The 121,428-nt window shown below is 40.8% G+C and overlaps 2 protein-coding genes and 1 pseudogene across 4 annotated transcripts; 1 reads left to right on the top strand and 2 right to left on the bottom strand.

Moving 5' to 3' along the window:
• Positions 1–31,169: 31,169 nt before the first annotated feature.
• On the top strand, positions 31,170–65,242 carry ERICH6 (glutamate rich 6). The gene is made up of 15 exons (XM_012437142.2): positions 31,170–31,551; positions 32,537–32,594; positions 35,514–35,609; positions 36,706–36,721; positions 42,065–42,101; positions 42,378–42,433; positions 42,541–42,657; positions 46,099–46,197; positions 47,451–47,608; positions 47,848–47,918; positions 49,581–49,726; positions 54,136–54,221; positions 58,468–58,623; positions 60,737–60,965; positions 64,979–65,242. The coding sequence occupies exons 1-15, from the start codon at positions 31,170–31,172 to the stop codon at positions 65,240–65,242; spliced, it is 1,971 nt and encodes a 656-aa protein (XP_012292565.2).
• SELENOT (selenoprotein T) lies at positions 42,641–113,714 on the bottom strand. Of its 3 annotated transcripts, none has more exons than XM_064378795.1 (6): positions 113,513–113,714; positions 99,292–99,402; positions 98,620–98,746; positions 96,643–96,730; positions 94,749–94,902; positions 42,641–43,079 (listed from the first exon to the last, which is right to left on the bottom strand). In XM_064378795.1, exons 1-5 carry the CDS (start codon positions 113,647–113,649, stop codon positions 94,778–94,780), a joined length of 588 nt encoding a protein of 195 aa, XP_064234865.1. In that variant the 5' UTR covers positions 113,650–113,714; the 3' UTR covers positions 42,641–43,079; positions 94,749–94,777. The 3 variants fall into 3 exon arrangements, with proteins under 3 accessions (XP_064234865.1, XP_064234866.1, XP_012292462.1); XM_064378796.1 differs by lacking the exon at positions 42,641–43,079 and adding an exon at positions 45,986–46,092; XM_012437039.3 differs by lacking the exon at positions 42,641–43,079 and adding an exon at positions 93,516–94,228.
• On the bottom strand, positions 88,563–92,330 carry LOC110568011 (small nuclear ribonucleoprotein G-like; annotated as a pseudogene).
• Positions 113,715–121,428: the final 7,714 nt, after the last annotated feature.

Here is a 121,428-nt window from a genome sequence, read left to right as displayed (position 1 = left end):
TCTCAAAATACCTTGGGAGAAAATGTTAACAGTCATTAATTCTGGGTGCCTAAACTTGGGTGTATGTTATATTATTAGTTGCATTGTTTTATATTTTTAATTTTTTTTAAACAACCAACCAACCTTGAGATCAGGGGTTCCCAATGTTCTTGTAAGGAGGAACTGGTCTTGGTTTCCCTGAATCTGGAAGATTCAAAGGATTGACACAGTGGAGTTCTTAGAGGGAACTGTCCAGGGGGTTATGGGATACTTCTGACAAGAGGCGTTGAAGCATCAACCATCTTGGAACTCTGCCAACTAGAACCTTGGACTCAACTGACACATCCAAACTAATGGCCAGGTGTCTCTTTCAGCAGCATCAAGCAACTCCTTATAATACCACCCAAAGTAATTTTCCTGAAAAAATTTCCTTGTATCTAACTTCATTCAGGTTCTTGGGGCTTGCCAAGTAGCCAGCAATGTGACCTTAACTTGGTCAGTTGACCTCTCTGGTCCTAAGTGTCCTAATCTGCAACATTTGAAGGTTTATTTTCTAAATGTGTTGTACCCTAGTGAGTCAAGGAATGTGCCACACTCTGAGATTGAATTGAGTCCTTCACCGAGCCGGTGACCGAGAGTGGCTAACGCCCAAAATTCTCTTGGCCCCGAAGAAAAAGTTAGGTGGTCTTTTATACGCTAGTTTTAACAGGGAGGGGGAACCTAGCTGAAGTGAAGTTTTTACAAAAGCAGAGTAAGCAGAAAGTTAAAAGATAAACTGATAGATAAGAAATAAAGCAGTGGCAGGTGTGAGGGGTAAAGCTGTCATGAAAGGCATATGACTTACAGATAATGGGGGCTCTGGGCGCTCCCTGCACCTGCATTTCCAGGCTCTGCTGACACCACTTCACTCGGCCTCTTATCAACAAATGCATTCCTGGGTGCCCAGTGTCAGCCTGACCCAGCTTCATACTATAGTTACATACTCAATGGGGAGAAAATAACTAAAAGGAAGAAGCCAAGATGGAGTCTGTCTGGCTCAAGAAGCTAACATAAAGCCTGAACAGTGTTTAGTCTGGGAAAGGGAGAGTTGGTTTTAGCTAGCAGAAAGCAGGTTATCACAAATGTATTTACTTTAGTACTAATTTCTGTGAGACAATGAAGCTATTCAATGTTCGGTTGAGGTATGTAAATCATTCCTGCCAGCCTTTGTACAAGGTGGTTCTAGGATCACTGTGGCCCAGCATGTGTCTGTCTATCAGCGTTGGCAGGTGAGTCATGCTCCAGCTGCCTCTCAGATTCCCACAGTTTAGAACTTGGGGTGGTGCCCGGGGAGCGAGACAAGTTTTGCTTTGTGGATCTGGCTTGAGAGGCCTGTGGCCTTGACCCTTCCTGATTCATGCAGGCTGTGCTTGAAAGTAAATTTCACTGATCTGCCAAGAGCGCTTAAAGGGAGACATCTAATTCCCTGTATTGTTAAACCTTCTACTAATTTGAAGCTTAAAATCTCTTATTTGTGAATGAATACTGTAAATGTGCCTTGGAGTCTTCAAATGACAAGACAGAAAGAACTATGGATCCCATTGACACCAACACCCACCACCACTACCATTTTACAGAATAAACAAATGAGACCTACAGAGGGGAAAGCACTGGCCCAAAACTACACTGCTGATTAGAGTTTTCTATGATGATGACGTGGTGTCTTCAGTATTGAGTAAAAGGGAAAAAATTACAAAACAGTTTAAAGTACAAGCCAATATTTTACAGCTAAGGGAAGCTGCTCCCAGTCTTGATTCCACATTTCCATTGCCACCATCTGGGCCAGAACCATCTGGGCCAGAACCACTGCTCCTAACTGCTTGTCCTCCTTCCTCCTGCCTGCTCCAATCTATTCTCAGATAGGCAACCAGAAGGCTCTTTCGACACAAGAATCATCAGTGTCACAGCTCTTCAATATTCTCTTGCGGTGCGCCTTATTCTTTTCCTTCATGGCACCACAATTGCAATTACATATTTTTTTTTTGTTCGGCGCCTGCCTCCCCTTGACAGCCTCCCGGGTAATAGAGGCAATGAAGTCCCTGGCACCTAGGCACCCAATTAATATCTGAATGAATAAATAACTACTAACACGCTAGTGTGAGAGCAGCATTAAAGTCAACGCTTTAAGATTTAAGGTTTTCTGTTTTTGTATCAAAAGTCACTGGGGAAATCATGCAAGTACGCAGGGAACAGAGATGGGGAGATAATCTAACAATCCGGAGACGGGAAGAAACAAAGGGTTTCTCTGCCCCTGTCACCCTCTAGGAAAGGTCACAAATAAGAGTTTGAAGGTTCTGTGCCTTGAAATTTCTTATGTCATCGAGTCACCTGACATTCAGATCAAAGGCCAACTCTGCTCTATGTTTGATGATCCTTGCAGCAAGCACAGATCAAAGTTTCCGTGACCTGCAGTGAATTGGATTACAAGATTAGATCAATTTGCAAAGTCCGCCAAGATGACAGCAGTTGCCATCCATCAGGTAGCTATTGTGTGGAAAGTGCTTTGTCTGTATTAACCCATTTAATCCTCTCAATAAAATAAGAAGTGTTTATTATCCCCATTTTGGAGTTGAAGAAATGAAGGCTCAGAGAGATTAATTTGCCTACACTCACACAGCTAGTAAGAAAGAATTGGGATACGAACCTATTGCGGAGTCCATGCCCCTTCGCCATATCACGTGATCCATCATTATTCTTGTTTGGCTTTCACCTATTTTGACCACCGGCAGAAATATTGCTTATTTGTAATAAGTAAAGATGAACAAGATGGCGGGGTGCAGGATGCTTGGTGAATACAGAATATACCACCTGTGCTTTGGGACTGCCTTCCCCATTGTCACGGCATGATAGAAGGGGATGGAGACCTAGAAATCGTTCAGACCCTCACTAGTTAGTGTGGTCCATGAACCAGCAACATCAGTATCACCTGGGAACTTGCTAGAAATGCAGCATCTCAGGCTCTACCCCAGACCTCCTGACCAGAATCCACATTTTAACACAGGATGTACTGGTCAGACCAAAGGTTATCACCCCATACGTCCTTCAGAATCATGTGGGGAATTTTAAAGAATGCCAGGACCTAAGTTAGAATTCTTGGCAATAAGGCTGAGCTTCTGTGTGCTTTTTAAAGCTTCCCAGAAGGGACCAGCATGCAGTCAGGGTTGAGAACCTCTGACCCAGTCCAACCTCACTGCCTTATTGTCTCTTATATTTCTCATACGCGGCTGAAACAAGTGAAGTGGCCTGTCAATACTGTAGATTGAATACCCAGGGAAGGCTGAGGAATGCAAGTGAATGTAAAAACCACCTGGAGGAAAGCATTGCAGTAAGAGAGGAACAGCAAGTGCAGAGGCCTGAGGCAGAACCAGCAGGAAAAATGCTTTGAGGTGAGGCAAGTAAGGAGCTAGAGCCTTGCCCTGTGAGGCCAGCTAGGGGCCTGGGTTTCTTTCCAGGTACAGTGGGAGGCCACTGGAGAGTTTCAAGGAGCATGGATGATGGGATTTGGGTTTTTCAAACTAGCTCTAGCTGCTCGATTAAAAAAAAAAAGATTGTAAAGGGCAGGAATGGAAGCATTTTGCAAGTTATTGCATTTCACCCAGTGAAAGATGATTATGGCTTGGACAGAGTGGGCAAAGCTGGAGATGAACAGAAATGGGCAGATTTGGGCTATGTTTCCAAGATAGAGTTAACAGGAGTTGCTAAAAGGTTGAATGGGTGGGAGAGGAGTGATGATTATAGGAATAAGGAAAAGAGAGAATCAAGGATGATCACTCCTAGGCTTTCATCCTGAGTAAATGGGTAAGAAGTTCCATGTATTGGGCAGAGACTAGAAGGAGCCAGCATAGGGCAGAAATCCAGAGACACCTGGCTGAAGACATCAACCAGATAGTTGTTTGTAAGAGCTTGGAGCTCTGAGGAAAGGCCAGGATGGAAACATCAAAACCTGTGCACCATCACTGTATGTATGGTGTCTAAGCTGTGGTAAAACACCATACATAGAGAAGACCCGGGGTTTGGGCAATGGAGGGAGGTGCATACAGACAGAAAAGAGGATGTGACTCAGGCCTATCTCCTGGGACTGCCAACCTTTTGAGAGATGGTGTTAGAGGAATTTCTCTTCCTGGGTGCACGAGGGGCGTGGTTTCAAGCGCAGGAATTTCCCAGCTTCCCACCTCAGGCGGCTAGGGCTCTTTGTGCACCTCCTCTAGCCTGGCCAGGTAAAGTTTTTTGTCTATCTTCCTGCATGAGGGCAAGCAAGGTAGGGCTTTTGTCCCCCAAACTCCCAGCTGAGGGCTTTTGAAGGAGGGGACTCTGCTACTCAGGGTTGTAAAACAAGTAGCCAATCCGGTAACGGAGTCAAAGATCAATCAATCCAGAGGAAGTTTGAAAGAACTCCTCTCATTGGACGAGAATATGAATGGGGAGGGAATAACTCGAGAAATACAACTTCAGCCTCCCCTGCCGAAACGGATTCCCACTCTGGGTCCCCTCTCATAACAGTGTGGGAGCTGCCTTTTCTCTCTCTCTGTCTAATAAATCGCCCTTCCGCAAAGCTCTTAGGGTCCATGATTTTTATTCTGAACGTCTGGGGCCCATTTCCCAATTCTTTGGGGTTAGAGAGGCCAAGAGCCTCTGGTAACGGTTCCCGTTTCTGTGGGGGTCTAGCGTTAGGATTCCTGGTTCCCGACACCCACACAAGGTCAGACACGTAGAAGGTGATGAGTGAATATCAGAGCTCAGCAGTATCCTTTCTGCCTGATCCCTAATTCTAATCTATACTTTAACCCATCCTCATACTAGCTAAATTTCAGAACCCTGCCCACAATTAAAACTACTTCTTCTAGAGAATTTGCCCTGCCCATAGTTCTTGGAACACCCCATGAAAACCCCCCACTAATTCACACACCCACAAACTCGTAATGCAAGCCACAGCTGATAGGACTTTACCCAGACCAGCGGTTCATTGGCTGAGCAGCCACCAGTCAGATCCTCTTGAGAGAGTCAAAGACAGTCAGCGGTAGGCACCAGAGACACACAGCCCTGAAAAGTCAGCACACTAGCAAAGGAAGCCGTGATGTGGGAGCAAGAGGCCCCGAGGGGTGGAGGGAGTAGCCACCGCTGCCGACCCTCCCAGGTCCTGATCGTGCTCCAGGAAGCTCAGCCACACACTCCATTTCCTGCTTTGAGGCATCTTGGAGATGACCTGCTGCGCCTTCACAATTAATTATTCTAATCCTTGTTCAATTTTAGACCATATTTATTCACTCTCACCATCAAAATTAAAGAAAGTAACACACAAAGTTCCTCCCTCCTTCTAATTTTGTTTAATTTTATGATTATTGCCATCAAGATGTATAACTTTTCTTTTTTGAGACAAAGTCCCACTGTTTCCCAGGCTGGGGTGCAGCGGCACAATCTCGGCTCACTACAACCTCTGCCTCCCGCGTTCAAGCGATTTTCCTGCCTCAGCCTCTGAGTAGCTGGAATTACAGGCATATGCCAACACGCCCGGCTAATTTTTGCATTTGTAGTAGAGACAGGGTTTCTCCGTGTTGGCTAGGGTGGTCTCGAACTTCTGACCTCAAGTAATCCGCCTGACTCATCCTCCCCAATTGCTAAAATTACAGGCATGAGCCATTGCACCCAGCCAAGATGTATAACTTTTAAAAAACATTTTATCATGTAAATTTGCAAAAGGAAGGAGAATACTGTAATGAAGTTGGTGTGTTATCACCAACTTCAACAATTATCAACTCTCGGCCAGTGGTGCTTCCTCTATATCCTCACCTACAACCACATGTGGACTTCTTTGAATCAAACCTCAGGCATCATATCATTTCATCTGTATATGTTTCAGTATAGAATATCTAAAGATCAGGCCTTTAAAACCTATTGCCAATACTGTTTTTACATCTGTAAAAATAATAAATTTTAATATAATCAAATATCCAGTCAGAGGTCACATTTCTCTGGATGATATACAGTCTGTTTGAACTGGGATACATACATAAGATCCTTACATTGCTACTGATAAAATGCTTATGTCTCTTTTAATCTACAGATTCTCTCTCCATCTCTTTTCCTTTCTTGAAATTATTTATTGAAGAACCCAGGGTTCCCAAAGCAGAGTTTCCTATAGTCTCATTGCAGCCCCAGAATATCATCTGATCAGATTCAGACTGGATTTTTCTTTTTGCAAGACTGCTTCAAATCAACCAGGGAACTGTCGGGGGAAAAAAAAAAGAAGGCTGCTTCCTAGATGATGGTGGTGATATGTACGTCTATAACACAAAGGACAATGCCTGTTGCTCTCTTCCTCTTATTCTATCTCTTTTAGTGATATTAACAGCCATTGATGGCTCATATTCACTTATTAGGAATTACGGAATGATCAATCAAATCTATCATTCCTTCTTTATTAGCTAGAAAACTTCTATAGTGACAAACTTCCTCTTTTCAACTACTTGTTTACCCTAAGGTACATTTTACAGGGGAAAGATAACATAAATGCCTGATTATTTTTCTTTATCAGTTTTCAAAACAATGAGGTTTTTAGCATCCTTCAAAAATAAATGAAATAACATTTAAAAATATGTATCAGGCAAGCTGAGTGTGGTGGCTCACGCCTACAATCCTAGCACTTTGGGAGGCCGAGGCGGGCAGATCACCTGAGGTCAGGAGTTCAAGACCAGCCTGGCCAACATGGTGAAACACCGTCTCTACTAAAAATACAAAAATTAGCCAGGTGTGGTGGTGCATGCCTGTAATCCCAGCTACTGAGGAGGCTGAGGCAGAAGAATCACTTGAACCCAGAGGCAGAGGTTGCAGTGAGCCAAGAATGTGCCACTGCACTCCAGCCTGGGTGACACAGCAAGACTCCATCTCAAAAACTAAAATAAAAATTATTATGTCTCTCTCAAAAAAGAATATCATTATGAATTCATGGATTTAAACTTGTTTATATATTTCAATTCATTGCCACTATTAATCCTTGCTGATATTCATACCATTCCATCTTGGCCTGACAAATGCTTATTCAGCTTTGTTTCTAAGTGCTTTTGACATGACCACAAATAGTCTTTGATGTTCCAGGCTCGACTTGTTCCTCCCCTGCCCTCAAAATATAATCGACGATGTCTTCAAGGAACCTTGATTTCTTTAGTGTGAAACAATGATTCAAGACCACAGCCTAGGCAGGAGGGGCCCCCTTTATTCAAACTTGAGCCGGTTTGAATGCATTTTCTGCCTTGTAGCTGAATAGACGTTGACTGGAATTCTCAATGTTTCCACAAAAATAAGTTTCAAAGAAGCAAATCTAGTCACACGAATCTAATTTAAAATCTCCCCTTTTTTTGGCCAAGGGTGCCAAAATAATTCAATGGAGAAAGAATAATTTCTCCATTCTGAATAATAAATGGTGCTGGGACAACTGGATATTCACATGCAAAAGAATGAAGTTGGAGCCCTGCCTCGTGTGAGTGTGTGTGTGTGTGTGTGTGTGTGTGTGTAATGTAAATTTATATGACAGACACTGTCTTTTGTGTTATAGATGTACGCACATCACCACCATCAACTATGAAGCAGTCAGGGTTTCTTTCCCAATAGTTTCCTGGTTGGTTTGAAGCAGTCTTGTAAAAAGAAAAATCCAGTCTGAATCTGATCAGATGATATTCTGGGGCTGCAATGAGACTATAGGAAACTCTGCTATGGGGAACCTGGGTTCTTCAATAAATAATTTCAAGAAAGGAAAAGAGATGGAAGGAGAATCTATAGATTAAAGGAAACATAATGTTTCTATTATATATTACATATTATATATTCATTCATTCATTTATCCAACACACATATATACATACTGCTTCCTTACCCTATGCCAGGTACTGTTCCATACACAAAGGATGGAACAGAAATTCTAGCCCCCACCTGGGCACAGTGGCTCATACCTGTAATCTCAGCATTCTGGGCAGCTGAGGCTGGCAGGTCACTTGAAGCCAGGAGTTTGAGACCAGCCTAGCCAACATGGTGAAACCCAGTCTCGAATAAAACTACAAAAAAAAAAAAAAAAAAAAAAACTACAAAAAAAATTAGCCGAGTGTGGTGGCGCATGCCTGTAGTCCCAGCTACTCAGGAGGCTGAGGCACAAGCATTGCTTGAACCCAGGAGGTGGAGGTTGCAGTGAGTCGAGATTTCACCACTGTACTCTAGCCTGGGTGACGGAGTGAGACCCTGTCTTAAAAACAAAACAAAACAAAAAACCTCTAGCCTTTGTGTTGCTTACATTCTCACGGAGGGAAGAAGGCAATAAACAAAATATATGCAAAGATTTTATAGAGTATAATACATTGAAAATAGTCAAGGCTATGAAGAAAAGCAAAGCAGGGAAAAGGGGTGCTCATTAGGGGAATAGAGGAGAGGAGGGACTGCAATTATAAACAGGGTGATTTTGAGCAAATGCTTGACAGAGATGAGGGAACGAAACATACAGATAATTGGAGGAAAAACATTCTAGGCAGGAGAGATAGCAAATGCAAAGGCCCTGAGGTGTGCGTGTCTCATGTGTTCGAGGAATAACCAGGGAGCAGAGTCAGAAGGAGGAACGTAGGAGATGAAGTGAGAAAGTGCGAGAAGAAACAAACTCTTGCTATTTTACTGGAGCAGAGCACAGTGCTGTGTTTACAAATAAGAAGAGCAGAAATTATTCTGGATGGTGAATCCATGAGGGGAACATATGCAGCTTGCCTGGTTTCAAGATAAGGACCATAATCAGTGGCACACAGGAGCTGGCACATACCAACTTGCAACAGTCAAATGTTTAGGAATCTTGAGAGCCAGTTGATAAACACAGTTATTATTAAAAATTAAATTCTAGATTTCTAATTTAATAATTTATACTAAAAACAAAGGGAGTAAATATTTACATCTTCCCAACTATTTTACTTCATTTTAGGGGCTTTATTGTTATTTATGTCGTTGTAACTGCATGGTGCAAACATTATGAAAGGTATGTGACTGTGTGACTGTTCATTCACCCCCAGCTCCTCGTTCACTGATGTCACATTGGTAGCTTGAAATAGGCCACGGTAGCAATACTTAGAAAGTGGCAGAGGCGACACATTGGGGCTTGATTTATTATTTGGTGTTTAGACTTAAGAAAATGATGAAAATGTTAGTAATAGAGTTTTAACTTAAAAGGGTGTCATACTTGGAACCGTTACATTGCACATAGAAAAAAAAGTTGAAGAAATATTTTTCTAGCAGTCAAAAACTATTGCCCAAATCAACAAAAAAGTCACTCACATCATTGATGACACTGATGAACCAGTGACATTTTGACAAACATCTGAAAGTTAAGGTTCCTTCATTTTAATTTTACTGGCATCAACTGTAGAGAGCCAGAGTAGCCCGCCCGCTCTGGGGGAATCAGCAGCAAGGCTGCTGTGAACTTTGGGTGAACTCCAGAGAAGTGAAACCATAATAGGGGAATGTGTACGTCTTGGAGAAGAGCAGAGAGGCCTAGAAAAAGATATCAGCTCTCACTGACCTTGCTGCAAGATCGTTGTTAGCTGATGCATGTTAACTAAAGTGTGAGAATTATATCACAGGCTGTTCTAAGCAACTCCACCCTCCCTCTGCTATGTGCTTTGCAAATATATAAAATAAAGTACTCCGAGGCAGGTCAGGGCCGAAGGGACTGACACCATCAGCTTTTTGGACCGCCTGGTCCAGCTTTATATATGTCTGTCTGTATGTCTTGCCGTTCCCTCTTAGGTCTTTGAACCCTCGTGCAGCTCGGGATGCAGCACACGCCAGAATCAACCAGCATACTTGTTTGTCAATATCAACCACAGGTTGGCTACAGACGCAAGCAGAAAGCAATGAAAACATTCTGAGGGAATCAATAGGCTAAATGGAATTTACAGGTTAGAATACTGTAAAATTTCTTATTTGTACATTGTGCGCAACAATTCCTTTATATCAGTAAGATTTATCTGAAACTTGCGTGTGTTAAAACAAAACAAACATTTAATTTTTGGAGCGCCAATTGTTAAACATTTACAGGCACACCTCTGGCTACAATCTGATCAAATCCAATTTTACGTATCTTAGGGCACAGACAGATAGAGAGAGAAGCCTCTCAAGGCAATGAAGCAATTAAAAGGAATGGAGTTATTTCAAAATCATTTTGCTCTAGAATTCAGAGTCAGCCAGGCTGGAGACCAAGAATTCCTGTGTGTTTATATTTATGATACCTTCTATTTACAGTCGGTGATCCTAGCTCTCCATTTATGGTAGTGATACAGTTTCCTTGTCAAGTAAACTTGTTTAAAGTACCAAAAAAGACAATTTCAAGAAAAATGTTAAGTAAATGATAATACAGGAAATACACAGGAGTGGCAAAAATTCAAATGATGGCCTGCAATATCCACACTGGGAAACACTAGCTCAGTGATTACAAACTCAGGCTGGCCAGGCGCATTGGCTCGCGCCTGTAATCCCAGCACTTTGGGAGCCCAAGGCTGGATCACCTGAGGTCAGGAGTTCGAGACCACCCTGGCCAACATGGTGAAAACCCATCTCTACCAAAAATACAAAAATGATCTGGGCGTGGTGGCATGCACCTGTAATTCCAGCTACTCGGGATGCTGAGGCAGGAGCATCACTTGAACTCAGGAGGCGGAGGCTGCAGTGAGTCGAGAACGTGCCACTGCACTCCAGCCTGGGCAATAGAGCAAGACTTCCCCTCAAAAACAAAAACAAAGAAACCCTCGGGCTTTCAAGCCATATCTGGGCTCAAATTCAGACACTCCTAATTACCGCTACCTTTGTGAATTCATTGGCCTCAGCGTCCTTATCCATAGAACAAGGATGCTGCCAACTCCACAGGGTTGCAATGAGTCATCCGATCCACGGAAGCCCAGGGTCTGGCATAAACGGGAGCTGACAAGAGGGGCTCCAGGGAGGAGCCTCATCTGGGGCCTGGCCTCCTCAGCCCAAAGCAGGCAATGCCTTCAGCTTCCTCCCTGATGCGTGTAAAACATAATTCACAAGCATACACACCCAGCAGCAGCAGGCACTGCTCCCTGACTCAGCGTTCTCCCCTGAGGCCCTAAGTGCTTCCCTCTCCTATCTACTGGAGTAGCAGGTTCTTAGGGGTTCCTTAAACCTCAACAGTTCGCTCAGTGTTAAGTCCCTGATTCTGCTGGGCACTCTGGATATAAAGAGGAAAATGCTTCTCCCCTGCCCCAGAGAGCTTTCCCTGGCTAGTGTAGGACATAAGCTGGTAAACAGAGCACCTGATGATGACTACGGGATTGGCATGGTCCCCGAGCAGAGCTCCCATTGCTCTTCTCTCTCTTAGGCTTTTTTTTTTTTTTTTTTTAGATGAAGTCTCTCTCTTGTCACCCAGGCTGGAGTGCAATGCATGATTTCGGCTCACTGCAACCTCCACCTCCCAGGTTCAAGCAATTCTCCTGCCTCAGCCTCCCTAGCAGCTGGGATTACAGGTTCCCACCACCACACTAGGCTAATTTTTTGTATTTTTAGTACAGACGAGATTTCACCATGTTGGCCAGGCTGGTCTCGAACTCCTGACCTCAAGTGATTTACCTGCCTCAGCCTCTGAAAGAGCTGGGATTCCAGGTGTGAGCCACCATGCCCAGCCTCTGTTAGGCTCTTTTGTTTGCAAGGAATGGAGATTTGGCCAAGGCCTCAAGTGACAGGCCTCTATTGTAATAACAACAGTACTGCGACATCGGAGACATTTGTGCTGGAGAGGCTGCTCTGGCTCCTGGATCCCTGCTCCATGCCTCACCACCTGCTCTGGGCCCTGGCAGGCTGACCGCTATGTTTTATAACCACCTAACAGCCTCGTCCTTTGGCCTCCAATTGGATTGGCCTTTGGGGGTCATGGACAAGAGATCAGAACGAGGAGAAGACTTGAGAGTATGTATCCTTTCCACCCTTGCCCTGTAGGGCCAGGCTGGCCCAGCTGCACTCTTGTCCAGACCCCCACAGTTCCTGCCCTGTCACCCTGTCTTGAGGCTGCTGGGTGTCTCATAACTACTTCCTCCCTTCGCCTCATCAGGCCTAGGCGTGCTAAAGACTTCTCAGCCAGTAATAGCCTGGGGCGTTCCACCATCCCTGGTCCCTTCATACCAGGGATGTTTTCATACCTTTGAAAACAGTCTCTCACCCGCTCCTCAGTTACCCAATTTGGGTGTCCTGGCCAAACCCAGCCTGCTACCTGCTTATGGAGGGCTTCATAGCACCAGGCCCTCCTCCACATCTCATGTCCATTAACGCATTCAAGCATCACAGCAACCCTATGAAGCAGACACCAGTAATAGCCCAGTTTACAAGCGAGGAAACTGAGGCCCAAAATGCTCAGTTACTTACTCAAGTTTACATGGTGGGAAATAGCGGGGTCAGGCAGTGTCTCCGCTGACCCTCCTCCCTGTTAGGATATATATGGGAATAGGAAAGGGCGTGTCTATTTTCGCTTCCTGGAGCACAGGACCAGCCACACCAGCAGGTTTCTGGCACTCTGGAGTGTAGTTCAGACACGGAAAGCTCACCCAGGCCCCACTGGGGTCCGAAGCCTCACTATCTCCCAGCCACTGGTGTTGCCGCTTGTGTGTGACTCAGCCACATTCCGTCTGCTTCTCAGCAGGGCGCAGTGGCTCCCACCTGTCATCCCAACATTTTGAGAGGCTGAGGTAGGGATTACTTGAGGCCAGAAGTTCAAGACCAGCCTGGGCAACATAGCGAGACCCTGTCTCTACAAAACAAAAGTAACTGAGCTTAGTGGTGTGTGCCTATAGTTCCAGCTACTCAGGAGGTGGAAGGATCACATGTGTCCAGGAGTCCAAGGCTGCAGTGAGCTATGATCATGCCACTGAACTTCCAGCCTGGGTGACAGAGCAAAAACCCATCTCTATATTTAAAAAAAATTAATTAATTAATATCTAAAAAGTCACTGGCTTGTGCCTGAGTCAGGAGGTGCATGGTTACCCAATGGGCATGGGGGTCGATAAAAGACACCAGCAGACCCACTACAGGATTGTTCCATGGCAAAGTAAACAGACACACACAAGCAGGTGATTGTACAGCCTGCAACCAGGCAGAGGTAGACACATTCTCATGGGAGGTAGGGGAGTGGATATACCCTCCCCGTCCCTCCCAACTGTTCTGGAAGCTCTGGCTGCATGCTGGCTCTCCCTAGTAGCAAGAAACTGATGCAAAACAACCCTTCCACATTACCATGAGACCAGATGAGGCAAGACTCAGTTTCCCAGGAGCACCCCAGCAGACTGGAGCCCCTGGCCTACCCCAAGTCCATTCCTACAGGCGTCCGCTGGCCAGCAGCTACAGCTAGGATGAGAGGGCCACCTAGGGCAGAAGGACAAACCAGACCGTCAACACAAAAGGAGTCACCGAGGGCCCCTTCGCTGACCTCTCGGAGTGGAACAGGCACCCGGGTCTTGACAGACGCCTCTACAGCTCATTCCTAAGGCACCCTCCGCTCCAGTCTCCTTGAACTTCCCACAGTTCACAAACATACCGAGTTCTTTCATTACTCTGCGTCTCTGCCCAGACCCGTCTCTCAGCCCAGAAGGTCTTTTCCTGCCTTGTTCCTGCAAACTACTTCCTAGTCATCCTTTAAAAGACGCTCCTGAGGAAACCCCCTAGATAGCCCAAGCCAGATCAGCTGTCCCGTCTCCTGCGTTCTTCCTTCTTGGTTCTCTGGAACAGCATTCACCTTGTGGTGCACCTGGTTTTCCTTTTCTTCTTCTTCTTTTTTTTTTTAGCTGTCTATCCTCTCTCTCTCTTAAACCAAGAACTCCTCAAGAGCAAGGCCTGTGTCTGATTCCTTTTTATATTTGGGGGCCCTTCCCCAGACCAGGAACGTGCTAGATGTTCCCCAAGCAAGTGTTAAACAACTAGATAGATGAAGAGCAAGAATCATCATCAGAAAACAGCAAATGGGGTGGTGGCTGCTGTTTCCCCAAAGCGCACAGAGCCTGAGACAAAGCTTAGATGGGGTTTGTTTAGGAAAGGCTGGGCGTGGCGGCTGGCCTCTGGTACACCTAACAACACTTACTCTCTGATTTGTCACTACCCCCAACAATCTGGGAAGCCCTTCCCCATCTCCTCCTGACTCTGGTGGCACACCTATATGAAAATCTGCTATGGTTGCTGTCTTTGTCCTTTCGTGGTAAATTAGATTTTCTTGAAGAGTCAAAGATCAAAGGCGAGATGAGAGATTAAGGTTTATTTTCTTATGTGAGTCATAGCCTGGATCACCAAACAGAGTTCACCAAATGTTTTGAGCAGCGATGACATGACTGAGACAAGATTAGGGAGTTCTGGTGTGATGTTTAATTAAAACTCTTCATCTGATCAAGGGCACTGTCACTGTTGGTGACAATGTAAATTACCCATCACCCAGAAATTCTGCCTTTGGCAATTTATCCTAAGACACTAATAAAGAATGTGGGCTTACTCTTAGCTACACGAATATTCACCAGACTGCTCTTTAAAAAAAGCAAAAATTTAGAAACAGCTGAAATTCCCAAAAGAAAGGGATGAATTAATGAAAAAAAAAAAAAGATTGATGTAGGGCTGGGCACTGTGGCTCACACCTGTAATCCCAGAACTTTGGGAAGCTGAGGCGGGTGGATCACCTGAGCTCAGGCTTTCAAGACCAGCCTAGGCAACATGGCAAAACCTGGTCTGTACCAAAAATACAAAAAAATTAGCAGGGCATGGTGGTGCATGCATGTGGTTCCAGCTACTCAGGAGGCCAAGGTCAGCGGATGAGGCCAAAGTTGCAGTGAGTCAGATCACACCACTGCACTCCAACCTGGGTGACAGAGTGAGACACCGTCTCAAAAACATTTTTTAAAAGTTAGGTGTTCCATGATGCCATAAATGTAAACACTATATATATGTACACATGCACACACATATTTATATATCCTACTATGACATAAAGTTAAAGAATCTGTAGTATTCCCCAGGTTAATATTGGATGGATGGGATTATGAATATTTTTGATGTTCTTTTTGCATGATTTTCCCATTATGAGCATGTGCTGTTTTTACATTACAGAAAAATAATGAAAGAAAATTCACTGGTTCGGGGTGCAGTTTAGAATCCCACTGCTCAGGCATAAAGTGAGCATAATTTTCAATTTAGTCCAAAAGACATTATCCAGCTTCTCCAGCGGATGCACAGCACTGCAAACTGCCGGGGACACAAAGGTGAAGATGGGGTACCGGCCCTGCCCCTGAGGGACTCCTGCTGAGTGAGTCTGCATATACCTCAACAGAAACGCACTGGACATCTCAGGGAAGCCTAGAATTTGAAGCACTCCTGGGCCTCCCAGAGACTAGATGTTACATTAATGTGCTTTGTAAGGCAGCACTATACTAGTGGAAGCTTCCAAATGCCTCCCATCGGAGGACCTGATTCACAGGAGAAGCTAAGTGCGCTCCCGAGAGCTGGTGTGTGGAGTGAACAGCATGTGAGGAAATGGTTATATGACATCTTTATAGCAGGCACATACAGGCAGGATTTTTTAAATGCTGCAGCTATCCTTCCAGTAGGAATACTCATATGATAGAGTAATAATACTTCCCTACTGTAGAAGAATGCTACAAGACACTATATTAAAGGAAGACATTTCACTTACTTTGATACTAAACATCTATCTCCTTGTCTGAATTTCATGTGTTGATTTTCTTCATTTCAATTGCATATTGCCCCCCAGTGTTCATCTATATTATTACATCCTGTTGTAATAGGTTGAACTTGGAGAGGAGAGGTCTGGGGGAAATTGATGTACTGGGCATGAGGATAGAACTGTCAAAAACACACAAACAACAGACACTTAACTGGTGAAACATAATCAGCGGTACTATTTTTTTCTGTAACGATAAAAAATGTTCTTGTTCTGGGTCAGAATAACGACAGCTAATATTTATTTATTATGTGCCAGGCACAATGCCAAGAATATCACAAGTATTAAATCATTTAATACTTGGTAATCCCAGCACTTTGGGAAGCCAAGGCAGGAGGATCACTAGATCAGGAGTTCAAGACCAGCCTGGCCAACATGGTGAAACCCTGTCTGTACTAAAGAGACAAAAAAAAAAATTAGCCTGGCATGGTGGCATGTACCTGTAATCCTAGCTACTTGGGAGGCTGAGGCAGGAGAATCACTTGAACCCGGGAGGCAGAGGTTGCAGTGAGCCGAGATTGTGCCATTGCACTCCAGCTTTGGCGACAGAATGAGACTCTGTCTCAAAACATAAAAGAAAAAAAATCATTTAGCCCGATAGAAGAAAGAAGACATAGTGGTTCATAGATCAGTAGGGTGATTATAGTTTAGAATAACCTATTGTATATTTCAAAGCAGCTAAGAGAATAATTCAAATGTTTTCAGCAAAAAGAACGAACAAGTACTTAAGGTGGTGGCTATCCCATTTACACTGATATGTTCTTAACAAGTTATATGAATGTATCCAATTATCGCATGTGCCCCCCAAATATGTACATCTATTATGTATCAATAAAAAATAAAATTCAAAAAAATGTCATCCAACAATCCAAAGAGTGGAGAACTATTAGCTGCTCTGCACATGTGCAGCGCTTCACCGTCACAACAAACAAAGCAACATCAGGGAACAGAGTGGCTAACGGACTACAGAGCAACATGCCTAACTTCTGTGTGGCCTCCGCAGTGCACACCTCACCTGTGACTCTCCATCTGTGAGAACTGACCATTGCCATGGCAGGAAACACAGAGGATGTGAAAGACTACTACCAGAAATGGATGGAAGAGCAGGCTCCGAGCCTGGTTGACAGAACAAAGACTGCAGCTCAACAAGGAAAAACACCTCCAACTCTGTTCTCCGCTCCTCCTCCTGCAGGGGCGATGATCCAACCTCCCCCTCGTCTCTTCCTGTTCCTCAGCAGGTATGATGCCCGCATCCCATCTAGGGGCCCCCTCCTCCTGGGATGATGCCAGTGGTATGGACTCCTGGAACGAGGCTGCCCGTGGGAGCGGATATGACTTGCCTCTGTGTCCCCACCCAGATCTCATCTTGGGTTGTAATAATCTTCACTTGCCATAGCAGGGGCCCAGTGGGAGGTAACTGAATCAGGGGGATGGGTTTTTCCCATGCTGTTCTCATGATAGTGAGTGAGTCTCATGAGATCTGACGGTTTTATAAAGGGGAGTTCCACTGCACAAGCTCTCTCTTGCCGCCACGTCAGACATAACTTTGCTCTTCCTTTGTCTTCCACCATGATTGTGAGGCCTCCTCAGTCATGTGGAACTGTGAGTCCATTAAATCTCTTTCCTTTATAAATTATCCAGTCTCAAGCATTCTTTATTCGCATCACGAGAACAGACTAATACAGGAGGCCACAAGCCAATGATGTCTGGGCCCCAATGATAAGTCCTCCCACAATGGTGCTCACTTGGCCCAGATGACTCGACCAGACAGCTGCGAATAGAGGGGAGGCCTCTTTAGATCAGTTTTATATTACGTGTTCTGCTTCACCAGGAGATCGCAGTACTGTGACTCTGAGTGTTTTCTTAACAGCACGACAAAGAAGACTTGCTCCTCCCTCCTCTTAAAGAGAGATAGTATTAGAGGGGAGAAGTGGAATCAAAAAAGTGCAGTTTTCATTTGTATTGTGAAACGTGAAAATAAAGTTATCAACTCTTTTACTTAGAAAAGAAAAGAAAAGCAAAATCAAGGGGTGCATGATGAACAGAGAGAAGAATATTAGAATGAAGAACACACACAGATGGCAGGGTCAGTGCTCTGTACTGCTGTTACAGTAACTGTTGTTAATAATATCTGGATGGGGTGCTTTCACATTACCCTCAAAAGTAAACCATTTCCTTCCCTTTTTAAAAAAACAGCTTAATATTGAGATATATAGTTCGCATACCATACAATTCACCCACTTGAAGTGTACACCTCAGTAGCGTTTAGCACGTTCACAGAGATGTGTAAGAATGCCACAATCGAGACATAGGAACGCATTTACACTGTTGGTGGGAGTGTAAATTAATTCAACCATTGTGGAAGACAGTGTGGTGATTCCTCAAGGGTCTAGAAATAAAAATACCACTTGACCCAGCAATCACATTACTGGGTATATAGCCAAAGGATTATAAATAATTATATTATAAAGACACATGCACATATATGTTCATTGCAGCTCTGTTCACAATAACAAAGACTTGGAACCAACCCAAATGCCCATCAATGATCGACTGTATAAAGAAAATGTAGCACATATACACCATGGAATACTATGCAGCCATAAAAAAGGATGCATTCATGTCCTTTGCAGGGACATGGATGAAACCGGAAACCATCATTCTCAGCAAACTAACACAAGAACAGAAAACCAAACACTGCTTGATCTCATAAAATCATGGATCCACAGAGATTTGCAGAAGAGCGATTTATTAGAGAGAGAGAGAGAGAACAGCTCCCATGCTGTTGTTGAAGGGGAACCCAGAGCGTTTAGTATGTTCACAGGACAGCCTTTCAGACTCCAACCTCCTGGGTCCAGATATCCATGAGGCAAACTTCTTCCCGGCTCTTTCCCCTAAGATATTTCCTACACGTGAGGCTATTACCCTTCTTGCTAGGACTTTGAGGCTCTTGGGGTGGCAGTCCAGGGACCTTTCAACTCCTAAGTGAGAGTTGAACAATGAGAACACATGGATACAGGGAGGGGAACATCACACAATGGGGCCTGTCAGGGGTCAGGGACTAGGGTAGGGATAGCATTAGGAGAAATACCTAATGTAGATGACAGGGTGATGGATGCAGCAAACCACCATGGCACATGTATAACTATGTAACAAACCTGAACGTTCTGCACATGTACCCCAGAACTTAAAGTATAATTAAAAACAAGAATGCCACAATCAACTTTAGATTATCACCCCTAAAAGAAATCATAGGTCCATTACCAGTCACCCCCCATTTCCCCAAATTCCACTGATTCTGGAAAATCATGAATGTACTTTCTTTATAGATTTGCCTGTTTTGCCTATTCTATATTTCAGACAAATAGAATCACACAATACATACACGGTCCTTTGTGACTGGCTGCTTCCTTTAACATAATGTCTTCAAGGTTCATCCATGTTGTAGCATATAGAAGTAATTCATTTATTTTTATCACCAAGTAATATTCCATTGTAAGAATTACTACATTTTAATTATTCATTTATCAGTGGATGAATGTTTGGATTGTTTCTACTTTTTAACTATTACAAATAATGCTGATACAAACATTCATGTACAAGTTTTTGTGTGGACATATGTCTTCATTTCTCCTTGGTGGAACTGGAGCAGAATTGCTGGGCCATATGGCAACTCCATGTTTAACATACTGAGGAACTTCCAGTCTGTTTTCCCAAAGCAGCTGTGCCATTTTCCATTTCCTCAATAGGGTACGAGAGTTCCAGTTTTTCTGCATTCTTCCCAATACTTGTCATTGTCTTTGTGGCTACAGCCATCTCAGCGAGTGTGAAGTAGTACCTCACTGTTTTGTTTTGCATGTCCCTGATGGCTAACGATGTTGAGCATCTTTTTGTGTAATATCACTTCTTAGGAGGGACATGAATGAAGCTGGAAGCCATCATTCTCAGCAAACTAACACAGGAACAGAAAACCAAACACCACATGTTCTCACTCATAAGTAGGAGTTGAACGACTTGGACACAGTGAGGGGAACACCACACACCAGGGCCTGTTGGGGGAGGGAGAGCATTAGGACAAACACTAATGCATGAGGGGCTTAAAACCTAGATGACAGGTTGACAGGTGCAGCAAACCACCCTGACACATGTATACCTGTGTAACAAACCTGCACATTCTGCACATGTATCCCAGAACTTAAAGTAAAATAAAAATTTTAAAAAGTATCAAAAAAAGTCCCTTCTTTTTGATACTGGTGATACAGTAGTCACACAGGCCACACTGCTATAAACTGCTTTTTCTTTTGTTAGCATTCTAAACATCTCAGGTAAAACTGTGTGTAAGAAACAATAAAAGAGATGGAGTTGAAAATTTTGAAGACGGCAAGTCATTAATTCACTTATTTGAGCCCCTGTTAGAGACAAGAGATGGTGCTGGGAGCAGGGCAGATAGCCACAAAGGGACATAGCCTCATGTGTAGGAAATGTCTTTGAGGAAGGAGCCGGGAAGAAGTTTGCCTCACAGAAACTACTGCCTCTGCCCTTCTTGCTAGGACTTTGAGGAACTTGGGGTGGCAGTTCAGGGACCCATGACCGTGGTGCCCTCAGGCTTATGCCTATGAGGACCTCCCACAGTATAAATGCATACGGCCAGTTCCCTCAGTCCGTTGTGCTAGGTTATGTCCTAACAGAGCCAGAGTCTATCAGTGGGTACTGGAGGCTATAGGACATTTTGTTTTTTGTCACCCGCAATTTCCCATTCCAACTGAGTGGTGCCAGAATCTGATGATACACAATTTGTCTTGCCTGGGATCGGCTCTCTGTACAGCAGAACTTCTCCATCTAGAATACCATAGTCAGATCTGATATGAGGCTCAAATAGTTAATTACAGGCCCCACAACCCTAGGGTACATTCCTAGAATGGAAAGTGGGGTCGGGGAGAAGGCCTGGGTCCCAAGGGCATTGTTCCAGTCTCAGCCATGCGGCCATGGCCATCCGTTACCTTCTTTAAGACGGTTGTGCTTAGATGCCCTTCTCAAGCAGTTTGTCCTCCTGGGGCAGTTTTATGGTCAGGCCCACGTTAATTAAACTCTTGCGGGGGAATACTGGCACCCATTGCCCAAACGTCACTGGCCTAGTTCTTCAAGGATGCGCCGGTACAGGGCCACTAAGCCCAGCAGTCCCCATGTCCTTAAGGTGGCCAAAAAGGACATTAGACAGTGAGGGTGTGCCATGACGCCAGAAAGCGCGATTAAACCTGGCACATAGCGGGGGGGGGGGGAGGCAGAAAATGATCATGCATCTAGGCCACAAGGAAACCTGCAAGGTGCTATAACTGGGGGATGCCCCAGGGCTAGCAGTTGCAAGGAATAACCAGGGATGTGGGCATTCCTGTGCTCAATTTCAGATGGGTGCTGCTCTTCCCAAGGCAGAATCACCCTTAAAGTATTATATCCTGGATAACTGGGACCAATTTGACCCACAATCTTTGAAAAAGAAGTGGCTCAATTTTTTCTGCCAAACAGCGTGGCTGTGATACCCTCTGCCGAGTTGAGAAACCCGGCTTCCTGAGAGAAGTATAAATTATAACAACCTCTACAATTAGACCTTTTCTGTAAGAGAGAAGGTAGGTCCTCGATGTGCAAGTTTTCTTTTCTCTAAGGAATAATCAGCTATGTAAGGCCTGTACCCTATACCCTACTGGCCCCTCCTCAGGACCAACCCCATATCCAGGACTCCTTGTGGCTCCTCCCTCCACCGATGCTGACCAGGTCTCCTCAGCTCCTGTAACCCAAGAGGAGTCAGGGAAGGCTAAAATGGCCAAGGCATCTCAGGCTAAAGGGTGCCCCAACTCTGCCCCCTATAGGCAGTAGGAGGAGAATTTGGCCCAACCAAAGTATATACTCTCTTTTCACTTTCTGACTTAAAGCAAATCAAGGTGGACTTAGGAAAATTTTCAGATGACGTGGACAAGTACATAGATGTTCTGCAGGGCCTGGGTCAGTCCTTTGAATTAGATTGGAAAGATATCATGTTATTGCTTAGTCAGACCCTAACCAGCAATGAGAGAGGGGCTGCTCTAGCAGTGGCTCAAGAGTTTGGGGACCCCTGGTACCTTAGTCAAGTACATGACCAAATGATGCCAGAGGAGAAGGATAGATTCCCCACAGGTAGACAGGCAGTCCCTAGCATGGACCCTGGCTGGGATCCTGACTCAGAACATGGGGACTGGAGTTGTAGGCACCTATTGACCTGCATACTTCAGGGATTAGGCGAACTAGGAAAAAGCCCATGAACTACGCAATGTTATCCACCATAACTCAGGGAAAGGAAGAAAACCCAACAGGCTTCCTTGAACGGTTATGGGAGGCCTTAAGAAGGTATACTCCCCTGTTACCAGGCTCCATCGAGGGTCAGCTAATACTAAAAGACAAATTTATTATGCAATCAGCAGCAGACATTAGGAGAAAGCTCCAGAAGAATCATTACTAAATCCAGCAACCTCCATGTTCTATAATAGAGACCAGGAGGAACAGGCTGAAAGGGACAGGAGGGACAAGAAAAAGGCTGCAGCCCTAGTCATGGCCTTCAGGCAAGCAGACCAAAGGGGCTCAGAAGAGGGAAAGGCTTGGGTTAGCCTCCAGTCTGGCAGAGCTCACTACCACTGCGGCCTACCAGGACACTTTAAGAAAGATTGTCCCCAGAAGAAAGGACCACTTCCTCGTCCTTGCCCACTATGCCAAGGGGATCACTGGAAGGCATATTGTCCCAGGGGATGAAGGTTCCCAGGGCCTAAGGTGGCTAACCAGATAACCCAACAGCAGGACTGAGAATGCCTGGGCAAGCGCCAGCATAAGCCATCACCCTCACCGAGCTCTGGGTGAAACTAACCATAGAGGGCCAGGAGGTCGATCTTCTCTTGGACATTAGTGTGGCCTTCTCAGTTTTGCTCTCCTGTCCTGGACGGTTGTCCTCCAAGTCTGTAATTATCCAGGGAATCCCAGGACAAGCAGTCTCCCAACATTTCTCCCAGCCCCTAAGCTGTAACTTGGGAGATGTGCTCTTCTCTCATGCCTTCCTCATCATACCAAAAAGTCCCACTCCCTTACTAGGGCAGGACCTGTTAACCAGAGCAGGAACCATTATCTACATGAACGTCAGGAAGGAAATCCCTCTCTGCCCATTATTTGAAGAAGGAATTAATCCCAAGGTTTGGGCAATGGAGGGACAATTTGGGCGGGGAAAGAATGCCTGCCCAATTTGAATAAGGCTAAGAGACCCAACCTCTTTTCCTTACCTAAGACAGCACCCACTAAGACCGGAAGCCAAACAGGGGCTGCAGGATATTGTAAGGAACTTAAAAGCTCAGGGTCTAATGAGGTCCTGTAACAGCCCTTGTAATACTCCACTTTTAGGAGCACAGAAACCTAAGGGGCAATGGAGGCTAGTGCAAGACCTCAGGCTTATTAATGAAGCTGTGATCCCTTTATACCCAGCTGCACCCAACCCATACACCTTGCTCTGTCAAATATCAGGAGAGGCACAATGGTTTACAGTCCTGGACCTTAAGGATGCCTTTTTCTGTGTTCCATTACATCCTGACTCCCAGTTTCTGTTTGCCTTTGAAGATCCTTTAGACCAGAATTCTCAGCTCACCTGGATGGTGTTACTCCAGGGCTTTTGAGACAGCCCCCACCTGTTTGGCCAGGCTCTAGCTCAGGACCTTAGTCATTTTTCACATCCAGGTACTCTGGTTCTTCAATTATGGATGACTTACTTTTAACTGCTAACCCAGAAACCCAGTGTCAGCAGGCCACCCAGGACCTCCGAAACTCTCTAGCCACCTGTGGATATACGGACCAAACCAAAAGCCCCACTTTGTCGCCCCTACGGATTGGCCGACATCTCATAACTCTCCTTATCCGCGGCTTACTGCCTAATTACACTTAACAGCTCTCCTCTTCTCCCTCTGATATTATCAACCCCTCAAATCATATGGGGCTTATAGGTCCCTTGGTCACCAATCTACAAATTCCATCTACCTCACACTTCACTTATGTGAAGTCTACTAACAACTCCAGTGCTTCCCTATGCCAAAACTGGGCTGCCTTACCCCCAGGCCTCAACTGCCTAGCACCAGGCTTATTCTTTGTGGCACCTCAGCTTACCGCTGCCTGAACAATACCCCTGGGGAAATATGCCTCCTCTCCTTCCTAGTGCCCCCTCCAATAATGATTTGCACCAACTCTCAGGTGCAAAGTCTTGTCTAGCCAAGGCCATGCCATACTCAAACCCCAATTATTCCTCTCATAGTGGGGGCTGGAATAACAGAAGCGCTTGGCACTGGCATTGGAGGAATTACTATCTCTGCTCAGTTTTACTGTGAGCTATCTCAGGAGTTAAATGATGGCATGGAAAAGCTTGCTGATTCTCTGGTAACTCTGCAGATGCAGCTTAACTCTTTAGCTGCTGTGGCTCTTCAAAAGAGAAGCGCCCTGGATCTGCCAACAGCAGAGAGAGGAAGAACCTGTCTCTTTTTAGAAGAACGCTGCTTCTTTGTAAATCAATCAGGTATTGTCTTAAACAACGTTAAAGAACTCAGGGACCGAATCAAACGCAGGGCTAAAGACCTTCAAGAAATAGGATCATGGAGCTTGTTTAGCAACTGGCTGTCCTGGCACTACCCTCTGCTAGGCCTGTTTGTAACTATTCTATTATTGCTGGCCTTTGGGTCTCTCATCTTGAATCTTCTTGTCAAATTATTCTAGAATTGAGGCCATGAGCCTACAAATGGTCCAGCAAATGGAACCCCGGATGTCCTTGGCTCATGAGTTCTATCATGGACCTCTGAATCGATCTGCACTCCTGGAAGGCTCCCCTCTGGAGGAAACCTCAACCGCAGGGCCCCTTCTACACCGCAGTTCAGCAGGAAGCAGTTACAGAGTGATCAACACCCGTGTCCCAACAACAGCTGGACTTTCCTGTTCAGAGGGGGAACGGAGGGACGGTGTTAAAGAAACTCCTCTTCCCAGGTCCACTAGGGGAGGCGTTTCAAATGCAGGAATTTCCCAGCTCCCTGTGGCTGTTTGAGCACCACCGCCACGCCTCCATCTGGAGACCACAGGGGTTTCAAACAGTTTCCCAGTTCCCGGGGCTCTTTGAGCAGTGACTCCACACGGGCCAGGTAAAATTCTTTGTCTGATTTTCCCATGTGTGGGAAAGCCAGGTGAGGCTCTTTTGTCCCAAATTCCTGCTGAAAGCGCTGGGAGGAGGGGGCTCTGTAACTCAGGGATGTAGAACAAGTAGCCAATCTGGTATCAGAGTCAAAGATCAATCACTCCAGAGGAAGTTTGAAAGAATTCCTCTCATTGGACAAAAACATGAATGGGGAGGGAATAACTCAAGGGTTAAAACTTCAGCTGCTCCTTACCTGAACGGATTTCCCACTCTGGGTTCCCCTCCCACAACAGCGTGGGAGCTGTTTTTTTCCTCTCTCTCTCAATCTCTCTGTCTGTCTAATAAATCACTCTTCTGCAAAAGATTGGGTCCATGATTTTATTCGAACAGTAAACGCACCACGCCTCCAGGGCCCCCTTCCCCATTCTTCCTTCCCCATTCTTCAGGGTTAGAGGGGCCAAGAATGTACAGTCTGGGTACAACCCCGGTAATAACAGGTGGAGATAAGCTTATTTAGGGAAAAGGTGTGGATTTACAAGAGAAGAGAACTCAGGGATGAGGATGAGTCGCTGCAATATGTAAGGTTTCACAGAAGAAGATTAGCCAAGCAGAAGGGCTAAGGAGGGAGACTAAAGAGGTAAGATGAAAACTGAGAGTTATTCAAGCCAAGAGATGAGACGTGACATGACGTATGTTTCAAGGAGAGAGGGATCCACAATACTGGAAGCTGCCAAGAGGAGATGTACAACATGATGACCAAAACATCTCCATCAGATTCAGCACCAGAGATGTTATGGTGACCTTAGCAGCAGTGGATGTGGCTGAACAGTGGGAGCTGAAATCAGCCTGGAGCGAGGTGAGCACTGCGGGGGAGGTGAGAAAACAGATAATACAAGTGGTCAACTTCATCAAATCTGACGTGTCAGTAAAGGGCAGGGAGAGGGAAGTAGCAGCAAGGAGATGTCTGGTCAACGGAGGGCTGCATTTCAGATGGCAAGATGAGGCGTGTTGAATGTAGATTTGAAGGATCCACTCTACTGGTAAGAACAGGAAGATGAAGACACAGAGACAGCATAGCTCAGTGACAAACAGCTCAGCTGCTGGAGCTAGACCATTTGGGTTCAATTCTGTTTTCTCCACCTGCTGCCTGTGGGACTTAGGGCAGGGTATTTGGTCTCTCTCTGACTTTGTTTCCTCATCTGTAAAATGAAAAAATGGAACTATTGTTATAAAGTTAAACAAGAGAAGGTATTGAAAGGGCTGAGGTGTGGATGGAGCCACTTTGCTGGTGTAGGATTCCAGAGCCACACCAATTTTCCCCCCTCACCTGAGCTTTGCTCTTAGAGACATTCATTGTTCTCTTTTAATTTCTCACCACAAGTGGACAGTTCCTGACTTAAAGGGGTTTGCAATGGACTAAACATCTGTGCCCTCCCAAAATTCGTATGTTGAAATCCTAACCCCCACTATGATGGTATTAGGAGGTAGGATCTTTAGAAGGTAATTAAGCCATGAGGGTAGAGTTCTCATGAATGGGATTAGTGTCCTTACAAAAGGAACCCCAGAGAGCTTTCTCACTGTCTTTGCATCATGTGAGATAAAATGAGAAGAAAGCAGCCTGCAACCTGCAAGAGGGCCCTCATCAGAACCTGATCATGCTGGCACCCTGATTTATTTCCCACAGCCCCCAGAATTATAAGAAATAAACTTCCATTGTTTATCCGCCATCCAGTCTATGGTAGTTTATTATAGCAGTGTATTAGTTTGTTCTCACACTGCTAATAAAGACGTACCCAAGACTGGGTAGTTTACAAAGAAAAAGAGGGGCCGGGCGTGGTGGCTCAAGCCTGTAATCCCAGCACGTTGGGAGGCCGAGGTGGGTGGATCACGAGGTCAAGAGATCGAGACTATCCTGGTCAACATGGTGAAACCCCGTCTCTACTAAAAATACAAAAAATTAGCTGGGCATAGTGGCGCGTGCCTGTAATCCCAGCTACTCAGGAGGCTGAGGCAGGAGAATTGCCTGAACCCAGGAGGCGGAGGTTGCAGTGAGCCGAGATCGCGCCATTGCACTCCAGCCTGGGTAACAAGAGCGAAACTCCATCTCAAAAAAAAAAAAAAAAAAGAAAAAGAGGCTTAATGGACTCACAGCTCCACATGGCTGGGGAGGCCTCATAATCATGGCAGAAGGCGAGGGAAGAGCAAAGGCACGTCTTACATGGCAGCAGGCAAGAGAGCAAGTGCAGGGGAACTCTCATTTATGAAACCATCAGATATTGTGCGACATATTCATTGTCATGAGAACAGTATGAGGGAAACGGCCCCCATGATTCAATTATCTCTACCTGGCCCCACCTTTGACATGTGGGGATTATTACAATTCAAGGTAAAATTTGGGTGGGTATACAGCCAAACAATATCATTCTACTCCTGGCCCCTCCCAAATCTCATGCCTTCATGTTTTAAAACCAACCATGACTTCCCAACAGTCCCTCAAAGTCTTAACTCATTTCAGCATTAACTCAAAAGTCCACAGTCCAAAGTCTCATCTGAGACAAGGCAAGTCCCTTCACCTATGAGCCCGTAAAATCAAAAGCAAATTAGTTACTTCCTAAATACAACGGAGGTACAGGCATTGGGTAAATACAGCCATTCCAAATGGGAGAAATTGGCCAAAACGAAGGGGTGCAGTGGCTCATGCCTGTAATCCTAGTACTCTGGGAGACCGAGGCAGAAGGATCACTTGAGCTCAAGAGTTCAAGAGCAACCTGGGCAATATAGTGAGACCTCATCTCTACAAAAAACTTTTTAAAAATAAAAAAATTAGCCAGGTATGGTAGTGCATGCCTGTGGTCCCACCTACTCAGGAGGCTGAGGCAGGAAGATCGCTTAAACCCAGGAGGTTGAGGCTGCAATGAACTATGAATGTGCCACTGTACTCTTGCCTGGGTGACAAAGTGAGACACTGTTTCAATAAATAAATAGAAGCACCACTTTTTAGAGGAAAAGCCTCTCAAGTCTTCTTCAGATTTAAGGTCTTCCATTTCATCAGGGCATTCTGGATGGGTAGTTTTAAGGGAAGGGCCTTTCTGACTCAGCCTGGGTGTCCCAAAGACTTCAGCACCAGAAAGAGTCACTTTTTCAGTCCAGGCAGTGTCAGCTACTTGTCTGAAACAGCATCTAACTGCCCAGAAGCCACCCTGACCCTCTCTAGAACATGCTTCCCCATAAAACTAGTAGAGTTTGAACCAACAGTTACTTATCTTCAAGTGAGATCCAATTCCCTGAATGCTTCAGGGACAGGACTGGGTGGCAGCCACAGTCCCACCTGACCTTCTCTTCTCCTGCCTAGGTCTCTTGGCTTTTCTAGCTATTCAGATTCCTTGCCTGAACTTTTGATACAATGATTGGAGTGACCCTCAGTATCTAACATCAAGACACGTACCAAGTTTTCTCTTGAAACTGCATCTCCAACTCATTTCCACTAGACTAGATTTCTATGCTTGAGAAAACAAGAACCACATGGGACAAGTCACCTGCTGCTTGGGACATGACCTCCCTGGGCCTTGCCTCTGTCCCTGCTAGTGCCACATTTCTTGTTTCCTTCACACTTGGGATCCTTCCTGTTTTTCCAGTTGTGTCCCCTAATATCCCACTTGGGAATGATTTTGATAACAAGGAGTTAAGGATCACCTCTCCCCCTTGCCTGCTAAATGCAACTGAAATTGGAAACAACCCAAACTCAGCTAAGTTGCAGATGCCAATCATCAAAAATAAAACCTATAGATTCCATCCATTTTTAGCAATTCTCTCAGAAGACATAATTTTTTTCTTTTCTTTTTTTGTTTTTGTTTTGTTTTTGAGAAGGAGTTTCGCTCTTATTGCCCAGGCTCACTGCAACCTCCACCTCCTAGGTTCAAGCAATTCTCCTGCCTCAGCCTCCTAAGTAACTGGAATTACAGGCATGCACCACCATGCCCGGCTAATTTTGTATTTTCAGTAGAGACAGGATTTCTCCATATTGGTCAGGCTGGTTGCGAACTCCTGACCTCAGGTGATCTGTCACCTCCGCCTCCCAAAGTGCTGGGATTACAGGCATGGGCCATCGCACCCAGCCTGACATAATTATTTTCAAATTGATCTTTCCTTGTTTTTAATTCCATTCTATAGCTAATACGGGAATTCAGTCACGTAAAAAATTCAGTCTCGCCGGGCGCAGTGGCTCACCCCTGTAATCCCAGCACTTTGGGAGGCCGAGGTGGGTGGATCACGAGGTCAAGAGATCAAGACCATCCTGGTCAACATGGTGAAATCCCGTCTCTACTAAAAATACAAAACATTAGCTGGGCATAGTGGCGCATGCCTGTAGTCCCAGCTACTCAGGAGGCTGAGGCAGGAGAATTGCCTGAACCCAGGAGGCGGAGGTTGCGGTGAGCCAAGATCGTGCCATTGCACTCCAGCCTGGGTAACAAGAGTGAAACTCCGTCTCAAAAAAAAAAAAAAAAAAAAATTCAGTCTCTTAATATTAAAAAAGAGAATCAAATAAATCATGCTCCATCTTGCCTGAAAAATCAAGACCTACCTATATTCATAAAATTCTCACAAAGTGTGAATTATAAGTTATAAAAAGCTATAAAAATATACTGCACACATCTTTGTGATGTAAGCACACAGTGAAATCTGCTAATCAGTGATGCTTCAAGTGAGGAGATTTAACTGGCTTTCCAAGATATTCTACTGGGATTAACAAGAAAGAAAGAAAGCAGGTATTAAATCAAAAGTGAAGTGAATATATTCATCTATGTTAAGGAGTTTACCTAGACTACAGTGATCCCCTCAATAATACAATGGTGAAGGATTCTAGTATCCTGCAGCTGAAAATGCAGAGTTCAGTTATATTATTGTTAAACACATTCCTTTTCATCAACTCATAGAAGCAAATCCAATACAAGCTAGTTGAGCACAAGATACGGTGTTCTTAAAGTCCGATCCTTGAAACAGTTACATCAGCATCATTTGGAAAATTGTTAGAAACAAAAATTCTCAGATCTGTCCCAGACATACTGAATCAAAAATCCAGGGAAGGACAGGTGCGGTGGCTCACACCTGTAATCCAGCACATTGAGAGGCCAAGGCAGGAGAATCACTTGAGGCCAGGAGTTTGAGACTAGCCTGGGCAACAACTTACGAAGACCCCCATCTCTCAAAAAATAAAAAATAAAAAAATTACCCAGGCATGGTGGTATGCCCCTGTAGTCCTAGCTACTCAGGAGGCTGAGGTAGGAGAATCGCTTGAGCCCAGGAGTTCAAGGTTATAGTGAGCTATGAAAGTGCCATTGCACTCCAGCATGGGCAACAGAGCAAGACCTTATCTCAAAAAAAAAAAAAAAAAAAAAAAACATCTGGGCGGGGGCTAACACTCAGCAATCTACATTTTAATAAGCCTTCGACATAATTCTGATGCATGCTCTAGTTTGACAACCACCACTTGAATTCATCTTCCTTTAACACAGAGAACTATCAGGTGTCCCTCCTCATGTGTGAAGCCGTATTGGTGTCTCTCCTGAGCTGGGCTTGTCGCATTAGCCCATTGTGGGAATGAGATATCATTCTTTACCTCTTTTAACCAGGGTCCATAATGGAGACTGCTAAGTGTTCCCCAGGGTCTGTTCTACTCTTCTTCCTACCATTACAGTCACTGGCCACCCCCACACGCTGTCACAACTTTTAAAACGCTTATTAATATTTAAGGCAATTTTTAAAAATACGCAAACGACGCTGGCGCCTGATTTTGTAAACAAAGTTTCACTGGAGGTTCCAGCAAGCATCTGTCCACTCAAAAACCAAACTCCAGCACTCAAAAACCAAACTCCAGCATCCGCTATATCAAGTGGCACTGTGGGTGTCCCTCGCTAGAAGCCAATTCCTCCACCCCACTTTAAAAAAAAAAAAAGACTGGGAGATGAAGAAAGAAAAGATGGTTTCGCTGCAGGCTGCCAGGGGCCTCAGAGACGCTGGAAAGCAGGGACAGAAAGAAGCTTGCGGTGGCCCCCGCCCGACCCCGCACCGCATTCCACAGGGCTAACCGGGTCCTGCCGCTTTAAATCCGAGAGGCTCGGGGGCGCGGGGCAGGCAGTTGCCCCGGGAGACTGACGCACAACAGCCGCGCGCGCCCGCGGGAGCCCCTGGGGGCGGCAGCCACGCAGCTGGCTGTAATCCCGCCTCCCGCCCGCCATGACTCACTTGCGCTCGCCTAGCGGCTTCGGAGACCCGAGGGAGGAGAAAGACCAGAAGGAATCAGAGGAGGGGTTAGAGGAGGAGGAGGTGGAGGAGGAGGAAAAGGAGGAAGTGGAAGAAGTGGAGGAAGAGGAGGAGGAAGAAGGGGAGGAGTTGGTGGGGGAAGAGCAGGAGTTGGAGGCCCCAGAGACGTTCAGGGATGAGTACCTCTGGAAGGTCATGGACATTGGTGACTACGACGAGGACTTCGCAGACGTGCGTTCCCGCTTGGCCAGCATCGTCAGCCCTAGCCTGAGCTCGATGCCCGAGCCCAGCCACTGCGCGACCAGCACCGAAAAGCCCAGCGCGAGGCTCCCCTCCAGCGCTTCCTCCCATAAAAGTACCGCCCCTGGCCCACCCCTTCCTCGAGGGCTTTCTAGTCCCCAGGGGGCTTCTGGTCCACCCACTCCTGTGCCTTCGTGGACCTGCGTTTCATGCCTCATTTTAAATGCATGCACCAATCCACACACTTAATCTCTCACGCTCTTGTCAGAGACACTGAACTCGGCTGAGCTATTGTGATGATGCAAGATTTAGGATATAAACGAAATACTGTAAAAGTTGAACTTGGGCATTGCTGTATGGAGTGCTCATTTGTTTGTTTGTTTATTTTGTTTTTTGAGGCTCAGTCTCGCTCTGTCGCCCAGGCTGAAGTGCAGTGGGCTCAAGCCTCCCACCGCAGCCTCCCGAGTAGCTGGAACTACAGGCACACACCACCACGCCTGGCTAATTTGTTGTTTGTCGTTGGTTGTTGTTGTTGTTGTTGAGACAGGGTCTCTTGTTGCCCAGGCTACTGGGAGTGCTCATTTTTATAACACTTGCGCGTGCGTTCACACCACGACATCTCTCCCTCTCTCCCCTCCCCTACCTCTCTCTCCCCTTCTCCTCTCCCCTCCCCCACCCCGCCCCTCCCTCCACCACACACACTCGTGTTATTTCCAGAGAAGTGCCTTAAGGGTGCTGTACTACTAAAACAGTTCTGCAAAAAAACACAACTCTCTTTTGTGTTTAACATCCTGTACTGAAGCCACTCTAGTCACTTCCTTGGAAAAAGAAGGAAGAGAAGTCATTTAGAGTAGGTTTCTCAAGCTCTAGTGTTGACATTTTGGTCTGAATAATTCTTTGTTGAGGAGGATTGGGGACTTTCCTGTGAGTTATAGGATGTTGAGCAGCACCCCTGTCCTCTACCCTTGCTGTGCTCGAAGTACACATCCTTGCGATGATCAAAAGTGGCTCCAGACATTGCCATGTGTTCCTGGGGGGCAAAATTGCCCTTTTGATTTAGAGGGAGTAGCTAATTTTTAAATGTTTCATTCATTCAACAGGTTTCCCTAAAATATTTCAGACGTTTAGGAAAGACATGTCTGAAATGAAGATAGATAGGTAAGAAAATGTTTTCAAATTTCATATTTTTTGAACCCAATGATGTTTACCTTATGCACAAACATGTTAGGAAGTAAAGTAAAATAATCCAGGGCATTTAAGACTTACTTATTCAAAAAAAGTTGTTTTTTTTTTTTTAAATATACACTGGCAGACACTTTGGAAGAGATAATGGTTCCTACCTATCCCCAGCTTCTAGCTCTAGAGATTACATGTCCACTTATCGATGTAACATGAAAGAATAAATATATGTGCCAGGTGTACAGCTGTAAGTGCTTGAGAGTTTAGAACATAGGCTTTTATTGGCTAAATGCAACAGTGATCAGGGACACCTTTTGTGAAAGGGAAATAATGGCCTTTCCTTTTTCCTCTCTCTCCTTTTTCTTGTTATTGCTATTAGTCTTCAAGCACTTTGACTGTAATAACAAAAATCTGGAACATCTTTGTAAATATTCCCTGAAATCTCACACCAAACCTAAGTCCATGATCTTGAATTACTAGTTAACCTAACTTTGCTTTTGTAAACAATTTTTAAATTCTTACGTTTAAGGAGAATTGTTCTGTTCCACTTACATGTTTTAAGTTTAATTTAATTTGTAATAAAGATAATGTATTCGAGTGATTTAAAAAAATCAAACTATACAAAGGTATAAAAGTGAAAATCTCCATGCCTTTCTTCACCCCTAGTCCAACTTACCTTCAGCTTTGTTTTCATTATAATTTTAAATAACATTTTCATTTCTTGGTTTATCAATTTCTGACCTATGTATTGAATTCCCACCTCTCCACTTTGGTAGTTACATTATTTTTAGTTTTTCTAACATTTATGACTTCAGGATATTTAAACTTCTTGATTGATCAATTTTAGTATCATTGACTATTATGAAAAATTAACATATTTATGCACTTCCTCCTTCCATCTCTCCTCTCCTTTTTTCTCAACAAACTACATATGATACATAAATTATATTAAAATGTAATATATTTACATAAATTTACTTTGCCAAGCTTTATTATGCTTGTATTATGGTTTGTTAATTATAATTAAAGTGCTCTGGGTATAGGTTGATTCTAAAAATTAAAAACCAATAAACAAGACTCATACTTCCACGTTAACAAACCAATAATATGATTGAATCCATGGACAAGAAAATATAATCCTATGTCTGTAAAACTTGTTAAACTTTTTGCTGGGCTCGGTAGCTGACGCCTGTAATCCCAGCACTTTGGGAGACTAAGGAGGGCGGATCATGAGGTCAGAAATTGAAGACCAGCCTGGCCAACATAGTGAAATCCCGTCTCTACTAAAAATACAAAAATTAGCCAGGCATGGGGGCGCGTGCCTGTAGTTTCAGCTACTCAGGAGGCTGAAGCAGGAGAATTGCTTGAACCCAAGAGATGGAGGTTGCAGTGAGCTGAGATCGCGCCACTGCACTCCAGCCTGGAGACAGAATGAGACTTCGTCTCAAAAAGGTAAATAAATAAAAATTTAAAAAATAAACTTTTTGCCTCTCCGTCGTTCTGTCTAGTTTTTCTGGGTTAGCTCACCAGCCACACTTTCTTGGTTCCCATTTGCCTTCTTTCTTTTTCCTTTTCCTTTTGCTGGAGAAACTCCTCAGGTGAATTTTTTATATAGGTCTCATGGAATAGTCAAATTTCTGAGTTCTTGCCTATCTAGAAATTTCATTTTGTCCTCATACTTTGTTAATAATAAAACCTGGCATAAAAGAAGCGATTTGAAACCATTTTCCCTCAGAGCTCTGAAGACATTGCTTCATTGCCTCCTAGTAGCCAATACGGCTTCACCAGTCTTATCCTCAGACCATTCTGATATATGATTACTTTCTCCCCTTTTCTTCCTTTCTTTAGAGCTCCTCCTAGATGCTGTTGAACCTCTTAGGTAGATCCTCCATCTTTAATAACGTTTCCTTTGCATTTTCAGTATCTTCCAGATTTTTGATGTTTTTTGCATACAGCCCTTGTACAGAATTTTTTTATTGGGGGATTCATACTTACAATTTCCCAGAACCAGTGCTTGTTCTCTGATTGTTGCTGTTCAAAATAATTTGGTTCTTTTTTGTATTTTGTTTTGTTTTTATCTCTTTGAGGGTACTGTTTTAATATATTAAAGTTCTCCTTTGTTCTTTGTATTATTTTTTCAAAGTCAATTGTTCTGTTTATTTCTCTTGCTTTTTCTCTTCAGTGTTATTGATTTTTCTTAAGTGACTGATAATCCTTCGTTGCCCATTTATATTTATAAATGAATGGCTGGTAAGTAGCTAGAATGGAATCCTTCCCTAGCTTAGTAGTTCTGTTTTCTGACGGACCTTGCACGGGAGAGTCCGTTATGATTTTTGTGCAGGTGGGTGGGGCATAACAGCGTCACTTCCTGTGGAGTGTCTGGGCAGGGAGGAGTCAAGCTGGGTAATCCTACTATTATAGAGTTAGGACAAGGACGCTTCAGTGTATGGTTATTTGTTTGTTTTTGATATAAAGCCTTGCTCTATCTCCCAAGCTGGAGTGCAATGGCATGATCATGGCTCACTGCAGCCTCTACCTCCTGGGCTCAAGCCATCCTCCTGCCTCAGCCTCCCAAATAGCGGGGGCTACAGGCACAGAACACAACACCTGACTAATTTGTTAATTTTTTTGTAATGACAGTGTCTCACCATGCTGCCCAGGCCAGTCTCGAACTCCTGTGCTCAAGCTATCCTCCCACCTCATCCCCCCAAAAAAGATCTGATGCAAACACACTGTGTTTAAGTTTACTGAAAATAATGGAAGAAAATATTTCAAAGAAAATAGAATCAGCATTTTCTATGTGCCTTAATTATTTGATTTTTAAATATTCTATATTTAGAAGACCTGCTGATAACTATATAGGTCTACTCAAACCTAACATTTTGGCCTAAATTTCAGAAATATGAATCAGAATTTGTCTTCAGGAATTCCAGTATCAGTACAAATAGAAGAAAGCTGGCTTCGAGATTTGTCTGATAAAGCGCAATCAAGTGAGTAGTTTGACTTCTTAGCTTTTGCTGGGAGGAAGGATTGCCAATTGGAAATAGCACAGGTGTAGAAGGCCAGTAGAGCCAGATTTGAATCCTGGCCCCAACACATACTAACCTTGTGATGTTGGGCAAGTTGCTTACCCTCTTTCAGTCTTATTTTCTTCATCTCTTGGTAATAGTCATACTGTCACAGGATTCTTATGAAGATCAAAACAAAATTAAATATTTTCAGTATTCAATAAACGGCAGCAATTATGTTCACATCAAGAAATAATCTGCCATTGTATTTTTGATACATATCTTTATTTTTTTATTATAAAAGTAACATATGCACTTTTTAAATGTCAAACCACTGACAAGTAGATAATGTAATAATTAAAACTTTAACTTTTCTAGTGTATTGCCTTTCAGCTTTATATTCACATTTTATGTTATGTCATTTATTCATCAGATGCTTACTGAGCCCCTACCGTTTGCCAAGCACCTATCATAGGCCTAGCCTGAAATAGGGAATCGGCAGTGAAAAAAAACAAACAAATCCCCCGTCTCAGTGGTATTTTAAAGTGTGGGAAGTGGAGGTGATGGTAAGAGCAATGCTATATAGAATAAATCAGTAAATATATAAAACATTAGATGATGTAAGTGCCAAGGAGAAAAGTAAAGCAGGGAAGGGGCTGGAAAGTGTCGAGGGTTGGGGGTGGGGTGCAAGCTTATACGGGTGCCCGGAGAAATCTTTCCTGAGAACCTGAGGTATCTGAGCAAAGACCTACAGGAGGGGAGAGAATGAGCCAGGACAGCCTCACGGGAAAGGTGTTCCGTAGCAAGTGCCTCTTTCTAGAACAAGAGGCCAGTGTGGCTGCAGTAGAGCAAGCAAGCCTGGAGGAGAATCTTAGGGGATGAGGTTAGAGAGATCTGAGGACCAGATCTTTCTTACTGGGAGCAAGGTGGGAAGTTGCTGGAGAATTTGTGCAAAGAAGTGATACAATCCAGTTGGTATTTTTAATGACTGCTGGCTGCTGAGAAAATATGAGGGCAAGAACCTGGAGATTGAGTCCAGAACACTCCACTGTTAAGTTGGGGACGTGAGGAAGAAATTAAAGAAGAGCATCCAGTGAGGTAGAAGAAAAACCAGGAAGTGTCCTATATACCAATAAAGTTTCAAGGAGGCAGGAATGATCAACAGGTTCAAATGGTACTCAGAGGTTAGGAAGATGAGGGCTGAGAACTAACTACTAGATCTAGCATGTGGAAGTCATTGGTGATGTGGGTAAGACCAGCATCAGTGTAACTACGGGGATAAAAGCCTGATTGGAGCGGGCTCAAAAGACAGTAAAATGAGTGTAGAATAGAAATGGAATCATACTCCACAGCCCCATTACTAAGCTTTTAATGGCACAATGGTGTAACTAAAACATCAACACAGTCTTACTTTTAAAAAGTCAAAAGATACAAATCAAACAATAGTTTCTTTTGACCATTACCCTCAATTTTAGGTGTCACCACTATTATCATGTTGGTGTGTATCTTTCCAAATCCTTTCCTAAGCTTTTACCTCCCTATAAAAGTATAGTAGCGTGGCCCCTTTTGTTTGCTGTTGTTATTTACATGAATGGTAGCACGCTGAATATATTATTCTAGTTGCTTTTTCACTTAATATGCCTTGAAAATTTTTACCAGTAAATACAGGTAAAAATTCTTTGTAATTGTCATGTAATAGTACATAGTATAGATGTACAATTATTTATTTAAAGATTCCCCAACTGATGGGTAAAGTTTCTCCTAGATATTCACTTCCACAGTGTTACAGTAATCTGCCTCCTCTCTGTTTACACACCCAAATATTGCTCTAAGACAGATGCCAAGAAAGTGGTATTGTTGAGCAAATAGTTACACATTTTAATCATCACCTTCCTAAAGAGCTGACCCAATGTACGCTTCCATCAAAAGGGTTTTGAGACTACCCTTTTCCTACCCTTTCCCATATTTTATATTGTCATTCTTTTAAATTTTTGACAGTCTGGTAGGTGGAAATGATTACTATATTTCTTAATTATTCTGATTATTGCCGAGGTTGAACATCCTGATACCAATATATATTTTTTGATCACCTGAATATCTTCTTTGAGTTAAGCAAAAGTGTTCATATCTTTTGCCCATTTCTCCACTGGGTTGTCTTTTCTTTCTTTATGTTTATCTTTTGGCAGCTCTTTACATCTCGGTAATACTTCTTTGAATGTCGTATATGTTGCAGATTGCTCCTCTGAGTTTGTCTTTACATTTGCTTGTGGTCATTTTTTGTTATATATAATTTTAAATTTGATGTAAGTAAATCTTTTCCTTGTGATTCTCACATTTTGTGGTTTAAAAAGTATTTCCCTAATTCAAGGTTATATGTATATTTTCCTACATTTTTGTCTAAAACTTCTAGAATTTTACTATTTCCCTTTAGCACCTTAATCAATATGGACTTTATTTCTGTGAATGGCTTAAGAAAATAGCCATTCTTTTTTCTCCCCAACATTTGTCCGCATACTACTCCTTAAGCAGTCCAATCCTTCCATCTGCTTTGAAATGGTGTCTTTATCCTATACGAAATTATCAAATATATATTGCATATACATTTCATGTGTGTACATATTAAGAAGTGGGGCCTTTTCCATAAGGAAAAACAGGTTTCTCCTTCAAAGGGAGTCTGGTACCTTCTCTGTTTTCTTTAAGGAACCCCAGGCTATTATAAACCATTTTAGTTTCGAAGAAAAAAATTTTGCTCAAAAAAAGGGACAAGATTCTAGAATAGAAAAGAAAAAAACTTGAAGGCCTTTTAAATACAAACACACACATACACAAACACACACACACACATATTTTGGATGTTAGCTGATTTTAACCATTGAGCTCCTTTAAAAAAATTTTTTTTTTTAATCTCATCACTGTATTTCAGCTAGGACAAATTGCTCTTATTTCAGAAGTATTAAGTATCAAACCAGAAAGGGCTTGATTTAGGAACCAAAACCCAGGCTGTTGCAGTGGAAGAAGAAGGCAGAACCTTGGCTATGGAACTGCAGCATGGGGCAACAACCACGGCTTTCATTTGGCCTGGCTGGCAAAAAGGTGTCCTCGTTATGTAAATAAATCCCCTTAGGTGGTCAAGATAAAAAATCTTTCCTTTTTTTTTTTCCCCCTTTTGCTGGCCATTTTTCTCCCCCAACCATGCCACCTTTTTTTCCCTCCCAGTGGGAAATTAGCCACTTCAGAGGCCTCATTCCCCATAACTTGGAACTTTCTTTTGGATTTGATCCAAGTCAGATAGAGTTGGTCAAACCCAACGGGAAAAAGCAAGAAACAAAAACAAACAACAACAAAAAAAACAGTAAGCAAAGCAATTACCGCACAGCTTACATGATTACTGAGTACCCTAGTGGTGAGGACAAAGTAAGACCAGCTGGTTGTTAATTCTACCTTTAGCCAAGACAAACCCCAATTCAGTTACTTACCTAGGGAGAAGACTGCTGTCTATCATCCAAGGAGCAGGGGAAAAAAATCTCATCTTTCCTGTTGGAAGCAAGCTCAAACTCTATAAGAGAGTTACCTCCCTTCCATTGTCGTAGAAGCGGGAAAAAATTGCCTTCCTTGTGTTGGAAGCAAGTAAAACTTCAAAAAATAAGACGTTGTAGAGCAAAATAAACTTTAGATCAGGAATTCTCTGGAGAGGGTGCTTCCAGGCCTCAGCAAATTATCCTATTGGTTTGAGCCATAAAGATAGCTCAAGCTAGTACCAAGCACTGATAGATTTGTCAAATGTCAAAGGAAGCTCCACTCAGAATCCCTCTGTGGTTACCAAAATGTAAACCCTGAAAATCTGAGACGGGTCTCAGTTAATTTAGAAAGTTTGTTTTAGCAAGGTTGAGGATGTGCACCTGTGAAACGTCCTCAGGGGATCCTGGTGACATGTGCCCAAGGTGGTAGGACCACAGTTTGGTTTTATACATTTTAGGGATACATGAGACATCAACCAACATACATAAGATGAACATTGTTTTCGTCTGGAAAGGCAGGACAACTCAAAGCAGGGAGATGGCTTCCAGGTCATAGGTTGATAAGAGACAAATGGCTGCATTCTTTTGAGTTTCTGTTTAGCCTCTCCAAAGGAGGCAATCAGGTATGCCTTTATCTCGGTGAGCAGAGGGGTGACATTGAATAGAATGGGAGGCAGGTTTGCCCTAAGTGGTTCCCAGCTTGACTTTCCCCCTTAGCTTAGTGATTCTGGCGCCACAAGATATTTTTCTTTCACGTAAGCGACCCAGTTTAGGGTATTTTGTTACAGCAGCCCAGATGAACTAAGACATTAGTGTATCATGGACATCTTTCCATATCAGGAATGACTGACCTAATTCTTTGAAATTACTCCATGATATTTCCTCATATACAGTTACTGTGACTTATGTAATGCTAGACATATCAGGGTTGTTCTTGTCTTTTGTTTTTTTGAGCTCTTCCCTATAACAAATAATGCATTAATGAAAATCTTTGTGCATTAATTTTTTTAAATATCTGTGCTGGCATTTCTGTTAGATAAGGATGCCTAAAACATCTTTAAAATTTTTTCAGATGATCCACATTGCCCCCTACCTCCCCAAAATAGATCAACTTCTTTTAAAATTTTTAAATTATTTATTTACTTACTTTTTGAGATAAGGTCTTGCTCTGCCACCCAGGCTTGAGTGCAGAGGCGTGATCTCAGCTCACTGCAGCCTCAACATCCCACTCAAGCAATCCTCCCACCTCAGCCCCCAGTAGCTGGGACCACAGGCATGCACCACCACAACCGGCTAAATTTTTTAAAGTTTTTCACAGAGACAGAGTCTCAGTATTTTGCCAAGGCTGGTCTCAAACTCCTGAACTCAAGTAATCCTCCCACCTTGGCCTCCCAGAGTTCTGGGATTACAGGCATGAGCAACCACGCCTAGCCTAGATCAACTTCTGAAGCCTATCTGTTTACAACAGCAGCCCTAGCAGCCCTTGCTGTCCTGGCATTGCTGAGAAAATGAGTCCCTTGCATTTTAATAGCCTCTTCCCTTTGCCTCTGTCCCATTATAGGTTGCTCTGATTGGTTTTTCATCATCACAATCCTGTCTGCTTTAAATCTTCTAGACATTTACTCAAAGTTGCTGATTTGTGGATGGCCTTCTTCCCCATTTCCAGTGCTGCTCTGGAATCTACAGATAGAGTAATCCTGGTGGTTTACTTCACTGTCTTGAACTATAACCCTCAGCACCCTCCTACCTGAAAAATCTCACCAAGGATAACAGACATAAAGTAGATTGATGGTACTTAAAAGAAGCAGAAAACAAAAGGGTACGCAAAGCATGGTTAGAACCGAGGAAAATATTCATCTGTGTAGCACAATAGTCCCCTTTTATCTATCATTTCATTTTCTGTGGTTTCAGCTGCCTGCAGTCTGAAAAGGGAAATTTCAGAAATAATCAACACATACGTTGTAAATTGCATGAGCAGAGTGATGAAATCTCTCACCATTCCACTCTGTCCTGCCTGGGACATGAATCATCTCTTTGTCTGCTGGAGTCACTTCACAGCCTTCTGATGATCAGATTGACTGTAGTGGTATTACAGGGCTGTGTTCAAGTAACCCTTAGTTTCTTTTTATTTTATTTTACTTATTTATTTATTTTGAGACAGACTCTCACTCAGTAGCCCACGTAGGAGTGCAATGACATGATCTCGGCTCACTGCAACCTCTGCCTCCCTGGTTCTACAGGTGCCCACCACCACACCTGGCCAATTTTTGTATTTTTAGTAGACACAGGGTTTCGCCATGTTGCCCAGGCTGGTCTGGAACTCCTGACCCCAAGTGATCCACCCACCTTGGCCTCCAAAAGTGCTGGGATTACAGGCATGAGCCACTCAGTTTCTTAATAATGGCCCCAAAGCTCAAGAGAAGTGATGTTGGCAATTTGGATATGCCAAAGAAAATTTATAAAGTGTGTCCTTTAAGTGAAAAGGTAAAAGTTATTGACTTCATTAAAAAAAGAAAAAAATAGTATGCTGAGGTTGCTAAGACACATGGTAAGGATGAATCATCTATCTGCAAAATTGTGAAGGAAAAAGAAATTTGTGCATAGTAGGGTTTGGTACTACCTGAACTTTCAGGCATCCACTCAGGATCCTGGAATGTTTCCCCTGCAGATCAAGGGGGACGGCTGTATTCTAGGGCTAGAAAGGAAGGGGAAACATTTTAACTGTGATACACTGAATGCTCACTTTCCTCTGTTCTTCCTTGTCGTTGACAAAATGCTATTTGGGAAAAGGGGCAAAAGATTAAAAGATAAAAGAAACATAGTAAGGGTGCTTACTTTTCCAAGAGATGTACTTTCTTTTACATTCAGCTTCTTTTCTACTTTGTCAGATTGATGACAAATGTACACTGTTTTCACAGGGAAGGAAACTGAACCTGAGTCTCTGGCATCTAAGTTAAGAGGTAAATACATGTTTGGCGTCATCTCCTTTTGCTGGCAAAGGTAAACCACCAGTAGGGAACCACCTTAACTCACACAGAGCCCGTCTGCTTTGAAAAATGACTCGCCTATGAACATGTGTCAGAAGGTGGTGAAAATGTCGGGGTTCCGGGCATCTGAACAGTGTGTGTGTGCTGGGCTAGGAGGATGATGGTGGGTGTGAATCTTCAGATTACAGAAGTGGAATGCACTGCACAAAGGCTTTAAACATTTCTCATGAATCTATTCTTTCTCTTCAGAAAAATTGGTAATTGATCCAGAAGAGCCAAAACTAAATATTTTATATGAGCTGGAGGTAAGAAATGTTTATCATACTAACTAGTATGCTGTTCTCATAGTAAAAATAGTTTATTTGATCTTCAGTTATTTCCCCCCACCACCCTTTTCTCTTTTTAAATTTAGTTTAAGGAAGACTTCATAACACTGTTTGAGCCTTCTCTGAGAACATTACCCAGCATCGGACCACCATCCATTCTGGCATACAAAGAAGAGTGGTCCAATCTAGGCCTTAACTTCAAAGTGACTTTAATTCATGTTTTTTTATTATTACTCTTTTAAAATGACATGAAAAATACATAATGATTTGCACAATAGACAGTGAACATACTCTACAGGGAAAAAAAAAATGCCAAAGAGCTCAGTTACTTAGAATAATACTTAGAGTGACTGTGTTCGTTGCCCGGCGCTGCTATAACAAGTACCACAAACTAGGTGGCTTATGATAACAGAAACTTACTGTCTCGTAGTTCTGGAGGCTAGAAGTTCGAAATCAGTGTTTTGGCAGGGCCGACCTATGGGGCGAATCCTTCCTTCCCTCTTCCCAGCTTGTGGTGGTGGCAGCAGTCCTTGGCATTCCGTGGCTTGCCGCTGCATCACTCCAGTCTCTGTCTCAGTTGTCACACCATTCTCTCTGTGTGTCTGGGTCCAAATGTCCCTCTTTTCTAAAGACACCAAGTCATATTGGATTTGGGCCCATTCGAATGACCTCATCTTAACTTGATTACATTTGCACAGACTGTATTTCTCAATAAGGTCACATTCACAGGTACCAGGAGTTAGGACTTCAATATATCTTTTTGGGAGACACAATTCAACCCATATGAGTGGCCGCAAAGCCTAGAAACAGGCCAGACACGGTGGCTCACACCTGTAATCTTTGCACTTTGGGACGCTGAGACAGATCACTTGAGACCAGCCTGGGTGACAGAGAGAGACCTTGTCTTTTAAAAAAAATTATTATTTTATTATTATTAATTGTTGAGACAGGGTCTTGCTGTGTCACCCAGGCTGGAGTGTAAGTGGCACGATTATGGTTCACTACAGCCTCAACCTCCTGGGCTTAAGCAATCCTCTCACCTCAGCTTCCCAAGTAGCTGGGACCACAGGTGTGCACCACTATGCCTAGCTAATTTTTAAAGTATTTTGTAGAGATGGGTCTCACTATGTTGCCCAGGCTTATTATTAAAAGAAGAAGAAGAGAGAAGAAGAGAGAAGGAGAAGGAGGAGGAGGAGGAGGAGGCCTGGAAACAAGGGTGACTATTTGCCATATTTGATCATGTGAAGTGACCGATTAATGCCTGTACTTGAAGGGCAAGAGAAAGGATACCTCAAGTAACTCCAGGAAGATGGTGCACCACCACACTGCCGCTAGAGTGGTGAGGAACTGACTGGTGGAATGACTGTTTCCAAACCTGGACTGGGTGCCACGGCCATGTGGAAAGAATTGCTTATTCCCCAGATCTGAAAACCCTTGATGACTTCTTGGGCATAGTAAAAGTGCAGGTTTATTCTTTAACAATGAGGGGCATGAATCATGTAAGGCAACACATCACGGATGCCTGTGTAGAGATTATGGAAATGCTGAACAGATGCACTGATGTGGTGTTCATTGCCATTCTGTACAGCACCTTGAGCCATGCAGTCTAATGAGGAGAAACATTAAATATATCATGTAATATAGTGTCTATAAACATTTACTTCTTATTTTTACCCAGGTTTCTAAACTTTATGGTCACTCAACAGACTCTTCAGGCTGAAATTCTTTTTTCTTTTTATTTATTTATTTAAAAGATGTGGTCTCACTATATTGTCCAGTGTGGGCTGAACTCCTGTGCTCAAGCAATACTCCTACCTTGGCCTCTCAAAGTGCTGGGATTACAGGCATGACCCATGAAGCCCACCCCAGAAATTCTTTATTTAAATGTAGCACCTTCCTTTTTCTGCACCACAAAGGCTTGTATCTAGGGATGTCCCTGAGGTTATACTCTCCCCCCGCAACACCCAGAGATGGGTCTGACCATGGGGAAGGCCTTGAGGCCCCTCCCGAAAGATGTCCCTGAACTGGCACTTGGATGAGGCAGGCTCCTCCTGCTCCCCAGCAGGTCTTTCAGGTCTAGTGTTGATGCCCATCTAGCTTAGGGGTAGCAGCAGCTGGCTTGCCCAGCTCTTCTCTCTAGCCACGCCCCCTTCAGGTGCAGATCCCTACTCCCCTCATGGTCTGTTTTTTTTGAGATGGAGTCTCACTCTGTCACCCAGGCTGGAGTGCCAGAATGCAGTGGTGCAATCTCAGCTCACTGCACCCTCCACCTCCTGGGTTCAAGCGATCCTCCCATCTCAGCCTCCCTAGTAGCTGGGACTACAGTCATGTACCACCATGCCTGGCTAATTTTTGAATTTTTAGCAAAGACAGGGTTCACCATGTTGGTCAGACTGGTCTCAAATTCTTGACCTCAGGTGATCCGCCTGTCTCAGCCTCCCAAAATGCTAGGATTACAGGTGTGAGCCACCGCGCCCAGCCTTTCTTATGGTCTTTTGAAGCATCTCCACCTTGCTTCACCCCCAAGTGGGGGTGAAAGGACGATGGACTGAGGAGTTCACTACCAAGTCCCTTGTATGGAGCAGGTTGCGAATGGCGTGGCATTGCCCAGCTCTCTTTCTGCCCTACTCCATCATTTGATAGCTATCCTAGATTCTCCTCCATCATCTCTCTAGCGCAAGACTTCCCTCTCCAAGCATTCTGCTTTTCGCAATGTGCAGTACTTACTATTGGGTAGGTTCAGTGGCCTGAATATGTTGGACATTACTCTGGGGTAGTGGATCCCTGGCTGCACTGGCCACCTTAGTCACACTTTAGCCCTATGTTGGGCATTTTTGCCAGTCTCGGAGAATGGTTTCCGTGGCAAATACAGATGCCGTGGTGGTGTTAACGATCTGCAAGTCATGATCTGGGTCTCCTCCTGGAGGCCTGTCCTAAGGCTTGGCTGCTCACCTGCTCAGGAGCCTGTGCAGTCACAGACATGACCTCAGGCCATTGACAGGGCTGTGGTGTATCAGCTCCACATTGAGTCAGCTGAGCCCCTAACTCCCAATTTCTCCCATATTTTGCCTCCCCTCCTCCTCCGTGTCCTGAATTACCTTCACAATACAATCAAAATTCAGAACTCCAACCTAGGCTCCCCTGGAGATAGGACTCTCATTTATTTTAGAAAGTTGGTCATTGTACATGGTGGCCTACCAGTAATGTCAAGGCTTTTTCTTACCCGGCACTTCTTGAAAGAGTTACCGATGTTCAAATACCTTAGACCATTTGTATAAAGTCCAGTGTGTTATCCTTGGCTCTTGCATCTAGGTACACACTACACATTTCCCTCCCCAACAAGGGACTCTGGTATCCACAGTGAATTCATTTCTTCAACTTTCTTCTTATACAAGGGAGGCATTCCGAGGACCACATACTTCCTAATGTGTTCAGCTCTGCTCTGAGGACTTCCAACAGACAGAGCCCTGAAAAACACCACCTCAGGCTCCTCAAGCCTCACCAGCCCTTAAATGGAAGTGACACCACATACTGGCACATGTCATCACCGCTGCCGTTCCATTCACCAGCTATGCGCAGGGCCATGCTCTTGCTGCTCTGAGCCTTTGTGGAGACTTCTTTAATTTTTTCCTCTCTCTCTGAAGGATGAAGAGGAGGAGACATCACTGGAATGTGAATTTTGTGGAAGTGATCTAAGAGCATTTTTTTCTAATGTGGATATTTGCTCTGAAGCAAAAGGCCATGTAAGTTCTAAGGCAGGTTTACTGTGAAAATAATGTTATCTTTAAACATATGTAGTATTTTCTCTTGCATCTTTCCCCACATTGTCATTTTTAAAAGTTAGGCTGGACATGCTGGCTCACACCTGTAATCCTAGCACTTTGAGAAGCCGTGCTGGGCGAATTGCCTGAGTCCAGGAGTTGGAGACCAGCCTGGGCAACACGGTGAAACTCTATCTCTACTAAAATACAAAAATTAGCCAGCCGTGGTGGCATGCGCCTGTAGTCCCAGCTACCAGAGAGGCTGAGGCAGGAGAACTGCTTGAACCCAGGAGGCAGAGGTTGGAGTGAGCCGGATTGTGGCACTGCACTTCAGCCTGGGTGACAGAGTGAGACTCTGTCTCCCAAAAAAGTTATGTGTGAGCTGTCAGGGAAATGCAAATCGCAAGCACAATGAGATACCACTTCATACCCACTAGGATGGGTATGATTTAAAAGACAGATAATAACAAGTGTTGATAAAGATGTAGAGAAATTAGAACCCACATGTACTGCTGAGGGGGAATACAAACTGGTGCATCACTTTGGAAAACAGTCTAGCAGTTCCTTGAACGTTTCAACATACAGTAACCATATGACCCAGCAATTCTGTTCCTAGGTTTATACCCAAGAAAACTGGCAACATATGTCCATACAAAAACTTGTACAAAAATGTTCACAGCAGCATGACTCTTAATAGCCAAAATATAGAAACAACCTGACTGTCCATCAGTGGATGAATGGTGAATGAAATGCGGTATATCCATACCGTGAAATATTATTCAGCCATAAAAAGAAATATGAAGTACTGAAACATGTTACCATATGGATTAACCCTGAAAACATTATGCTAAGTGAAACAAGCCAGTCTTTCACTTAGCATGTTGTATGGTTCCATTTTATAAACTGTACAGAACAGTCACATTGAGAGAGACAGAATGTAAATTAGTGGTTGCCAGGGACTGTGAAGAAGAAAGGAGAGGAAGCGACTGTGAGAATGGGTTTCAGATTCTAAAATTGATTGTGGTGATAATTGTACAACTCTGTGAATATATTACAACTAATGAATTGTACTTTTTAAATGGGTGACTTGTATGGTATGTGAATTATGTCGTAATAGAGCTATTACTAGAATAAAAAGTTATGATAGATTGTTGTCCAAATCTTAGTTATTTGTATCCTCTCTAATCGTCTTCATCTAGGACTGATGAGATGAAAGTAACTTCTATGTTTTCCAGGCCTCCTGTTGTATTGCTTTCCAAAATCTGATTGACTATATCTATGAGGAGCAAATAAAAATCAAACCCCCTAAGGCTGAATTAATTGCTATTAACCCTCATGCCGCCTATGGCAGTGAGGTCGACAGATTCAAGGCAAAAGAAAAAGCCATGCAAAGGTAACACTGAGCCTTTGATACTGAAACTCAGACAGGCCAGCTTAATCAGAGCACCTTTTGCAAATGAACCTACCTCATTTTTTCAAGATATATAATTTTAAAGACGTATTCCCTAGATTCACAAGGAATAACAGATCAAATTGACAAGGGATAGCATTTAAGCAGCTGAATTTTGTAGTAGACTGTTTTAAGCTTCAACCACATTTCAGATTTATGCCTGATATTTTTTGATTTTATAGGAAACAGGAGCGACGGATGGCCAGACATTTTGCAATAATATCAAGGGAACAGACTCATTTCTCTGAAGAAGGTGAGCTCATCAATGCTGATCTTACAGACCAGCTGTACAACATCAGAAAGCTCAGATGTTTAACCAAAGATGAAATGGGTCTATTTAAAAAATAGTATTGGCTGGGTGTAGTGGTTCATGCCTGTAATCCCAACACTTTGGGATGCCAAGATGGGAGGATCACTTAAGTCCAAAAGTTTGAGAACAGTCTGGGTAACATAGTGAGATCCCATCTCTATATAAAAAATAATAATAATTAGTAGTATTGAAAAGTTTTTGGTTCCAAGTACAGTATAGCCTGCATCAGTCAAAATGGCTCAGAAAAGCTAGTGTTTCCAGCCATCTGGCCTTTGGAGTTTTCACTCTTCATCTCATTGTTAGTATTCATTGAAATAAATTAGCAACACCTATAGAGCACTTTACAGATAATCACAAAGAGCTTTCAAGACTCATATTTTATTAAGCATACTTTCCATTTTGTTTGCAAGCTTGGATATGGAAAATCTGTCAAAAATGAGTCTGCTTATTTTGTTCATCTATTAGTCGTGTAAGCCGGCTGGCCAGTATCACTGTAGTACTGGTACAGTTGAAGAAACTCTGAGTTTAGAATCAGAAGTCCTGGATTTGTATCCTTGCTTTTCTCCTCACAGGCTGTCTGATACAGGGTAAATGATTTAATCTTCCTAGGCATTAGGCTCCTCCTGATACTTAAAAGATACTTAAGATGGGAGCTAAGCTATGAGGATGCAAAGGCATAAGAATGATACAGTGGACTTTGGGGATTTGCGGGTAAAGGGTGGGAGGGTGGTGAGGGATAAAAGACTACACATCACTGCTCAGGTGATAAGTGTGCCTCAATCTCAGAAATCACCACTAAAGAACTTATTCACATAACCAAACACCACCTGTTCCCCAAAATCCTATTGAAATAAAATAAAAATAAAAGTTGAACTGCCAAAAAAAAAAACAAAAAGAAAAACAAAGATGCTCAGAGAAGATATATTTTTATTTTTTTTGTGTGACTAAATCCCTAATATAAGGTGTCTTGATATTCAGCTGTTTAGAGTGTCAGTTCTACAGGAACTAAAAGCCAGAAAGTTCCACTTAACGAAAATTGTCTTTTTTTTTTTTTTGAGACAGTCTCACTCTGTCACCCAGGCTGAAGTGTAGTGGCGCGATCTTGGCTCAATGCAACCTCTGTCTCCCAGGTTCAAGCGATTCTCCTGCCTCAGCCTCCCGAGCAGCTGGGATTACAGGCACACGCCACCATGCTCAGCTAATGTTTGTATTTTTGGTAGAGATGGGGTTTCACCATGTTGGCCAGGCTGGTCTCAAACGCCTGACCTCAAGTAATCCGCCCGCCTTGGCTTCCCAAAGTACTGGGATTACAGGCGTGTGCCACTGAGCCTGGCCTCATTTTTCTTCTTTTAACAAAGGAATGTTCTCGTTTTTTAACAAAAGAAGCCCCTCACTAATTTAACGAAGGCTGACATTTTTCTTTCTTTCCTCCTCTTCATATGTAAAATGGGAATAATAGCATTTTTAAAGATGATGAAAAATTCAGATATAAAAATGTCTTATGAATCAGTGCATTCATATTGGGGTTTGAAATTTCATTTTAGAAAAGAGGCTTTAGAAAATTTAAAACATATATGTGTTTCTATGTGATTCTTTTCCCATTAGATTCAAAGCGCTTAAAAACAATTTCTTATCAACTTTCTGTGGATATTCCAGAAAAACCGATAATTGATGACATAATATTTGATTTTCAACTGAAAAACAGTAACATGTCCATCATTTGTTGTGATTCTCGGATGGCATGTGGAAAGGTAATGAACTTGTAATTTTTTTACTTGCTATTTAAAAAAAAAAATCAGTTTTACCTAAAATTATAAAATCTTTCATGAAACTTGGCTACATGACGCATGTAACTGGTTGTTAAAAAGAATTAGCACAGGCTTGGCCTTTTAACTTTTACTAGACTTTGTAACAATGTCTTATGTTTGTATTAAGGGCTTTTTTACTTTAAAATGTAAGTGTTGCATATTAAAGAACATTTGGTAGAAAATTAAAAGGAAGGGAAGAAAATTACCAAAAGTTCCCAATCACTTCTTCCAGAACATTAATATTTCAATATTTTCTAGACTTACACTGCCCACTATGGTAGCAATACTACATTGAGCTATTTAGATTTAAATTAAATTAAAAATGTAATTCCTCAGTTACACTAGCCATCCCACAAGTCTTAGATAGCGACATGTAATTAGTGGCTACTGTACCACAGTGAAGACAGAGAACACTTTTCTTGTAATCAAGTTATATTAGCACTGTTCTAGATGGCTTCCCTTGCATACGTTTTTGTTAACATATTTATAATTGTATCATATATATAATTTTAATCTCTTTTTTAGCTTAATTATAGAAACAAATTTTCCAAGACTAGGTACAGTGGCTCACATCTGTAATCCCAGCACTTTGGGAGGCCAAAGTGGGTAGATTGCTGGAGTCCAGAAGTTCAAGACCAGCCTGAACAACAAGACAGAACCCCGCCTCTACAAAATATAGAAAAATTAGTTGTGCATGTTTGCACGCACCTGCAGTTTCAGCTACTTAGGGGGCTGAGGCGGAAGGATCCCTTGAGCTTGGGGGCAGAGGTTGCAGTGAACTGAGATTGCACCACTGCACTCCAGCCTGGGTGACAGAGCAAGACCCTGTCTCAATTTTTTAAAAATGCATGATATTATATAGTTTACATTATTTTAATAGCTACGTAATTTTTCATGTAGTTTAACCCATTTTTCTGTTCTTGGACATACTGATTCTTAACAATTTTTTTGCTATACTAAGTAGCATTTCTTTAAATATCCTTGTATGTAAGTACATTTCTATATAAGTATAGTTCCTCAGAATAGATTTCCCAACATTAAATTAGTGAGACCTGGTTTGTTTCTCTTGGGAAGTACAGAATTTAAGGGGTAAACCAGGCAAACTGGCTTGCACCTGTAATCCCAGCTATTTAGGAGGCTAAGGTGGAAGATAACTTGAGGCCAGGAGTTTGAAACCAGCCTGAGCAGCATAGCGAAACCCCATCTCTAAAAAAAAATTTTTGGCTGGGTGTGGTGGCTCACGCCTGTAATCCTAAAACTTTGGGAGGCCGAGGCGGGTGGATTGCTGGAGCTCAGGAGTTTGAGAGCAGCCTGGGCAACATAGTGAAACCCCATCTCTACTAAAATACAAAAAATTAGCCAGGTGAGGCAGCACGTACCTGTAATCCCAGCTACTTGGGAGGCTGAGACAGGAGAATTGCCTGAACCTGGGAGGCAGAGGTTGCAGCGAGCCAAGATCACACCAATTCACTCCAGCCAGGGTGACAGAGTAGGACTCTGTCTCAAAAAAAACTATTTTTATTTTTATTTGTTGTTGTTGTTGTTGTTTTTAGCGCAATATGTAACATTTGGATAGCAAAAAAAATTATTTTTAATGAATTAGCTGGGCATGGTGGCACATGCCTATAGGCCCACCTATTTGGGAGGTTGAGGCAGGAGGATCACCTGAGCTGAGAGTTTGAGACTGCAGTGAGCTATCATCATGTACTCCAGCCTGGGTGACAGAGCAAGACCCCATCTCAAAACAAACAAAAAAAAAAAGAAAGAAAGAAAAGAAAGTAAGGGTGTCAGTAAACCCAGGTGCCTGACAGAAGTAAATCCAAACTATCTTTGGAGGAAGGTCACTAATTCAACCTTCAAATCACATCTAAAAATTATTTTTCAAGTTCAGTTATAGCACACAGTAAAAATTAAACAAGAACACAAGAAAACTTAACACTACAAGAAAAGACTTGAAAAGACTTTGGAAAATGAAGAAGTCTAACTGTGTTAATGAAAATAAAAGATCAGCTGAAGCTATATGAAGGGAACAAAAAACTGTAAAGTAAAACTGTAAAGTGATGTAGCAGATTTGAAAAGAAAAAAATGAACTGAAATGAAAAATAGAACAATTGAAAATAAAAATTTAAAAGATGAGAGTTAAAAGCAGGTTAAACTAAAGAAAGCACTAATGTCCAGGAAGAAAGGCTGAAAAGAAAAAATATCAAAATTCATTATGGGGATTTAAAAAAAGATAAGTAACGCAAGAGAGAGTGTATGACACAAAAATAAAATGAAAGGTCTAAAGTGCATTTATTCAAAATACCAGAAGACAAGAAAAAAAGATAATCAGGAATAGGCAATATTTTAAAAGATAATGGATGATAATTGTTCAAAACTGATAAAAGAGACCAATCCACAGGTTTAAGAATCCCAGTGATTTCAAGCAGTATGAGAAAGAAAAAATGGAGAAAACCAAAGACAGAAAGAAAGAAGAAAGAAAAAGAGAGAAATAAATAAAGAAAGAAAGAAAGAGAAAGAGATCTTAGAAGTAGCAGAGGGAATAAAAGTTCAGGGTTCAGGTTACATTCAAAAGAAAACAGACTAGCAGATGACCTCCCAACAGCCAACAATAGAGGCTCAAAGGCAATGGAATTCCTTAAGTGTGGTGAAAGAAAACAATGGCCAATCTAGAATTCTATACCCAGTTAAAATATATTTCAAGAAACTGTAAGATAGGTCAGATGCAGTGGCTCACACCTGTAATCCCAGCACTCTGGGAGACCAAAGCAGGCAGATCACCTGAGATAGGGAGTTTGAGACCAGTGTGGCCAACATAGTGAAACCCCATTTCTACTAAAAATACAAAGATTAGCCAGGTGTGGTGGCACACACCTGTAATCCCATCTACTTGAGAGGTTGAGGCAGGAAAATCAGTTGAACCCAGGAGGTGGAGGTTGCAATGACCCAAGATCATACCACTGCATACCAGCCTGGGCAATAGAGTAAGACTCTGTCTCAAAACAAAAAAAAAAAAAAAAAAGAAAGAAAAATGAAAGTGTAGGATAAAGATAAGAGGATCACTTTATAAGAAGATAAAGATGATCTCTTTTTAATTAATAAAATTTCAATCTACCAGGAAGATACAGCATTATAAAATATGTTGTCCTTATTAGCACGGCCTCAAAAATATATGAAGCAAAATTTCACAGAAGTAAAAGGAGAAATAAAGAAAACCATATTCATAATGAGATAGTTTAGCCTACTTTTTTTTTTTTTTTTGAGACAGAGTCTTGCTCTGTTGCCCTGGCTGGAGTGCAGTGGCATGATCTCAGCTCACTGCAACCTCTGCTTCCCAGGTTCAAGTGATTCTCCTGCTTCAGCCTCTCAAGTAGCTGGGATTACAGGTATGTAATCCCACTAGCCACCACACACAGCTAACTTTTGTACGTTTAGTGAAGACAGGGTTTTACCATGTTGGCAAGGCTAGTCTTGAACTTCTGACCTCAGGTGATCCACCTGCCTCGGCCTCCCAAAGTACTGGGATTATGGGTGTGAGCCACTGTGCCTACCTCTTTCAGTAATTGACTACTAGAGCAAAAACAAAAAACAAAAAACAAAAAAACAAGGAAGGGGGTGCAATCCATTTAACAAATTTGACCTAATGTTCATGGATAGGCAGAGGAAATATTTTAAGGATGACATTCTTAGAATGATCTAGAGATCCAGTACAATCTCAGATTCTAACAAGATTGCATATGTGTGTGTATTGGGGGAAGGGAAGTCTCGACAAGTTGATTCTAAAATGTATGTGGAAATATAGAGAACCTAGAGTAACCAAAGCACTCTTGAAGAAGAAGAGGCTGAGGAGAGGAGAATGTGTTCTACCAGATATTAAGACCTATTACAAAATATAGTAATTAAGAGAGTACAGTATTGTGGCAGGATAAACAAGGAAATCCATATACATAATAGAGTCCAGAAACAGACTCATGCATGCATGAATATCTGATTTATGACAGCAATGGCACTGCACTTTGTGCTGGGGCTGAGTTTTATCTGCTTTTGTTTTGTTCTTATAGTAACGTGTATAAAGTAAAAAAAAAAAAAAAAAAAAAAAAAAAAAATTCAAATAGACATGTAATGTCAGATTTCTACAAGGAGGATTTTTTTTTTTTTTCACCAGAAGGATTTTTATCAAGTTATACTTACAAGGGTTAGGGACAGTCTATACATAATTGTTAAGGATTGCCTCCTGTTGTTGAGCAGGGCCAAAATTTAAATTAAGAAATGATTTGCATCACTGTCTAGTAACCCGCTGATGTGCAGTGTTGTATCTGAAACAAGTGTCTTTTCTTTTCTGTTGTGTGTAGGTTGTGAGGAATGAGCTCCTAGAGAAGCACTACAAACATGGGAGCAAGTTTCTGACTTCATTTCCAGATGGGACAGCACAAATATTGTATCCTCTTTCAACAAGCTATTTTTATTAGCTTTATTACTTTAAAAAAACAGGAAGTTAAAGAAAGAAAATATATGACCGGGCGCAGTGGCTCATACCTGTAATGCCAGCACTTTGGAAGGCCGAGGCAGGCAGATCACTTGAGCTCAGGAGGTTGAGACCAGCCTGGGCAACATGGCAAAACTCCACCGCCATAAAATAGTTGGGCGTGGTGGCACATGCTTGTAGTCCTAGCTACTCGGGAGACTTGAAGTAGGGGGATCACCTGGGCTCAGGAGGTGGCAGCTGCAGTGAGCTGAGATTGTGCCACTGCACTCCAGCATGGGCAACAAAGTGGGACCCTGCCTCAAAAAACAACAACAACAACAACAACAAAAACAGAAAAATATAAAGATCCAGTGTAACTGAAAAATAGAAATTTTAATTAAAAAGACAAATAAATAGAAAGATAAAGGAAAACTATAAAGAAACTATATTGGCTGAGCATGGTAGCACACACTTATAATTCCAGCACTTTGGGAGGCCGAGGTAGGAGGATTACTGGAGTCCAGGAGTTTAAGCTCAGCCTGAGCAGCATAGTGAGATCCTATCTCTACAAAAAATAAAAAAATTAGCCAGATGTGGTGGTACATACCTGCAGTCCCAGGTACTTAGGATGATGAGGTGAAAAGATTGCTTGAGCCCGGGAGGTCAAGGCTGCAGGGAGCCATGATCATGCCAGTGCACTCCAGCCTAAATGACAGAGCAAGACCAAGAAAGAGGAAGGAAGGAAGGAAGGAAGGAAGGAAGGAAGGAAGGAAGGAAGGAGGGAGGGAGGGACGGAGGGACGGACAGACGGAGGGAGGGAGGGAAGGAAGGAGAGGGAAAGAAAAAGAAAGGAAGGAAGGAAGGAAAGAAGGAAGGAAAGGAAAAAAGCAAGCAAGCAGGCAGGCAAATACTACCCTCAAATTCTACCACCCAGAGAAAAGCTGTTAGCATTTTATTACTACTGTTTTTTTAAGACAGGGTCTCACTGTGAGGCCTAGGTTAGAGTATAGTAGCACGATTATGACCCACTGCAACCTCAACCCCAGGGGCTCAAGCAGTCCTCCCACCTCAGCATCCTAAGTAGATGGGACCACAGGCATGCACCACTACACCTGGCCGATTTTTTTAATTTTTGGTAGAGATAGGGTCTCTCTATGCTGCCCAGGCTGGTCTTGAATTCCTGGGTGCAAGCAATCCTCTCTCCTCAGCCTCCCAAATGGCTGGGATTACAGGTGTGAGCTACTGCATATCTGGCCAGCATTTAAAAACATGGTTTTTTGGTTATTCTAAACACACTTCCTATGAAGTAGCCCTGCTCCCCAAGGAGCAGAAAAAAAAAATAATAAAAATATGTGGTTTTGTTTGTTTGTTTGTTTGTTTTTTGAGACGGAGTCTTACCCTGGCTGTAGTGCAGTGGTGGGATCTTGGCTCACTGCAACTTCCACTTCCCAGGTTCAAGCAATTTTCCTGCCTCAGCCTCCCAAGTAGCTGGGATTACAGGCACACACCGCCACACCCAGCTAATTTTTGTATTTTTAGTAGAGACACGGTTTCGATACATTGCCCAGACTGGTCTTGAACTCTTGACTTCAGGTAATCTGCTCGCCTCAGCCTCCCAAAGTGCTGGGATTATCCCTCCCAAAGTGCTGAGATACTATATATATACATACATATAAACTGATTCTTTAACTGTTTATTCATATTTTCTGATTCCTTTACATGATATTATACGCTGTTATGAATATATGATATGCAATAAAGATACAACATCATTTTCCCCCCAAAAAAATCCACTTTTATACCTGAATTGAAACTTAGAAACACCATTTTATACCTGAATTGAACATCATTTTACAACCTGTTTATACCTTAATTGAAACTTAGCAACACCATTTTATAACCACATAGTACTTCATTATATAGATGTACTACAATTCATTTAACCTGTTAGGTGATTTCACAATTTTTGCTATTATACACAACAGCTAAATAAACAGCTTTGGGCATACTTTGTGGCATAGTTGCCACTTATTTCCTTGAATTAAATACCCAGGGTTTGAGGCTGGGCATGGTGACTCATGCCTATAATCCTAGCACTTTGAGAGGCCACAGTGGGCAGACTGCTTGAGCTCAGGAGTTTGAGGTCAGCCTGGGCAACAGAATGAAAGCCTGTGTCTACAAAAAAATACAAAAAATTAGCCAGGTATGGTGGTGCACACCTGTAGTTCCAACTACCTGGAAGGCTGAGGTAGGAGGATTGCCTAAGCCAGAGAGGTTGAGGCTGCGGTGAGTGCAGTGAGCTGTGATCATGCCACCGCACTCCAGCCTGGGCAACAGAGCAAGATCCTGTCTCAAAAAATTAATTTAACATATAGGGGTAGAAATTCCGGATGAATAATTTGGACATTTTAAAGCTTTGATAGATGTTGCCATCCCTCCATCCCAGAAAATGTATACCAGTTTGCACACCCATGAGTGGTAGACAATTTTTAATACCAAAATTCCATATCCATTTCATGGAACAGTAAGTTATTGATCACTTGGATTTTCTGACTGATGGCTATGTCATTCATTTAATATTTAAACTTTTTGAGCTTTTCAGATCTTCATAATATCTGATGAAAGTAAAAACAAGAAACCAAAAAATGAGGAAGCCTTTTCATGAACTGAGAGCCTCCCCTCGTAGAAGAAAGTCATTTTTAGACATCATTTCCTAAGTGTTTACTCAAACCCCAATAATAAACCAGAAAAATGACTTTTGAAGCATAGGAAGCATAATGAAGTTTTAGTTCCCTAGGCCTATGAGAGTGTGTAGGTTTTGTTTTAATTACATCAATAAATTTTAAATAATTTACCTGACCTAAAACATTTTTCTAAGTTTTTAGAGACAGAGTCCTGCTATGTCACCTAGGCTGGCCTCAAACTCCTGGGCTCAAGTGATCTTCCCACCTCAGTCTCCCAAGCAGCTGGGACTACAGGCTGTGGCTATATAAAAACCATATAAAAATATATGGTTTTCCAACTTTTATTATTAATCATTTCATGCCCTGACTTTATTTTATTCTTCTTAACTCTCTTGAAGGCTGTGGCTGATTTGCAAAATGATTTAGAATCAATCTTGTGTTTATTTCTGGACTTCTAATCAGCCTGGCTATGGAAATAAGTATTCATAGTTAGTGAATTATCCTTAGTATATTTTATTATTTTTGATGCTATTGAAAATGGAACTGCTTTCTTAATCTCATTTTTAGAATGTCCACTGCTAGAATGTAGAAATACAATTTATTTTTGCATATTGATCTTGTAGCTTACGACCCAGCTGTACTCATTTATTGGTTTTAATACATTAGGAATTCCTTAGGATTTTCTATATATGAGAACATGTCATCTGCTAATAGATACAATGTTACTTCCCTTTTCAATCTGGATGCTTTTCATTTCCCTTTTTTCCTTAAACTTCCATGGCTAGAACATCTATTAATAGTGCAATGTTGAATAGAAGTAGTAAGAGTAGATATTTTTGTTTAGCTTCTGATCTTAAGAAGAAAGCACTGATTCTTTCACCATTAAGTATGGTTTTAATTGTGGGTTTTTTTAATAAAAAAATTAAAATTCTAAAGATTAAAAAAAATCATTTTGTAGAAACAGGGTCTTACTATATTGCTCAAGCTGGTCTTGAACTCCTGGGCTTCAACAATCCTTCTGCATTGGCCTCCCTGAGTGCTGGGATTACAGGCGTGAGCCACCATGCCCAGCCCAGCTGTGGACTTTTTGTAGATACTCTTTATCAGGTTGAGGACATTCATTTCTATTTGAAATCCATTGAGTCTTCTTACTATTAAGAGGGTTGAAGCTTGTCAAATGCTTTTTCTGTGTCTATTAAGATGACCATGTGTTTTTTGCTCTTTATTCTATTAGTATGGTATATTACATTAATTTATTTTCAGATGTTAAACCAACTTTGCATACCTGGGGTAAACCCTACTTCATCATGGTGCATAATCCTTTTTATATTGTGACAGTTCATTTGCAAGTTTTTTTGTTGAAGATTACTGCATTCTGATCCACACACAAACCATAAATTTTTTGTGTGTATTTATATAGTGCCTCCCATTTTCAGAATGCTTTATGATTTCCGAGTGCTCTCTCATAAATTAAATTTGTTCCCAGAATAGTCAAGGAGCATTAGAACAATTTACCTGACCTTATACAATCTCAGCTATCCATCTGGAAACCTAGCCATCATTCGAGTGCCCAACAAGGTAAATGGTTTCACCTGTATAGTCCAAGAAGATACGCTCACTAACCCTCCTATCCTGGCCGTACTGGATCCCTCTGGCAGAAGTTCCTGCTATCATCCCAATGGAAATGTCTGGTAAGCTTCTAGGTTCTTTTCGTGGTTTTAGTTCTGAGAAAGTTTGTGTTTTCTTTTTAAATATTAAGAATAGGTTTAATAAGATTTATTTAAGTTAGTGGCCTTTAGATGGTAATGTTCAATTCAGAGACATTTTTGGTTTACACCATTCCATATGCTTCTCAATGGAAAAATCCCAAGCAACTATAAAAATAAAGCTCATCATATTCTTTCTGTACATGGTAAGAATATATGAACCATATAATTACAACATAGAAAAAAACTTGATACATGATACGGTAACTCTAGGGATTTGGGATATTAACTGAGGCAGTCTCTAGAGTCTGTGCCCTGATGATGTTATTCCGCTTCATCTATGGAAACAACTTGTCAATAGACAGTTGCTATACTATGTTGTTATTGTTTGAGATACATTCCTAACTAGTAAGCTTCCTATAGCCACAACCAAGAACAATAACATACAAACAAAAGCTCCAGAGACATTAAGATCCGGTCCCAATGTAATCTACTATGTACATACTCTGTGACTTCATATTGTTTCATTTAGCCTGACAAAGTGAAATTTTGGTTCTATGTTCAAATACAATCTAAACTTTTTGAACTTTTCAAAAAGAGGTCTTTTCCTTTAAATTATATACAGGTATGACAGTCTCATCTCGGGAAACTGCCAGTAATTGGTGATGTTTATATACTGCTAGTCCTTGAGAAAGTTAGGATACTGAGCTATTTGTGTTTTTCATCCACAGCAGTAGTCAATTCATTACCACCATGTATACTGGAAAATTTATACTTATCTTTCAGGATTCTATAGCAATTCTATGTTACCTTTGATGGACTGCTATATTAATTGTCACCAATACTCATTGGTTTCTAGACTGGAAACCAATACGTTCTCCCAGATTGGTTTTATGAAACCCCTGCCCTGTGAACTGAACTCCCAGGCACCCTGACATGGCTCCTTGATACGCTCATAGCCCTCTCTCTGCCTCTTGTGTAGTAAGTCCATTTCCCTTACCGGACTAACATTCCTTGAAAACACATCCTGAATCTTTGCTACTACATAGCTGTGTATCTGTACCTAGTGTGGACTCAAAGAATGTTTACTAAATAAACAAGGGACTGATTTATCCAGATAATTTTAGCCAAATATTATTTTCATCCACATTTCAAGATAAAACTATAAATCTTTCCTTCCCAGACAAAATAAGATAATCACCTTAGTTTCTCATTTGTGCTTTTGTTATTAGATTACTACCACTGATCAATACTGAGGACATGAGATGTTAGTTAGGGGTCCTCATGGCCAAGTCATCTAGTTTTTAAAAAGTAATTTATTATCAAATTAAGTCAACTTTCTGAGTACCCAGAACTGTATCTGTTGTCTGTCCTCGAGGTGGGGATGGTAAGAGGGTATGAGAAAGAGATAACTGAATAGAATGGCACGGTGATTAGTGCTACCAGATCTCAGATGGCGATGGGCTAAATGTGATGTAGTAAAATGCAAGGCATTCACAGTCTGAAGAGATCGGGTTGCCCAGTGGGCCTAAGGTCCACCTTTGCTCTGTCACAGACCTGTTCTCCACTGCAGTGATTGGAGAGGTGTTCCCTGAGCCTCTGCCCCCACAGGCAGCCATGATGGGAGGACTCCTGGAAGGACACCTGGCTCCTAGTTGGGCATTGCCAGGAAACAGCTCTCCTGTACTGAGGTCAACACAGTCTTCCCCAGAATTTACAGCCACAGGTCTTTATTTTGGTGTGGTGAAAATCTAAGCACTGGTATTTCCTCCTCTTTCAGGATTAATCTACTCTTCTGTATCTCATTTTCTTCGGACTAAACCTTCCCTGCTCCCTCTTCATCCTTCCAGATTCTTTCACCCCAGTTTGGTGCTTTGGATCCATTTTAGTTCATCAGTGTGACTCATATTGGATAGAGTACTTCGAGTTAGTGTAGAATTTAGTCATAGTATTATCACTCCTAAGATTACCCGAAGTTTCTACCACTCATGCTATTCGCTGGCATAAACCATTACTCCCCTTAGCAAGTGACAGGGATAATTCTAGTATTTAATTACAGCGTTACTGTTTATGATTTTTAAATTTCCTTCCTGCCCAGGGTGTACATCAATATCTTGGGAGGTCAATATTCAGATCAAGCCGGCAACAGAATAAGGGCTTGGAATTGGTCAAGTTCCATCACTTCCCCACCCTTTGTTTCATTTAAACCTATCTTTCTGGCTTTGAACCATTATATTGGAGTCCGAATCCTAGAACAAGACAAGATTTCTGTAACTTTTCTAGCAATGGGCCAACAGGCAAGAATCAGTGTTGGAACCAAAGTGAAGGTAGGTACATTTTAAAAAACAGTTTAAAACATTTAGAATAATAATAAGAGTAAAATAACTTTTGTTAGTATTATTACTGATAGATTACATAGTGCATAATCTACTGTCCACTAGAATTTTGGAATTCAATGGAAAAACCTGCAGTGAAAGCTTCATGTGGAATTGAGGCAGCCTTATTGTTTCTTACTCTGAAATTCCTTTTAGTTCAGACTTAAATTCAAGTAACACTTATTGAGTGTTTGCTTTGTGCCTGAGTAGTGCTACTTTGGGGGTTTCGTTTAAAGATTTCGTATTGTGTTTGTTTTTCTCCCTGCCATAGTAGAAAGCCTTGGGCTGGGTCAGGACACTTGAGTTTGAATCATGTTCAAGACCAAACATAAGCCTCGTCTCCTTGGAGACACTTCCCAGATCTCCTAGTCCGTCACCCAGTCAGCCTCAACCACATCCTTCTCTGGGTTTTCTGTGTACTTGCCTCCATCCCTGCGCTTGCTGAACAGTGCTGCCTTTCCTACTGATGGCAAACTCCTGAAAGAAAGAATCTCTATCCTATTGACTTCTTTCCCAAGGCACAGCCCTGAGTACACTCTCAGTGACCGGCCATAATGCACGTTGATTAAGAACATGGAATTCAGGTTGCAGATTCTCTGTAGTTTCAGACCTCAGCTCTGCCACTTGCCTGACTGAACTTGAACTTCAGTTCCTTATCCATAAAATGGAATAATGATTCCAACCTTACAGATTGCTGTGAAGATCTGATGAGAATGCAAAGTACTAACGGTGGTGCTTGGCACTAAATAAAGTAATATAGATGTATAGATGGATATAAATAGAGGTTGATGTATAGCTATATACATAAATAACACATATCGTGTGTCACTTCAAACAAGGCCCTTAAACTCTGAGGACCTTTGTTTCCTTGATTTTCTTTTTTTTTTTGTTTTTTTCTCAGACAGACTCTTGCTCTGTCACCCAGGCTGGAGTGCAGTGGTGTGATCTCAGCTCACTGCAACCTCTGCCTCCCGGGTTCAAGGAATTCTTTCAGCCTCAGCCTCCCAAGTAGCTGGGACTATAGGCGCCTGCCACCACACCTGGCTAATTTTTGTATTTTTAGTAGAGAGGGGGTTTCACCATGTTGGCCAGACTGGTCTCGAACTCTTAACCTCAGTGATCCACCTGCCTCGACCTCCCAAAGTGCTGGGATTATAGGTGTGAGCCACCACGCCCGGCCTGTTTCATCTATTATTTATTTATTTATTTATTTATTTATTTATTTATTTATTTATTTTGAGGTGGAGTTTCACTCTGTAGTTCAGGTTGGAGTGCAGTGGTGCGATCTCGGCTCATTGCAACTTCCACCTCCTGGATTCAAGCAATTCTCCTGTCTCAGTTCTCCTGTCTCGGCCTCCCAAGTAGCTGGGACTACAGGTGCGCACCACCACACCAGTCCTGTTTCATTGATTTTTAAAGGAAGACATAGCTTCAAAGGTGCCTTCAACTTTTCAGTGTGAGGAAATAGAATCTCAGTAATCAACACAGAAAGGAATATCTCAAGACCAACAAACAAAGGGGAGATTTCAGATTCAGGCAACACAGAGCGAGGGTCTACAATGTACAGTTACTTTCAGTAAGTCTGGCAACTGCAGTCAAATGTTTAGGCTCCAGACAAACTTCTTTCTTGGTTAGAAATCTGCAGCATAGCCTCCTTTGGTTACATTACATTCATAGTAAATACACTCTTGCCTAAAACATAAAAATACTTCTCTCTCCTCTCTCTTTCCCCCCACTTCTTTCCCCCACCCCCCACCTCCCTTCCTCTTCTCACTTAGAAATTAATTTTAATCAAAAAAGAGTTATTTTGATGCAAAAGGAAGAGTTCATTATTAAAATTTTTTACTTTTCTCATTGTTCTCACAATCACCCTTTAGGTTTTTTTTTTTTTTAATTACAAGAGTGACTTGTGAATATATTTTTATATTTAAAGATTTCAACATACGGAAATATAATTTTTTTTAAAAAAATGAGATTCCCTTCATTTCTTCTTCTATTCTAACTCCCTTCCCCAAAGCAATCACCACCCAAAATTTAGTGTGTATCTTTCTCCTTACTACGTACTTATAAATTATTTTATACATTTTTTAAAAATTGAGATGGACTCTCACTCTGTTGCCCAGCCTGGAGTGCAGTGGCACAATCTCAGCTCACAACAACCTCTGCCTCCTGGGTTCAAGCGATTCTCCTGCCTAAGCCTCTTGAGTACATGGGGGTACAGGTGTGCACCACCACACTCAGCTAATTTTTGTATTTCTAGTAAGACGAGGTTTCACCATGTTGGCCAGGCTGGTCTAAGACTCCTAACTTCAGGTGATCCACCTGCCTGGGCCTCCCAAAGTATTGTGATTATAGGTGTCAGTCACCATGCCCAGCCTATTTTATACATCTTTTTAAAAAATAAAAATTAGATAATATATAGATTGTATTGTTGGGGGGGGCTCCTATTTGATTTTGTTTCCCACTTAATGAGTATTGAAGATTTTTTGGTGTCTACATTTTGAAGAATATTGGAAGTCTATTTTATTTTTTAAATTGCTACATATTTCATACATACTGTAGTTAATTTATATGAAATTTAATGACTTCTCAGTGGCAATAGACAAAGATGATCTCTTCTCCTGGATTCATTTCTTCCCTTGCTTCCAAGAGACTACTCTCCCCTGATTTTCCTTGTACCTCACAGGCGGTTTCTTCTCATTTTTCTGGCCTGATTACTCTTCACCTCCCCTTTTTCTAATATTGGAGGAACCCAGAGCTTGTCCTCAGGCTGACTTTTCTGTATACTCTCTCCCAGATGATCTCATTGAGTTCCACATTCTTAAATATCATCCACATGCTGATAGCCCTTTAATTTGTATCTCCAGGTAGATCTCATATGAACCCAAAACTTGCAAGTCTCTGATTCCACTTCAATATATCCATTTGGATTTTTAAGAAGGCATTAAAAATTTAACACAGGCCAGGCACGGTGGCTCATGCCTGTAATCCCAACACTTTGGGAGGCCATGGCGGGAGCATTACTTGAGCCCAGGAGTTTGACACCAGCTTGGGCAACATAGGGAGAAAGTTTTCTTATTAGAGCCATCATTGACTTAATCTGTAAAAAGTTTTCTGTCATTGTATGAGATTTGGGTTTAAAGATTCTGGCCTATTCTTTGTTCTTTGTCCATCTCACATGCTTTCCTTCCTCGATTCCTTCCTTTCTATGGAAGGAAGAGTGAAATGCAGAAATGAAACTGTAAGTTTTTGCATCTTTTGCAGGTAAGTGGTCACTCAGCTTGCAGAGGGTTCTTTCATTTAACCTGCCCCACAGAGGCTAAATGCCCCTCCTAGGCTGGCCCTGAAGCTATAGACTGAAAACACCTCGGGTAAGACTGTCCTAGCAAATCCATTCAGGTTTCTGCAGCTACAAGGAGACAACACCAGCTTTGAACCATCAAAAGCTGTGAGGGAGTGGGGAGAGGAGAGGCCAAAGAGGGGTAATGGAGAGGTTAATTTGGAAAGGCCTCCTGGAGGTAGGGCACATTTAGCAGCAGTAAAGAGAGTTGTAGTTTTTCCCAGTCCTAACTTCTCTTCGGAAAACTGACCTCCTCAGTGCCTTCCTGGTGAGCACCCAGCCTTCAGACCAGCACTTGTCCTACCTCCCGCACTGGGCACTGTCCAGGCAAGGGACTGTGTCTGAGGCATCTTTGTGATCCCCTCAGTAGGTGCTGGTTAATTCACTTGAATAAATTATAAGCTTTTGAAGGTATCCAGATTCCATTTGGTATCTCAAGTCTTCACAGGGTTTCAGCTCTTTTCTCATTCAGATTAGAATAAGACCACCACCCCTGCTTACAGATGAATTAGAGCGGACCCTCATCAGGGAATCCAACCCCACATTAGTGCCATGGCTCGGCTCCTCCCACCGCCCCAGTTCCACTCCTGGACTGACTTTCCTTCTCTTTCTCTTTGCTGAAAAGCTACCAAACCCTGAGGAGATTCCAATCCTCCGATACGTGAGTGGAGATGACCTCTTTCTGCTGGCCAGTTTAATAAAGATCCGTCGCCTGTTTCACAAACTGGAAGGATGTGTGAATTTTCCCTCAAGCCAGGTTTGGGAAAAATTAAAGCCACCCTCCTACCTTTCTTCACTTTCTCTAAAACTAATTGCCCTCTGTCACAGTTCTGGTATAAGGCAAGATATAATGAAGACAATAACAAATATAATAAGTGAAGAAATTTAATTAAGAATGATGATGCTTTCATTTGTTTTGTTGAGTTTTTATGGGTGGAAGGGTCAGGAGCTTGCTGGCTGATATTGAGTGTAGGTGGGAGGATCGGGAGTGTGATGGCTAATATTGAGTGTCAATTTGATTGGACTGAAGGATGCAAAGTATTGTTCTGGGTGTATCTGTGAGGGTGTGGCCAAAGGAGATTAACGTTTGCGTCAGTGGCCTAGGAGAGGCAGACCCACCCTCAACCTGGATGGGCACCATCTAATCAGCTGCCAGCACAACTAGGATAAACCAGGCAGCAGGCAGAACGAGCAGACTTGCTGAGTCTTCCAGCTTTCAACTTTCGCCCGTTCCGGATGCTTCCTGCCCTCAAACATCTGACTCAAAATTCTTCAGCTTTTGGACTCTTGGACCTGCACCAGTGGTTTGCCAGGGGCTCTCAGGTCTCAGTCACAGAGCAAAGGCTGCACTGTCGGCTTCCCTACTTTTGAGGTTTTGGGACTCAGACTGTCTTCCTTGCTCCTCAGCTTGCCAAAGGCCCAGTTTGAGACTTCACCTTGTGATTGTGTGAGTCAATTCTCCTTAATAAGCTCCCCTTCATATATACATCTATCCTATTAGTTCTGTCCTTCTAGAGAACCCTGACTAATACAGGGCGGATTCAAAAAAAGTGTACAAAATGACCAAAATACCAAGGAATATACTATATTACCAATTTAGAACACATTCTGAGCATTACTGGTTTACAATCTTTTTTTTTTTCAGAGATGGGGTCTCACTGTTGAAGCAATATCATTTTCTGGGGTGATACCCAAGTTTCGTTGCCTCATGCCAGGAAAATTAAGCACACAGACACACACAAGGAGTGAATTTAAAAGCAGAGGTTTAGGCTGGGCGCAGTGGCTCACACCTGTAATCCCAGCACTTCGGGAGGCTGAGGTGGGCGGATCACAAGGTCAGGAGTTCAAGTCCACCCTGGCCAATATGGTGAAACCCTATCTCTACTAAAAATACAAAAATTAGCTGGGCGTGGTGGCGCATGCCTGTAGTCCCAGCTACTCGAATCACTTAAACCCAGGAGGTGGAGGTTGCAGTGAGCCAAGATTGGGCCACTGCACTCCAGCCTGGGCAACAGAGTGAGACTCTGTCTCAAAAAAAATAAATAAATAGAAAGAAAGAAAGAAAGGAAGAAAAAAAGAGCAGAGGTTTAATAGGCAAAAGAAAGAGAAACATGAGTGGAGAAGCCTGAATGGGACTTCTGGCACCGGATTTTATAGACAGGCTTGAGGAGGCAGTGTGTGATTTACATAGGGCACATTGGATTGGTTGGATCAGGTGTGACCTTTGCATAATGCACAGGGAAACTGGCTGCCCCACTCTAATCTTATTATGTAAATGGGATCTTTGCCTGGCTGCTTCTTAGTCTACACGTGGCTAGCATAGAGAAGGGAAGATGGAGCCACCATTTTGAACATGCCTAGTCCCAGGGAGCCTTTTCCCATTGGCACAGCTACCAGCATTCACCCATGCAAGCTTCCAGTTTGCTTGTCTATGTTTGCAGCTCAATTTTACAGGCCGCTCTTTGTTACAAAAGAAAATGTTTTGGGGGCTGCTTTTCATTAAAAGGAAAACCTTACAGGACGTCATTACCCTCATTATTTGCCTAAATAATTCCTTTTTAACTCCTATATCACTGTGTTGCCCAGGCTGGTCTTGAACTCCTGGGTGCAAGCAATCCTCCTAACATGGCCTCCCAAAGTGCTGAGATTACAGATGAGCCACTGCACCCAGCATAATAACACAAGAATGCCTTTTATCATTATCATTATTATTATTATTCTGAGACAGGGATTTGCTGTGGCACCCAGATTGGAGTGCAGTGGCTCAATCTCAGCCCACTGCAGCTTTGACCTCCTGAGCTCAAGTGATCCTACCACCTCAGCCAGTTGAATGATAGGGTTGCTTCAGAACAGAAAGCAAAGTTGAGAGTTGGAGGTGGAGGACCCTTAAGACATAGAAGGGTGCCAGAACTCTGTAGCTCCTGCACTTTCTGAGACTTACTTCTCAACTCTCTGTTCTTTGGGAGAGGGTGAAATGTAGTTTCGGGGACACGCCTTACACTGAATTCCAAATTTGGTGCTAGTGTATAATAAGAGGAATTAGGCCTACCCACCTTTCAAGACTTAGTGTCAAATTATATTGTTTCCTTGCTAAGAGCGACCTGGGGAAATACAAGAGGGAATGGAAAAGAAAGGAGTAAGTGGAAGGATAGAGTATTCCAGGGAGGCTGAGCTGCTGGGAGTTGGGGACCTAGTTCTTGCTGTTAATCCATTAACTTCTCTTTCTTTCTTTTCCTGATTTTAGTTAGCCTTCTTTCTAGGAATTTTGTTAATACTGAGGATTCCGTTTTATTTTTTATTTTCACTCTTGCCATTTCCCACTGCTATCCTTGTGAAAAAGAGCTTCCTAGATTCACATCTTAATCTACATTAAAGTCTTTCTCTTTTTCTTTTTTCATTTTTGCCTTTAGCCTCTTCCTATTCATTGATGAGTAAACTTTTAGTTTCTATCAAGTGAGATAGATAGTAGAATAATTGAGCTAAAATGTATCAGAATAGCGCTAAAAATTTGCATATAAGGACACATCCCAACAAAGCCCTAAGTGAAATCTGTTTTGGTACATCATTAAAAACCACTTTTGGGGTGCTGAGCCCATAGTAAATACTGAACAAGGCCTTGACTGGTTGAGATTAAGCAGGATAACGGGACGTCTTTCATCATGTTGCTTCACGTCTAATGCCAGAATGTTATTTGAATTTTTTTGTTTTAAAGAGGGAGGTTTCACCATGTTTGCCAAGCTGGTCTCGAACTGCTGGCCTCAAGTGATCCACCCACCTCGGCCTCAAAGTGCTGGGATTACAGGCGTGAGCCACTGTGCCTGGCCTATCTGAATTATATTTACTTTATCAAATGATAATTTATGACATGTAAATAAGAGTGTGAGAGAAAAATAAAAATGTCAGGACTCCAAACTCATTATGCCAAAGGAAAAAGTCAAGCTTGAGAACTAAGTCACACAAAACTGCTCTCTATTTTGTTCCTAATTAGATAGCTACAAAGAGAAAAGGCTACATACTTCCCTCAAAATTTACTCAAAAGGAAATTCTTTTTTCTTTCTTTCTTTCTTTTTTTTTTTTTGAGATGGAGTCTTGCTCTGTCGCCCAGGCTGGAGTGCAGTGGCTCAATCTCGACGCACTGCAACCTCCGCCTCCCGGGTTCAAGCAAATCTCCTGCCTCAGCCTCCCAAGTAGCTGGGACTACAGGTGCCTATCACCACACCCAGCTAATTTTTGTATTTTCAGTAGAGACAGGGTTTCACCGTATTGGCCAGGCTGGTCTCGAACTTCTGACCTCATGATCTGCAAGCCAGAGCCTCCCAAAGTGCTGGGATTACAGGTGTACGCCAGGCCATCAAAAGGAAATTCTTTTTGGGTCCCAAGATCTTTACCCTAAAACAGCTTCACTGAATGTCACCCTGACAATGTAAATTAACAGCTTCTCATCACAGGCATAGGAAAAAGTCATCCCTCTGCTCACCTGAGACAGATGCACATTTGACTGCTTCCTCTACTCTCTATCATATGTAAAAATGCAGATCCACAAGCATGAGATGAATGCATAACTGACTATTCCTCTATCCCCTCCTTTCCCATGTAAAATGTAGATTCAGTGAATGCTGATCAAAGACTCAAAATATACAACCGTTTGGCCCTTTTATTCCTTCCTCTTTTTTTCTCCCTCTTTTTTTCCTTCCTCTTTCCCCTACTATTTGCTCTTTCCCCTTTAAATATTGAAATCTCAGGCCTGATGCACTGGCTGATGCTTGTAATTCCAGGACTTTGGGAGGCTGAGGCCAGTGGATCCAGCCTGGGTGACACAGTCAGACTTGGTCTCGAATAAATAAATAAATATTGAAATTTCACACCTTATTTGGAAAAAGAATGGGTCATTGATGCTTTTTGTGGTTTTGTGCTCCTTTTCTCCAGGCACATCCACAATCTTGGCAAATAAACCTCTAAAATGATTGAGACTCACTTCAGCCACTTAATTTGGTTTACATTTTCTTTGATTTACAGTTCTTTGATTTATAAGAAATTCACATTGCTTCTTTTAAAAATTATTAAAAATGAAAATATTCCCAAGTTGAAAACATATCTCTATCTATCATCTATCTATCTATCAATGTCATATTTCAAGGCAGCTAGACTTATTTAAGGGAACTGAATAATTCAAAAAAAATGACAAATCGTTTTATTTTTGAGACAGAGTCTCACTGTGTCACACAAGCTGGAGTACAGTGACACAGTCTCGACTCACTGCAACCTCCGTCTCCTGTGTTTATGAGATTCTTGTGCCTCAGCCTCCCAAGTAGCTGGGATTACAGGCACATGTCACCACGCATGGCTAATTTTTGTATTTTTAGTAAAGACAGAGTTTCTCCATGTTGCCCAGCCTGGTCTCGAACTCCTGGCCTGAAGTGATCCACCCAACTTGGTTGCCCAAAGTGGTAAGATGACAGGTGTGAGCCACAGCACCAGGCCAGATAGCCATCATTAATATTGTGCTCAATCTCTTTCCAGTCCTTTCTCTCTCTCCGTGTGTGTGTATGTGTGTTAAATTTCATGCAGGGGAATTAGTCATTGCCAATAATAATTTTGAAAGATAGGAAGTAAAAAAACTCTATTAAAAACTGCAAAATAAGCCAACAAACTTAAATGCACATTGTTTGTTAGTAAACTGTAAACAAATATCCTGTGAAACTGTTAGGATTTTCATTTTCACAGTAAATTTAGTACTAGTTTATTTAAAAAATAATTAATTTTTTTTTTAGACAAAGTCTCGCTCTTGTCCCTCAGGCTGGAGTGCAGTGGCACAATCTCAGCTCACTGCAACCTCCACCTCCCAGGTTCAAGTGATTCTCCTACCTCAGCCTCCCAAGTTGCTGGGACTACAGGCACCTGCCACCATGCCTGGCTAATTTTTGTATTTTTAGTAGAGTCGGGGATTTCACCATGTTGGCCAGACATCACATCTGTAATAACAGCACATTAGAGGCTAAGGCAGGAGGATCACTTAAAGCCAGGAGTTCAAGACCAGCCTGTGCAACATAGACAAATACTGTCTCTAAAAAAATAAAAATAAATTGGTTGGGGTGGAGATAGGTTTGTCATTCCCCATCCTCCAAGTTTATTAAGGTATAATCAATAAAATTGTATGTATTTACAGTATACAACCTGATAATTTTATATATATACAACCTGATAATCTTTTATATATTTTATATATATATATTAAAAATATATATATATATATAGTGAAATGATTACCACAATCAAGTTAGTTAATATGGACATCACTTCACAGTTAAAATTTTTTTGTATGGTGAAAACATTGAAGATCTACTCTCTTAGCAAATCTCAAGTATTTAATACTGTATTATTAACTATAGTTATCATGTGTGCATTAAATCCCTATAACTTACTTATAACTGAAAGTTTGTACTTTTTGACCAACATCTTTCTCATTTCACCCACTCCTAAACACCTGGCAACCACCGTTCTACTATTTCTATGACTTGGACTTTTTCAGATTGCTCAAATATATGATCATATTTCAGATCATACAGTATTTGTCTTTTCTGTCTGAACTGTTTCACTTAGCATAATGCCTTCAAGGTTCATCCATACTGTCACAAATGGTTTAAGACTTTCCTTTTTTAATTGCTGAGTAACATTCCACTGTATCAGTATATACCACATTTTATTTATCTGTTCATCTGTCAAAGAACACAAGTTGATTTCATACCTTGGGTATTGTGCATAATGCTGCAATGAATATGGGGGTGCAGATATCTCTTCAGGATACTGATTTCATTCCCTTTTGATATGTACCTGGAAGTGGGATTGCTGGATTATATGACAGTTTTAATTTAATTTCTGAAGAACCTCAATACCATTTGCCATAATGGTTGTACCAATTCACATTTCTACCAAGAGTGCACGAGGGTTCCCTTTTCTCCACATCCTCATCAATAGCTGTCTTTTGTCATTTTGTTAATACTCATCGTAATGAGTGGGGTGACATCTCATTGTGGTTTTGATTTGCGTTTACTTGATCTTTAGTGACATGGAGCACTATTTTTCTGTACTTGGCTATTTGTATGTCTTCTTTGGAGAAATGTCTGTTAAGGTTCTTTGCCCATTTTTAATGAGATTGTTTTGGGTTTTGTTGTTGTCGTTATTGAGGTGTGTGAGCTCCTTATATGTTTTAGATGCTTGCCTCTCAGCAGATATATGGTTTGCAGATATTTCTCCCATTCTGTAGCTTGCCTTGTTGGTTGTTTCCTTTGCTGGTAGAAACATTTTAATGTAGTTCCACTTGTTTATTTTTGCTTTTGTTGTCTGTGCTATTGGTGTCATATCCAAAAATCGTTGCCAAAACCAATGTCAAGGAGATTTTTCCCTATGTTTTCTTACAGGAGTTTGATATTCTCAGGTCTTACATTAAAACTTTTAATGTAATTCAAGTTAATTTTTGTGAGTGGTGTAAGATAGGGATCGTATTTCTCAAACTCCTGGCCTCAAACAATCTGCCAACCTTGGCCTCCCAAAGTGTTGGGATTACAGGCGTGAACCACCACACTCGGCCCATTGTATATTCTTAATGCTCTTTTCAAATATCAGTTGACTATGTATGAATGGGTTTATTTCCAGGCGCTCGGTTCTATTCCATTGGTCTCTGTGTCTCTTTTTATATAAATTACATTTTGATTACTATAGCTTCCTCCTTGTATACCAGAAAGTATGATGCCTCAGCTTTGTTCTTTTAACTCAAGTTTGCTTTAGATATTCAGTCTTTTTTGGTTCCTTATGAATTTTAGAACTGCTTATTTTCTATTTCTGTGGAAAATATCATCAGCATTTTGATAATATTGAATCTACAGATCTCTTTGGAAGCTAAGAACATTTTAAGAATATTAATTCTTCCAATCCATGAACATGTGACATCTTTCCATTTATGTATGTGTTCCTCAATTTCTTTTTTTTTTTTTTTTGAGATGGAGTCTCACTCTGTCACCCAGGCTGAAGTACAGTTGCGCGATCTTGGCTTATTGCAACCTTTGCCTCCCGAGTTCAAGCAATTCTCTGCCTTAGTCCCCACAGTTCCTGGGATTACAGGAGCCCACCACCATGCCCAGCTAATGCCTCAATTTCTTTCATCAATATCTTATAGTTTTCAGATTTTTCATCTCCTTTGTTAAATTATTCCTATTTTATTGTTTTTGATGCTATTGTAAATGGTAAATTAAACAATACATTCCTAACTAACAAATGGGCCAAAGAAGAAATCACAAGGGAAAGTAGAAAATATATTCAGATAAATGAAAACAGAACACAATATACCAGAACACAGGACACAGCTAAAGCAGTGCTCAATAGAAAATTTGTAGATGTAAAGACTTATATTAAAAAAGAAAAACATCTCAAGTAATGTGATGCCTGTGTGGCTGTTCTTTTTAGTTAGGATTTCTTTGGCTATTTGGGCTCTTTTTTGTTCCATATAAATTTTAAAATAGTTTTTTCTAATTCTGTGAAAAATGACATTGGTAATTTGATAGGAATTGCATTGAATCTGTAGATTGCTTTGGACAGTATAGACATTTTAATGATACTGATTCTTCTAATCCATAAGCATGAAATATTTTTTCCATTTGTTTGTGTCATGTATAATTTCTTTCAGCAGTGTTTTTTAGTTCTTGTAGAGATCTTTCCTCTCCTTAGATGTATTACTAAGTATTTTTGTGTTGGGTGTGTGTGTAGCTATTGTAAATAGAATTGCATTCTTGATCTGATTATCAGCAAGAATGTTATTGGTGTATAGAAATGCCACTGATTTTTGAGCATTGTTTTTTTTATATCCTGAAAGTTTACTGAAGTCATTTATCAGGTCTAGGTGTCTTTTCATGGAATCATTGGAATTTTCTTTGTGTAGAATCATGTCATCAACAAAGAGAGATAATTTGACTTCCTCTTTTCCTGTTTGAATGCCTTTTATATCTTTCTCTTGCCTGATTGCTCTGGCTAGAACATCCAGTACTATGTTAAATAGGAGGAGTGAGGGCGAACATCCTTATCTTGTTCCAGTTCTTAGAGGGAATGTGTCCAACTTTTGCCCATCTGGTATGAGTCTCAGTCTCATCCAGGCTGGCATGCAGTGGCAGATCTTGGCTCACTGCAAACTCTGCCTACTAGGCTCAAGTGATCTTCCCACCTCACCCTTCTGAGTAGCTGGACTACAAGCACATGTCACGATGCCTGGTTAATTTTTTGTATCTTTAGTAGAGATGGGGTTTCACCATATTGCCTAGGCTGGTCTTAAACTCCCGGACTCAAGCAATCCGTTGACCCCAGCCTCCCAAAGTGCTGGGATTACAGGTGTGATCCACTGTACTTAACCTGAATTGCATGTGTTGAAACATCCTTGCATCCCATGGATAAAGCCCACTTGATTGTAGTGAATTTTCTTTTTGATGTGCTGCTGGATTCAATTTGCTAGTATTTTGTCAGGGATTTTTCTGTTTTTCAGGAATAGTGCCTGTAGTTTTCTTTTTTGCTGTGTATTTGCCAGATTTTGGTATCAGGATGACACTGGTTAAAAAAAAAAATGATACTTGTTTCACAGAATGAGTTAGGGAGGAATCCCTCCTTTTTTCTTATAGTTTCAGTAGGATTAGTACCAGCTCTTTGTATATCTAGTAGAGTTCAGGCATGATTCCATCTGGTCCAGGGCTGTTTTTGGTTGGTAGGTTTTGTTACTGATTCAATTTTGTAATTCATTATTAGTCTGCTCAGTGTTTCAATTTCTTCAGGGTTCAATCTAGGAAGGTTGTGTGCTTCCAGAGAATTACCCATTTCCTCTAGATTTTCTGGTTTGTGCAGATAGAGATGTACATAATAGTCTCTGAGAATCTTCCTGTGGGACTGGTTATAATATCTATCACCTTTGTCATTTCTGACTGTGCTTATTTATATCTTCTCCTTTTTTTTTCTTTCATAATGTAGCTGGTGGTCTATCAATCTCATTTATCCTTTCAAAAAAACCAACTTTTCATTTTGTTAATCTTTGAATGGTTTTTCAGGGTCTCAATTTCACTTAGTTCTGCTCTGATTTTAGTTATTACTTTTCTTCTGCTAGCTTTGGGTTTAGTTTGTTCTTGTTTTTCTAGTTCTTTTAGGTGTGACATTAGGTTTTTAATCTGAGATCTTCCTATCATCTTGATGTAGGTTAGTGCTATAAACTTTCCTCTTCACACTGCTTTTCCTGCATTCCAGAAGTTTCAGTATATGTCTCTATTTTCATTTGTTTCAAATATTTTTTTGATTTCTGCCTTAATTTTGTGGTTTACCAAAGTCATTCAGGAGTAAATTGTTCCATTTCTATGTATGTGTGTGGTTTTGAGAATTCATCTTGGTATTGATTTCTATTTTTATTCCACTGTGGTCCAAGAAGATGCTTGGTATTATTTCGATTTTTTAAAATTTATTGTGATTTGCTTTGTGACTGAGCATGTGGTTAGAGTATGTTCTTTGTGCATATGAGAATGTATATGCTATGGTTCTTGGGAGCACTATTTTTTTTTTTTTCTTGAGACAGGGTCTCACTCTGTCACCCAGGCTGGAGTGCAGTGGCACGATCAGGGTTCTCTGCGGCCTCAGTCTCCTGGGCTCAAGTGATCTTCCTGCCTCAGCCCCTACCCCAAACCTAAGTAGCTGGGACTACAGGTGTGTGCTGCCATTCCTGGCTTATTTTTTATATTTGACTTCCTCTTTTCCTGTTTGAATGCCTTTTATATCTTTCTCTTGCCTGATTGCTCTGGCTAGGACATCCAGTACTATGTTAAATAGGAGGAGTGAGAGCGAACATCCTTATCTTATCAATATGGTGAGACAGAGTTTCACCATATTGCCCAAGCTAGTCTCAAACTCCTGGGCTCAAGTGATATGCCCACCTTGGCCTCACAAAGTGCTGGGATTACAGATGTGAGCCACTGTGCCTGATGGGAGTACGATTCTTTTTATTTTTTTGTTTTTTTTTTTTTTAAATATGGGGTTTCACCATGATGGCCAGGCTGACCTCAGGTGATCCACCCACCTCAGCCTCCCAAAGTGCTAGGATTACAGGAGTGAGCCATCGTGCCCGGCCGGGAGTACTATTCTATTCTTAGAGCCCAAAAGAAACAACCTGGCTGGTCACAGTGTCTTATGCCTATAATCACAGCACACTGGGAGGCTAAAGTGAGAGAATTGCTCGATCCCAGGAGTTTAAGACCAGCCTGGGCAACATAGGAAGACCCTGTCTCTAAAAAAATAAATAAATAAAAATAAACAACCCAAATGCCTACCAACTGATGAAATGTGCTATACTCATATATGGAAATATTATTTTGCAATTAAAAAATGAAGTGTTAGTAAATGAAACATTGGCGAACCTTGAAAATACACTAAGTAGAAGAAGCCAGACACAAAATTCTACATATTATATGATTTAATTTATACGAATTGTTCAGAATAGGCGAATCTGTAGATATAGAATATAGATTTGAGATTTCTTAAGGCTACAGGGATGCCAGGATAGGAAAGTGATAACCAAAGGGCACAGGCTTTCATTTTTGAGTTATAAACATATTCTAAAATTGACTATGGTAATTGGAGGGGCTTGTTTTAGGTAGGACAAAAATGTTCTAAAATTAGGTGGCAGTGATGGTTACGCAAACCTGTGAATATACTTAAAAACATCAAATTGCGTACTTAAAATGGGTGAATTAGCATGTGAGGCATGTGAATTACATTTCAATGAAAAAATTCTAAAATGATCAGGCACGGTGGCTCACACCTTTAATCCCAACACTTCAGGACATTGAGGCAAGAGAATCGCTGCAGCGGAAGAGTTCAAGAACAGCCTAGGCAACATAGTGAGGCCCTGTCTCTATTTTTTAAAATTTCAGAATATTTTTCACTATTATTTTTCAAATATTTTTTTCTGATTCCTGCCTCCTCTAAGATTCTAATTATCTGTAAGTTATAGCTCAGACTGCTGTCTACAGGTCACTGATAGTCTGCTGATTTTTCAGTCTTTCTTCCATTTGCATAGTTTCTTTTATTCTCTTCAAGTTCACAAATCTTTTTATCAGTATCTAATCTTCTGTTAAGCCTCAGTGAATTATTCATATAAAAGAATGTATTTTAAATTCTAGAACTTTCACTTGGTTCTTTTTTTATTCAATTTCTCTTATTCTATTCCTATTTTTCTTTAAATATCTGACCACATATATATAAACTTTTACAATCCTTGTCTGCTAATTCCATCATCTTTGTCACTTCTGGTTGGTTTCTTTTTTAAATTAAAGTTAATTTTTCAAAATGTTTAAAATAGAGACAGGGTTTCGCCATGTTGGTCCACCTACCTCGGCCTCCCAAAGTGCTGGGATTACAGGCATGAGTCACCACGTAGCCTCTGGGTTGGTTTCTATTTACTGATTTTTCTTCTGTCTAAGGTTCATATTTTCTGCTTTTATGTTTCGTCATTTTTTTACTGGATTAACACTGCAAATTCTACATTGAGGAGTGTCAAATTCTGTTATTTTTGTCAATGGATCTACAACTTTATTCTGTGAGGCTATTGGGTTACTTCTGGATCACTACGAGGCTTTCAAAGTGAAAAAGTTTTAAAATCATAAAGGAAAACTTTCTCGGCTGGGTGTGGCTCACACCTGTAATCCCAGCACTTTGGAAGGCTAAGGCAAGAGGATTGTTTGAGCTCAGGAGCTGGAAACTAGTCTGAGCAACACAGCAAGATTGCATCTGTATTTCTAATTTAAAAATAAAAAAGTAAAAAATGCTTTAAAAATTATTTATATTGTTTCCCTACTCACACTGTACTTCTGATATCAAATGTGTGTGTTGAGGGAGGAAGGGTTCCCACAGTAACTAGCTGAGTGTCCTAACATTCCATTTATTTCTATTAATAACACTATCTACCTGGAGTAAGTGTCAGATCCCACCAAGTTAAGTATTCAGTTCCACAAGACCGTTCCCACTTACACCAGTTGCAGGTCCTGGACCACCCATACTTTTGACCAATCAGACACAAATCGGGGTTCCCATAACCCTCTTCTCAAGTTCAATAATTTGCTAGAATGGTTCACAAACTCAGGGATACACTTTACTTAAAATTTTCTGGTTTATTACAAAGTATACAATTCAGGAACCGCCAGACAGAAGAGATGCATAAGGCAAAGTATACCTAGCTCGTGGGATTTCAGCAATACTCAAAGAAACTCCTGTGCAGATTTGTGGAGTTCTTTCTCTGCATAGCTCCCTCCTCTAGAGCTGTCTGTCCTGTAGATTCCAAATCACCTTCTTAAACTCCAATCTGCTTCTTCAACTCAGTGAGATGACTGTACTCTGCTTGGGATTCCCCTCTATGTACCTTAGTCTAAAAAGTGCCCCCTTGGCCAGGCTCAGTTGCTCACACCTGTAATCCCAGCACTTTGGGAGGACAAAGTAGATCACTTGAGGCCAGGAATTTGAGACTAGCTTGGGCAACATAGCAAGACCCTGTCTTTACAAAAATTAGGCCATTATCAGAAACCAACCCTGGCCAGGCACAGAGGCTCACGCCTATAATCCCAGCACTTTGGAAGGCCAAGGCAGGAGGAATGCTTGATCTTAGGAGCTCAAGACCAGCCTGGGCAACATAGCAAGACCTCGCCTCTATTAAAAATAAAAAAAATTAGCTGGGTGATGGCACACACCTGTAGTCCTGACTACATGGGAGGCTGAGGCAAGAGGATCACTTGAACCTAGGAGATCAAGGCTACAGTGAGCTATGATCAAACCACTGCACTCCAGCCTGGGTGACAGAGAAAGACTTTGTCACAAAAATTTTAAAAAATTAAAAAGAAACCAACCCTGGCAACACCTTAATCTTGGACTTCGGGCTGTCAGAACTGTGAGAAAATAAGTTTCTGTTGTTTAAGCCACCCAATCAGTGGTATTTTGTTATGACAGCCCTAGCTAACTAATACAGCCTCCAAGGAGAAAACGCAAGATTTTGTGTAGTTCCTTTGTTTTTCTCTTGGGGATCAAGGCCCTGAACTGCCTGTTGTCCAATTTCCGAGAGTAGTTGTTTCACATATTTTGTCTACTTCTAGTTATTTGTATCAGGAAGGTGAGTCAGGTCCCAATTACTTCAACAAATCCTTTTGCAATGTGGTGTTTTTTTATCTTTTAACTAAATGAGTTTCAGAAACTTCTGAGAAGGGAAAAAGAATGGGGAATTGCAACTCTATCATAAGGGACCCTTGAGAAATCTGCAGTCACTGCTTATTATTTTCCCAGAGAAGGACAAGTGCCTCATGCTATCTTGGCTGGGGTGGGAGGGAGCATCCTATGTACTGTATACCAGGCAGCCCATATGCCTTGCTAGAGTTCAGCAAGATAAGATGTCTAGGTCCTATTCATGCTTGTATTGAATGAGAATATGGAGGTTCTCATTCAGTCCACAAGGGTAATCAGTTTAACTTCTATCATACAATTTTCCTTGGAATGAGGAAAATTCATCCCCTAAGTGAATATCTAGGATCAGTGTCCTTCCTGATACTCACAGGACATACAGTGTATTGTCCCTAAAGATCAAAGTCAGGATTGAGTGGTCCACAAAAGACATGGATGGCTTCTCAGAAAAACAAGAAGGAATAATCACACTAAACCACTAGGCTTTTTAATTGCAATGAATCTCATATTCTCAGGGCAGGAAAAAGGTTCCTTAGCCAATGAGCAGAAAATAGATACCAAAAAAATTTAAATGATACCCGAAGTTTAAAAGCTAAATTGTAGAAATGAAACTAGATTTAAGAAGGGTAATTCTAATAGAGTACAGGTTTCGGCATGACACTGAACTCTAAAGTGAAATTCAAAGGATACAAAGGAATGTAATCACAAAAGTTGACATTAATTTTCAAATTGAATATATTACTTATAAATTATTAATCCAAGGAATGTGATGCTGAGAGTGCCCAGAATGCTTTTGTTAGAACCTCTACTTCTTTATCCTCTTCTCTGCCCACCAATCCTCAGTGCAGACAGATTCACCCCTAAAAGCCAGATCTGATCTTACGGTTCATCAGCTCAGAGACTCTCCTTGGCTACTATCCATAGAATGCAGTCCAATTCCTCACCTCAGCTAATGCCCACAGCCTGTTTTCCAGCATATCTCCCTCCACCCCACTGATATAAACTATGGTCCAGCCCGCTTCCCTATAGGAATTATCACAAAAAAACCTATGCCTCTGCTTTCTCACCCTTGAAGTGCTGCTCCTCCTGTGCACTGCCCATTTATGGAAAATTATATACTGAAGGATCTAGAACCAATGTCCCCTCCTGCTCCTATAGCTCTCATGAAGCTTATCGATTTTGCTGTAGCATTTTTGTGATTCTCTTCTCTGCTATACCGTATGCACCCTGAATGCAGGAATTGTGCCACACAACTTCACAACTTTTACTGCCCCACCCCCAATCCCTCCAGAAATGCTCTCAAGAAGCTAAATGGAAACAATATTCTGGAGAAGTTGGAAAATTAAATAGGATTGACTTTCGAACTAAATTTGCTTGGTCCTCAGTTCAGATTCCAAAGCTATTTCCCACCCCTCAGACAGCCTAAGTAAAGGTGAAAGCCCAGAGGATTAACACAAGTTATTTTCACTGTCGTAAGACATTTCTGAAATCTACTGGTCTGGAATGTTAATCACCTCTTACCATCCAACTCATTAATACAAATGCTTTGAAAGAAAAAAAACAAAGGATACGAAAACCAGTCTTTTTTTTGGTCACATTTCAAAGTTGCTTCTTACCACAGCTTCACATTCCCACAAAGTTCAAAGAAAACAGGAAGTGCCCTAGAAAACACTGTGAACCCTCTCTGTGTCCTCTGGAGTAGTCCACTAGCCACTTCAAACCCCAAAAATAGTTCTTTAGCTTTTTTCTCTAATCAAAAGAAGAAAAGATCTAATAAGAGCTATTTCCCTTTGTTGGTTTGTTATCCTTGACAATCTTTCCCACTAAAATGTCTATCACCTTGAATTTAGCCTTTTATTTTATTATTGGAATGAAAGGCTTCCTTTGTTTTAAGCATAAATATGGAAAAACTACCCACAAAGGCAAAGGAGACCGCTTGAAATGACACTAAGCCCCCTTAATAGTTTTCAGCCTTTCAGGGTGGCTAGGAAACAAGCACTGCCCTCTCTCCATCTGGGGACTGATTACGATCAGACTCTTCCACCCCAGGTCCCAGCTAGAGATAGTAGTTAAGAACAGGATCCATTACAGGACCAAAGAGGCCATTCTGCAGGAGCCTGGAGAGTAAAACCCCATGTGAGACCCACTGTCTTAATTATGTTCATTCAGTCAATGTTTATAGAACCACCATTTTAGCCTTCCCCAACACTGTTTTCAGCATGTTTGTCATTACTTTGTATAGCATTTAATTAATTTTTTGGTATTGTAGCTTTGTGTATTATTTTAAAACTCACATCTTCATTTCCCATCTTCCCACATGTGTATTCCAGATACAAAGTTCCTGAAACACATCTTCTGTTACTGCAATAATCCTTAAGCGTAAGGCTGTACTGCAGATTACATAGAAAACTTACAAAAATTTGAAGATGACTCTATAATGTATTTCTTAAGATGCTGTCCACACATATAAAACCCCCACACCCATGGGGAATAAGATGCAGTGGAATAGGGGTTACATGCAGCCTCAGGAGAAACACATTTCCTGAGCATCCATTTTGCTTAAAGATTTAGGGAGTTAAGAGAGAGAGATCCAAGATGGCCAGTTAGGAGGAACTCAGGATTGCAGCTCCGAGAGAAAGTGCAGAGGGTGAGCGGATGCCACATTTCCAGACGGATTTTTACTGCCCACAGACCAGGAGATTCACAGGCGGAGGAGCCCCACGGGTCGCCAGCGCCACTGGTTTGACCGGCGCGGCCGCTTGACCTGCGCTGGGGCAGTGGCTCCCTGTGCAGAGTGAGCGAGACTGAGTCCCCTCTAAGCCAGCATGGGGAGCTGAAACGGGGAGTCAAGCCAGGAGATTCCCGGGCAAAAACGCGCCATGGGAAACACAACTGAACCCAGGACGGTCCAGCTCTGTGGAGGAGGGGTGTCCTCCATTACGGAAATACCCTGCAGTTCCCCAGGGCAATTTGCAGTAACCAAGGCAACCCGCCACCACAGAGACTCCATCACTACAGGGGCGGGCCAACATAGCGGAAGCAGTTCTAACTACACCCATATAAACAGCACTGCAGGGAAGTTCACACGGAAGCTGGGCGGAGCCCACAGCAGCTCAGCGAAGCCTCTGCAGGCTGCGTGTGACTAGGCTGCCACCTTGTGGGCAGGGAAAACGGCAGCAAGACAGCGGAAAATCATAAAGCCCTAACTCCCTGGGACAGAACACCTGGGGGGAAGAAAGGGGGTTTATGAGTTCTGCAGACTTAAAATTACCAAAAGCAGAGAGACAGCAACTACAAAGTCGATAGGTGGATAAATCCACAAAGATGGGAAGAAACCAGCGCAAAAAGGATGAAAACACCGGAAACCAGAACACCTCTCCTCCTACAAGGGAGCACAACTCCTCACCAGCAAGGGAACAAGACTGGATGGAGAATGAGTGTGATGAAATGACAGAATCAGCTTTCAGAAAGTGGATAATAAGAAACTTCCGTGAGCTAAAAGAATATGTTCTAACCCAATGCAAAGAAACTAAGAACCTTGAAAAAAGACTTGACGAAATGCTAACGAGAATGGACAACTTAGAGAGGAATATGAGTGAATTGATGGGGCTGAAAAACACAACACGAGAACTTCGCGAAGCATGCACAAGTTTCAACAGCCGAATTGACCAAGCAGAAGAAAGGATATCAGAGGTCGAAGATCAACTCAATGAAATAAAACAAGAAGGCAAGATTAGAGAAAACAGGGTAAAAAGGAATGAACAAAGTCAACAAGAAATATGGGACTATGTGAAAAGACCTAATCTACGTTTGATAGGTATACCTGAATGTGATGAAGAGAATGCATCCAAGCTGGAAAATACTCTTCAGGATATTATCCAGGAAAACTTCCCCAACCTAGCAAGGCAGGCCAAAATTCAAGTCCAGGAAATACAGAGAACACCACAAAGATATTCCTCTAGAAGAGCAACCCCAAGGCACATAATCGTCAGATTCACCAGGGTTGAAATGAAGGAGAAAATACTAAGGGCAGCCAGAGAGAAAGGTCGGGTTACCCACAAAGGGAAGCCCATCAGACTCACAGCAGAAACCCTACAGGCCAGAAGAGAGTGGGGGCTGATATTCAACATCCTTAAAGAAAAGAACTTTCAACCCAGAATTTCATATCCAGCCAAACTAAGCTTCATAAGTGAAGGAAAAATAAAATCCTTTGTGAACAAGCAAGTACTCAGAGATTTCATCACCACCAGACCAGCTTTACAAGAGCTCCTGAAGGAGACACTACACATAGAAAAGAACAACCAGTACCAGCCACTCCAAAAACACACGAAATGGTAAAGAGCATCAACACAATGAAGAATCTGCATCAACCAATGGGCAAAACAGCCAGCTAGCATCAAAATGACAGGATCAAATTCACACATAACAATATTAACCCTAAATGTAAACAGACTAAATGCCCCAATCAAAAGACACAGACTGGCAAGTTGGATAAAAAGCCAAAACCTATCAGTGTGCTGTATCCAGGAAACCCACCTCACATGCAAGGATACACAAAGGCTCAAAATAAAAGGATGGAGGAAGATTTACCAAGCAAATGGAGAGCAAAAAAAAGCAGGAGTTGCAATTCTCATCTCTGATAAAATAGACGTTAAAGCAACAAACATCAAAAGAGACAAAGAAGGACATTACATAATGGTAAAAGGATCAATGCAACAAGAAGAGCTAACGATCCTAAATATATATGCACCTAATACAGGAGCACCCAAATACATAAGGCAAGTTCTTAAAGACTTACAAAGAGACCTAGACTCCCACACAATAATAGTGGGAGACTTCAACACACCATTGTCAATATTAGACAGATCAACGAGACAGAAAATTAACAAGGATATCCAGGACTTGAACTCAGACCTGGAACAAGCAAACCTAATAGACATTTACAGAACTCTCCACCCCAAATCCACAGAATATACATTCTTTTCAGCACCACATCACACCTACTCTAAAATTGACCACATAATTGGAAGTAAATCACTCCTCAGCAAATGCAAAAGAATGGAAACCATAACAAACAGTCTATCAGACCACAGTGCAATCAAGTTAGAACTCAGAATTCAGAAGCCAACCCAGAACCACACAGCCTCATGGAAAATGAACAACTTTCTCCTGAATGTTGACTGGATAAACAATGAAATGAAGGCAGAAATAAAGATGTTCTTCAAAACCAACGAGAACGAAGACACCACATACCAGAATCTCTGGGACACATTTAAAGCAGTCTCTAGAGGAAAATATATAGCAATAAGTGCCCACATGAGAAGAAAGGAGAGATCTAAAATTGACACCCTATCATCAAAATTGAAAGAGCTAGAGGAGCAAGATCAAAAAAACTCAAAACCTAGCAGAAGACAAGAAATAACTAAGATCAAAGCAGAATTGAAGGAGATAGAGACACGAAAAACCCTACAAAAAATCAATAAATCCAGGAGCTGGTTTTTTGAAAAGATCAACAAAATAGACTGACCACTAGCCAGACTAATAAAGAAGAAAAGAGAGAATAACCAAATAGATGCAATAAAAAATGATAAAGGGGATATCACCACAGATTCCACAGAAATTCAATCCATCATCAGAGATTATTACAAACAACTCTATGCACATAAACTAGAAAACCTGGAAGAAATGGATAAATTCCTGGACAGTTGCCTCCTCCCAAGCCTAAACCAGGAAGAAGTCAAAACCCTGAATAGACCAATAACAAGGTCTGAAGTCAAGGCAGCAATTAAGAGCCTACCACCCAAAAAAAGCCCAGGTCCAGATGGGTTCACAGCCGAATTCTACCAGACATACAAAGAGGAACTGGTACCATTCCTACTGAAACTATTCCAAATAATCCAAAAAGAGGGAATCCTTCCCAAATCATTTTATGAGACCAACATCCTCCTGATACCAAAACCCAGCAGAGACTCAACAAGAAAAGAAAACTACAGGCCAATATCCATGATGAACATAGATGCAAAAATCTTCAATAAAATACTGGCAAGCCGATTACAACAGCACATCAAAAAGCTTATCCACCATGATCAAGTAGGATTCATCCCGGGGATGCAAGGCTGGTTCAATATACGCAAGTCTATAAATGTAATTCACCACATAAACAGAACCAAAGACAAAAACCACATGATTATCTCAACTGATGCAGAGAAGGCTTTCGACAAAATTCAACAGCCCTTTATGCTAAAAACCCTCAATAAACTAGGTATTGACGGAACGTATCTCAAAATAATAAAAGCTATTTACGACAAACCAACAGCCGATATCATACTGAATGGTCAAAAACTGGAAGCATTCCCTTTGCAATCTGGCACTAGACAAGGATGCCCTCTCTTACCACTCCTATTCAATATAGTACTGGAAGTTCTAGCCAGAGCAATCAGGCAAGAAAAAGAAATAAAGGGTATTCAATTAGGAAAGGAGGAAGTCAAATTGTCTCTATTTGCAGATGACATGATTGTATATCTAGAAGACCCCATCATCTCAGCCCAAAATCTGAAACTGATAAGCAACTTCAGCAAAGTCTCAGGATACAAAATCAATGTGCAAAAATCACAAGCATTTCTATACACCAATAACAGACTCAAAGAGAGCCAAATGAAGAACGAACTGCCATTCACAATTGCTACAAAGAGAATAAAATACCTAGGAATACAACTAACAAGGAACGTAAAGGACCTCTTCAAGGAGAACTACAAACCACTGCTCAACGAAATAAGAGAGGACACAAACAGATGGAGAAACATTCCATGTTCATGGTTAGGAAGAATCAATATCGTGAAAATGGCCATACTGCCCAAAGTAATTTACAGATTCAATGCTATCCCCATCAAGCCACCAATGACCTTCTTCACAGAACTGGAAAAAACCACCTTAAACTTCATATGGAACCAAAAGAGAGCCCGCATAACCAAGTCAATTCTAAGCAAAAAGAACAAAGCGGGAGGCATCAAACTACCAGACATCAAACTATACTACAAGGCTACAGTAATCAAAACAGCATGGTACTGGTACCAAAACAGAGATATAGACCAATGGAACAGAACAGAGGCCTCAGAGGCAACACAACATATCTACAACCATCCAATCTTTGACAAACCTGATAAAAACAAGCAATGGGGAAAGGATTCCCTGTTCAATAAGTGGTGCTGGGAAAACTGGCTAGCCATATGCAGAAAGCAGAAACTGGACCCCTTCCTGACACCTTACACTAAAATTGACTCCAGATGGATTAAAGACTTAAACATAAGACCTAACACCATAAAAACCCTAGAAGAAAACCTAGGCAAAACCATTCAGGACATAGGCGTGGCAAGGACTTTATGACAAAAACACCAAAAGCATTGGCAACAAAAGCCAAAATAGACAAATGGGACCTAATCAAACTCCACAGCTTCTGCATGGCGAAAGAAACATTCAATAGAGTGAATCGGCAACCAACAGAATGGGAAAAAATTTTTGCAGCCTACCCGTCTGACAAAGGGCTGATATCCAAAATTTACAATGAGCTAAAACAGATTTACAAGAAAAAAACAAACAAGCCCATTCAAAAATGGGCGAAGGATATGAACAGATACTTTACAAAAGAAGGCATACATGAGGCTAACAAGCATATGAAAAAATGCTCATCATCACTGGTCGTTAGAGAAATGCAAATCAAAACTACATTGAGATACCATCTCACGCCAGTTAGAATGGCGATCATTAAAAAATCTGGAGACAACAGATGCTGGAGAGGATGTGGAGAAATAGGAACACTTTTACACTGTTGGTGGGAGTGTAAATTAGTTCAACCATTGTGGAAGACAGTGTGGCGATTCCTCAAGGACCTAGAAATAGAAATTCCATTTGACCCAGCAATCCCATTACTGGGCATATATCCAAAGGATTATAAATCGTGCTACTATAAGGACACATGCACACAAATGTTCATTGCAGCACAGTTTACAATAGCAAAGACCTGGAACCAACCCAAATGCCCATCAATGATAGACTGGACAGGAAAAATGTGGCACATATACACCATGGAATATTATGCAGCCATCAAAAACGATGAGTTCGCATCCTTTGTAGGGACATGGATGAACCTGGAAACCATCATTCTCAGCAAACTGACACAAGAACACAAAATCAAACATCGCATGTTCTCACTCATAGATGGGTATTGAACAATGGGAACACATGAACACAGGGAGGGGAACACTATACACTGGGGTCTGTTGCGGGGGAGTGGGGGGACAGCGGGGGGGTGGGGAGTTGGGGAGAGATAGCATGGGGAGAAATGCCAGATATAGGTGAAGGGGAGGAAGGCAGCAAATCACACTGCCACGTTTGCACCTATGCAACAACCTTGCATGTTTTTCACATGTACCCCCAAACCTAAAATGCAATTAAAAAAAAAAAAAGATTTAGGGAGTTAAAAACAATAAAATAAATTTTTTAAATTATACCTAACAACAACCAATTTGAAATAAAATGATTCTTGGCATGAATTTTAAAAATGAGACATCAACAAAATTGTGTTTTGTAATGGGCCACATAAGGCCATGTCCCCATGCAGGTTAGTGCTTCACCAAAGTTGAGATCTAGTTGAACACAGCATTTTACCATATGAAAGCTGCAGGAACATTGAAAGAACACATGATCCAATCTGCAGCTGAGAGGCAGGTATGATGTTCTTTGCTTTTGATTTTTTGAGATGGTCTTGCTCTGTCACCCAGGCTGGAGTGTAGTGGCACAATCTCAGTTCACTGCAACCTCAGCCTCCTAAGTTCAAGCAATTCTCCTGCCTTAGCCTCCCAAGTAGCTGAGACTACAGGCGTGCACCATTACGCCCAGCTAATTTTTGTATTTTTAGTAGAGACGGGGTTTCACCATGTTGGCCAGGCTGGTCTTGAATTCCTGACCTCAGGTGATCCACCCACCTCAGCCTCCCAAAGTGCTGGGATTACAGGCATGAACCACTGCGTCCGGCTGGGTGTGCTGTTTTTAAACTTACGTGAGGTAACCACCTTGACTAGGACACACAGCTGGTAATCTCTGTATATGTTCGCAATTCTTCTAATCACGTAATCAGTGAACAGGATAAGTGGTCTGAAGAACTGCAATTTATAAACCTGCTTTTGGAGAAGGATCTCTCCAAGTGAGGAAACAGGCCCAGTCAATCTGAAGCCTGAATTTAGTTCTATTAGAATAAGAAATTATTATGTAAACTGGCTTTCTGGTGTTTCTTGCACATACATACACCTGCCTTTTTTAGTTTATTTGAAAAATTTCAGCCCATCTTAGCTAAAGTAAGCATAATGTGAAGTGAAATTGAGATTAAATTTGTAAGATTGCTTTGTTACTGTCTTCTCTCTTCCCACCTAGAGAAATTTCCAACAAAGTCCTCTGCTGTTATTCTGCTTTCCCCAAGCCCCACCAAGGGTGTAGGGTTTGTTTGTTTTGTTTTGTTGCCATAAGCTATATAACCAGGGCAAGATACTTAACCAAGAGAGGCCCTTTTTTAATTTGAAAATTGAAGTAATGAAGTAGATCTCAACACCAAATTTCTATACATCTGTATAAAACACAATTTTACTGGAAGAAGCACATTTATGTGTTACCTGTTACTTACATACATTATATATTTTAATATCTTAAAAAGCAATTTTACCCCTAGATTTTATGAGCTGTTAAAAGATAAAATTTAGCAGCATTTTCTAATACAGTTTTTAAAACGCTAATACGCTTTTCAAAAAGCTTAGGGGAAAATGTCAACAGCACACTCTCTTTCAAACAGATCTGCTCTTAGCAACTCAAGAGTAATAAAGGAGCTGTAATTGTTTTTTTCCTCTTGTAAGAGTTGCTAGTACACAGAGCACAGGATGGCCAGTGGCCCTAGGGAGTGTTGGCAGCAATCTCCCTAGGCCCTAATATTTTTCTTTCTTTTTTTTTTTTTTGACTATTAGAAAAGTTTATTTAACAAAAAGTCTAATATGAAAATGTACATGACCTAATTTTTACATCATAGTAAAATAGGCCCTATGGAGAGAGGACATGGATTTCTCCGCTGAACAGCCATTATTTATACTCGTTCCAAGGCTTCTAACATGATGATACTATTTCCTCATATTACCACCATTCCAATATTGTTCTGTTGTCCGCTAGTTGCCATCTCCACACATTCATCTATCACAAGATTCATAAAGGGATCAAATCTCCACAATATTCCTTGGACATGTCTGCCACCATTTAATTTCAATGATAACTTCTTGTCCATAAATTTTTTCAACTCGGGAGGGTGAGCTTTGCTCCTGATGGCTACTCCGCGGGCACACAGAGGCCTTGGAACGGAATGCCCTATTTTTCTTTCTTAACTAAGCAATCAAGTGCTGGCACCATCCATTCTAGACAACTCTCAAACAGGTTAAATAGCTAAGTACTTGATCTGAGCAGCCTATAACCACAAAGCAATAGTCTTGTCTTAAACAATTTTAATCCTGAATGAGAAGGTTGGGCAGAAGGGGTCAATAAAGGAAAACGAGGTTAATAGATGACAAAACATTCAGGAGGGAGTAGGTATCAAGTGAGAAAGTTCCAAGATAGCAAATGTGACAAAAGTTGGACCAGAGTACTTTTCTGGGACTTTAATCTATGCTCTCTTTCCTCCCCTCCCCTCCTCATTATCCCCTCTTCTCAACGCCTCCCCCTCCTCCAATTCTCTATGCTAATTATGGTGAGGTTCATAAGAGAAAATGAGGCCAGTTTAGATTTCTGATACTTTCATTTGAATCCCTGAAGCCAGTTCTACATTGGACTTTCTTAGTTACATGAACTAATTAATCCTTCTAGAGGGGTTGGTGGGGATAAAATAGTAGACTGGGTTTCCCTGGCAATTTAAACAGTTGTGTTATGGTTAATTACTCTAATAAAGCTAAATATGTAAATTTTTCTCTATTCAGAATTACAAGAACTTAAACAGACTTTTAATGTGAAAATCAAAATCAGTTGTCACTATAAGAACAATGTAGGCATGCTATTGCCTGGTTTGCTCTGAGAAAATCTGGCAATTCAAACCAGTTATTTTATATTATACTCAAAGATTTAATATTTCCTTTTAAAAGAAATTCATACAAAAGGGTGTGAAGTAATAACTCAACAAGAAAGAATATGGTGCATTTAAGACTGGGACAATTATGTCAGTGCTTTCTTAGAAACATAATCTCCCTCTCATATCATTCTTTTTATCTACTGAGTTCCCATTTTACTGAATTCATGTTATGAAGTCCTTCTATACATGTGATGCATCTAGGATGAGTTGTGAATCTTCTGCATTCTGCTCTATGGCATGGTGGTACTTAGTGTAGACCAGCAGATCCCAATCTTTTCTGGTACCAGGGACTGCTTTTGTGGAAGACAATTTTTCCATCAACAGACAGGGGGTTGAGGGGATGGTTTCGGGATGAAACTGTTTCACCTCAGATCATCAGGCATTAGGATTATCGGAAGAAGCGCACAAGCCAGATCCCTTGCAGGCGCAGTTCACAATAGGATTTGGGCTCCTATAAGAATCTAATGCCACCTCTGATCTGACGGGAGGAGGAGCTCAGGAGGTAATGCTTGCTAGCCTGCCACTCACCTCCTGGTGTGCGGCGGGGTTCCTAACAGGCCACAGACCACTCCCAGTCCATGACCTAAAAATTAGGGACTTGTGTAGACCATAGACAGCATTATTTTGAAGCTTGTTTGAAATGGAAATTACCAGGCACCATTTCAGATCAACCAAATCAGAACTTTTAGGAATAGGATCCAGTTATTCTTAAGCACATGAAAAATTTAAAACCACCACTGTTTGTCTGCATGCTTTCTTTCTTTTTTATTTTGCTCATGCTTAACACGGCAACAGAAGACAGTCTATTAGTTTTGATATAGATTGGATGACTTTACAGCTTTCTACTGTATCTGACACCAGTTTATATTTTTCTTCAAGATACAGTTTTGAGCTGGGCCTATCTCTTATTATTTTTTTTTCTTTTTTTGAGACAGGGTCTTGCTCTGTCAGCTGCGGTGGTGTAATCTTGACTCACTGCAGCCTCAACCTCCTGGGCTTAAGCGATATTCTCATCTCAGCCTCCCAAGTAGCTGAGCCTACAGTTGCATGCCACCATGCCTGGCTAATTTTTTATTTTTCTTTAAGAAAGAGAATTTCACCATGTTGCCCAGGCTGGTCTTGAACTCCTGGGCTCAAGCAGTCCACCCATCGTGGCCTCCCAGCCATGAGCCACAGCACCTGGCATATGGATCTATTTGTTTCTATTTGCTTTTCTGAAGCCTAAGGAAAAAGGAGCCAGCTGACTTAAAAAAATATATATCTGATCTTTGCTCTTTCTTCTGAGATTATTAAATTGCCTATACTAGTTAATACAGAGAGAACACTCATTTTGTTTCTCTCCAGATTTAAAGATGTTAGTGTGAATATTTCAGGAATTCTGCAGGTTGGGGGTAAAGATGGACAGTGATATAAACTGTTCCACTTTGCTCCACTCCAGCACAGAATACATCAGTTGACAGAGCTGTTGACAGTTCAGCAGCACTGAAGCACAAGTAGACCGTAAGGCTTGAGAAGTAGTGTAAGGTCCAAGAATGTGATAAGACTTGCATGCCAGACTTGATAGTGGGTAGTGAACACTGGTAGGGTTAAGAAGCCATTAGAAAGTAATGACCATCATTTTTATAATGCAAAGTTTTGTAAGTATGGTTACCATATGCTCTAGTATAGATTTAATTGCACAGAGTAGGAATTCCTTTCAAATCAGCTTAATAAAAGTTTATTTTCACAATGCTACAGAGGTAAGTCCCCAAGCTTTACAATCCTCTTTTGTTTCTCTCAAAAAGATTTCTTAAAAAAAAAAAAAAAAAGTCTTTAGAATACCACACCATGTTTAAAATCCTGTAAACTATTTTTGAAATCTAAATTAAATTCTGACAATGATAAAATGTTTGCCAGCCAATCAAAGTCCCAAACTAATTAACATTCAAAGTAAGAAAGAATCATCATTGGGATCTCATTATATTTTGATAGCTGTAAAGGCTGATTGGCTCCTGTCATTAATAGTGTTAGTACCACAAGCAAATTATACCACTTATATTCTAGAAAAAGATATAAGCATATTTGTCTTGCACATCTTACACACTGAGATATAAAGCCATGTTTTACCAACTTTTTTTTATTAATGTACCAAATAATTTCTTCCACAATGGCAACTGTGGTTAAAACAAAAACCCCATAGCATTAGCCAACCTGCTGGCATGTTCTATGGTCTAATTAATAATAGTGCACAGACATTTATAAACTACACAGCCACAGTAATTTATGAGTAACTAATAAATTTTGAAACATTGGGAATATAACAAAACTATATTCTAAATAGTTTACTTTCCCTTTTTCCTTATATTATTTTTATATTCATTCCCACTCATTTTTTCACTAGACTCTATTAAATTCAAGATTTAAATATGGCTAAGCATAAGACAAAAGAGATGAGTGTCAACAAAACAGCTGAATTTTATCAGTGTCTAAGCCACTTAAAGCTATTCTCCAAAAGACAACTTATTCAACCCAAGGCAAACATAGAGAAAGTTGGATTTGAATCTCTATATTTTCAACTGTCAGGTCCACAGGAAAATCCAAGGCCCAAGTTTTGAATGTCATGAAGTTAACTGTGGCAATAGTGGAATGTCCATTACTGAAGATGAACCCCTAGACACACTTAGCAAGACATTCAACTTGCAGAAGGTAGGGAGTTGGGAGTGGTACACAATCTGATAACAAGGTTTTTAAGCTCTAGTCAAAGATAAAACAATATTATGTCTGAATAACAATCTCTGAGGAACTTGAATAACAATCTCTAAGGACTCTTGTCACTATATGAAGAACATAGGTTAATGGTTCAACACTCTAATAATTCAACACTCTTAATTAAAAGGAGAACCATTTAATCAATTTTCTGCAGTGAATTATAAGACTAACTTCCTAGCATCTGGAGATTACATTATGTTCCACCTTGAAGCTGTAACAATCAGGACCATTACCTGACATGCATTCAACAAATATTCAAACAAAGTATAAGGTTAATTGTTATAGAAAGTTAGGTTTTCTAACACCTAAGTGTTAGGTGGACTCAATGTTGAACCTTTTTGAGTGCCAACATGACACTAAGGAAACGCTCATTAGAACATTTCAGATTTCAGATTTGGGATGCTCAACTGTTAAGTATAATGTAAATATTCCAAACTTCAAAAAAAAATATGAAATCTGAAACACTTCTTGTCCCAAGCATTTTTGGAAAAGGGACACTCAACCTTTACCTCATAACTTTTCCCTAAATCACTTTTGGCTCTACCACTTCTAATCGTATATGGAAGCTGAAGTATGTTATGATTTCTGTTACAAGACTATTTTTCTACATTCTGGCTCTATTTCTGCTAAATTATTCTTACAGTCTTTATCAATTTAAGTTTAAAAGAAAAAAAACAACTACCTTTTTAGAACTCTGAAACGGTATTTAAAAATTACATTTAAAAAATTTTAAGTTTTGTTCATCATATACAATAAAATTCTGATATATGGTGTTAGACAAATTATCAGTCAGGTAATTTCTGTTCACCTAATATCAATGCTGTAAAGAGGTTCAAGTGAACGTTCTTCTGAGGGATGAGTTTCAATGATCCTAAAGATGGTAAATGAGCCCATTATTTGTATGTGAATCTAAAGTGAATCTTATAAAATTATCCATAAATCAAAAACAAAAGTTTCAGCAGACAATTGTTAAATATAATGTTAACAGGTACATTGAGCAATAAATTGAAACTTTTAAATTTAACTCATATCTGCTTAGTTTTTTTATTTAGTTAAGTATAAAGGCCCAGTTAATCAACTCATTAGATTGGTCAAGGCATGACACTTGAACTACACAAGACGATTTAAAAAGCAGTTGGATTTTTTAGTAGTTCTCTGGTAATCACACACACATACACACATACATACAAATTTGTAGAGTACTCTGAATATAGGATTTCCCCCATAATCTTGCATAATGTACTGTTCACAATCTGCTGCATTTTGTAAACTATATAAACTGGACATGGCCAAATTAGAGATGTCTGATAAACTCTTATAAAGTATTTGGGAACTTCAGCTGGAATCCCAAGGATCAATTTTAAACTATAAAAAACAAATATTCATATAAAAGCACAACAGATTTAACAGACATCTTTGGGAAAAAAATCAAATCATAACTCAATTTTCTACTTTTTCAAATACAACTAAGAAAAAAAGTTGTAAGAAGTAATATCTACCTTAACAAAAACACATTAACTGGGTGAATTTGGGGGGGGAAAAAAGCTATCCAGCATTATTGCACTCCACGAATGTGCAGAATTCCAAAATATGCCAGCACTGAAAAACTATCTTGCATTGAGGTTTTCCAAGAGGTACAACGAGCCTGCCAAGAAAGCATCTGGTCTGTACCAACAGCTTGCTGTCTTCAGTACAGACCTTCATAATGTCAGTCACGCTGCTCTTGCAAAAATCCCTTAATGCCTGAAAGATATATAGAAAAAAGAGTATTTTATTTCAAAAATCACTCATAAAAACCCTTCAGAAAGTCAATTCATTGATCAGAAAGGAACTGAGAACAACCCTGCCAAGCAAAAGTTAACTAATACCTCTCTGTGTTCACACATTTGCCTATAAATTTTTTATCATGAGTGTGTTCAAAGAATTTGCATACTCTCAGGAACTAATTATTTGAAGGTAAGGATAGGATAAGTATACACACCTCTAGCATAATAGATCAACTCTGGCCATTAGGAATTTAGAGTAAAGAAAATAAGGTTACAGATCCAGTTATTAAGCCTTGAAGGTAAAACTACTAACAACCTGACTTTATTTCGGCAGGTCCAAACTCTCTTCATACACTTCAACATTTTAATGAAGAACACATCCCTCTGTTTAATCTTAAATTGGAAACTCAAGTGATAATATATGTAATATTTACTAACTTGCTGATTCATAAGGATTAACAGAAACCTATACATAGTTATATTTTTAAACAACTTACGAAAGAGTTTTCAGTGCTGATAGGTGGTGCTATGATCGATGGTGTGGGATTGAATCCATATGCACATTGAGCTTCATTTCGTTGTCAAGAATTTGAACAAGTTGTTGCATGGATGGAAGGTGACCAGATTCCAGCTTAGACCATACAGGTACATCTATAAAAATAAATGGCACCACCCCCCAAAAAATTAAGGATTTTTTTATAATATGCATTCATTCCACAAATATTTATCGTCTATATACAGAACTGGGGATACAAAAGTGAGAAAAAAGTACACTGCTTGCTCTTAGGGAATTTACATTCTAGTAGGAGGAATGTCGAAAGAAGTACACAAACAGCTACAAAATTACAATTGTGTACTTAGAATTAAAAGTGGAAGGCACTACTGTACTAGGAGGGACATATACACAAGGCTGTCCCTGACTAGTCAGAGAAATAATATCATTTAAATTGAGACCTAAAAGATAAAAAATTACTATGACAGAGTGGGGATTCATTTGAATAGAAAACTTTTGAGGGAGAGAGAACAGAAATGTAAAGGCAGAAAGGAGCTTGGCACATGAAAAGTAAGAGAAAATCAGCATAGCTGAAAGAAATATAGAAGAAGAACGATATAAGGGAGGGTGGGAAGGTGGAAAGGATTAGACTGGGGCTAATAAACTGTAAAGGGACAGAAGGTAAACATTTTGGGCTGGGGATGATAACCAGTCTCTGCCACAGCTATTCAACTCTTGTAGCCTGAACGCAGCTGTAGGCAATATATAAACAAATGGACATGGTTGCATTCTAATAATGCTTTATTTACAAAACAAGCAGCAGAGGATATGGCTCATAGGACCATAGCTTTATAATCACTAAACTAAATCATGCAGAGCCTTTTGGCCACATTAAATGTTCTGGTCTTTATCTTGAGAACAAAGTTTAAATGCAAGATACAATTTGCATTTAAAAAGCTTTTGTTTAGAACAGATATTGGCAAGTTTTTCTGTAAGAAGGCAGATGGTAAATATTTTATGCTTTATGAACCAAGAGACAATAATCAAGATTATGTGCATACTTATAAATTTCTATGAAGTTTGCACTGATACAACTCAAAACTTTAGTTATAAATACAGAAGTTTGAATTTCATATAATTTCCATGTGTAACAAAATATTAGTTTTATTTTTTTAACCAAAAAGTGTCAAAAACATTGTTAGCTCATAGGCCGTATTTGCCAACCCCTGGTTTAGAGAATGTAAAAGAGAGTAACAAGTTAATTGTGGCCTGGACTAGGGTGGTGGCAGTGAAGATGAACAGAAGGTAGATTTTTGAAAAATTTAGGAGTTGGAATTGAGAACAGTTGGTAATCCATTAAATATGGAAACTAGGGGAGATGGTGATGTTATCATAGGTCTCTGGGCAACTGAGTAGACAAATGATGGTGTCATAAAATAAATGAGAAATGTCAAAGGGGGAGCAGAAGAGTGTACAGGCATTATCAGTAGGAGAAGTAAGTAAGAGTTTATTTTACAGTAGGTTTAAGATTCTTGAGCACAGCATTTTAGGAGAGAGATTAAGAGATACACATTCAGGGATCATCATACAGATGTTATTTTAAAGCCATGGAAGTAGATAAGGTTCACAGAGACAATCTGACCTAAGAAGAGGACCAACTCATCAAGGAATTCTAAAATGTGAAGTTCAAGTAGAGGTAAAGAGATTAAGTTGAGGGAGCAAGTTAAAAAAATTAAGTTAAAATTTTCTAAATTCTCTCTCCTAAATTTTCAATTTCTTTTAAATAAGCTTCATATAAACACTAAAGAAGTTTCTCTTATTATAAAAAATAAAAAAGCTTGATGTTCATTATAAATCATTTAAAATCTATCACAAAATGCAAACTATTCAGAACCTACCATTTAAAGTTATCTCAAATGCACCTGTTGACATACACTGGTTCTCAATCATGTTGCTCAAGAAGAAAACCATCATACATGCATAGACCTAAAAGAAAATATAATTAAGTACAGCAGGCAAAGTCACTTTTGGTAAATGTTCTTTTTAATCTACTTAAAAAGTTCCCATAAAAACTATTACTGCTATTCCATATGTTCAGATAACGTAAAGCAATATTAATTTGCAACTCTATACATACTGAAGCACTTACAGATGATATTCATAATGTACATGGAATTTCTAAGAGATTTCATAATAGCCTTAATAAGTTAAACAAAAGAATACATGCATAAGAAGAGTTAACTTTACCATTTTTATAATATATCAATTCATAAGGCCGGGCATGGTGGCTCACGCCTGTAATCCCAGCACTTTGGGAGGCCAAAGCAGGTGGATCATGAGGTCAGGAGATCAAGACCATCCTGGCTAACACAGTGAAACCCCATCTCTACTAAAAATACAAAAAAATTAGCCAGGCATGGTGGCACGCGCCTGTAGCACCAGCAACTCGGGAGGCTGAGGCCAGAGAATTGTCTGAACCTGGTAGGCGGAGGTTGCAGTGAGTCGAGATCACACCACTGCACTCCAGCCTGGGCCACAGAGTGAGACTCCGTCTCAAATATATATATATGTACACACACACACACACACACACACACACACACACACACACACATCCATATAAATTCATAAGAGACTAGTGATGCAAAATTAGCAACTCCAATACAAACTGTGTATGTTTCAAACAAACCATTTTAAGTCAAACTAAGAAAGAAGTAGGTTAGAAAGCACAGGCATGTTAAAGTATAATCATTCACCTTTCAAAGCAAACCTATACTCTCTCCCAAAAGTGACTAGGTATTCCTTATTGGACAGAAAAGTTTTAATTTAACGAAACCACTGGACTAAGAGTAGGATGCTGTGAGAATGCCAATTCACAGCAAGCTGTTTCAGAAAAATAAATCAAATGTTCACAGCAGCTGAGAAAGAGCTTTCCCTACTACCTCACAGGAGCTAGGTGGGGTTTGTTTTTATAGGAATTACTGTACCATTTGGGAATGTTAAGTCTATTTTCCTGTGAACAATACACAAGGAAATGCCATAAAACCTACAAGGTAGAGATATACTTCAATTAGAGATAGCACTTGAAGATATTTATGTTAAGTAGTTTTGTCTGTTACTGGAAAGAAATGGTTCCCTAAGAAAAAGAAGTACAGCTATGCAGGAGTCTGCTAAAGGTATTTGGCCTAGAATTAAACAACAAGAAAAATCTAATCCATGAGAAAAATACAAATTAGACCCATTTTAGACAGGATGGTGAGCCCTCCAGAAAAAAAATGATTTTAACTAAAATAAAATAAGAGTAATCTAGAAAAAATGTATGTAGCAACAAGACCCTACGAAAACAAAGGAAAGAGAAACAGCACAAAGATCTTGAGTATATTTACATTGTTTCTTTCAGGCAATTAAAACAGACCCATGAACAGAAGAGGCAAAGGACAAAGAACTTGAAAAGAGGAGTTTTGATAAGAACAAGTTAATGGAAATACCCTTTTTAAGGTGAATCAACCCACTAATACCACATTAGTTGGTATAAAAGTCCTACATTATGTATATATTATGTTTTGCTGGATATGAATTGACCTAACTAATATAATCAAAATCAGATAACAAATTATTTTGTGCCCTGGTAATACTAAAGTAATACCTCCCTATCCCCCCAAAATAAAAAGGTTAAGCCCTAATCACTCATAATATATCATATGGAAAAAAGGTAAAGGGAGGTTAAGTGACTTGCCCAGAGATAAAACTGGTATAAATTAAAATAATACGTGTTAACAGGTGAATCAATAACAAGTATTCAAAATAAGAAAATCCATTAGAATATTTCATTGACAACCTAAAAACCTAGTTACCAAAGCTATTAAGTTACATACCTTATTTTCTTGGCCCCACTGCCAGATGCTAGGAGCTTGCATGCCAAAGAAAGCAAAAGGATCCTTGCCAACAATTATTAAGCCTATTAATACTAGTTTGAAGACTGACAGGAAAGATGCTATGTGTCTATCAAAAGAAAAGAAAGAAAATCATCAGAAGCCACAATTTCTAATCTACTTTAAAATTTAGTAATTCAAGTGTATGCAAAGACTTTTCTAGACACCAAATCTAAAAGTTACTTATAGAAAAAGCAATTAAAGTTTATTGCGCAGTTTTAAAACAAAAATATTTAATATATTTAAAATCAACTGAAAAATTAAACTATAAAATTATATAGAATTGGTCTTTAAAAACTATTATTTTATGAAACAGAATTTAATACCATTGACTTTCTATAAAAATTGAGGATAGTTATTCTATTTCCACAATTAAAAATATGTAAGAAAACACATCTTTAGAAGGGTTGCCATCTCTGAAATGACCCTATTCCTTCTTACAGGAAAAGCCTTCTATATTTGGGTTAAATAAACTTGTTATATATAAAATAGCATTCTCTGTATATTATAACCAACTAAGTAATTACAGTAACTAAGGACAGCTAATTAAACCAATTCACAAATATTTAAAAGTCAAATAAATTCTTTTCCTTTAAAGTTATTAAAATTTCTTACCTATATATTGGTTGAGGGAGGTAATTCTCTCCTTCAATGCGGATGTCTGGGTACCGCTGGCTAATAACCCGCATGTACTCCTCAAATACCCGCCTATAACCTCAGGAAACACTGCAGAAAAATAAGTGTTTCCATTAAGTCATTTAGAATATATCTAGATTTATTTTGTAGTTAGACAAAGCCTAAAAATTATCAAAGTTACAAATTTTTCTCAAAACCAGTCACAAATTAATAATTGAATCAGGATGATAAATACATGGAGTTTTTTTTTTTAATATATTTCACATATTTCAGTTACCGCACCCTCAAATGAATCCTTCCATTAAGACATTAAACTTTGTATTTGCCAGTATGTGGCCTAATTATTTTTTAAGTTAAAAAAAGAAGAACATTAAACTTTATAGATTTGGGTTACTGTTGGACAACAGCAAATACCCATCCACATTCAGCATATTTTTTTTTCTTTCTTTCTTTCTTTTTTTTTTTTTTGAGATGGAGTTTCGCTCTTGTTTGCAGGCTGGAGTGCAATGGCGCAATCTCGGCTCACCGCAACCTCCGCCTCCTGGGTTCAGGCAATTCTCCTGCCTCAGCCTCCTGAGTAGCTGGGATTACAGGCACGCGCCACTATGCCCAGCTAATTTTTTGTATTTTTAGTAGAGACGGGGTTTCACCATGTTGACCAGGATGGTCTCGATTTCTTGACCTCGTGATCCACCCGCCTCGGCCTCCCAAAGTGCTGGGATTACAGGCGTCAGCCACCGCGCCCGGCCCCACATACAGCATATTTTGAGCTCTCACACAGATTTGGCCTCTTTGGAGGAGTATCAATTACTTGTATAAACAGTGAAATGAAATGAAAACAATTCTTATTCATCTGAACTGGAGACTTTCAAATTTGTGACACACGACTTGAAAAAAAAAAATCAAAGCCTAAGAGAATGAAACTCTGTTTCTTATTCCCATTCTGCCCCTAACTAGGCAAACTTGTTTGCCCAAACACAACAAAAGGAACTTAGACTAAACTCTTAGATCCCTTCTAACTCTAAAATTTGATTCTACTTTGCAAAAGAAAACAAAGATTAGGAACATAATTTTCAACAATATGTACAGATAATCCTTATCATTACTCTGGAGATTAAGCTAAGCCAACAGTATCCAATCTTCTCTATTAAAGTCTCTAAGCAACTCACTTTCAGATATGCATTGCCCCAGCAAAAAAAAAAAAAAAAAAAAAAAAAGGAAATAAGCCTCCAGAGTGCACATGAGAAAAAAGAAGATGGTACCATTATATCAACAGAAGAGCTTACAAATGCAGGTAATATTGTTAAACACTAAAGTTCATTAAATTCTAAGTGAAGATAAATACTGTAAGGTTCCACTTGGTACAGATGTAGCAGGCTCAGTAATTAAGTTACAGTAAAACCTAAGGTGCCAGCTTTGTCAATCAAGGAAAAAAACTGGTAACCACCACTACCAATCCAAAGGAACAACATGGACAGGGTAAAAATATCTGACAAGGTAAAAATATCTGACAGGGTAAAACTGTAAAAAACATTAGTAGATCTAAATTTAAGAAAACCTGCAGGGTTTTTTTGGGGGGGCGGGGGCAGTAAGTGAGAAACTCACCAGTCTTGCTTTACAGTGAATATTTCCTTTACATTTAGAATGAATGTCTCTTACAAGTCTAAATATTTTGCAGAGATACAAATCTCTATATTTAAATGAATTTATGAATCTCCAAATATTATCCTTAACATTCACCTAATGCTTTATTATTACCATTGTTGTACTTTTTATTCTTTCTAACCACACGGGCTTTTCTGAGTTCAAACTGCTAATACAATTTCCAATTTACAGAAAAGTTACAATAGTATAAAGATCTGTCATAAACCACCTAGATTCACCACCTGTTAATATTCTGCCACAGGCTGGGCCTGTAATCCCAGCACTTTAGGAGGCCAAGGCAGGCGGATCACCTGAGGTCGGGTGTTCAAGACCAGCCTGGCCAAGATGGTGAAACCTGGTCTCTTAAAAAAAAAAAAAATTCTGCCATAATTGCTTTCTTATTTTATAAATCTTTTCTTTACATCAAAAAGCAAAGGAAAATATAAAAAAAGTTTAATATTGCTTTTGTTTTATAAAAATAATCTAGATAACCTATAATTCTTTTTTAAAATTTTATTATTTTTTTTTATTGCATTTAGGTTTTGGGGTACATGTGAAAAACATGCAAGGTTGTTGCATAGGTGCATACGTGGCAGTGTGATTTGCTGCCTCCCTCCCCTTCACCTATATCTGGCATTTCTCCCCATGCTATCCCTCCCCAACTCCCCACCTCCCCGCTGTCCCCCCCCAACAGACCCCCATGTATAGTGCTCCCCTCCCTGTGTCCATGTGTTCTCCTTGTTCAACACCCGCCTATGAGTGAGAACATGTGGTGTTTGATTTTGTGTTCTTGTGTCAGTTTGCTGAGAATGATGGTTTCCAGGTTCATCCATGTCCCTACAAAGGACGTGAACTCCTCGTTTTTAATGGCTGCATAATATTCCATGGTGTATATGTGCCACATTTTTCCTGTCCAGTCTATCATCGATGGGCATTTGGGTTGGTTCCAGGTCTTTGCTATTGTAAACTGTGCTGCAATGAACATTCGTGTGCATGTGTCCTTATAGTAGAACGATTTATAATTCTTTGGATATATACCCAGTAATGGGATTGCTGGGCCAAATGGAATTTCTATTTCTAGGTCCTTGAGGAATCGCCACACTGTTTTCCACAGTGGTTGAACTGATTTACACTCCCACCAACAGTGTAAAAGTGTTCCTATTTCTCCACATCCTCTCCAGCATCTGTTGTCTCCAGATTTTTTAATGATCGCCATTCTAACTGGCGTGAGATGGTATCTCAATGTAGTTTTGATTTGCATTTCTCTAATGACCAGTGATGATGAGCATTTTTTCATATGTTTGTTGGCCTCATGTATGTCTTCTTTTGTAAAGATAACCTATAATTCTATCTTAAAATCAAGAAATGCTACCTGATATCAATGCCCAAGTTTGCACTGGTGTTTACAATGGAGTTGATTATCTAAAATAACTGTATCTAACTTTTAATGTAGTAATTTGAGAACTAGAGATTTGGTTAACTTAGTCAAAATTCGTTATTTTTATAGATGAAGGGGGAAAAAATGAAATCCAGAGAGATAAAGTGACTTTTCCCAAGTTATGCATCCAATGTACTATTTCACTCACTCAAATATTTACTGAATGTCTATTACATGGCAAGCACTGTATTAGGCAGTGAGTATTTAGTGGTGAGTAACACAGATACCATCCAGTGCCAGGGCTGGGACCAGAACATAGTCTTTGTGATTTGGGGTCCTAGGCCCTTTCCACTAGAACCCAAATTCAATAATTAGATTAGATGATTCAAGAGCTATCCTTCCTATGTCCAGAAAGTAAGTTCCCTTTGTCCACAATGCCATCATCAGGTACCCCATACAATTGGCCTCCTGGGTTCTTCCATGATGAAGATATAGCGATTCTTCTGAGAGGACCAAGTTTGTGAGCCCCAAGAAGTCCCTTAAGGGTAAGAGACTCAACTAGAGATGTGCATATGCGGAGGCTGAGTTATCAGTCAGATTTCCCCAGTCACCCACTTCTCTGGCTACTGTGTTTAGAAGCATAAATCTACTTCACTCATCTGGCCCTAAATCTTCAGTTAAATCTTAGAACTTTGTGTGAAACTTCAAATAGAATTAGTTAATCATCTTAGATTCCACAAAGGACTTTAAAACTGAACTTTTCTTACTTCTGAAAAATAAAGTGGTTTATAAGACAGCCATAACATACTTTTACACAAGTTTACTTATGCATATTCCTCCTTATATTTGCCTCCAGACTTGTGAAGAAAAACCAAGAAACTTTTTTCCTATATCATTGCTTTTCCTAAAATAATTTTTCTGTCATGAAGCAGCAATCACCACTACCAACAGATGTTTTCCAAAATGTAGTAATACACAAAATGTAACATACCAAGGTGAACAAATGTTAAAGGCATACATGGTAAAGAGCTAGTAACCATCACCTCTACCACCTCACCCAGTTCTTTCAAATTATTCCACTCTTTCTGGGTCAGTGAGTAAAACTGCCTCTCTCAGTACACCTCCAAATAAATATATGAACATACTAAAATTGTTGCATCATTTTTAGTATGATGTCTATCCTTCTGCCCCTGGAATAAATGTCCTTAGGAATTAAACCAAACTCCTAAAAAGAAATCTGAAGTCCTATTACTTTGCAAATCCCTTTCTAGTAATACAGACATACCCTACTATACGGAGTCAACCATTGCTCTTTTAACAAGAGCTTAAGTCCTATTACTTTGCAAATCCCTTTCTAGTAATACAGAGATACCTTACTATACAGAGTCAACTGTTGCTCTTTTAACAAGAGCTAATTAAATTACTTAAAGATGCAGGTAAATCACCATTTATTAAACACCTTTATCAAGTCACTTTTATTGAGTGGCTGCTACAATATAAATCTGTTAATAAAAATACTTCCCAGAGTAAAGAGATAAAATTGTTTCCCCAGGAAGAATATTTCTTGGGTGGGTGCAGTGGGTTAACCCTGTAACCCTAGCACTTTGGGAGGCCCAGGCGGGTGTATCACAAGCCCAGGAGCTTGAAACCAGCCTGGGCAATATGGTGAAACCCCATCTCTACAAAAATTAGCCAGGAATAGTGATGGGCACCTTAGTCCCAGATACTGAAGAGACTGAAATGGGAGAATCACTTGAGTCTAGGAGGTGGAGGTTGCAGTGAGCCCAAATTGTGCTACTGCACTCCAGCCTGGGAAACAGAGTGAGACCCTGTCTCAAATAAATACAGTCAAAAGCATTACAAAAAAAGAAAAGAAAAGAAAAAAGATTTCCTGAAATGTTATGCAAAAGGTATAGGAAGACCAAAAAGTAGTGACCATAAGAATAACACACACACAAAATGAAGAGAATAAAAACAGATTAATTGAATTTTGGGTTTATCAAATCATAAATAGTATAAGAGTAATACAACATTAGTGAATCACTTTAGGGAGAAAAACATCTCATCGAGATGAAATAATGAAGGTAAGAATTAAGCAGAAATTCTAGAATGCCAATTAATGTCAAAAGAGTGTTAAAAATTGAGTGAATTGTTTCTGAGATAGGGTCTCACACTGTTGCCAAGGCTGGAGGGCAATGGCACAATCACATCTCACTGCAGCTTCAAACTCCTGGGCTCAAGCAATCCTTCCACCTCAGCCTCCTCAGTAGCTGGTACTACAGGCATGTGCCACCATGGCCAGCTATTTTTTAATTTTTTGTAGAGATGAGCTCTCACTATGTTGCCCACGGTGGATTCAAACTCCTGGCCTCAAGTGATCCTCCTAAATTTGTTTAAAAAAATTTTTTTTTAGTATTTCCATAATTACTAAATGAGAGAAAAGATTTAAGACTAGTTATAAGAAACACAGGTTGGAGAGAGATGAGAGGAAAAACAGGAATACAGATTGAGTGAAACAAGTGCAGTTTGAATATAATATTCCTTACATACCCAGCCTGCTTCTCTCATAACAGTCCTCCAACTCAGCTCCATTATTTGCTTTTTCTATTACAACTGGACTTACCACCACATGCCCATAGTTGCCTTTCAACTATTATAATAACTGGTACGCTGCTTTCCACCTATCCTTCCTCCAATCAATTCAACTGCCTGAGTGTAGATTCCATCGTAATATTCACCTGTGTAAAAATACTTCTCCTTTCGGCTGGGTGCAGTGGCTCATGCCTGTAATCTCAGCACTTTGGGAGGCTGAGGCTGGTGTACTGCTTGAGCTCAGGAGTTCGAAACCAGCCTGAGTAACATGGAGAAACCCCATCTCTACAAGAAATACGAAAATTAGCTGTGCATGGTGGTATGCACCTGTAGTCCCAGCTACTTGGGAGGATTGCTTGAGCCTGGGAGGCAGAAGCTATAGTGAACCAAGATTGTGCCACTGCACTCCAGCCTGGATGACCGAGTGAGAACAAAAACAAAAAAGAACAACAACAACAAAAACAACATTTCTCACTTCCATAGTCCTCAGATCACTAAACTTAAACTTCTAGCTTGATAACAATCTATGGCCAGGTGCAGTGGCTCACGCCTCTAATTCCAGCACTTTGGGAGGCTGAGGCAGGCAGATCACCTGAGGTCAGGAGTTCGAGACCAGCCTGGCCAACATGGTGAAACCCCACCTCTACTAAAAAAAATGCAAAAATTAGCCAGGCGCGGTGGCAGGCGCCTGTAATCCCACCTACTTGGGAGGCTGAGGCAGGAGAATTGCTTGAACCCGGGAGGTGGAGACTGCAGTAAGCCAAGATCGCACCATTGCACTTCAGCCTGGGTGACAGAGTAAAACTTCGTCTCAAAACAAATAAATCTATATTACTCCTTATTACCAACTTAATTACTGCCCTGAGTCTTCCAGTGAAACTGGGTTATTCAACTTCCTATCCTCAATTATGCCTTATATATTTCTGACTCCATACCTTTGCTCACAGTCACCATCTCTAAAATACTGTCCAATTTCCTATTACCTAATTCTTACTTATTCTTCAAGATCCAACCAGAATAATACATTCTCCCCAAATATATATATATATTATATTCCTTGTACCCAGTGCCTGGTACAAAGTAGACATTCAAATAGCACTTGATTAATATTGACACAGGCCCACTTTATTCAAATGACAATGAATTACAGAATCAGTTTCAACAGATGTTTTATAGAAATATTTACATAGTCTATATAATTTCAATTATTTTCTCACTTTAAGCCCTCTGTGAAACATATCATAAATTATAAATTAATAATATCCAAATGTTTCTTTTTCTTTTTTTGATGGCGTCTCGCTCTATAGCCAAGGCTGAAGTACAATGGCATGATCTCAGCTCACTGCAACCTCTGCCTCCTAGGTTTGAGTGATTCTCCTGCCTCAGCCTCCCGAGTAGCTGGAATTACAAGCATGCACCACCATGCTGGCTAATTTTTGTATTTTTAGTAGAGACAGGGTTTCACCACGTTGACCAGGCTGGTTTTGAAGTCCTGACCTCAGGTGATCTGCCCGCCTCAGCCTCCCAAAGTGTTAGGATTACAGGCGTGAGCCACCTCGCCCAGCCAATAATATCTATTTCTCATAAAAATGATTTTAAAATTCTTCCATCTTACCTACTGCATTTTTGTTTTCTTATCTCTTTCCTATACCTATCAAGGTTCATCTTAATTACCCTGGCTTCTCTAAATATTCTTCCTAGCTGAACTAATAATGAAAGAGAAACCCTGAATCCTAGTTCTAGCTCAGAACTAGATCCCACTAAATAAAAATCTTAGATAAACCTACAAAGTCTACTTTTCATATTTTCATGTGTAAGAGCCTTTCTGGCTCTAAATTCTATACTATTTCCTTCTCTCTAAAATCCTCCATTAAAAAAATAAAAACTCCACTTCTGGTCACATCTGACCTGCTTTTCTAAGCAAGAAACCTCAGGTTTATTTATTTTGACTAAGAGTTTAAATCTGACAAGCTAATTTGTAGCTTCTAAGAATTACTAGTAGGAAGGATGTGCCTCACTTGAGCTTCCTCTCACTACTCATCCCCCACCTACCTCCTAAGAATCTCCAACAGAATAGCCAGCTAACTCTAAAAGTTTTATGTATCTATTTTCTTTGTACTTGTTAGCATTCTTATTGTATAACGTTTATTATAACAGCATCTATAAGCCCAATTTATCTTTTTCTGGCATTGTGTTGTCACTACTCAAAACCGTTCAATAGCACCTTACCTTCTCTTGATCCCAAAGCCTTGGATTTTTTTTTTAATAAACCTAAAATATACTGTCTCTTGATGAATAACTGCATGTGCTTTCTCCTGGGGCCGGGGTGGCTTCACTACCATTCCTCTTTGGCATCTGGCACAAAACCAGTGACATATCCATCTGTACCTGTAACTACTGCCAGTCTTTAAGAGCAGAAGAGTCATCTTATAAAGTTCCTCACTCCAAAAAACCTGTGAATCAAATCAAGTGGCCAACACACTGTGTGTTGAGAATCTTAAGGAACCTAATGAGATAAATGCACCATCATGTTAATCAACCTGAACCTCTCAATCATCTCTGGGTCTTTTTCTCTAAAAAAAAAAAAAAAAAAAGTTCCCATCCTCTAAATAGTTTAGTGAAGAGAATGTCCCTAGAGTATTTAACTTTTGCTGCCTCAAATTTTACAATTATCTTCCTTTATTCACTTTTGTACAACTGCAAATTGTATCACATACCACTCCATGAAACAAATTTTTAAAAGTATTAAGATGTTTGTATTATGTCCACTCCCCATATTTTTTTTTTTCAGAAAAGTACCTTAAGATTATTATTACTGGGCAATGCTTTACACATATAACAAAGAAACTTGCTTTAGCAGTCATTTAAAATTTTAACAAGTATCTTTATGCTATGGTTTATGTGCTACAAAAAGCCTAGCATGAAAATAATTCTGATGCAACGCTGTTGAGAGGCAGCGCCTAATGGCAGATGAGGCTGCAAGTTCAATCACCTACTTTCTCTTGCCCTCTCTTTGACCTTTCACCATGGGATGACTCAGCAAGAAGGCAAGAAGGCCCTCACCAAATGCCTACACCTTGACAGCGGACTTCCCGGCCTCCAGAACTAAGAGAAATAAATTTTTCCTTATAAATTACCTTGTCTGTGATTTTGTTATAGCAACACCAAACTATGACAGAGTTTTATGTCTAATTCTGCTCAAAAACCTTTATATCTTCAGTCTTTTGAACTCTTTGACCTTCAAGAAGGTACAGTAAAAATGCGAATAATACCAAGAACTCTAATTAGATCTTGAAAAATAAATAAGCTGGAGTCTGTGTGTGGGAAGGGATTCTAGCTAGAGTCACAAACAATCTTGATGAAAAATATAAAGTAATCTTTTAAAAAGTCTGCTTCAGAAACATGACTTTTTGGTTCTAGAAAATATGTCTCAAGGATAAGCACAAGAGATGAACATAACCAAAAATAAACTGGGCTAATTAAAAGAATAAAAGCTAAAACAAAACAAACTTTGGAGGCTAGTACAGAATATAACAAAAGTGGCTTTTTCACTATGGGCAAAAGAAGAAGATGGACAAAATAGGCTTACCAGTTTCAACTCTTATTTCTGTTCTAACTCATCCAACAGGGGAAAAAACATTAAGATTTATCAGATACCTATGTCCTTGAACAAACTAGCTAGATAGCTATATTCTTATTCAACCCTCAAGACAATCCTGTGAAGTTCTATCATGCCCACTTTATAAATGAGCAGACTCAGAGAGATTAACCTGTTTTAGTCATATCATTAGTAGGTGGCAGATCCAGAATAAGAATCGAAATTATGTGAGACCACCCAAATTATATGAGACACTAAAATCTAATTCTCCTCAAAGAAAAAATAAGGTAAAGGGTCTTAACATTAGAAAGAATGACCAACATTAAAAAAACATATAGCCTGGTACCATGGCTCATGCCTGTAATCCCAGCACTTAGGGAGGCTGAGGCGGGCAGATCACTTAAGGTCAAGAGTTCAAGATCAGTCTGGCCAACATGACAAAACCCTGTCTCTACTAAAAATAAAAAATTAGCTGAGTGCGGTGGCAGGTACCTGGAATCCCAGCTACTCAGGAGGCTGAGGCAGGAGGATCGCTTGAGCCAGGAGGCAGAAGTGGTAGTGAGCTGAGATTGAGTCTGGATGACAGAGTGAGACTCTGTCTCAAAAAAAACCCACAAAAGCTGAAGTCCCCATGTGACAGTGAGCTGGATCCCCGCTCCAGGAGATGCTCGACTTTGCGTCCCGGACCTCGGTACCATTATTATAAAAATGTTAACAACATTTAGATACTTTAAATGTTAATAAAACTTTTTTTTAGTCTCTTTTCCTGATGAAGTTCACAATCTAATTTCAGAGAGACAAATACACAGCAAACCCTGGGGAACAATTATAAAGTAATACAGAAGCGTCCAGAGAGCAGTGTACAAATTACAAACACAAATTAAAGAGCAAGGAAAGAAAGAACTATAATTTCACTAGTATATCTTTCTATCGCACTTCTCTTAGGTCATCAATTATGTACACTCTATCCTTTCTTCCTCTATACCAGCAAAATTGAAAATAATGAAAGAAGAACCCAGTTTAATAGACTAACTGAAATGTTATGACTGTTTTTAGTTCCCAAGATGCAAACCTGAAAGATAAACCAAACACAGGTGACATCATGAATCTGTAGTGCTGAGATAACCAGGTCAAATCAACTGTAAATAATTCTGCTTAATGACACAACTATTTATCAGATGAACACCTTGTCAAAGTGTAAGAAAAGGGTACTTTTATACCTAATGAAAAGACTCTCTTGCTTGTGGTACAAATGCTAGGTTTTATACTGACCAACTATAACAAAATTAGTTAAGCTACCTTCAAAAGCAAGCACTGTAATGTGACAAAAGAGACCAATCACAAGTAAAACAGTTGGGTTCCATTTTCATTCATATAACTACTACAGGAATCTTTGATATCATTCACTCTGTTCCACATTTGTTTTCTACCAGTCAAAATTACCTTTTAAAACATTACTGAAATTCTCTAACGTAACGTAATTTTGGTACATAGCCTTTAGCAAATTCTTACTCAAATTCTGAAATCATAAAAATTCACAAAAATAAATCATACCAAACACTGACACTAACCAACAACCTAACTGCAAAATCTAGGAGAAAAATGTATTAATTATAAGGTAGACAGAAAGGTCAAGATTAAGAAAAATTACCTAAACTCTGCTTCAGGAAAATTCCTATGTGAAAGCTCATAGACCTAAGGCTCTCCCAAAGGGAGAACTGAATAGCTGGTCAACTTCAGTCAAGTAAGGTACTATCCATGCTTCCATTCCCAACTTTCTATATCCTGACAGAGGATGTTTTAAAAAGAAAGAAAACACGAAGGCTGGGCAAGGTGGCTCTCGCCTGCAATCCCAGCACTTTGGAAGGCTGAGGCAGGAGGACTGCTTGAGCCCAGGAGTTCAAGATCAGCTTGGCAATATGGCAAAACCTCTTCTCTACCAAAAAAAAAAAAAAAAAATTAGCCAGGCATGTAGTGTGTGCCTGTAGTCCCAGCTACTTGAGAGGCTGAGGTGGGAGAATGACTTGAGCCTGGGTAGTCGAGGCTACAGTGAGCAATGACTGCACCACTGCACTGTAGCCTGGGTGACAGAGTGAGACCCAGTCAAAAAAAAAGAAAAAGAAAACATCAACAGAATAAGTAATAAGGGTGTGTCAGGGTACCAGGGCAGCAAGAAGAGAATGAGCAGTAACACACAGAATTCTGGAAGTTTATAGTCCCACCTGTAGAGGCATGGAGTCCAGGCCGAAGTTACTGATGGCACAGTGTATTCAAAACTTAAGTTTTACCCTCAACAACTTAAACAAAGGAACATACCTCAAAATAGTGAAAGTCATCTATGACAAACCCATAGCCAACATCATATTGAATTGGGCAAAAGTTGAAAGCATATTCCCTAAGAACTGGAACAAAACAAGGATGTCTACTATCACCACTCCTATTCAATGTAATACTGCAAGTCCTAGGCAGAGCAATCAGGCAAGAGAAAAAAAAATGTCATCCAAATGGAAAAAAAGGAAGTCAAATTATCTGCCTTTGCTGATGACAGAATTCTAGTTTTTTTTTTTTTTTTTTTTTTCTTTTGAGACAGAGTCTCACTGTTACCCAGGCTGGAATGCAGTGGTGTGATCCTGGCTCACTGCAGCCTCTGTCTCTCCGGTTCAAGCGATTCTCTCACCTCAGCCTCCGAGTAGCTGGGATTACAGGCATGCATCACCACACCCAGCTAATTTTTGTATTTTTATTTTTAGTACAGACAGGGTTTCACCATGTTGCCCAGGTTGGTCTCAAACTCCTGATCTCAAGTGATTCTCCCGCCTTGGTCTCCCAAAAGTGCGGAGATTACAGGCGCGACCTACTGTTGATATTATTCTATACCTAGAAAACCCTACAGATTCTGCCAAAAGGCTCCTAAACCAGATAAATTACTTCAGTCAAGTTTCAGCATATGAAAATCAGTAGTAACAGATGTGATGCCGTGCGTTTTGTAGCCCTAGCTACTCCAGGGGTGAAGCCAGAGGATCGACTGAGCCCAGGACGCTGAGGTTGCAGTAAGCTGTTATTGCACCATTTAACTAATTTTGTTATAGTTTGACATTATGAAGTCTAGCAACTCCAGCCTGGGCAACAGAACAAGACCCTATTAAAAAAAAAAAAAAAAAAAAAAAAAAGGTAGCATTTCTATTCACCAATGACGTTCAAGCAGAAAACCAAAAAATGCAATCCCATTTATGATAACCACAAAAGACATAAAATACCTAGAAATATACCTAATCAAGGAGATGGAAGACTCTACAAGAAGAACTACAAAACACTGCTGAAAGAAATCACAGACGACACAAACAAATGGAAAAACATTCCATCTTCATAGATTCCAAATGTCAACATCATTAAAATGTCCAGACTGCCCAAAGTAATCCCAGCACTTTGGGAGGCAGAGGCGGGCGGATCACATGAGGTCGGGAAATCGACCAAATAGAGAAACCCCACCTCTACTAAAATTACAAAATTAGCCAGGCGTGGTGGCACATGCCTGTAATCCCAGCTACTCGGTAGGCTGAGGCAGGAGAATTGCTTGCACCTGGAAGGCGGAGGTTGCTGTCAGCAGAGATCTCGCCACAGTAAGAGCGAAACTCCATTTCAAAAAAAAAAAAAAAAAAAAAAAGTTAATGATGTTAATGGTTAAACCATTCTCCCATTTGCAATATTACATAAAAGATGATATATTCCCGGCACATAGAACACTGTACAGGGAGTTGTTTTATTTATAATTAGGAGAAATTGCAATGTTTTTAGTTTTCACCAAAAATAAAGTCTCACCATCATATTTTCTAACTCTCTTAAACATCACCTTAAACTGATGTTTTAATTATTATTTTAAGGATTTCCTTGGTCTTCAACGAGTAAGCAAACAGTTGGATAAGTAGAAAATCTAAACTTTAATATACAAATACATGAAGTTCTTAAAAGAAGGTTTTAAATGAATGATGTCCAACACCAGCATTCCAATGTATCAGGACTCTGATGATTTACTAATCTGGTTATCCTGGGATGGTCAGTTTATCCTGAGAAAATGTCATCTTTAGGGGTGTAAGATTCTCATTTCTATAATTCTACAATTTTGGTGTTTCTTCCCTAATCTTCAGGGCCTTTCAGTCCCCACCTCCAACTCCACTTACCGTATAAAATGCATCGTTGCCCTGCTTCTAATGCCTATTTGGTTAAAAACAAAATCATTTATAAGAACACTGCCGAAAACGACCGAGATCTTTCCTGCGAGTCCACAAGACAACTGAAAGGAAGAACGAGATGCCAGAGCAGGCAACTCCTGAGAGGCAGGTGAGGCGGGAATGCGAGCAAACTGTCAAAGTTTAAAAGAACAAGGTGCTCCTTTTCGGACACTTTGGAAATCGCAAACCTTCCCTCCACGCCCTCCAGCAGTCCGTCGCCCCACTCGCACACTCAACAGTGCCCCCAAGTCCAGGAGAAAAACGGCGGCTGTCACTCCCGGGTCCTCTCCAACGACCCGAATTAACCTTCACCTAGCCAGGCAGCGAGGCCGCCCGGCATAACCCCGGAAAAGAGGGCAGGAAAAGTGAAATGAGTGACAAACGCTTGGCGCTCCTCCGCCGACGCGGCGCCTACTCATCCCCATCTCCGCAGGCAGCCGGGTGGCTATGGCGTGACGCTGCCGACCGGTCCTCCGTACTAACAGGTGTCCCCCCCGTCTTTGCCTTTCAGCGTTTAACCTTCTCGTACCCTCCTTCCCCATTCCCACTGTTGTAGGAGGCAAAAAAAAAAAGTCAGCAGTTGTACTTGGAAGAAAGGAGGGCGGCCTGACCGCGAGAAGGCTGGCTGTGGAAGGGCGCCGGCACCGTTCTGCAGGACCAAAGATACAGCCAGCTAGGCCGCGAAGCCGGGGCGTCGCGTAGCCAGCGGCGCCGAGCAGAAGCGCGGCGGGGAGGCAGGGACCCAGTGCACATACTCACCAAATCTGGAACTTGAGCAGCGGCCCCGTGGCGTACTGCATCTTTAATCTCTTGCTGGGCACGCCGCCCAGGTTGGCCGAGGCCTCGCTCCGGACCACCGCCGACGCCGCCACCAGGAGAAGCAGCAGAAGCCTCATCTTAATTGAGCCAGCCGCTTCGGCAGACCTCAGAGTGATACTGCAGCCAGCCCACAGCCCAGGCGCGAGCTGCTCCCCACTGCGCAGGCGCGATTAGCCAAGGTCGGGGGAGGGGAGCAGGAATGCGCCTGCGCGGCCCGGCGCCGGCGCACACTCCTGGAAAGAAAAGCTGACCTGTTTCACCGTCCTGACTCACCACCATGTTGGTAGTGTGTCAGACTGTGCGACGGCATGAGAAGGGCAGACAGGGAGCAAAGTCGCTAGTGGGGTGTCACACGGCCTATGTCTGAGGCAGTTTTGAGTTCTGCATCCAGTTTTAGCAGTTTATCCATTTATCTGCCTAAGACACTTGGAAACATCTACTTGACAGCCCTGATTACAGTGTTGGCGGATAGAAGGGAGGAGACTCCTGACCCTCAGGATAGTAATGCTGAAATTTTTGGGGTGCCCTGTTATGGCCTTTTCATTGATCTTACAATATTGTTTTATCTTAAAAGCATATTAAACATAAGTTTTTTAAAAACCTTTGGCCGGGTGCTTTGGCTCATGCCTGTAATTCCAGCACTTTGGGAGGTCGAGATGGACAGATTTCAAGGTCAGGAGATCGAGACCATCCTGGCCAAAATGGTGAAACCCCGTCTCTACTAAAATACAAAAAAATTTAGCCGGGCGTGGTAGCGCGCACCTATAGTCCCAGCTACTTGGGAGGCTGAAGCAGGGGAATCCCTTGAACCCGGGAGGCGGAGGTTGCAGTGAGCTGAGATCGTGCCACTGCACTCCAGTCTGACGACAAAGCGAGACTCTGTTTCAAAACAAAACAAAACAAAAAACCAACAACAAACTTTGGACAATTCCAAACATATACAAAAATAGAATAACTACCTTAGCAAGCTTTAACAGTTACTAACATTTTGACAATCTTGATTTGTGTATATCTCTAAACACTACTTCCCTTCCTAGTCATAGTTGGAAGCCAGTCTCAGACATCCTATCATTTCATCTATATATATATTAACACGGTCTCACTGTTACCCAGGCTGGAGTGCAGTAGCATGATCATAGCTCACTGCAGGCTGAAACCCCTGGGTTCAAGCAATCCTGCCTCAGCTTCCAAGTAGTTGGGAATACAGGCACAGGCAACTACACCTGGCTTACAATAATTTAAGCATATACCTCTAAAAAATAACTATTATTTGAAAAAAAATGACTACAGTATCATTATCTCACCTTTAAAAAAATAGTAATTGCTTAATATTAGACAGTGTTCAAATTTATCCTGTGGTCTTAATAACTACTTATTTTCCTACTGTTCATTTGTTCAAATCAAGATCAAAATGAAATTTATACATTGTCATTGGTTGATATGTCTTTTAGGACCTGTCAAAGACTAAGACCAGAAACACACCAGCAATTGAACAATTTTGTTTATGATTAAGTGCAGCAAAAGGGATGCTATGGTTTGAATATGTCCCCCAAAAAGCATGTGTTGGAAATTTAATACCCATTGTAAAAGTGTTGGGAGGTGGCACCTAATGGGAGATGGGGCCTAATGGGAGGGCTCCACCCTCATGAATGGATTAATGCCAATTATAAAAGGGTTTAAGTCTTTGATTTCTACCTATTGCTCTTTCACTCTTGCACTCTCCTGCACATTTACCTTCTACCACTGGATGATAGAACACAAAGCCCCCATAAGATGTGGAGCCCTTGATCTTGGAATTTCCAGCGTCCAGAACTATGAAATAAATCTCTGTCTTTATTAATTACTCAATCTCAGTTATTCTGTTATAGCAGTCCAAGATGGACTAAGGCAGGAATGCACACCACGGGAAACCATGAGAAGACTCAATAAGGAGGTGTTAGGATCTGGGGCTTGATTGGATGATTTGGAAAATGGAACTGGGGTGCTGAGTGGTTCTATGGTCAGAGGTGTTCAAACCAGAGTGAGTTCATCTTGTGTGGGGACTGGGTAAAATGAGGTGGAAACCTGCAGGACTGCATTCCCAGTCTGGAGTGCAGTGGCACGATCTTAGCTCACTGCAACCTCTGCCTCCTGGATTCAAGCAATTCTCATGCCTCAGCCTCCTGAGTAGCTGGGACCACAGGCACATGCCACCATGACCAGCTAATTTTTCTATCTGTAGTAGAGAAGGGGTTTTACCATGTTGCCCAGGGTGGTCTTGAACTCCCAGTCTCAAGTGATCTGCCCACCTCAGCTTCCCAAAGTGCTGAAATTATAGGCGTGAGCCACCGTGCCCAGCCTCGCTTAGGTTTTTCTGTTACCATTCCCACCTTCAACTCCTAAACAGAATTATAGACAAGGCAATACTTGCAAGTTGAGATAGTAGACTGTCCGTGTCTGGGAGGCCATTACACAGAGGTGAGAACCCTAACCAGCAAGTTGTTTAGGCCAGCAAGCTTAAAAAGCAAGGGCCAAACCTCTGTACGAGGTAGGGGCTAGAGTAAGAGCCTACAATAAATTCTGGAACGAGGACTTTTAAAATCCAGTTATCTAAAAAACGCAGAGCTCAAATGTAAGAACAAACAAAATCATAACTAGCATCACGTTGCTTTGCACAAGCATCAAAACTAATGCTGTATGATACTGTTTTTTACTTACTAAAAATAAAAGTGAAAAAGACTAATGATGTACACCTGGTTTTATTTTGCGGTTTTAAGTTTTGGTTGCTGTGCTGGAGGGATAGTAGGATATGCCCAAGTCACCAGCCCCTCCATAAAAGTCTCAGACCCTGAAACTCAAAGGGGCTTCCCTGGACAGAGACATACCACACATTCACTGCCAGAGAGAGAAAGAGAGAGCGAGGGAACCCCTGTGTAGCGGTGGGAAATGCTGAGGAAGCCTGTGCCTGGCCTCTCTGAACTCCCTTGAGGCATATCATTTTCCCACTGCTTTTGCTCTGTAACCTTTGCTATAATGAGCCTTACTATGAATATTATTTGCTGTACCATTTTGTGAGTCCTTCTACCTAATCACTGAACTTGGGTCATTAGACCTCTGAAACAGAGGGCATGGGAGTAGTTCAGGGAGTACAGGATAGAGGAGGACCTGGTGAGCCTAGGGCCTTGGAAGAAGCTTATCAGGAAAACAAAATATATTCACTTATCAAGTTGTAATAATTGTGGGAGAAAAAAAACTGTACTCAGTTTTGGTGATATTGTGGGGAAAAGGGTCATTTTATTATACTAACTTGGGAAAATAAGTAAGTCCAGTTTTTTGGAACTATAATTTTCAACATAAACCCAAAGCCTTAAAATGTACATGAACCCTGACCCAGCAATTCCACTTCTAAATCTAACCTAGAGAAATAATAATGTATAACTAAAGACTTTAATTACAAAAATGTTCATCAGAATGTTATTTTATAAATTTATAAATCAGAAACAATCTCAGAGTCCAACACCGAGTTAAATAAATCATGGTATATTAATTTGGTGGCATTTTAACAACCATTAAAAATGACTTACAAGTTTTTATATATGTGTAAGCTATATGCAGAATAATATACAAAGAACCAAAAAGTGGTTGATTTCTGAGAGAAGAACAGGCAACAGAGCAGCTAGGGAACAGAGATGGCAGAGAAGTCATTCTTATTGCATAAGTAACTTTTGTATTTTAAAATTTTGTGCTGTTGTCATGTTACACTTATTCAAAAGTAAATAAAATAAACGTTTTATAATTCAATGAAAAATAAAGTGCTCAACATAGAGTGTTAAGAAAAAAATTGGATTATGAAACAGTAAAGTGTTACTAGATTATTTATATATATTTTTAAGTACATAAAAAGGAAGATATGGATAAAAATGTTTTGCTTGGCTATATTTCCTGCTAAACATATGGTATTTTGGTAATAAGAAAAAAAAGATAGCTGAGCATGGTGGCACACACCTGTGATCCCAGCTGCTCAGGAGGCTGAGGTGGGAGGATTGCTTGAGCCCAGGTGGTCGAGGCCACAGTGAGCCAATGACTGTACCACTGCACTCAAGCCTGGGTGACATAGCAAGATGCCATCTTTAAAAAAAAAATTTGGCCAGGCCGGTGGCACATGCCTGTAATTCCAGCACATACCAAGGAGGGGAGGATCACTTGAGTCCAGGAGTTCAAGACCAACTTGGGCAACATGGTGAAACCCTGTCTTTACAAAAAAAATATGAAAATTAGCCAGGCATGGTGGTGCACACCTGTAGTCTCAGCTACTGAGGTGGTTGAGGCAGAAGGATTGTTTGAGTAAGGGAGTTCAAAGCTGCAGTGAGCCATGATCACACCACTGCACTCCAACCTGGGTGACAGCGAAAGATCCTGTCTCAGAAAAAAAAAAAAAAAAGAATTTTTTAAAATAAATAAAAATTTGAAAAGAAAAAATAGAGAAGTAGAAAACAAAAATCTCCTCAGGTCTTAGTGGCTCCCGACTCAGAGCCAGCAGTCTTGGTGTGGTTGGCCACGATCTCTTCCTCTTCTAGGCTACAGGGGGATGTCTAGAAACAAACCAAAGAGCTTCTTGTAGGTCAGACGGAGCTGGAATTTCAGTAGCTTCTATGCATGGTTGACTTTATGGGTATGTGACCTATGTAGTCACACAGGACCCTGCAGTTGGTTTAAGGCTCTGTTGTCACAGCTTTGAAATTCTTAATAATTTTGAATAAAGAACTTCGCATTTTCATTTTGCATTGGGTGCTGCAATTATGAAGCCAGTCCTACTTATATGCCCAAGGCTGATCACTTCTCTACCACCATTAATATGACCAAACTGTCCATCTGAAATTCCTTGAAAAAGTTTTTCACTGCCAGTGTTTAAAATGCAAACGTCTGCTTGAACTTTGTGATCTAAATGTATTATTTCAATCAATAAATTATGAACCAGGTGTGGTGGCTCACACCTGTAATCCCGCACTTTGGGAGAAAGAGGAGGGAGGATCACTTGAGCCCAGGAGTTTAAGACCAGCCTGGGCAACATGATGAGACTCTATCGCTATAAAAAAAAAAAAAAAAGTTATTTTTTGAGACAGTCTTGTTCATTGCCCAGGCTGGAGTACAGTGGCACGATCTTGGTTCACTACAATCTCCGCTTCCAAGATTCAAGCGATTCTCCTGCCTCAGCCTTTCGAATAGCTGAGATTACAGATCCACACCACCATGCCCAGCTAATTTTTTTGCATTTTGTAGGAGAGATGGAGTTTCACCATGTTGGTCAAGCTGGTCTCCAACTGCTGGCCTCAAGTGATCCACCTGCCCCAGCCTCTCAAAGTGCTGGGATTACAGGCATGAACCACCGCACCTGGCCTACACATTTTTTTTTTAAAATTTAGCCAGGCATGGTGGCATGTACCTGTAGTTCCAGCTACTCAGGAGGCTGAGGTGGAAGAATTGCTGGAACCCAGGATGTTGAGGCTGTAGTGAGCCATGATCATGCCACTGCAATCTAGCCTGGATGACAAACAAAGACCTTGTTTCAAAAAAAAAAAAAAAGTATGAATGTATTATTTCAGATATGACTGGAGGAGTGGAAGAGGAGCCACAAGCTAGGGACTTCAGGTTCCCTAAATGGGGACCAGATGTCCCCGCTGAAAAGAGGGAAGAAGATGCAAAAACAAAACAGAGTGGCCACAAAGATCCTCTCCAATGAGATCACAATTCTAGGATTTGCTCTTTAGTTTCAATGTACATAGTCAAACAAAACTGACTGGAGGTAATTTTGCCCAATAGTGTAAAGGCGAAAAGCTCTACTTTGCCAGGACTGAGACTCTAAAAATACAGCTGAATTTACTTTCAAAAGGAATTTGAGTCCTAAAAGGTTTGTGGATGTATTCCCAATTACATAGTGCCTGATTTGCAACTACTCCTGGGGTAAATCCCTGGGTTACCCATTCCTGGGTTACCTGTTTTTCTCACTTCCAAGAGTACTCATTCCCAATTCTCCGACTCAATCCTCAAACAAGAAACTGAGGAGGCGTCCTGGGTGATGGCTCCCACTCAGTTGCAACGTCTCTCCCTCACTGCCCCCTTTCCTTCCCTCTTTCTCTGTTCCTTTCATGTATATCTCTTTCTCCATAATGCCTTTCTCTCTTTCTCTCCTCATTTCCAGTTTTTGTTTAATGATCTTAGAAAAATCTGTTTTCCTTCTTTCCCTCCCATTATTTTGTTTGTAAACACTGGATGACCTCAATCATGGTTAAGCTTGAGAATGGTGAAATTTATACCAGGGGAAAGAGAAGATAAGCTTATATGCTTATCATAAAGAATCAGTATCTAAAGCACAAAAAGTATCCTTGGGAATCTCCTAAAAATGATTTTCCTGTACTTTTTCCTTCATTTTAATCTGATTTTTCTAAAATAAAAAAAAGTATTCAAACTTTCAACAAGAATTTCCATTCTATTTTCTAATTTCTTATTCTTCATTAATTTTTAAATATTAAATAATTTTTAAAAGACAATTTTTGGGAGTTTTAGGTTCACAGCAAAATTAAGCAGAAAATACACATTTCCCACATACCCACTGCATGCATAGCCCCCCTTACTATCAACATCCCCCACCAGAATGTGACAGTTGTTATAAAGGATGAACCTACCTTGACACATCATAAAGTCTGTAGTTTACATTAGGGTTCACTCCTGGTGTTGTATATTCTTTGGATTTGGATACATGTTTAACGACATGTATCCATTATTACAGCATCATGCAGAATATTTTCCCTGATCTAAAATATTTTCTCTCCCCACTAATCCCTGGCAGCTGATCTTTTCATTGTCTCCATAGTTTTGTCTTTTTCAGAATATTATATAGTTGAAATCATACAGTATGAAGCCTTTTTAGATTGGCTTCTTTCAGTTAGTAACATGTATTTCAGTTTCTTCTGTCTTTTCATGGCTTGATAGCTCATTTCTTTTTAGTCCTAAATATATTCCATTATCTGGATGTCTCATGGTTTATTCACCCATTGAAGGACATCTCGGCTGCTTCCAAGTTTTGGCTATTAAAAATGTTTGCTATAAATATATGCAGGTTTTTGTGTAGACTTAAGTTTTCCAGCCCTTTAGGTAAATACTAAGGAGTGCTATGCTGGATTGTGTGTTAAAAGTCCAGTAAAAACCTATACTTTGTTTAGTAAGAAACTGCCAAACTGTCTTCCAAAAAGGCTGTACCATTTTGCATTCCCACCAGCAACAAATGAGAGTTCCTGTTGCTCCACATCCTCATTAGCATTTTTTTTTGTTCTGGCTATTCTAATAGATCTAAAGGGGAATTTGACAATTGTTTTAGTTTGTATTTCCTTGATGATGTATGATGTAGAGCATCTTTTCATGTGGTTATTTTCTATCTGTATATCATCTTTGGTGAGATGTCTGTTAAGGTCTTTGGCCCATTTTTTAATCAGACTTAACTTTATATATTAAACAACTTTTATATGCTTTTAAATAAATGTTAAAATTCATTTATTTAAAGTTTAAAATTCAACTTTAATATATAAATTGGTAGGGCGCAGTGTCTCACACCTGTAATCCCAGCACTTTAGGAGACCGAGGCAGGCGGATCACGAGGTCGGGAGTTCAAGACCAGCCTGGCCAACATGGCAAAACCTTTTCTCTACTAAACATACAAAAATTAGCCGGGTGTGGTGACATATGCCTGTAGTCCCAGCTACTTGGGAAGCTGAGGCAGCAGAATCACTTGAACCCAGGAAGTAGAGGTTGCAGTGAGCCAAGATCGTGTCATTGCACTCCAGTCTGGGTGACACAGTGAGACTGTCTCAAAAAAAAAAAAA

The sequence above is a fragment of the Aotus nancymaae genome, unplaced genomic scaffold (assembly GCF_030222135.1).
Source record: "Aotus nancymaae isolate 86718 unplaced genomic scaffold, 86718_ANA_hifiasm-v0.15.2.pri h1tg000019l, whole genome shotgun sequence".
NCBI lineage: Eukaryota > Metazoa > Chordata > Mammalia > Primates > Aotidae > Aotus > Aotus nancymaae.
The sequence above is the reverse complement of the archived record's forward strand: the minus strand, read 5'-3'. Positions and strand labels throughout refer to the sequence as shown.

Coding starts and splice junctions, on each gene's coding strand:
- ERICH6 (XM_012437142.2), top strand. CDS start 31,170: ATGACTCACTTGCGCTCGCCTAGCGGCTTCGGAGACCCGAGGGAGGAG. Junction 47,609..47,847: donor AAAGAAAAAGCCATGCAAAG/GTAACACTGAGC, acceptor TTGATTTTATAG/GAAACAGGAGCGACGGATGG. Junction 49,727..54,135: donor CTCGGATGGCATGTGGAAAG/GTAATGAACTTG, acceptor TGTTGTGTGTAG/GTTGTGAGGAATGAGCTCCT.